Genomic DNA, 144,179 nt, shown 5'->3' with positions numbered 1-144,179 from the left:
ATTGTGAAACCTGGTCATCACACAACCCAGAACTTCACTGTTTGGACCATTCAGAAACCCCAAAACCATCTTTTTGTTAAATACAAAAAAAATCGGGCTCAAATTGGAATTTTGCGCATCATCTCCTCAGGTGACAGCACAACAGGTGGCTGGCATGTTGCAAGAGTCACTGCAACAGTATGTGGCAAGACATATGACTTATCCCAGTTCTTCCCGTGGCAGAATTTAAAACAGAAATCCTGGTCATAGTCAGCAAATAATAATAGCTCAATCCTGTGCTCTAAAAAGCAATGCTTGTATTGTGCTCTGCCTGTGTCTTGTTTGTTTTTTTTCCCCATCACTGGTTATATGCAGCAAATTTGTAAAGCTTTGAGTTGAATTTGAAAACTATATTACAGCTGGTAGTGTTGATCAACCAATTACTATTTGGATCAGAATTAGTAATCCAGTGCCCCACCGTGGTGATCAGAAGGTGCTGTCACTGAGGTGAAAACATTCCACTATTTCATGTACTGACCGTTTGGCCATTAAAGATCCCACTGTACAGTTTGCAAGAATTAAGGGTGTTTATCCCTTATCTCCTGACTGAATTCCATTCTAGGTTCAATCTAGCCTCCCTAAAGTTCACCTGTAATTTGTAAATTAGACTCTTGGCATAATTGTTCATTTTTCTTCAGTATCTGCTATGTACTGGGACTTCTGGTGCTGCACTTCAGTGGTGGATGAAGTGTGTCACCTCATAAGAACATAAGGATGGCAAAACACAAGAAGAGGCCATTCAGCCCATCGAGTCCATTTGGTAGTTTGCACTGTAGCTACTGTAATTGAGCTAACGAGCTCATGCTTTCATTTCATAAAGGGAGCAGGTATCCGCTTCAACAACAGGGCTGGTTAACTTGTTCCATATTCTCAAAAACTTCCACATATTTTCCACTTGGGTCCCCTGGTTTATTTTTCAGTGTAGATTCTGGAGAAGTGTTAATTATTGTCAGGTCCCCTCATAGTCTAAAACAGCTCAGTTATACTGTATAAATAGAGCACTTTGGAATACTTCAGGTAAAAGGTGCAAAATTCGCTATTAAGTAACATTTGAAGTTATATTTATAATGTCCCCACTAAGTAACTATTTGTGTTAATGCAGCCGTTACATTAAGTCATCTGTCCATGCACACATTATTACATCTCTATCTCCATAGCTTTCACACTGGGATATCATGAATATTTTAACAGCTACACTTTATTTCAAGCTGATCTCCAACCTAATGAAATAATCATTAGACAAATACTGTACATATCTAACATGTCATTAATTAACTGTTCATTATAGCGTGTATTTATACACGGTGAAGAACAAATCAAAATATAAACTTTGTATTTAACTAATAAAGCCAAGCTGAAGATTAAGCTTAAAATTAGAATGCAGCACAAGCTGTGAATCTATATAAAGTACAGTGAATGTTAAAATATCCCATATCCTGAGGAAAAATGCAAACATAGCACCTAGACCTTGATAATAACTGTTATGTATGATTCAGAGAAATTAGTCTTGACTTTAAAGCAACACATTCATAACAGTCTTTCCCTCAATTTATATTTTGGTCTCTAAAGATGTTCCATTCCATCCCCCTGGATAGAAAATTGCACATTATCTTTCAAATTATCTCCTTGCAAATTAGAAAAAATTGAACAGTCCATCCAGACTGTTGTTGTTTTCCTGTGAATTATTCTTTTGTTTTCATCTTCTCTAACTGTTGTATTTTACATATGAATGGCCCAGCATCTGTACAGACATTTGTTTGTGAATTTGTTTTTAAATTATTACAGCCAGCTTCCCACTCCAGGTATACATCGTTTTATGCTATTCATTTTTCAATTGATGAGCCAGTAAGGTCAGAGGCCGGTTCTCAAGGGCCAGCTTTGTCTGTTTCCATGCATACAGAATGCAGTGCACAACACAGAGGTCCTCATTTCCGCTCCCTGTAAAGATACCAATTGCTCTGTCTCTACAGGAATGCTTTGCTATGTTAATGTTTGAATCTCAGCTGTGCAACTTCTAAAGTTCATAGGCAAACCCTTAAACAGTACCTCTTGCACTCTTCAGCTGAAGTATGTCCTTTGTCTCTCCTCTGCAGAGTCTGCCTCAGAAAATATTTCCTGTTTGATGAGAGTGAAAACTAAATTAGCACTTTACAATTCTTACTGCATCACTATACTGTAGTTTTTCTTAAACAGTTTACTTAACTGTACACCATATCTTTTTGTCATACTGTATAAGGTTGAAAGAATCATAAAACCAGCACATAAGCACACAAGCTTAGCAGAGTTCTTCTTGTGGAAAGCTCTAATACAGTATATTAAAACAGAGTAAACCACTGAGCTCATTTTTTTTATAGTTTGTAGTTAATTGACCCTCATTTATAATTAATTGATTTCTTAAAAGAAGCCAGTTAAGTTGCAGGGCAACTTGTTCTATTCTCCCACAACCCTTTGGGTAAACAAGTACAGTTCTCTGGTTTAAATGCACTCCTACTGTATATGGTTCCACCTGTATTCATTGGGTTTTGGTTCAGTGTTCATTCTGAAGAAATCTTGGGTTGACTTAATCATTTCCTTAAAGTAATTTAAAAAAATATATATTAGTACATTTATTTTTACCATGTTTCTGTGCTTTCGCTATATATTTACCACTGGGTTTTATATAGAAACACACATTGTGTGACATAACTGTTGTTGGACTTACAGTACTGTATGAGTTGAGAGCACAGTGATTTTTTGGAATTGCACCTGACAAACATTGTTAGACCTGTTTTGTACTCTTTTGTTCTGGACACTGAACCTCTTTATACTGTCAGAAATAGTCTATTGAGTACAACCCTGCCAAAACTCCACAATGCCCTACTGTATGGGAGATCTCACCTGCTGATGAGGCAGAACAAGATGTTTAAGTTTTCACAGAGTGCTAAATCCTTAACTAGTTCCTTAGAGCTGGCCCAAGGTGGATGTGTTTTATAATGAGAACTCTAGAGATCTAGATTATTTGGCTGATAAAATTGAAGAGGGGTTTAAAACGATACTGACTGGAGAGTTAGGGATTTAAAACTAAACAGCTTCAAGATATACAGTATACGGATTAATCATCATTGTTGGGGAAGAAATGAATTAACCTAATTCAGCCTAAATATCATGTCCATTCATGCCATAATATCGCTAATCAACCTCAGAACACTACAGCCATTTTCAGACCTTCAGACCTGCCAATCAGACTATTGCTGTGACAACAAGATTTGGATGGAAATCAATCCCACCTAAAAGTATTTAATACCTTTCCTATTTGAGATCTGCCTTCGCGATACTTCACCATGCAGTCTTAGTGTGTCTTTACCTTGTCTTGGCATTTACAGTACCTTGTACCCACAGATCAGGCAAATGTTGTCTATATCAGTTCATTGCTCTGTGGAGAGGCTTCAGCCTGGGCTACTGTTCTCTGGAAAACAGATGAACTACTCTGCTATAATTTGGCTCTATTTATGAGCAGTTTGTACAGTTTTTGATGTACTGAGACACTCTTTTAGAATCCTTGCATCAGTCACGTTGTCCATGCTAAGACATGTCTGTTTCTCCATACAATTTAGATTTGTAGCTATCAAGAGTGGTTGGTGCAAAGAGACTTTACTTGTTCTATTTATTGCAGCTCTTGAAACTTGAATGATTAATTTGTGTGCAGAGACCTACCACAGTTCATGGAATCTCCTTTTGGTCTGGCTGCTCCTTTGGATGTTTGAATTTGGAAGAGATGGTGGGAAAGATCTAGGAATGTTTCCTCTGAATTTACTCCTGATAACTCTGACTCATAATCTGCAAGTTCAGCTAGAAACCCCGTTTGTTTTTCCTATGGCTCCTGCTGAGATGGGACCTATGCAAATTGGACAAGCTAGACTTACTGCAGCAGAGGTTCCCAGGGGTTCTACATTTTACTGTGGAGAAAAGGGACATTTCTACAACAGATGCCTGGTGTTGATGGGGAAAACAACTCAGCTCATTGAGTAATGTGGAATGCTTACTGAGAGCGGCCACTTCATCTCCACAACTCACTTTGCACCATCTTACCTTTATTGACCTGTAGTTCCTGTTAAGTACAGATAGAGGCCTTTGTGGACTCAGGATTAACTGTATTGATGCCAGTTTCATCTAGGCAACCCCTGGTTCCTTGTCCTTCTCTAGCTAAGGTACAATTTCTGATGGAAGCTCCATTGGTGCGGTCTAAACTGGCAGCCCCATTCCTCTGTCTTAACTGTCCTCAGACTCCCAGGCATTTTTATTAATGAAGTTTGCAGATTCCACAGATTCCCCTCAGATATTACCTCTGACCAGACCCCTCATTTTATCTCTATATTCTGGCTGGCCTTTTGTTGGAGGCTGGGTATTTAAAATCAACTTGTCAGGCTATCATCCTGAGAGCAACGGGAAACTTCCCGAGAAGTTTTCCACTGAGATGTCTTCATTTCAGTACATCTATGGATATCAACTCCCTGCTCTGGCTCTGGATCCTGATGATATGGATGTTTCTGCTGCAAACAGTTTTTCCCACAACCTACAGGACAATGGAAAAGGGTGCATCTCAACCTTCTTAAAAGAAAAATAGAAGAAGATATAGAGAAACAGAGATTCACTGATGGGTGCAGGCTTAAACCTCCTTGCGCCTGGGCAGATGGTCTACTTCCACACATCTTCACCTGTGGGTTCCTTTAAACAAGTTGGCTGTCAGATTTTATTGGCCCATTTAGGATCTTGTGGCAAATCAACGCAGGCACCTAGCGTCCGGCTCTTTTATATTCACTTAGCCGCTGTCTCTAACCTACCTTCTATGTCTCTTTACTTAAACCTGTTTCTAGCACTCCACTGGACTAGCTGCTCGTCCCATGGAAAAGTTTCAGGAACTAGTTCCTCAGCCTGTTGTGATCTCCCACCTGGTTCAGGATGATGTCCAGTATCTTGTCCGCTGGAGAGGTTGAGAACAGGGGAAGTTGACCTGAATGTTGAGGACCTTAATGTCTCGTTTAGCTTTTTTAAAAAAAAATCCATGCTGCTGTACCCTAAATTCCTAATGCCATACTTATACATACGTGCACATAATCCCTTTTGTGTTTCCACAGATGAATGAATCAGTTACTAGCCTCCCATGTCACCATGTCATGGCAAACTGATAGCTCTCAGTAATTATGGTTCTGGAGGTGTAAATATTCACATATTTGCACACCATTCTGTTTTGAATCCTTCTGTATGACATATGAGATATGAAAACGACAACTAAGACATACGTAATAAAAACTAAAGACCTTTCAATACCCTCTGGTTAAATCTTTATGGTGCAGACATTCCATGAACCTGTTGCAAGAAAAAACACTTGACTATAAGAACTTTAGGTTTGTGGATTGATGAATTAAAGGTTTATTTGACATTTATCTTCCTTTAGTGACAGCAGAGAGTGCTAGCTTTAGTGTGGTTCATTATGTGGCTCAGGGGCATAAAACAACATCTTTTTAATGCAGTATATTAACGTGTGAAGTTCATAGCAACTTCAGTCAACACCTAGAACAGCCTTGGAGTGCCATGGGGCTTTACTATCTTTAAAACCCTTCTAAGCAACCAGTAGGATGTTCAAAGATTAACAGAACTGCCAGGCTTAATATGCAGTACGTGTAGGCTCAAAGTGAACACCACTGCCATCTTTAGTGAAACTCCTGCATCTGGATAAATGAAGGGGGTGAAGACAATAATGTTAAAGTTTGAGGACTATATTAAAGAAAGTACAAACAATAAATTCAATACACTCATCCTCCTTATTTTCAAAAAACATTTTCTGAACTGACAGATAAACCTTATGGTTCTCCTGCAAAAATATTAAATTGACGTTCAAAACACAAGATGTGGAGCAAGCATCTAAAGTGATCCTCAGTCCTACTTTAACAACTACAGTATGTGAAGGAGATTCCTGGGTGAGGGAGGCTTTTCAACTAATACACATTAAAATAGTGTTTTAATTTTTAAGCCCCTCAATTTTAAATATTTTTTTAGATGATGCTCTTAATTACGAGCTAAAGGAAAGATGTTAATTGTTTTTTAAATGTGTGCCCTCTATGGCTCTACTTAACCCTCTCACTGGTTATTTTTCACACACAAAAAAACTGAGAAGATCATGCCTGGGTAATTATATTTGTCAAACAAAAGTCACTCATGTGGATGATTAAGATTAGTTCTACTTGTTTAGTTCGTTGATTTTAATGTATTTTAACATAACATCATGTCAACAGTTTTTTTTTTATATTTTTGTAAGAAGGTACTACGAACAGTATATACTGTAAGGTACATTGTAAAAAGCTACGGTATGCAACAAAAATACTTCAGGTCTTTTTGTCTTTACTTGACATTACTAAACTGTGCTGAACATCTGCAGAAAACGGCTAATGTGCCCGATTATAGCTTTCCAGATAAGTTGACTAGCAGAGGAAAACTGAAAATTAATAACCCTAAGGTTTTTAAAAGCTAGTGAGACTTGGTGAAAATAACCATTTGGTGCTCAATATGTTTCCATAGAGAATTGCTACATTTCTATAGAAACATTTAAGTTATTTTTGTAAGGGGGAAACAAGAAGGAAAGGTTTATTGTCTGTTTGCTTTTAAATAGCACATCTCTGCTTGCTGGGGTAGACTCTAGCTCCTCCGTGACCCTGAATTGAATAAAGCAGTATGAAAATGGATGGATGGATCCTTGGGTTAGCCGTGACATTATGAACAGATTCAGACACTAGTAACCTCACATCCTGGGGATAACAAAGGCAGAAAACGGCACCCTGTGGATCATTTTTTTTAACGTTAGCAATCTGGGGTCACCCGAGTGTGACACTGAAAGACAGTAGGAAATACTATTATGTGTTGAAAGACACAATAGTGACAACAACAAAAAAATGTATGATAAAACTCAACAAGTGCAGGAACTCCCCATCTTTGTCCAGTATCAGAAAGCTGTTTATTCCTTTTAAGTGTCCTGGCAATCCATAGCCTATTCTGGATTTTTGGGATGTCAGTTTGCATCATAATGTAGATGGGAAGACAGTTCTTCACATAATAAACATTCAGAGAGAAAACGCATTTAGTGAAACTAGCTAAATTAGCCAGCATGTCTCTGTAAAGTAACACACAAGGTGTCCCAGTTTGGAATCAAACCCTGTACCCTGTTGAAGAAATAATTAGTACCACAACCACTCACCCCAGCTCAGGAACTAATGGGTTTAAATCAATAAACAAAATAATCGATTCTTAAAACGAAAATCAAAGCTGTATCATTTCTTTACAGCAGCACCATTTTTCAGCACCATCAGATCAGCAACACATTGTCTTCAGGCTTAACCTTTCAATAGGTCAATTTAATAAAATATAAGGAGAAAAAAGAGAAATGTTAAGAGAGAATGGAACACTTCTTATGAACAGCAGAAAAGGCCATTCTTGATGCCCTTCTCCTACAGTAAGTGTTTTCCTTATACTGTGTGGCCTTTTTAAGATTAGCTCGAAAGTCAGCTCCAGCTCTTTGGAAAAGGCCTAGTATTTCTTTGCTCCACAAAAAAGCAAACGTGACAGTCCCTGAGGCTTTCCTGAGGAAAAATATAGTTTGATGGAACCAAGAAAGAAGACTGATAATGGTATGTATGGAGAACTAAATGATTCACAAATAAAAAGAGAATCTGCTTAAATTAATAGAATCGCCGGTAATGCCACTCGGCTTCAGCAACAGACAGCTGTGCTTGCTGTGCTGTCTGTGCAGGCATCTTCAAGTTTGATTGACATTCATATACTAGCTTTCCAGCTAAATGATGTGTTACAGTTCAGCAATGACCCTCCCAATTTCATTGTCCTTGAAAATGCTGTTTGTCAGTAAAAACAGATAAGAGGCTGCACTATAGGTTTTGAGGGTCATTAACATTTTAACAGAATGATGAGAACTAAGTAAGCTGAGGCATTTACAACGTTGGCAGCCTGCTGAGGGCAGTTAAAGATTATGTCAGAAAATGCTGCTTTTCATGTTGTATGCTCCAGCAACTGGAGTACAATGACAGAGAATAGAAAAGAATATACATTCAGTTTTGTTTCTTATTTAACTGTGATCTTTTAAAAAAAAATATTGAATTGCATACAGGTGTGTTACTTCAACAGCTGTAGCAACATTCCTCTTGGGATATCCAATGTCCTATTTCTCAAGATTTCCCACGACTTGTACAGTAATTGTAAAATTAGCGTATTCTGTGACTAAATTACCCTAGGTTTTCCAAAATGCAGCCTACCGCTTGTTATTTCATAGAAACACTGGACTGCTTTTAACATTGGAATGAGTAAATTGTTCAGCTGTGATAATCATTTGACCCAGTTTGTTCCACAGTATGTTGTGCTGGTCAGGCCCTTCGTGATTTCCATGTGTTTTTATTTTAGTTTTTCGTTCTGATTTCAAGCTTTATGGTAACTTTTTAAGTATTGCATATGTAAAGTGAGCTCTGTCTGTAGTTTCCTGAATTTAAGATCCTTCTTTCAACTGCTTACATTATGATATGGCACCTTATTTTCAGATAAAATACATAAAAATATATACAAAACTTTTACATAAAATTTGAATCTTTCTAAAAATTGCAATGAAGCAGTTCAGATGTACTTTGCTCCTGCTGCAGACTACCAACTTGAGACTTCTGAAAGTGGGGAAAAATGAAGTTACTGATGTATTGAAATGAGTGAAGAAAAGAATGGAATTCCAGTAATGCGGAAAAAAATTCCAAGGAAAAGTTTAGAAAGAAAATTGAGACACTCATCTTGTCTTTCAAGATTTTCAGCTTTGTGACAACAGTTACAATGCTTACGGTACTGTATTAAATACATTTATTTCATTTTAATATTTATTTCTCCTTAGTGAATATAAAAAAAAATGTTTTTTATGAGGAATTTATCTTCAATGTTTAAGATCTCTTTAACTTTGCATCCAAGTAAACTCATTCAAAATAATGTGGGAGTCTTAAAAAATCCTGTGCCCTGTTTTGGCTTCTAAAAACACTCTGAAGCACATTACAAACCTGAAACAATAGGGATCTATTCTGTTCACTTGGAAACATTTAACCTGCTACAGATGCAGCCATTCAAAATGGGTGAGGTATTTCACGGCATACCCCGGTGGGCGTGTCACAGTATCACGCGGTATCACGCATTTCACGTGTGTCACGTGACTAACTATCCGGCGTCGCCTTGTAAAACCGCCAGGGGGAGCTTAACCTCTCATGTACAGCATTTGAGCCTTTAATTTTGAACTGTGTATTACAGCATGTTAATCATCAGTCATTAAAATGTTGGTATATTTTATGAAAGCAAGATTGCTCAGTTGGACAAAAGTACACAACCTACCTTTATCAGAAATATTTATGCATCAAAGCCTTTACTGAAGATATTACTTATAGTATTAATAATGGATGACTTTGGACAAGCTGTATACTCAAAGTATAATTTCTTTAGCACATTTGTACAAGCACTTGGAATCTGTCCAAGCCATACTTTGTCAGGCATTTTGTTTTACTTCAACGGGGCATAAAAACTTCCTTGCTTTTAACAGGGCGTCTCATGATTTCTAGCTACGAAAATGATTTAAAATGCGACACCTATCATTCAACTAGAGCTTAAAATATCACAAGGAAAAATACACACCGGTATTCCATTTCTCCCTAAACATTGTAAGCTTCGAAGTCTTTAACTAACGTGATACCGGAGTCAACAAGCATACTTTTAGAATTTGATTAAAAATGTTTAAATGTTTGATTAAAAATGTTTCGCCTGCCTGATCATGCGAGCTCTCTTGTAGCCTACTGGTCTAGGTGCGTGACTACCAACTGGCAGGTTGTGTGTTCGAATCCAGCTGGTGCTGGACTTTTATTTTAACAAACATTTCTTCGAAAAAATAGGTAAGCGATATTATGGACAATCAATTGACTTTTATATTTCAAAATATCGCAACATGATCGATATTTGCGATATTTTGAACATATCTTCCCTTCTGACAGCGGTTCCTGCTTCTATTGTGTGTGTGTGTGCAACAGTAAATTTTTATAGAGAAATGGAGGCTGGACAGTATGCGTTACAATATAAACATTTATATTGATTTAAATCGTGTTCTGATTTAAATCGCAAACGCGTGTTTAATTATGTGTTTTTTAATCATGATCAGGCTAATGCATTTCTACATTTTCTGTATGAACCAGCTTAGAGGTTCATACAGAAAGACAGCTTGTGTTTAAATTGAGTGTAAGGTAATTTATGCTTCTAAGTCATGGTCAGTATTGTTGTACTGTGCTGTACTGTGTCACATTATTTTATAGCGTTTTTATTGTGTTATTAAATCCGGTGGCGCTGTGTTAGTTTCCTGACTCACATTATTTAAACTGCGACACTGATCATTCATCTCTAAATAAACTTTATTTTATATAGCGTTTTAAGCGAATAGGTAATTAGATTGCTCATAAACCTAATCACTTTTTCTACATAAACACAGCGTGATTGCTCTCTGAAAATGCTTTTCCTTTATTTTTAAAGTAGGCTCAGATTTCAACTATAGATCGTATCATTATAAACTTTCTTGGAAAAATGTATTTTATGTAAACCATGTTTGCTATTAATTCATTTAGGGCTAAAATACGTTCATTGTCTTCTAATCGAGTCGAGTTGACATTGGAAGCCTGCCACACCCGGACCGTTAAACCAAAGCATTAGCATGTCAAAGCCCATTGAGCCAGTATTGGCTTTAGTATCCCCCCCTTCTCCCCTCAATTCAATTCAATTCAAGGTGTTTTATTTGCATGACAGATGGGTACAAGCAGTGTTGGGTACTGTATGTATATTGTAACGCTTACGGCAGACAGGCACTGTGTAGGAGCCGACGCACCAGAGCAGCGCCTGCAATTTTTATATTTATAACTTAGTTTTTAAAATTAGTCAAGCAATACGAAGCATCTCCTTTTACTTAGTGCCTGAGCATACTGCAACGCGTGTGAAGCCCATAAACAATATTAATTTTGGAACTTAAACATACAGTATATGGCTGGTCTCAGTACTTTAAAGAAAACATACACACCAGTATTCCATTTCTCCCTAAACATTTTAAGCATCGAAGTCTTTAACTAACGCGATACCGGAGTCAACAAGCATACTTTTAGAATTTGATTAAAAGGGAATATAATATGGAATCGCGTATCTCCAGAATTTAAAGACCAGACAATCGCAAACTCGTTTTCAATAAAATTATTTGATTCATTCAGCAACATTGCTTTTTTTTTCAATTCCTCTTGTCTAACAGGAATGTTTTGTTTGTGGACAGACTGTTAGACAAGAGGAAAAGACCGCCTCCTCCTACGAAGCATTTCGTTGATCCGATCACGAATTCTTTTCCAGTCGTACGCAGCAAGGGTTGAGAATCTCCGATTCACCATCGTACTAATGGTTTCCCGGAGATTGGGTTAAAAAAACAAAAAACATACTAACAACTGTGCCATCCTACTCCTTAGTTAATACATTTTATTATTCATAAACAGTTAACATTGTTAGCAAAATATTTTGAATTATATTTAACCCTATTTTTTCTTTAGTTTTGTATTTAACTTATTATATGATAGTCAGACTTAATGTATATTTGAACAATGAAAATATATTTTTACAAGATTTTACATTAAGCACTTAAAATTAATATGGTTAATAATAGTAAACTGTAACATGCTGTAACAAGATCGGTTAAACTGCGAAGAAAATGCTTTCAGAGAAAATGTTTCAACCAAACCTGTTCCCACACACCCCGCCCCCACTACCATTAGAATATACACAAACATTTTAGCGTTTCATTCTGAGCAAAAGACCCTCACACCTGAAGAGTGCTGGCTGTGACGAATTAAACCGGTTTTACAGGTTTCAATCACAGACCATGTGACATGGGACTCAGTAAACTACAGTAACACCATATTTGATAATGCTTTAAAAACGCTATAAAATAATGTGACTTGGCACAGAACAAGTTTACAGCACAGTACAAAGATAAATGCTGACCATGACTTTAGAAGCATAAATTGCCTTACACTCAATTTAAACACAAGCTGTCTTTAGCCCTCTAAGCTGGTTCATACAGAAATGTAGAGATCTAGGCTCAGAACACACAGCTTCATTAGCGAATACATATGCAGGACAACTAGAGAAGACGTTTTACAGAGGATGGATTTTTAGAAACATCCCATCAGACATCCCATCATATTCACAACGTGAAATCTAGAAAATAATATTACGTAACCAAAATCCGCAATATGGAAACAGAACCTGTGTAATTGTTGATAGATGATGTACTCGTAACATTTTTTCAAGACGAACTACAACATTTAAAAAATGACTTGTATGTACTTGATATCTCTAATCAATCCACGGGTCCCAGCACAAAACGAAAATAAAACGCATACCGTTTCGCGCTTCTTATTGCTCAAAAGTAATTTGACCGTATGAAATGCATAATATAAACCTAGAAACATATACGTGAGCAGTACTTAAGCACTGTAGTATCGGTGTTAAGACATACCTCTCAAATACTGTAAATCAAGTTAAAAATATCTCAAGACCGATTCTGGTCGTAATGAAACCATGCAAGGGAGTTTTTATGTCCGTTGCAGTTCTTTTGCAACATGAATATAATTATATCGTTATTAATTTCTTGAGATACGCGATTCCATATTATATTCCCTTTTAATCAAATTCTAAAAGTATGCTTGTTGACTCCGGTATCACGTTAGTTAAAGACTTTGAAGCTTACAATGTTTAGGGAGAAATGGAATACCGGTGTGTATTTTTTTCTTTAAAGTACCGAGACCAGCCATATACTGTATGTTTATGTTAAGATTTCCCTTCAGTGGTAAAATTAGATATGAATATTCAATACTTAAACGGGCACAGTTAAGACATTAAATATACATATTGTATACAGTACAGTTTGCATACGGTAATATGTTTATGTTACGCGATTAAAAAATAAATAAATAAAACTGGAAGGTCCAGCACCACCATTATGTTTATATGGTTGTTTTTGTTGGTTGGTTGTTATTATGGTTATTAATAATACGATCTATAGTTGAAATCTGAGCCTAAATAAAAAGAAAAAGCAAGTGATTAGGTTTATGAGCAATCTAGTTACTTATTCGTTTAAAACGCTATATAAAATAAAGTTTATTATTAATTTGCTGGACAGAGCGGTGAACATTATTATGCATAAGACAAAGATAACGATCCTGATCAATTTAGAAATCTGTGTACGCTGTAAGGTTTTTACTTCTTAAACTTTTAAAATACACGTTTTGAATAGAAAGAAATCCTCTTCCTGGTAGTGTGTATAGCACACCAGCACGTCTTTTTTCTCCAATCAGAGGGGTGTCAGATAGTGTCAGCCAATCACCATTCTGCGTTGGGTAGCAACGGGTGACTGTTCTCAGGCGGAAGATGTACTGTAAATGGCTTAATGTTCGTGTTAAATAATTTTTTTTAATTCAATTAAACGGGCACAGTTAAGACATTAAATATACATATACATACTGTATACAGTACAGTTTGCATACGGTAATATGTTTATGTTACGCGATTAAAAAATAAATAAATAAAAATGAAAAGCCCAGCACCAGCTGGATTCGAACACACAACCTGCCAGTTGGTAGTCACGCACCTAGACCAGTAGGCTACAAGACAGCTCGCATGATCAGGTAGGCGAAACAGCCCTACAAAGCCCTGTCGCAGCACACGGATATAATCATACCGTAAATTAAATTCTTTAGATACGCGATTCCATATTATATACAGCCCTAAACATCCCTGCCGCAGTACACGGATATAATCATACCGTTATTAATTTCTTGAGATACGCGATTCCATATTATATTCCCTTTTAATCAAATTCTAAAAGTATGCTTGTTGACTCCGGTATCACGTTAGTTAAAGACTTCGAAGCTTACAATGTTTAGGGAGAAATGGAATACTGGTGTGTATTTTTTTCTTTAAAGTACCAAGACCAGCTATATACTGTATGTTTACGTTCCAAAATTAATATCGTTTATGGCCTTCACACGCGTTACAGTATGCTCCTATTCTTTTTATGCTCAGCTACTAAGATTTCCCTTCAGTGGTAAAATTCAATATCTACAACGGGCACAGTAAAGACGTTTACAGTAAGTCTTTCTACGACAGACCAACGGACCACGAGTGCCCCTGTCGGTCAACCAATCACGCACCGCGGTATCGCGTGTCATCATACCTGCGGTATCTGTACTGCGGTGTCTGTACCGCGCAATTTGAATGGCTGCATCTGTAAGTACCGTGTAGAGTGTGGATGTGCTGCTTGCTGTACATATACCCGTATGTACCAACAGAGATGTGGAAAGAATGTTTCAATATTGGGTCAGATTTTCTTTGGCCTTATGAGCCAAGTGCTACAGTATGTCTATAAAAGATAGTTCAGATTATTTGAGATGTGCCCAATTTGGATCTGCTTTGACACATTGCAACACTTGTTAATTGTGCTATTCCTTATCAAAGTTTTGTTGGGTAATTGGAAGGCTTTTATTTTTATTTTTTTAATGAATGCTTTCCTGTCTGATGCCTCACATGCGAAAGAACAGCGGATCTCTTAGGTAGGTTCATTTCTAGTGGAACCAATTAGAATATACAGTACCTTAGGCAAATTTAATAAAATTATGCTTTTTTTGGCGATGCGCCTGTCTACTGAAAAGAAGGGCATTTCAATAACTTTTTGATTAATTTTATGACTAAAATAAAAGTTAACAGATTACCATTTTAAATCTACTAAATTTTTTCAACTTTTTAATTTGTACATTCTGAATTGCAGTTAATGTAACTTTTACAGTGATGGTCCAGAGCTGCTGTTATGAGTCACATACTGTACATGACTCTGCTTTAAGCACAGGAAGATTGTCCATTTGCTCGGAAACAAATGAGACTCTCGCTGCAAAGCAGTTTGAGCCATCTCAGTTTTGCAAGCCAACACCAAATACTGGGTATTTCCAGTTCACAGAAGAGCAGTAAGAAAGCTACAAATGAGAGGACAGCATTTAGTTTATCTTTACTCCTTTGGTTTTCAAGTATGTTTGAGCTCATAATACCTTTTCCTGTGGTATTTTATTCCAGAAAGAACAGAGGAAAAACCCAGAACATTTTTTGGAGATATATGTCCTCGTTTTTAGTGCTTAATAATCATCCTCTTAATTTGCAGTTACATTCTAGGGTCCTTGTTTCACTATCCCTGCTGTAATAATTCACTTGTTTTGATTTCATTAGTACATTTCAGTGTTTTAAACAAGGAACCCTGGGATGTCAGATTTTCTACACTTATTTAACTTGTCTGAGCAGTTTTAAGGTGAGGGGACCAAAAATGTATATATTTTTCAAAATCGGGCATTGTCGGTGGTTTCTATCATCTCACATAAATAATGTTGGTTTAAATTGTGTTGTTTTCACTATATGCATGTTCGTCTTTTTGCCCTTTTGTAGAACATAGTGTAAATATATTGAACTGCTATGAGATGGGAGTTCTCTTTCTCCACATGAAATAAATATTTTAATTATGTGAAATAAAGGTGGGAATGAAACTAAGATGCCCTGCTGTATGACCCTTAAAGACTGGAGTTGAGCATCACTGTTCTGTGAGAACCACGTACTTCAGCTACATACTGTATGGACAGAGCGAATCTAATATATTATAAGAACACTGATGATTTTAAGGCTATTTTCACATTTTATAATTGCTTACAATATCATCTTATAGGTACTCTTGTAGGTACAGTTATTTGAACAAAATCATTGTTTTTCTGACCTGAGTTCTTATAGTTGTAACAGTAGATAATTTTAACAAAGATGCATACATTTAAAGCATGGTTTTGAAGCAACAAAATATGTAACATTTGTTATTCAGCTGAGTTGTACTAACTTTATTTTTATGTAACCTTTGCTTTTGAAATTTATGTATGAAATTTATCTCCCTGGTTCCTGTCACAATTATTAGATTATTAGGACTGCCTGTGGCAGTGGCTTTCAAATTCCCCTGATAGCACCTGCAAGCCATATGTTTACTTCTCAAAGGAAACAGTCATCTCATGCTCATTCTGTCCACATTTTTAAAGCCTTAATCCTTTGGTTTCAAAGTCTTCTAACATTTCAATAAAAGCAGACGTATATTTTTTCTCTGTTGAATCTAGCCTTGTAAATGTTCACTCAAGAAGTGGCATAAAGCAATAAGAGGAAGACTTTTAGCTCTAAAAGCACAGATTTGAATATTGCTTGAAATGTTCCCAGGATTTATCTTATGAAATTGACAGTAGTTCACACACTTATTTCTTCTGTTCATTTGCATGAACTCATTCTTAGAGAGTATTAAATTGGCATTTAATCCAATGGGATAATAGTTATGCCCAGTGTGGAGGACTGCACACTTATGCCAACTCCAATAATTTACCGTTCAGAAAGACTAAAGACCCTTCTCCACCCCCTCCCCTTAAGGGACACGGGGCTAAACTCCTACTTTTAATTGAGGAAGAAATCTATTGAATGCGGTGGTTATGAGTTTCTTCCAGGTACCCAGGGAGAAACCAATCATTCTTTTTCATTTCTAAGTATTGTCAAGTGTTAGACCTGGCAAAAATGTCAGCAAAAGTGTGACCAGATCCACCATCTCCTAGATAATGGTGGCCACCAAACTGATCTAACCACATATATACACATATAAGTTTGGGGATGAACCCCAAAAATGCCATAGTGAATAAAACCATTATCACTATTACTTTTGTGATGTGAAAAGTTTCAGATGGAATTGCAGTACACAGCCAGACAAGATGGTTTCAAGCACTCGGATATACAGTACAGTACATAGGCCCAAAGTGTCAGTAAACGCAAAACCAAGCAATGAAACCAATTACAAAACTTTGGAGAAGACTCCAGGTAACTTCTGCATATGGGAGACTATTACTGTATTTCATCTCTCTCTCTTAGCTAGGAAGGTAGAAAAAGGAAGTACCAAGAATGGACAAAAAAAACAGTGAAAAGAGGTGGATGCTCAATGGAAGAAGAATAGAAAGGTCAAGGGAAGGAACGAGGTGCTCTTAAGTCCAAACTAAAAAGTCCACAAAACCAATATGCCTTCTTTATTTAAAAAAATTCTGGATCAAACCAAGAGTACTTTTGTACCCTCGTAGGGCTGTAATAGGAAAACATATATGGAGGGAATGATGAAACCAAGACGCAACCAAACACTAATTCACAATTTGGTATAGATACAGGGTCTGTAGCTGGGGAAGATACAGTAGGAGCGGGGATGCATATAGAACTTCATGCTCCTGACTGGGCTGCCAGTGGCAGTTGAATAATGCTTAGTTCTTGGCTTTGGGGGAGGCAATATTCCATTGGTTGGTCACTACTGTTCAAAACGAAAGGGAACAGCAGGCTTTATAGGTTGCCATTAATCAGTGATTTTGTGAGACATTGTACAACTTCATTTTGAACATTTAAGCAGACAAATTGTTCAATCAAGTATTTTAGACATAATTTGGAATGGAAACCTCAGTTCCTAGTCTTGTGGGACCAGCACCGGCCACTCCTGATTTAAGTTAATAAATTACCTGGTAAATTGATCAAGAAGAACTATTTGATCCATTTACTTATCCCTTAATGGCTGAGGGTGACCTGTAAAATCTGCTAGATTGAATCTGTCTAAGATTGTTTCACATTTTGCAAATAAAAACTGAAAGAGCATTCAAGAATAGGAGTACAAGTTTTTTGGCCTAGTGCACAGTGCATAGATCATTTATTATTAATATTTTCTTCCATTTCATTTGAGCTTTTTTTGTTGTCTTTTAATTTCCAGTCTGGTTTAAGAGAATAACATTTGCAGTATATTGTAAATTTACAAGTTCGATACGGGGGCTTTAAACTGAGACATCTAAATTGAGACTTTAAATTTTAGATGCTTACTTAAGAGTCTTAAATCTTTGACTGCGAAGCCAACTTTTTTGTGCTGTTGGACTTGTTTCATTTTTTTTAGTTGAAGGTAATACCTCTTATCATGAGCGAAATAAAATGTTTTGGATTTATTACTAAGGAATCTTCACTTTATTAAGCTGTCATGGCTGGCTTTGAGGGCCTCCCGCTATGTGAACTATAAAATCTGATTTAAAGGTCATAGGAAAAACATGACACCTGCAATCTCTTATGGAATTGTTTTGTAGAACTAAGCAGAGTTTACCACGAGAGAAAATTGCGGTCAGTCAATATAAGTCATTTCAATCGCCTCATTTTTCATCAGGTTATGACCTTTCCCCACTCCCTGATTTGCAAACATGTTCCAAAACACTCCATGTGCTCCACATTCAATGTGAAGAAAGAGAACCAACTCTGTCACACATTAAAGAGAAATCAGGATTGTATTATGTGTTGCTTTCTCTTGTTTTGCACTCAATAGCAGTTAATTTTACCTTGACTGACCATGTCACAGGCAACAACCTTGTATGCATGTCATAATGCAATCTTGTGCTCAACAGCTGTTTAATGTTGATGTAGAAGTTGTTGCATTCTATAGGATTTCTGATTCTTACAGTCAAAAGACTGGATATGAAAGAGAAAATACTGTAATTTAAACTGAGATTATCTATAAAGTTCTAAAAGAAAAAAAAATCACTGGTAGAATTTAGAATTTTTTGAGTCCTGAAAACATGTAATGAAGTAATAATCCTAGATTGAACAGCCTCCTTCTTACAACATTGTAAAGTTTTCAGAGAATTGTGATGTGCTTAACCGCTGTTTATGTCTTGTAACCAGGAAGAATGGGTGACAGTTAACAAACAATGTAATTAAGATACTGGTACTCCTAAAAGGAGAAGTATTTTGTATAAGGCGTGTGATGGTGTGAGCAAGGTTATACACCTTATGTTACATCCCAGTGTGTGGTCCATGTGTGTTTTGTTGCTGTGTTCCACACTTCCTGACCTTGATTGTTCTCCCTCCCCCATTGGTCCATCATTACACCGTTGTTTCCGTATTAGATCATCATCAATCAGCTTCTTGGCCAATCAGAACTCATCCCATTTAATATATAACTTGGAAGTTTCCAGAAGGAAGGGGCCTTTCGGTTGACTTTGGTCCCGCTTGGCTTCCGTTTCGTTTCGCTTTTGGTTTTGCTTCGGCTTTGTTTCGCTTTGTGTGTGTGTGTTTTCATATAGCTTCGGCTTTGTTGTTTTGTTGGTTTGTGTTCATCTCTTTGTACTTTCATTTGTTTTTTGTGTTTATCCTTGGTTAGCCATTACCTTGCCCAGATGTATTATATCAACCCCTGTGTTCTTTGAGTCCACTCTTGTTTTCCTTTTGGTATTCATAGTTCATTTGTGTGAACTTTTGTGTATTGGGTTAGTTTAGGTTGTTGGGTATATTCTACACACATAGTTGATTTTTGTATTAGTCACACTAGTTTAGTATGGTTGAGTGCTGTTTGTTGTTATGGTTTTTGGGTAGTCAGTGAAGGTTAGCTAGGGTGTTTGAAAACGCCGAAGGCCGGGTTTTCCAGGTTTTCTTTTGTAGATAGGTCAGCTTTCCTAGTCAGTTCCACTTTGTTTGTTGTTTTCTTTTGTTTGGCACCGCTCTAGTTCCTTTTCGCTGTGTGTTATTGTGTCTTTATTACATACCAGTCACTTATTCACCTTAAAATCACTTTTGCAACCAACCCTTGTTGTCATGCTTCCTATGTCCCTCACCAGAACCCACCTGCATCCAAAAACTATCCTAAATGTTACACCCCTTTACCCCTAGACACTTGGGGTCGTAACGCCTTAAAAATGTATTGGAAAAACAACTGACGGATACTGTTGTTTTACACTTATTAAACCCTTCATTACTCTCAGAAGGTAGTGAAGACTTTTCAAGCAATTGAAAATTTTGAATTCTTTCAAACCGTTCAAAATATGTAGTACAGGAGGCATATTCCCTTCAGCAACCAGTGACACACCAGATTGCTTCCATCTACAGGTGTCGGTTTTCTAAACATTGTGAGAATAATTACAGTCATCTGGCAATTTGAGAAGTACAATGCAGACCTTACAATTTATTATCTAGCATCTGCCATGCTAGTATTTTTTTGTGTGCTAGGATATACAGCACTGGAAAAGAATGATAATGCCAATGCATGTTTTTTTTTCTGATTTATGACATTTTAGTGCCGGGATCTTTTATATGGTAATTTAATATTGTGGTCTCAGCAGATGTTTAAACTAAGGTGCTCTGAATTGGAGGCATTCCATTATTCGTGCATTGTTCAGCCAGAAGTACAGTTTTAATCTGAAGTAAATGCAATAATCCGTTTAAGCTTTCTGATGTGCATACAAACAGCCAAAAAAAAAGAATATTCCATAGCAATCGTGAAATGCCACTTATCCTAGTAGCTGTTTAATTTATTTATATTATTTGGGAATACCTGTATGTAGTGTTTGCTGCTGTACACCTCATTGTACATGGTATTAACAGGCAGTTTGCAGACCATACAGAATGATATACAGTAATTATGTTGGTTCCAAGGGAGATCAATTCTCCCTTGAAGCCAAATCAATTGGAAATCAATTCTCAATTCAATGATCTTTGCCTAAACACATTAAAATGGCAGGCAGTTTTAATATACAGTAATCTTCACTGGACAACTGAAAGATGACTTAAAATACAGTGGTTGGCTACATACAGATGCAGCCATTCAAAGTGAGCGGTACAGACACGTACCGGAGGTAACTGGCTACGGCGTCGCGCATCGTGACGCAAGATGACGCGGGGTACCGCGGTACTTGATTGGTTGACCGACAGGGGCACTCGTGGTCCGTTGGTCTGTCGTAGAAAGACTTACAGTAAACGTCTTTACTGTGCCCGTTGTAGATATTGAATTTTACCACTGAAGGGAAATCTTAGTAGCTGAGCATAAAAAGAATAGGAGCATACTGTAACGCGTGTGAAGGCCATAAACGATATTAATTTTGGAACATAAACACACAGTATATGGCTGGTCTTGGTACTTTAAAGAAAAAATACACACCAGTATTCCATTTCTCCCTAAACATTTTAAGCATCGAAGTCTTTAACTAAAGAGATACCGTAGTCAACAAGCATACTTTTAGAATTTGATTAAAAGGGAATATAATATGGAATCGCGTATCTAACGAAATTAATAACGATATAATTATATTCATGTACCGCAACACAAGAATAGTAGACAAACTTGCTCTTGGAAGCTGGTTTTGTGTAGTGTATCTTAGTTATACTCTTGTACAGCTGTCTTTCATCTTGATTCTAAAGAACACTGAAATAGAAGAATCCTGCAGGGAATTTTTATGAACACATTTTCACTGAATCAATACTTCAAAACATAAGCCAAATCTTAAACTCACACAGCCTTGATCCATTCATCTTCATGTGAAAGACCACGATTGGATTCGTTGTTTATACAAGGGTATCAGGTGCGAGTAAGGGATGTCTTATCTAAAATCATGGGCACAGAATTTGAAACTGATCGGCATCCACATTCAAATGCTCCCAAAAATGGGGAAAAATGTCTAGAGCAAATATCGAGTATACGGTATGCAAAGGACAAAGGAGAAGTTTCAAATGATTTAGTCCTTGAAGAGTCTAATTCAATAACCGATTCCGTTCAGGAAATGCCATTTTTGAAATAACTACCACAAGGCTATTGCTCTCCAGGAAAAAAAAAATAGGTTGGGCCTGTGCTGTATTTTATTTTAAAGATGCATATATTAAAATCTACTGTGAATATGTGCAATAAAATTGAGATCTATTTTACAGCAGTTGTAAAGGTTTTAAAAGCCACCTATCCATCTAATTTATAAGAGGCATCCTACATCTATCACTGTCTGCGTCTTTAATTTGGCATTTTGCCTTTGTAATAAAAGGCCTATAAAACTAGGCTCGGGAACCTTTTTAATAGGCTATATACAGTAACAATTACATTTTTTCACCAACATTGTGTATACAGTATGTTGGCAAGTGTCAATGACCACCTGTGCACAGACAGCCTGTATAGTCTTAGATGCTGAAAAAATGTTATTACAGTGCATATAGTTTGCAAATGTTACTGAAAAGTAAAAAGGAAGTAATTAAAATATCACAAATCAAATCCCGCAATTCTGTATTGTCAGCAAAAAGACTGAAAAATAGATGTTGGGGGTGGGGGGGGGGACTTTGAATCAATTATTTGATAAATAATAAATAAAGTTATTCCTTCTCTTATATGCATTTGTTCTGGGAAAAAAAAGGATGATGTTGACAGGTTGAGACTACCTACACTTCTTTATGACACTTTCTGTGAACATTCCTATATTTTGCAAAAACAAACACTTTCACATCTGGTGTTGCATTCTATTTTTTGTCTTAACAATTCAAGATCGGAGGGTTAAACACTTTTTTTTTTTCCATCTGGCTGCATTTTTAATTCGAGAAGTATACAAGATTTCTAAAGTTAATCAACATCTAACTAAACATATGGTCTTTAAAAGCAAGTGAGCAATTTTACAGCTCCTTGAATATTTGTTTGTGGTTTAAAAGGAGAAAAAAAATGATAATTTGGCTGGATTATTATATGTTCCCTGCTTGTTAATTGCCTTGCTTTTCATACTGTGCGAGCAAGTGAAAATTGAAACAAAGTTTTTTCATTTGATGAGTGGGGAAAAAAAACTGGACATGTAGGTGGGTTTCAAATGAAGCTAGGTATATCTGTTTCTTTCATCCCTGCCCATAGCATGCAGGGTAATCAATATAGAGTCTTGCAGCTGTTCAATTTTGTTATTCAGAGCAGTAATTTAAACCCCCCATATAAGACATAATTTGAATACTGTAATTCAATAATCATTCTGCATAGCTTTAACTCTCTTGAAGTTTTAAGAGAAAAGGGTTTTTCTCATGAATTCTGTAACAATCTGCATCATGTTAACACCAGGTTTTTACCTGGCAACCACTCCAAAATCCTCAAAACTAGTTTTCTTTTTCTCTTGTTGTGCTAATTTTATTTTTTAACTCTCCCCTCATTTACTGCATCCATATTGTCTGGCACCTTCCGAATTTGATTGATTATAATTCAGGTAATCCAGTGGGGGTTCATTAATCACTCATTTATTTCAAACTTCATTTTAATTATCAACGGGCGCATGCACGGCTGACAGCCTCGCAGAGCCAGTAACAGCTGTGGGAAGAATGCCTACAACTTCATTCTAATCATGAGCAGAAGCTCTGGAAGAAATAAAATAAATGGTCAGTTGTCAAGGAACAGCTTCTGTTGAGCTAATCCATATTTGCAGCAAGTTTTTGAATAATGACGTTGAGCTTTGCCTGGTTTGCAAAATAATTAACACTGAAAAGGGGGTTCTTAACGGAGAAGGAATCATGAACAAAATTTGGTACTTGGGATATACTGAGAAGTGATTCTTTTGAGAAACCACCATAAGTATGGAACTGAGTGAAGATGGCTATTGAGTAATTGGAATGACTAGCAGAATCGGACACACCAGTGCAAAGTGAGTATAGAACACTTTGAGGCAATAGAATTTTACAAGAGGTGAAAAAATGAGGAAGATGATGATGACTGTCCTTCTTTCTGTCCATTTCTGCACGTCTGTTCCTGTAGTTATGGTCCATTCACATTGAGGCTTGCTTACTGCCCTCCTTATAATACTCCTGTCACTGTTTTATATGTACTGTATTTTGTATATAACTTTCCCTGATTTTACAGTGACTTTAATCAGAGTTAATTATTATGACTGATGCCATCATCTGCACCTTTGCCCTGTTTACATGTTTCTAGGCCCAGTTGACAGCTGTTTAAACACAGGAGAAAACTGTCCTTTGCTCCAACCTTCAAAGTAAGGTAATCAATCTGGGTGGCGGAACACTGCAGAACTATAAATTGTTTGCCTAACTCAAAACCTTTCTACCTTTGCTTTAACTGCCCCACTGAGCATAAAATTGCCGGCATCATTAAATAGTGCAGGAGGAGTGATGTCTGAATAAATGTTCTTTCTTCTGGACAACTTGGTCCTTCAAATGTGATATTCTTTCCAACCTTAATTCTCAGAGTCACATTTCCATAGGAATATGCACATTTGCTACTTTTTAGTCTTTAGTTGAGCATTCACTATGTGGTTTCCTGTATTTTCACCTTTACTTTTACTACACACACATGAAGTACCATTATTTGCTGTTGTAACTGTTTATAAATGTACTGTAGTATCGCATGTTTAACTACAGAATTGATAGTGAGGATAAAGAGTAGTGAAAATAAAGCAAATTAGCCCACAATGAGGGGGGAACAGTGGTGAAATATGAAAATCACAAATGTAAAGTATGATGGCTTGCTCCAAGACTTAACATTGTCCAGAAAGGTCTTTTGCTTACAGAAGGCAAATGTGTTTACTTTGCTCCCAGAACAAATCAGAATGCATCCACCTCTTTGCTACGATATTCACTAGCTCAGACATACAGTACTATATTCTTGTGAGTTTTCTGCATGTTATTTGCTAGTTAACTTCCACTATTACAAAATATGTATTTTGTTCGAGGTTTAGTAAAATATGACTCAAATGTTTTTAAGCAATTAACCAAAAAAACTGAAATAATCAGTAGGGCTGAGTTCACTGAGCCCATTTGCAAATAAGGCTTGGAGAGGCACAGTTCCTAAAAACTCTCTTATCCCACAGTTATTGTTTTCTCACCCGACAGTCACACATATCCTGGAATTCAGTCTTGTATGATAAGGAGGTATGAAATGTCACCTATCATTGTTCTTCTGTGAGGAAAATATCTTACACCTATCTTCCCCCTCTGAGATAGATGTAAATAACACATATGGTAAGCCTATGAGCACTTTTTTATGAATTCTTACAATATAGGTTTGAAACAGCAAATTGTATTTCTATTTTTGTTCATTTGAAACAGAATAATTTTGGTCATTACAGAATCATACAACTCTGAATGAACAGCTTTTATTTGACCACAATTGACCACACTTCAATTGAGACTTGTTTGTTGTTGTTGTTGTGTTTTTTTTTTACCTCCAGTGAAGACTATCTCTATAAGGGCATGTTTGACTAGCTTTAACCCTTGCATTTTTCCAACAAAAGGTGGTGCAAAGGCCCTTCTGTGTCTATAAAAGGCATTTGTGTGAAGTTATTGAATTTAGTGTCGCATGAAAAGGCAGAGCTGTGCTTCTGACTTTCAGACTCTTTTCTTTTGAAATAGTATTCTTACAAAGAAGCTTTCAACAATCTGAAATATTTTATTCCAAGAAAACCCAAACACATCTTTCTACTGAGAAATGCTTCTCTTTGAGAAATCTAAGAGCTGCTCAGTAATTGCCCCCTTCTCCCACTAAGCTCCAAACATGCCTTACTTCATCATCCCAGATGGGAAATTTGCATTGCAGGCAGGTACAAAACATAGCACAATACATAATACATTTAACACAACAAGAACCTGTTTGCAAATAAAAAAACCTACATGCATAAAATGAGAACAAATGTTAGCAGCTTAAGTACTGCAATCTTCGTAATTCAGAAAAAACAAACAAACTGGGTCATCGCTGTGTGAGATAAATACACATGCATTATGGAAAAAAGTAAAATATGCAATCAAAGAAAAGTAGAGTATCAAATGTCCAGATTAAGCAGGTTAATAGTCATGGGAATAAAGGATGATGTAGTTCTATTACACACAAATCTGAGTCTAATCTGATTGATAGAAGGAGCTTGGATTCACCGTGCAGTGGTTGGTACTGACAGTGATTATATTGGCCTTCCACACTGTTTTGTACGTATGTCACACAGCTGTAGCTGTTGTGTATCAATGACTTTGCTGGTTTCCTTCCCATTCCTGAAACTGAAGAGTAAGAATAAGAAAAGAAACGCGTTAAAAAGGGGACCCCTTTCTAGTTTGGTTGGTATCCAATCCCAGAACCTCATCCTGATGTTTCTTATCCCAGAGAATCAATTTCTGTATATCTTATACTATATATCCTTGTAGTATCCTGTGTTATCTTAAAATAAATAGCGAATAGGAGAAACAGACACAAATGTAAAATGCACCAAGTGTTTTACTATTTGTGCTGTTTATATTTTTTCTCAGTTGTTGTTCTTGGTTATATGGAGTTTATAACAGAAATTAGTGAGGAAGATTAGATATAAATATCACACTTCCATTCACCTTCATCTGTAAGTTTCACATGCAGAAGTTTCCTTTGCATATCTCTCTTCAGATGTAGTCTGCATGTCCGCTTTACATGAATATATATAATTGCTAAATATATATATATAGGGTTTTGTTCTATAAATCACAGGCAAATAAAGTCAGATTTTTTCTGTTATTGCTGCAGATGGTAGTTAGAATCCTAACAGGAAAAAAAAATATTGTTGTATTTCTAATTTCTGTACCTCATTACTACTGAAAGTTATTTGTTGAGTACTAATGCTTGATAGATACTTTACTGATCCTGTGAGGGAAATTGCAGATTTGATGCTTGGTGGTCCAGGGGTTAAGGAATAAGGATTGGTAATTTTCTGTACCTTGTACCCTAGAAGCCTCCTACATACACAATTGAGATCATATTGAAAGTAAGAGTTTTTCATTGGTAATCTATCACCCCGTGTTTGGAATTCTCTTATTACTTCTATTATGGATGGTACTCATGTAATAGATTGATCAGATTTTATTTTTTTTCATGTCCTGCCAAAGCTCACATTTTGCTTTGAGAGGCGAGCAAGTTAAATGCATAATCAAGAATTTTGGTTTCAGCATCCTGTGGGTTTATCACATTTTATAGTATAATCTGCTACACAGTCAACTCATTTTTAGGAAAATACATTAATTCAACTGAATAAATTAGACGAACACGTTTTAGTCTAAATTAACCAAAAGTATAATAACTCAGTTATTAAAACAAATAAAATAGCTCCCCAAAAAGCTATTTAGGGAACTATTTTTATTGAGCATTTTCTTCATAATCATTGTTATTATTAAAATGTTGAAGAAACCAAAAGCACAGCCTTGTCTGGCTTTTTACTAAGTGTGATTTCAAAGGGAAGTATTTGTGTGGGGTAACCTATTATGTGGATAATCCCCAACAAATCCCCAGCCTCATTGCACCACCTCCAAAAACATAATTGACCATTAACTTAATGTAGACCTCTAATCCTTACATTTGTGTTTATAATACTGTGTAATTTATAGAATGACAATGCATTTCAAAGGAATGTGGTCTACTGTATATGCATCAATAACAAAGGCTGCCAACTACCAAAAGTTTTCTATGGAATGTCTCTTGTGTTGACAAAATAAATTAACTGTACAATTGACATCAATGAACCTATTTTCAGTTAGTACAGAAAAAAATGTTGTACACTGATTGCTTCTTTGTTCCAACAGGAGCATTACTTTGTAACACCTGAGTGCCATTTTTTAAATAGCTTCCTTTTCAGTGGAGGTAATAATTCATCCTTTCAATTGTTTCTTCTACAGTTTTGCAATTTAATTCTACAATAGGTCTGTCTCCAAACAGAATAAGAAGGGCTCTGCAGCAATTTTCTTTACAATAGGAGTAATCAGATTTCATGAACAAAGGTATAGGTTTAAATGTATTTGAACTTATTTTTCTTGATTTAATTGAGAAACTTGGATTAACACTTTTTATTAGCTTTTCAAAAAGAAATAGAGGAGAGGAGTGACAAGTCGTACAATTTAAACTCCTAATAGAACATTTAAAATTATGGAAAGTTTTCATATTGAAACCCATCAATGAAATATTCAGTTGTAAGGATCTCCAAATCATTTCGTTTTGTTTTGTCATTTTCCAAACCATAATGAAAAACATGAGCATTCCGGGGGACAAATAGGATCTGACATTGATGTGACTGTTGTCAAGCTAACACTAGAAAAAGAAAACAACATCAATGACCATGGTATTCACTGGGAAAATAATGGCAAGAAGTTTGAGAAAAATAGTCTTCCCCAAAGGATCAGTGGCTAGAAGTTACTCTCTGAGCAAGAAAGAGAGAAAGACCAGCTGGAGAAGACATACTGTGGCAAATGTAATTCTTAAACAGAGGTTTGTGCACTCAAATTTTGGAATTGAACCTGGGGCAAAAGTGCTATGAGGCAGCAATGCTCAACTGTGCCACCCCACTTTAGATGACTACTTTAAAAATTGGAGACAGATTTTGTCTGATTTAAATACTATCTTCATAATTTAAACATAATTTGCTAGTCCTTGGGAATGAATCAGATGACACTGTAACTGCTTCGTTCAAACATTTCAACATTCAATGATTACTTATTACCTTTACTTTTGGTTTTGCAATTATGAATCTCCTTTACTTCTCATTGCAACCGTAGTATCAATACAAAAGAGAAGTAGAATAATATACACAAACTGTGAAACATACTTCTGATCAAAACAATTTGTCCTCTCAAGGGAGAAGAGCATAGACCTTCATCTCTGTTAACCCTTAGCTTCCTCAAAGATAATATCTTTTTTCTTTTCTTTAGAAAGGCTCCATTTAAAACCATCATTCTAGAGTCACCAATTTTGCTTCAGTTCAACTCACCCATACAGACCTTGTAGCAGTTAAGTAGATACAAATACATCTTCAGGAATATCAACTCATTTGTTCCTACCTGCACTGTGAGACAGGAGCATGAAGAGCAGTTGTCAGCAAGAGGGCTGGGATATCCTTCACTGATAAAGACCGAAGTTTAAAGGCACTTGAGCTGCAGCAGAAGATGATGGTATTTTGAGCATTACTGTAGTGATAGGCCTATTGCGTGGAACTGCTTGACTTGGGTAGCTAGTGCCTTAAACTCAGTTCGATCTGACGGTTTCCAACTTCTGATGAGACTCCGGTACTCTGGTATCGAATCTACTCTAAAAAGAAAGGTCCAAAAAATAATTAAAATTAGCTGCTTTGTCAAACAATCTCAAGCACCTTTGTTCACTTTACCTGTTCCGCTGAAGAATGTTGCCTTACATTTGTTAAAAATATTTTTTGCAATAAACTTTCACAAATTTCTACTCGGTCAAGTGCCAAGGACTTTGATGTCAAGCTTTTGTGAGAGCAAATAAAAGAACACCTGAAAAGCAGCCTTTTGATATATCATCAGTAGATTAGAAGGCCTTTATTATCCTAAAACTTGGGAAATTCATCTGGCAATTTGCTTCACGACCTTCACCAATAAAAAGAAAAGGCACGCATACAAGTACAGAAACATACAATAAATACAACACATGCATGTGTGTACAAGATGCATCATAAAACACTACAGTGATTCAGTACATTTAAACTGTTCTGGAATTGTAGACGCAGCTGGAATGCTCTACAAAGTGCGGCTAACATTATAAGGTCATGTTCCTCGTAAAATCTATGTGCTTCTGCATTTCTTATATGTAGCTGAAGTGCAGGTTTTTAATTAAGTATTTGGGAGTGGAAATTGATGATCAGTTGTCACCCTCTGAATTTCTGACTCATCAATTTTGATAGGAGGGATACTTGCCCCAACTACCAAAAGGTTAATCGCCACATCCTTTATCTTTTTGACATTAATCTCAAGACAGTTATTCATGCAACAGCTTGTGAAGTTAAATAAACTCTCTTGCAAAACCTGTCAACTGGGTAACTGGCTATGGTAAAGTAAACTAACTATGGCAGTGTCATCCACATATTTAAAATAAAGATGTGAATTTGCTGATGCTCTGCAGTCATTGGTTAAGGGTGTATAGAGTACAGGTGAAACAACAATCTTTAGAGACACTTGTATTGGTGCTCTTAAGGGAGGATAAATTGGAATTAAGCCTCATCTGCTGTGTTCTGTTGGAAAGTTGTTAATCCATCTAATCAGTCTTGTATTTACTCCTAAACCAATTAACTGTACATTGCTAAAAGCACTGCCAAATTTGACAAAATCGATGTTTACAAAGCTTCTGGGTAAATCCAAATGATTATCTCTCATTTATGTGTTCTGTAAGCCTGCAGGTAATATTCATACCTTAATTTATCTATTGCAAACCATGTATAAATTACAAATGTTTTATGCTATCACTTTGGAAAATTGTTACAGTATGTTAGAACATTTTATAATTATTGTTATTTTATTTAATAAATGCACCAATAGAAAGCAAGTCACCTTTACACTGATATTTTTCATTTCCCTATATATGTACTGCACTGCTATAGCCTTATCATGAAACATGCAATAGTATTGTAGTTTTCTACCAGTTAAGAGGTGTTATTTAGCAAAATGTTCAAACACAGTATACTGTAAATATAATAGAAGATCCTTTAAAAGCCATTTATTAAATCTACATTATTTTTCATGAAAACAGTAAATTACTGAATAGAAAATAAAACAGAGATTCCTATTTTTTTTCTTAATGGATATACATTTGTGTGGCGAGATCTCGGGGAAAAAAGTAACTTATTGATGGCACACAGTATTTTCTCTGTACAATGTCCTTGTCTTTAATGGCAATATCCTTGATACAACCTGTTGGTATTAAAGTTTTGGAATGTACTGTGAACTGCTGTCAATTTACATAAAACTGCAACTTATAACCTCGTCTAATCATTATTCAGCATTAGGTGCCTCTGTGCTCTAAAATAAATCAAATATGTACATCTAATGCATGTCACGGGTTTTTAGAAGGAACTTCTGTGAGATTCAACTCTAGCAGCTGATGGTGGTGGTAATCAAGGATTCATCCAACAAGTGAGGTTGTAACCTCCTTTTCAGACAAGCTTGTTGCTGTTTTTTTCCCCCCTCAAACCTGCTAGATATTACTTATGAAATTATGAAAATATGCAAGGAAAAAAAAATATTTGAACGGAATTTTGTCAACAGAATGTTCCCTAAGGTGTCATAAAGCAAGGAAAGTGTTTCTGTCTACCTTCTGCGTGATGAGCGATTGTTCTTCTGGAGTCAGGTGCATTGCATTTTATCCAGAAAAAGACAAACATTTTCTGTTACAAATGAACAAATACAGTGCCTTTTAAACAGGATTATTAAGTCATAGTTGATGTAAAATAATTCATACATCAGGCAAGCAAAACCAGTATATTTTCCTATGTGATCTTATCTGTAATACTGTAATTGCTGCCCCATGTTGAAATGAAAATATTTTATTCCCTATTGTGCTTGTGATCAACCTTGAGTTTAGAGTGACTTCATACGGTAAATAGTAGCCAATTAAAGAAGAAACAACACAATTAATTAGTTTTTGAAAATTATTTTTTTCATAATACCAATTTTCACATCTGCTTCTGTTCCGTTACTTTATTAACTGAGAATGCATTATTTTTTTTAGAAAGAGGATCATTAAAATGATTGATCTGTCTCAAAACTGTTGTTCTGAAAGCACTCAAAACAGTTATTCAGATTTATGAGAAGTAACTAGTAGCACTGCTAGTTACTTATGCCTGGAGATCTAGCTCTTAAATTCTGGTCAAGAACTATGGAAGCATTTGGTAGGTGCTTACGACTTTGTTAATGTTTTAAATGAATTGTAATATATTAATTTCTGTATTCAAGACATTTATTAATGCCAAAGTAGCATATTGTAGGTTGTTTTACACAGATATACTATTGTACATTTTGAGACTGACATTCCTTCAATATCACAAACAATAACTGTAACAATCACACTTACAGTATATACATAAATACTTAAATGCGTAAGTACAATACATACTTAAATACATGTACTGTACAGTATGTTTAAATTTGATTCAATAAGCCACCTTAAGTGTAACTGTAGACATAACTGTACACATAACACAGACCTCCAACCACTTCATACATACTGTACACATAATATAGAGAAGGCTATAATCCTTCACTTGACTTTTATGTGGCTCATATTCTTTCACAGATAACATTGTTTCATAAGAAGAATACTATGTCTATCTATAAACAGAGGAAGAAAATAGGAGAGACGCCCATGATAGCAGTTAATGTAAGTAAAGGATATTTAACATATTTATATGGCAGTATGATCTTTATCCTTATTCATTTATTATATCTTAATGTCACATGTCAGTTTTTTTACAATCTAGTCTGGCACTTCTGCTTTCAACAAATGAGTGAGTCAACTTTCTTAGAGGGATCTTTGGCAACTCTGCTTGTTATAAGACACTAAAGCAGAAAATAAATCTTAATATTTAATTAAGATTTATTAATACATATTTAGACAGTTTCCTCATATTACCCATCTTTATGAGAATGGATGAAAATATCATATTATTTATTAATTTTTAAACTCTGTTTTGACTAAATATAGTTAGTGGGTAGTTTGTGGATACCTGGAACAGCCAGGTGGTTGAAGCACAAACTCTGGCCAACTTTAAGGATCGACTTGATGAAACTTTGCATTCACTTAGCTACCATAATATCAGATTTGCAGACCTTTGTGTTTCTACAGTATGTGTTAAACCAAAGCAAATGTTTGTAGTTGCTTGCCACGAATAAATACACTTGTAGCATCATTCAAAGACTTTTTAGACAGTCCTCTTCAATAATTCTTTAATTGTGTGAAATGACCAAAGCAATTTAGATTTTAAATTTTGAATTTTCATCCATCCGTTTTTTAACCCCTTTACTCAATACAGGATCACTGTAGAGCCAGAGCCTAACCCAGCTATAAATGGGTGCAAGACAGGATATACCCATGTAAGGATGCCAGTCCATCGCAGGGCACACAGATACAGATGCACACTTGCACCAGGGCCAATTTACCCACAAGCCAATTATCGTACCAGTATGTTTTTCAAATGTGGGAGAAAACCAGAACGCCCAGAGGAAATCCACACGAATACAGGGAGAACATACAAACTCCACACATATACAGTAGCACTCCAGGAATTGAACCCAGGACCCCAGAACAGCAAGGTAGCAACACTACAGTAACCTCTGTGTCAAAGTACTGTCCATTTTGAATTGTTTCCAGTAATTCAAAATGATGCTGCTAGATTAGAAAATCTACAGTAATGTGTTGTATTGAGAATTCTGAGATTGAAAGAACATACAGTAACAGACTCCACTAAGAGACAACATTTTGGTTGATTAAAAACTTGTTCTGTAGACGCTACAGTTCTTACCAGAATTCTGAGTGTCTCCACCTCAATGGTTTGAGCCCCGCAATTCAGACATCCTCAATCTGGATCTGAGCTGCGCTGCTGATTGTGAATTGTGAAGTGTTGGTGCAAAATTGATCAAGTGCCATCTGAGATGGACAGGTTTTTAGACAAGAGTATCTTCAACATGTTGTGATACAGCTGTTACCAATTGTGGTATGGCCACTCTAATCAATGCTAGCTGTCCTTCTGGCATACACAGAACCCATCCTCCAGATTTGTTCAGTATTAGTGTTGTCCTGATTAAATTAAAAGCTTTTAAAAACAATTATCTCAAAGCACCTATCTAAAAAATAAACAGCTGCGTTTACCTTCGACCAGATTTTAGTCATAATTCTTTTATCTGATTTAAGATCCTGTCAGTTCCACATCAAGCACATCAGTTGGGAAATGTCTAGTTACCCTTCTGTGTGTCTTTATTCTGTGTCCTTTCAGAATGCAGTAAACAGACCTAAATATACTGTTCTAACGGTGACCTATTTCTTTAAAGTTCGTCAAATGTTTTTTTTATTAATACAAAGGGAATGCACTTTCCTCATGAGAAATGGAAACAGATTAATTTTCAGTTTTCAAAAATAGAGCATCACTTTTCTTGAACATACAGTAGTTCCTTAAATGCTTCAAGCATTTAATCAACCCAAGCTTAAAAGTGATGCACAACAATTTGACCTATAGTTAATATATGAAGGGGAAAAAAAAAGTGTAAAAAAACATTTGAATCAACATTATGACAGCTGAGATGATGGGAGGAACATCTTCCCTCACTGCAAAGTCTTCATTTTGGGTACATAAAAATAGATGTTTATCAAATTTCACGTGATTGTTTTCAATTGATTGTTAATTCTTAGCTCTTGGATAGGTAAAATTGGTTGCACTTCGTATTTATAATTAATGCAAATCAAGCAAATTGATGGTGCAGCAGTGATTTTAAATAATTGTTTCTCCTACAACACGGTCATTCATAACACATTTAGCTTCCACTTACTGCGTTTAAATCATCTGCAAAGTATGCAGATAGAAACAAGAATATTTGATGATAAAAATCAAAGACTGCTGGTGCTGTGAATTTTCAGACTATTTTTGTTACTTAAAGGGTATGTTGGAACAGACAAATAAGTTCTGGTTCCCGAGATGAAGTTAAACAGATGAGTTTTATTGCATGCAAGGAACAATAAAACTGAAGTATTGTTCGAAGTACCTGTACAAAACTTCCAGTTTATATAGCCCTTTTCTGCCACTTCTGATGTAGCTTGTTACTATGGTAATGGGGGGAGGTCATGGTGTTCGAACAGTTCACAGACTTTGGCCAAATGGTCAATATTGGGTTTCCTTCCTTGGGAAGGGGGGGTTTCTAGCTGGCATCTAGAATCCTAACCGGTTATCCCCCTTTCCTGCCATAACTCTAAGCCTGGAATGTTTTGTTTTACAAGAAGTCCAGTCCTTGTGCAGAAAGGAATCAGTTAACCCCTTCTTCTTATATCTTTCTTCAGGCAGAAGAAACTCAGACTGTGGTCAAAAGCCAATGTTGCCCTGTTTTACTTGTCAAATAATTAACAATTTACATGTTCTCCTGAATGAGATGTCATGTTCTGTGTTGCTTTAGGTAGAACTTATTTTGGTTTGATCACAGGAGGAAAGGGTTAGAGGATCAGAAAAGGACAAGACTGTTTTTTCTAAAAAATATTTGTAACTTTAAATATGGATTGCACTATTTCCCCCATCCCTGAAATGGAAAGAATTAAGGCTACTAATCAGGGGGTCTGCTGGACACAATAAAATGAAAGAATCAACACAAAAAACGTTAAATTTCAAAAGTTGTTCTCTTGTCCATGTTAAAGCAATAGACCTGGGGTGACTTTGTCAGCAGTATCCTCTCTCTGTTCACCCTTCAAGAACAGTAAAGAACCCTGATTCTAACCTTATGTGTTTGGTGGTAACAAAACAAATTACCTTTCTCTGAGACTTCAGAAGAGGGCATCTTGTTTAATAAGCCATGCTGGACAGTGGTTGAGATAAAAGTGTTGACCTGTTTGTACAGCTGTACACTCTTCTGTATGGATAACCTGCTGAAGAACAGTAATAGGAACATCTATAATGCCTTTGCAGGGTGGCCTGATTTTCTAACATGCCAGCAAGACTAAATTAGAAAAGGCATCTGGGACAAAACCAGACTAAAATGAATTGATTCATAACTTTTTAATCAGATAGTATTCACTGTGGTTTGCTTCACACAGACCTGCAACAAGCAAGCACATGGCTTAATTTCCTGTGAGTAACCAAGATTGATGCCTTCAGCTAATTTACGTAGACGTTTTATGTACCAACTGCTTGTCTACTAGGCATTGAGTTAATTGCTGTTGTTTATCAGGAAAAAGAGCTAAGAAATTATCAATTATTCTCCAGGTAAACCTCTGGAAATCCAAAGGACAGCTGTTTCTGCCCAGCATTGATACTCATTAAAATCTCATTCCTTTTGAGGATGGGATATTTTGTCAATTATAATGGCACAAATGTAAAGCATGGCTTTTAAATAGACAAGGTTTTCTGAACCAGCCTCTCAGGACTGCATGAAACTTTTATTGTAATTTGGAGTCTTAGCAATAGCACTCTTGGAAATTTCCCATCTGCCTTCCCCAATGGGAAGTACATCATTCTGCCTGTCTGTATTCTAAATAAATGTTGCTATAGCAGTTAAATCATTACTCTAATCATTAATGCCACAAAAATATTATTTGTTGTGTGTCCATTTTCCAAGTGGATTTCATAGTTGCTGTTTCTCTTGCATTGTGTGTTTTGGGGTATATTTTGCAACATCTTTTTTCTTGTTTTGGAGGTTTTTGATGGGTTATTTTGGCCTGCACTGGACAAGAGCTATTGTGGGGAAAAAAGTATAGGAACATTGTCATCAACAAATAGTATCTGTATATATATATAATACATTAATATGAACATTTTTGTGAGATGATTTTTTTATTAATGAGCAAATCAATAAAAAAACAATAAGGATAGTACTCTCCTCCCCCTGTGACACTATGAACAAGTGCTGTAGAAAGCTTCATACTGTATAAATAGCATTGTGGAGTTGGATGACAGAGAGCCATCATCTTTCTGTCCACTGAGAGACCTGCAAAACTGTATAATCATGTTCCAAAATAATCAGAAGAACATACCTACCCAAAAAACTACTTGAACTAAATGTAGCTTAAGACCAAAAGCTAACCACATTTTCAAATATTACAAAACCATATGCAGGAAGATACCCTTAGGATCCTAAGAGCAGAGTGTGCAGAAGGACTGATAATTAAATAAAATAATCTCTAAGAAATGAAGTGTTTTGTATAACAACATAGAATAGGTCAGGTGGTGATTAGGAATTATAAAAGTACAAGACATTTCCTCAGCTGAAGCAATTGAAGTTGATAGATTCCAGTTACAGATGGTATTAGATTTATTTGAAATCTGAAAGTGCATATTGATGGCTAGAAATAAACCTTCCATTTGATTATCATTGTCCAGTAGAGCACAAAGTGCCTTTTTGGCAACACTGCCCTCTTAGGTAGCTCTTTTGAAACAGGTAGGTTAAAATGTAATCGCAGGTCCTACAATGTGTTATGGCAGTATTTGACCCAAATAGCATATACTGTATTTCAGGTAACAGTTTTGTAGCCATTTGCCAATAAGGAAGCTAGTATGTGCACTGAAAGTGGCAGTAAATGTATGGTACTTTCTGCAGCAAGCAATGTGAACAGCTTGTACATTACACACACATTCCTCTTTTTAATCACTGCATTGAAACTAGTGTGGAGTTTAGATATGTGATGACATCCTACAGTACATTGTTCCCATTATATGCAAGTTTACATTCTGGCTTACTGACTACAGGAGGAAGAAATTATTGAAAATATATGGATATACTGTACACAGTATATAAAATGTGTAGCAATAAATGAATATCAACATTTTCTTGTTTCCAACCTCTAATTAATTTCTTAAAACCCAAATGTGTTGCTTGGAATACATTGTCTAATGTATAATATCAAGACCTTGAATTTCTCTGCAAGTGTGTTTCAAAATTCATCCTTGATGTGCTGCTTTTCTTTATGTCCTCAGCATCATTTATAGAATGAAAAAACCTGCGTGTTTCTGTTGAACATTTCATCCATAAACTATGCAATTTGCAAAGCAATCGGGGCCAACAGTTCAAAACCACTTTTGCAGCATAAATGTGTATGCACTTCCAATTTTTCTTCATTCTTATTAGCTGTGGTCCTCCAATTTTATCATCAGAAAAGTATTACCTAACTTTTCTTTTTATAGTACCAAAATTACATATTGTGGTGAATTGGTCACATGGATAAGGCAGGTATGCAGCTTCACAAGGCAGGGGTTTCATTGCCCATTAGGATACAGGAGTGTGATGAGAGAGAGAGAGAGAGAGAGCCCCTACCTTACATAGGGTGCAAAGGGGGAGGAGAAGCTGATGGAGAAAGTCAGGAGGCAACAGCACAAATCAACGCTCTGGGGGTGGTTACAATATGTGTATATATTTTTTTATTATTTGAAGGAACATAGTCATCACTCATTCTTCCATTTTCATGTAATTCAGGGTCAAGGGGAATCCAGAGCCTATCTGACAAACAATGGGTGTGAGGAGGGATATAACCTGGACAGGACAGTAGTCCATCGCAGGGAACACTTCCTGTTGACAAGCAGACGCATGCAGACTCACGCCGGGGCTAATTTCCCCACAAGCCAAATAACCTACAGTACCAATATGTCTTTGGACTGTGGGAGGAAACTGGAGCAGCCAGAGAAAACCGAATGTGGGAAGAACAAACAAACTCCAAGCAGATAGCACCCCAGGTGTGTAACTGAACCCAGGATCGCATTGCTGCAAGACAGCAATGCCAGCCACTGTGCCACCATATCATCCTTTATTCATTCCTATTGCTCATAAAAGTAAATCTATAATTGTTTTGTATATACAGGTACAATATGTCTCAATGGAGTAAAAAGCAATTTACAGTAAGAACTACCTTTAAGATGCGTATTTACACAAGTGAGTACACTTTTACCACAAAACAAAATAATAAAAAGAAAACCTAGGCTCTTCTTTGAGCTCCTGACTAACGTAGCTAACCTGTTTACTGGTACATGCAACAGAAATATTGGGGTATCTCTCAGTAATAGTTGTGGTTACTCACTTATAATCTCCTCTTCATGTCTGTTATATCACCCAGAACGTGTAATGCAATATATGCAGTCTCCCAGCATCTTGCAGGCACAGTCTCGAGGGTCTCGCACATATGGTCATCCCTCATATTGACTTCACATACACACTTCATTTCACATACTGTACCTCTCTGCATCTGCTCTCTACGTCTCTGTATTCTGTATCCACCTGTCTGCTCTAGTGATTGTCAGCACTTTCAGTTGCCATTATTGGAAGTGCAAAAAGCTTACATAAATGTTACGATGCTTTGAAGACATACATCCACTTGAGGGCTTTGCCCCTCATGGCATCACAATACATATGTCTGTGTGTTCCTAAAATGTAATTTTTAGCCATGTAAAGGAACTAAATGTTTGCATATACCATTCAGTAACATTGGTTAGTATTTTATTTTTATATTATTTGCATTATTTTATATAATGTTTATTGTTTTGATCCACTGGGTCATGTGAACAAGGAAACATAGGAGTAGTTGTTTCTTATAGGCTAAGTGATCCAAGGATCTCATCTTTCATGTTTCACCATTTGTTCTGAAGATGTTAGCTGTGCTGACCTCGTCAATACCTTTGATTGTGAATCCTTCCATCAAGTACAGTATCTTCTCGGTCTTTGCTGTTCAAAATGATTAAAATTGTACATAATTCAATAACTCATTCAAAATGAGCTCTTACTGGTTCATTATTCAATTTTAACACACAGTAACATCAATTGAATTTAAATTCTACAATTCTACAAATTCAAAATTTCTTTTTAAATGCCACATTTTTGTGTTATTAGATACTACTGTATATATAATCTATTATTTGATTGAACTGACAACTAAAGAAAGAAAATTATGCTTCTAAGAGAAATTTATTTTGTAGTGGGCAGCTTTGAGTAACCTATAGAGGGTTTATCTCGAATAGTAAATGAGAGTTATGGTGGCACTAATATTTATGCAGCAGTAAAACCACTCTTGAGATATTGAGATTTGACTTGGAATTGAATAGTACTTTCAATAATAATTCAATCCAAATCTATTTATTATATGTCCACCCTTGTGTATAATTAAAAAATAAATTTATTTTAAATATTTAACACAAATGCCTGCAGTTAGAGCATATTGTTCTTAAAGGACTTTCTAGCTTCTTTATAATAATACATTCAGCATATTCTTAAGTGAGTGTTTCCATTGTCTCCATTGACTGTACATTCACAACAATGATAAAAAGATAAAAATGTTTTTATGCAAACTTACAGTACAATATAAAAAGCTTATAGAAATCCATAAGGCCAGTATCCTGTTGGGTTTTCAGAATATACTGTAGGATTACTGTCTCTTAATTGGTTGTTAATGTGCTAAAGTAGTGTTTACTTTATAGGTTAACTTCTCATTACACGTATCCCTCCATTTCATAGGTGTTTCCTTGAGTTCAAGATGCAGCAGTAGCAGAGCATTAACCAAGGAGGGGAACAATAAGATCACTACTCTTAAAGGAGGGCACACCACTCACATCAGGTAGTCTCTCACTTCATCAAAGGTATTTCCTTGTTTGATCCTGAACTATGCAATCTCTAGGAAGGGATTGGGAACTTTAGGTATAGTCAATGCAGAGCTACATAGGAATAGATACATCAGTGAAACAATTCTGGGCATAGGACACAGAGACACCACAGTCCTAAAATTTGTATTGGATGGCTGCAAACCTCCAGGCAGACATTGCAAGAAATTGTCAAGCTGCCCTATGTACACTACACTACATATTTGTTCTGAGCTTAGATAATCAAACTAGCTGATATCATCCAATAACTGGAATTCTTGAAGAATTATACAAAGCATTAATGTTATACTGCAATTATGTCTGACTAGTATTACTGTGGAGCCATATAAACTCAGTTTGATTAAATTAATACAGTATATCAATCATTTTTTTGATTTCCTTATTGGTGATTATGTGACATATGTTTGTTAAATCTGGTGTGAAGGGCTGTTGTTGATCTCGTATAAATTCATATTTAAGGAACTCAGAAATCCTCTTTTTGTCAATTAATGCTTTATTAAGCGTTCACTCCCTCAAGTGAATTACAGTTCACAACACTCACAGGTAATGTGAACAGTTGAAGAAAATGTCTGTGCATCCGTTTCTGCCATTGGTTAAACTCAGGATTTCAAGTTAGCACACTGAGTTTTCCACTGTCCAGTTTAATCATTGCTTTTGATTTTGAAGCAGTTTTCTTATACGGTAGGGTTTTCTACAGATATTTTAGGAGAAAATTGTAGGGTGAAACTAATTAACCCAGGAAGCATTTACATGTGTAATGTTGAAGGGGGAGGATGAAGACCCCAATATACAGTGTGTGTGTATATATATACACTGTTATATACAGTAGATTGGTTATTTAATATTACCATTTCTGACCACAATGAAATAGTGATGGATTGTGGAGAGTGAGATTCAGCTGCCCTGAAAACACAACTGAATTCCAAAGGAAAGTAAATGATTTATGTTGCCATAAGCAAGGTTCCAATTGAGAATAAACCATTTGACCCATCATTCTTTGCTTGCCAGAGGCTCGTCAATTCCAGAATTTCATCCATCTGGTTTTGGAAGGATTCCAGAGATTAACGTTAAAAAGCATGGGTGGATAATTTGTTTTCTACTCCCATAACTCTATCTAAAAAGTGTGCAACGTGGTCAGAGCCAGGATTTGAACCTCCATCAAAGGCATTTCTTCAAGTATGCTTAGTAGTCACTGCTCAAAAACAGTGCCAGTCTGTCCATCTTGGTAGAATGGCCCCAATGAATCTCATCTCTGTCTTAAGTACCGTAATACTGTCCATAATAAGTCTCATTTTAATCTGTCTTTTTTGTCAGTCCAAAATGAGTTTCCTCTTTTTTTTGACACTTTGGTCCTGCAGTTACATTGTTTAGTGCTTTCGGAGACTCCCGGTAGACTCAAGAAGTAAAAGTGTTTTTTTTTAAGTAAATGTACAGTATGCACTATTGCTATGGTCAAGAAATTACAGCTCAGCATGTGAACTATTTTATTAGCTGATTGTTTTTGGCATACATCTACTGTATCTACAACATGCAATTGGTTAGGAATTTCTTGGATTGAGTGGGCCTGCAGAAACCAATAATAGCATTTTTCTGGATACTCCACTCAAAGTGTTTTACGGGTAATGTGGACTACCCTCCACTACCAGTGTGCAGCATCCACCTAAATATTTGAAACACATCTCTACTGTGCAAAGTATAATATTTACAATTCTAAGGACAATCTAAATAATATCACTAACGGGATATTATTTTCCCTTCATTTCTCATCTCTTTAATATTTTTTGTGGTATTCTCTTATTTTGACATTATCAGGTGTTTTTGTCTTCACTGTACATGGCAGTAGTGTGGAGTATAGGTCAGAGCTTGGGACCAGAGAGTCCACTAACTGCCCCAACTGTACAAATTAGTCTTCTGTTGTTTCGAAATGTCTTCCTAAATGAAAAGGTGGTTTTTGTTCACTGACCCAGCAAAGTAAAAGAATAAAAATGGAAACAGTAAGTCACAGAATTCAAGGACTGGTGCCAGAAGGTGAAATCTTGTCCAGCAAGTATTCAAAAAAGAATTAATGTTTATCTAAACCACACCATGCTCTTTTCAAGTCCTAATTAAAAATATCCCATATTGTCTTTATGAGTTTTGACTGATGCATTGGCAGTATAACGACTGAATTTTCCAGATGTGGTTTTGAGGTTGATGTGGTCCAGTGTATGGGAAGCTGTTTTTCGAAATCTTCCTTAAAAAAAAAAAAATAATTTCCTTAGTTTCTACTTTAGCTTCTGTAGAAGAATACCAGAGTTTTTAAAAGGTAAAGTTACATTTAAATTACTTTATAAACAGCCTTAAGATATCGTTGTTACTTCCATAACTACCTGTGCAGTTTCTTTTATTTGATCTGACAAAAAGGCACCAACTCCTTACTGTGTATTAACTTGTCCCTTAATCAAAGCAAAATGTGAACAAAAAAACTCTTAAGTTCAATCCGACTGTGCCAGAACACGCTGACATTATTAACTCTAAGTTTAGACTCCAGGACCTGTTCTGGGAGACAACTGTGATAGTGAATTATTAGATATCTAACTTTTAGAACATCCTTTGCCTTTGAGGGCAGTTTCCTAATATTTTAAATGTTTTTTTCATTTAATCAAATTACAGTAAGTTGAATATTTCATTGGATGTTTTATCATTTTTTTTTTCTAAAGTGAAACATCTTGACATATTGTTTAATAAGTCACTAGGGCTGCCTATCTAGTGTTCCATGGCTGTATTTGCTTTTTTGTTTAGAAAAGGAGACCACAATGAATACAAATAAAAACTGCAAATTTAATACAGCTTGTTGTCTGCCCTGTTTCTCTTAAGTTTACTTAACTTTCATCAGTGGTTTGTGGTTATAAGAATTAGAAAGAATTCAAGCAGTACAAAAAAAATGTACATCCTACTCCAAATTTTAGTAATAAAAAATGAGTGGATAGAAACAGGCACGTTGAATTTTCAGATTAAGATATTATAAGTATATGCAGTATACAGTACACAGATACAGTACAGTAAGTATTTAAGTATTATACAGGTTTCACACCCATGTCGTACTTCGTACACAGTACTAGACCATTCTCAATCAAATTGCAGTACAATTGTATGGATGTTTGCGGTAATGGAATTGAAAAGAATGTGATATTTCATTGTACTTGTCTTTGGGTATTTCAGGTTTTCTGAAAATACAAAGCTAAATTCACTACAAAACAGGCCACTTTCACCATTACACTTTGCCTTAGTTTTTTTTTGACAGAAAAATGAGTTTACTCCACACTAACTCTTTCCCTTCATCTATTGTTATTTTATTACCTTTAAAAGGACAAATGCATAATGTAATCAAAATTGTAATTTTCAAGAGAAAATTAATAGAAGAATTCCAGTAGGCTGCATGTCTAAGGCTTTTTATGAAAGTCTTGGAATTAAGTCAAAGTTCATTATCTAAATCTGTTAGAGTAGGTTTGAATTTCTGAAGTTGATGCTTGGGAATAGAGCAATTTATTGACTTCAAGGTAAGCTCATTTATATCTTGTGTATGTGACATTAATTTTTGTTTTTTCCAGTTGAGGAGAAATCAGTCAAACTGTTGGATTACCTCATTAGAGCCAGGCATCCAATGGGATTATCAATCCATTCTCACTAGACAGAAAATGATACATTTTGGAGACATTGCAATATTTTACTCTACAGAATTCCAATTACTAATACAACTTCTTCCTTTACCACAAAAGACAGTATACAGTGAAACAGAAAGCTAGATAACAGTCAGCATGCATATACCTTTTTTTAAATGGATACACTCCTCTAACTTTCAACAAAATTAATGAGGTAGATTTAGAGTATTTTGTTAATGGATGTTGACAAAGGCTAATTGCTAATCGTGTAGTATTTTAATTTAAAAACAAGTGAATGTTGATTTTAATTAAAAATGAATGATATCAAGAACATCTATATTATACAATGTATGAGGTACACATTTAAATTAATTTTGATCCACTTGTCTAATTATAAATTGGAAATTAAAACCTCACCCTTGAAAAGTGAGATTCATTACAATCTGCAATGACTTTGCTATCTGAGTCTCTCAATTTGTCAAGGACTGATCCTATAATGACTCGTGGACTCCTATAATATAATATCGTGGCCTCATAAGTGAATAATCCTATAAAATCGTGATTGTTTGAAAAAAGTACTGTGTAATTACATTTTTTGTTAAGTTCTGAGCAAAAAAAGCACTGGGATCAAAAGAGATTAAAAGAGACACTTCAATATTTTTTCCATTATCAGACAGTTAAAAGTCCTCACTTCATATGTTGCCAGAAACACTTACACGTGGATGACATTAATGTAATGGAGTTCAGTGTTCCAGTGAATACTCACAGCCACGATTCCGACTGCTATTGATTAAACTGTTGATTGATATTTTAATTACAATCTTTTTTTGGTTTAAACCTCTAGGTGAATGCATCCATGAAGATCCCATGCAGCAGAATTAATGCATCTAATTCCTTGAGGTTCTTCAGCACTAGTAAGTGTCCAGAGGCTCAGACCGTTTCTTTCACAAGTGCAGTGCCACATCGTGGACAGGCAATTATTCCAGCAAGAAAATTCAATTAGAAACTAGAGGGACTGCCAAAAAGTAATGAGAAGCAGACTTTACTAGTTCCAGGTCTGTTTTTCATGCAATTCAGGTGAATTTTTATCTATTCTGGTTATTGAAAGAAAAAAAAAAGCTTAGTGTTATTTGACCTTCTGTGTTTTTTGTTTTAAATATGAATTAACGTTTTATACAAAACAATGTTGCTTAATGTGTATTCTATAAAACCTAGGTATCATTTGATAAAGATATTTTGATGTTGCTGTTGCTCTTTTTCTAATGTCTGTGCAACAGGGTTGGTCCTGAACTGAGATACTGTAGTATAGCAGATCATACAGTATAAAGGTCATTCTTAAATTGTTAATTCATTTTGAAGTAATTTTTTTTAATCAAAAGATCTTTATGCTTATTAGTTTAATAAATCCAAGTGCTTTGAAAGTGATTTATGTTTGGTGATCAGAAACACATCTTTTATCTAAGATATTAAGCCATGATCCTGTTTACCTGGTTGCTAAATATTTCACTGTTTGAAAGATTAGGGGTGTTCACTGTGGTTTCCTAATGGACATAACTTTGAGTTTGCATAGTCTGAGCTCTCAAAAGTTTCATCTTATTTCAACTGATGAAGCAATCGCTCACTTCTCCTTCACCTGTGTCACCTACAGTAGGTGGTTGGTACACTTCAGAGTTAGATGGAATGGGTCTCTTCCTATATTTGAAACTCTTTGGGATTCTCTTGGAATAACGGACATCGTTTCAAAACTATAGAATACATGGACATGAGTAAAACATGTGAAGTAGTTGCCATACTTACTAACTGCCATATTTTCTTTTGTTAAATGTTTCACTGAGTCAGTAAAAAGCAATATACTGAAGTTATTGTTGTAGTTGAAAACGGAAAACAAATGTAAAGTTAGTCAGGACAGCAGGGTAAAGCCACAAAAGTAAGACCATGTGCGAAATTACCTTATTCCTTAGCAATTCCACAGATTATTTTTTTCTCATTTCTACCCTTTAATTAAAACAAACCTATGCGTCCTCTTACAGTTTGTCATACTGATGAAGTATTTCTCAACTTGAAAATTGTTAAAATCCTGCTGTTCTGTAGAATTATATTTTTTTCTGGAGGCCAAGAAACCTCAGGGTGTATAATTACTTCAGGAATCCAACTAAGGAAACCTCTAGGTGTTCCACTGCTTCAGCACATGGAAAAATAATAATTAAAAGTATATATTATTGTTAAAATCATTTGCATAAAACAGAAATGTAAACAAGGTAAATAGACGCCGTACAGTATATATCAGATATATTTACATGTCTCATTGTGCTTTATAGGTTGTGGAACAGTGGCATGGAATGTAATGCTACTTTCATAGAAATGTGCTTTCTAATGAGTGATGTTTAAGATTTTACCTCTAGTGTAATTAACAGACCGTTGCTAAACTCAGGCATTTACCAGGTTGGTGAACTATGCAGATTTCAGCACCTCCTTGTCAGCTGGACAACAATAATTTACATTTTAGAGAGTCCTTAGTCTGTTATATTGGGGAATACACATACAGTACAAGTAAATTGGGAGTACAGAAGTGTAGAGGTGGTCATATTCTGTAATTGTGAGTGTGTTGCCCCTAAAGTTTAGTCCAGAAATTCATGGCTTTGTTGAAATTAAATTTTAAAACAATATATGTAATGTTTATGTCATAATCTAGTACTATGAATGATTTAACCTCATCTTCATAGGATCCTACAATAAGAATTCAAAAAGCCAGCGTCATAACAAATAAAAACACACACACAGAGAAAATACAAGGACGTAAGATACTGAAATTGATGAATACAATTTCTTCTACTAAAATAAGCTATGAACAGTCCATGGGCTGGTTCTTACAACTATCAGAAAGAACCTTAGGCTATGTTGATTTTTCAAAAAAATTGTATTAATGCAACTCAAATACCTTGTATTCTCACATGTTTTAAAGAGGTTACACTCAATAAGGGGATTAATAGCTAAGACCCAGATAAATTTATCAACAATTTCAAATTAGGTGGGTTTTAAAAAAAACTTTTTAGATAGGCGCACGGACATTCTTATAACAGGTCATCAGAGTGACCCAATCTACTAACAGGAATTGCCATTTAAATGCTGTTTCTTCCATGTTTGGCTCAGTGCTGGAGAATGGAAGAAAGCGGTATGAGCACATATGGTAGAAGTCTGATTGCCTACAAAGAAAAAAAAGCACCAAAAAACAAAAACTTCTCCATGTCCTAAAAGACTTGCATAAACCCTAGAAAACGGCACCTTCTACATATCTTATTAAAAATTAGTTGACAGTAGGATGTTTGAGGTGTCTCTTCCTATTCTGTTCTGTAATGGAAATATCGTCATATGTTTGCTGAAAAAAACATTCTGAAGCTTAATAGTGTAAGATGAAACAATTCTTCCACCTGCATATCAAACTGTGGTGTTAATTGGATGAAACACTGAATATCGCCGTGCTCCAGGCAGTGCAGTACAAATGATAAGAAAAGGTTGATTGACAAGTTTCTTCCAGATTGTCAAATCTTCACGCATGAATCTGGCAAGAAAATTTCAGTTGTTTCACACACGTCCTTCATTATGTAGGATTCTGCTGCAGAAGCTGCATTTCCTGTTTCTGTTGTTTTATATTTATTGCTAGTTAATTTACCATTGTGAAAATAATGTGCATTGATAGTGCTATGGATGCAGTGACATTGTAACATGAAGCAGCAATGAGGCTAAAGTTAAGTCCCTTTCAGAAGCACTATGGATAAGAAAAACAATGGAATGTCATCAAAAACTTTCGGGTAAAGTAAGAATTCGGTTGCTTTTCTGTCGCTGCTCCAGTGTTGGGGAACAACCTTTTTGAGACTTGATGAGAGAACTTCTTTAATTCTCTTCAAGTTTAAATGTAAAACTTTTTCCAAGGTCTTTTTGCCTATGGTCAATCTGAAAAAAACCTTTTCATTATTCATGATGTACAGCGTCCTTGAGTTTGGAAAGGTGCTATGTAAATAAGAATATTACTACTACTACTACTACTACTACTAATAATAATATGAATTCCGTAATTTTCAGTAGAGTCCTAAATACAGATAGCAAAGACTTTGCTTTGAAAAAAATTATGGCTGACAGAGAGCAGTGGTATTCAGACACTATCCAAAAACATAACACTGTTCACCAAAAAAAATTGTACTGTATGATCAGCACGATACAAAGTGATGTGTGCAATGTACTGTAAACAGTCACATTTTTGAAGGTGCTAGATGTCTAAAAAAACTGATCAGCCATGTTACTGAAGCACGTTTATTGAGATATTTCAGGGAATTAATGAGCTCACTGACTAAGTTTTTAGGAGGAGTGCATTATCTAGTTAAAAATGCATGTTGACTGTGTCAAGGGGTTCAGATTGCAAACCAAAGCTTGAGTAGGAGGAATTTCCAAGGAAACTCTCCTTGAACTTGTTCAGGAAAGGTTGTCATAGTATTTAAAAATCCTCTTAAGAAAAATATTCTCTATACACACAGCTGCTTGGTTCATTAAATATAAGTAGCTTACCCATAACTGATGACATTGAAATTGTCATAACATTTGTGTCACAAATATATTAACATGGCATCTGTGATAAGTAATGAATAATGGTGTAGCCTGATTTGCTAAATAGCTTGTTTTGTCAATAGCTTATATGATGTGTGTGTCGGTATTGTCAGTAGAAAACATTCCAATTAGTTTATCAGCAATTTACCGTTGTGAGCAGCTCTTGTTTCCTCAACTAATGAGTGAATAAATAAACACCTTGCTAAAGAGCTTTGCGACAAGCACTCATATTTCATGAAGTCGCTAATCACATGAAAAAACCTTTGGTATTCCATCCATCATCACATCCTTAGCTGCAAGCATCTCTAAATTCACCCCAGTAAATGGAGAACAGATATTTCCAAAGCTAATGAAAGTGTTGGTTTGACTAGGCTGACAATTAAAACTCAAAAGAAACTGCTTTGGTGGTAATGGGGTAAGAGAGTTCCTTGTAACACTATCTGCAACACAAATTTTACTTAGACTCATATTTGAATTATCTTTCATGCAGACACTATTCAAATTAGGAACTCTTTGCTTAGATTGAATAGAAGTAGCACTTAAAAAAAGAGTAAATTAAGTCTGCAGAAATAATGAGCCAGCTGAGATAGTGCTTTTTTGAGTAAATAAAACATTCACCCTCTGGACCTTTCTAACAATCAGTGTAGGAGGACACTGTTGTGAAAACCATAAAACACATAGCCACAACTGTGAGGTTTATTTGACTGTCGGTGAAAATGTGGCATGCAGTCCTATTATACTTGCCATCTGGAATGTAAAATTACCCACAGGACTGGCATGTGTTTTTTAAGGCAGGCACACGCTGACTTTTTCCTTTAATTTGCTAAACAAATGAGGTCACTTCAGGAAACAAGCATTTATTTAAAACTGCGAGGATATGTCACCCTCGTCAAATGCTATTGTATCTGTTTCATTAAAAAAGAAGCTCTGCACTGGCATCTTCAATAAAACATATGTTCGGTGAAACTCTATCAAATAAAAATAATAAATAAAAGTGTTTTTTTCTCATTTCTAATACAGAAGACATTAACCTGACAGGCTCCTTTAATATAAGGCCCATGGTAAAGCAGACAGACGTTGAAAACACTCTTCTCCTCTCAAGAATAAGGAATGTTGATTTAAATAAACTCTTGAGAGACCAAAACCCTGCAATCTAGATTGTCTGGGTTCTTGTTTTTACATTTTACAAGGAAGTGTAACCATATTGAAGGAAACTGATTTTGTTCATTTAAATGTTTTGTGATTTGCCTTACTTTAAAATTTGAAGAAGTGAATAACTTCTTTTTGTTTTTTTAATGATGATGACCTACAGTATACCTAAGCAAAGGCAAATAAAGATTTTAGGGATTAAGAGAATTCAGGGTACGTGGAAACGTGGAAACTACAAGGGTATTTGAAGTCCAAGTTAAAAGTGTGAAGATAGATATTGTATGAGGCTAAGATAAAATACTGAAATTACACCTACAGTACTGTAGTTGTGACCTTACTATTAATGAATGTCTGTTCAAACGGAAAGGGGCTTAATGGCATTGCAAGATGGAACAGAATTTTCTTAGTACATGAGGTTTATGGGAGGGAAATGGGGGATGGACTAATCCATTCACCCAATTGCTTTTGTTTTTCAGACAGACCATTAGAATTTGTCCATGGCTCTTCCTTGGGTTCTGAAATTACACTCTAATTACCGTCTGTGTAAGGATTGCTGGCTTTAAAGAATGTCTATTTTGCTCAAAGTGAATTGTTTTCAGACGTTTTTTGTGATGTCATCTGAGGTTAGGTATTACCAATAAATATATTCTACCAAGTGATTTTATAACACAAAAACCTCAGACAAACTTGTATTTAGATATTTAAAACTGGAGCATGATATACAGCTGTTTTTCAAGTATATTTTGAACAACATTACTGGTAGGAGTGCAGTAACGAAGAAGCTAAGATTATAATAACCCCATACTCTTGAGGCAGTACATCAATCATTCTTGTATATAAGAGTCTTAGTATCTGGACAAAGTAGGTAAATATATACAGTAATTTAAAATGAGATCCTCAAATGTTAACTGAAAAAAATAAAACTAAACCTTATAAACAACTCAAATATTCTGAAAGTCAAGGCTGCAAAGAACCTACTTCTAATTTGTGTTGATGAAGCCACAAATGTGCCAGAGAATGTATTCTGTGCCTGATTGAAAACATTCAAAGCAATCCCAAGAATCATTTATAGCAATATAAAGGGATGGCCAGCTCTTGCGAATGTAGTGATGCAAGAATTCCCTGATCTAGCCAGAGGCAGTGCATAATTCATGGTTATTTTAGAAGAATAAGTGCTTCAATTTACAGTTCATATTTCTACTTTCAATACAACTGCCTGATGGCTGTCCAGAGAAAGGAGTTTTGACATGCTTTCACCTGAAAGCAGTTAACCGATGATAACCTGTTTCTTTCCAAGGAGTATTGTAATAATAGACTGCTCAGGCTTGCACTTTCTATCCTTTTTATTCCTTTTATGGATTATGAATTAACTTGGGAAGCAGAAGAATCATTCTATTCAAACAGGAGGTAAAACTGCAAGGAGAATTTATCTACAATCCCTTACACTGCAACAATGGTTTAACTGATTAATGAAGGGTAATGAGGGAAATTTATTTTCCGTTATTTTTTTGTTCTCACTTATTTAGTTGACATTCCCTTTTCTATAGCATGAGAAGCAAATCAATCAATTGTGTAAAGGTAAGTTATAAAAATCTGTGTTATATTAATGAATATCTATTTTACTCAGAAGCTGGGAATGGCTTAGATTGCTTAACGATTCATAGAATATGCTACAGGTATGCTCCTGTAGGTTGAATTAGATTTTATTGGTTGAATTTGCCACCTTCATGCTGTTACAGAATTAGGTTTCAGATAATGAGAAACAAAATTTGCAGAAAGCACTATATTTTAAACTCTTCATTACAATACATTCAAAGCCTAACTTATACAAGATTATGCTGCCATCAGTTAATTGAGCAGAACTGTGATTTAAGCACAAGTAACTTGATCTCTTTTTCAGTTGTGCAAGTAAAGCTTACTGCTGATGGTAACCAAAATTTTTAACCGCAAATGGAATTTTGTAAGGGTAATATCTGTTTTAAGGACATCTATTATGATAGGCCTAATGATCCATTGTTTAGACAAAGCAAACGTGTGTGCCATGCTTTCTCTGAGAGTAAAGTTAAGTAATTATAGAAAAATTGCGTACATTCTCAATTTTGGAAAAAATTAACTCATAATTTAATGACATCCAATTAATTACGTGCTAAAATAGATCTTAAAAAGCGGTGTCTGTCATTCATGACACCTGATGATCTTGACAGGAAGGAACTCATGATAAATGTTGATGACATCCTTATTTTAGTTATTCTGTTGCTTTTTCATGTGTTTTTTTTGTTCATTCTTTTCAGCCTTGGATTTTCAGTCAGAGATCCATAAAATATAAAGGAGCAATGCTTCCCGGTGGAATAAAACTGATATTTTTGCTAGGAGTGCTCTGACATTTGATATGTTTTACAGTATGTGTTTTAAAAGCCACAGTGGTTCCACCTGTAATTTAAATTCGACGTTGGATTTTTAACAGTCGCAACGCCACTCTTGGCTGAAGAAACGTGACAGGCAGAGCAGAGATTTATTACATCCAGCATTTCCGCAGAGCTGGCCATTCGTTTCCGGTGTCTCTGAGGATGGGGGCTGATGGATGATGCTTCATGCACAAGGGCTGGGTTTTTGTTGCTCTCAGCAGCTTTTGCATAGTCATGAAGGCACTGACAGAGAACGATGCAGAGGAATAAAACCTGGTGTGAGAAGCCAAAAAAACAAAACAAAAAAAAATTCAGAGAGCTGCAAGGTGAAAGTTATCTTTTCCCTCGTCGGCTGAAGCATAAGTGAAAACCAATGCATCAGAGAGAATGCTTCTCTGCTTGCTTCCCTCCACTTTTTCTCAAAAGGAAAGTGGAAGTGTTTTTTATTTGGAATCCAGCTGTCGTGGACTGCCAAAGATCCAAAATATGCCAAGTTTTTCAGGGAAAGACAAAACACTGAGCGGTTTAATTGAGAAAACCTAAATTAGTTGTAATCTCTTGTTTTCCATCCATGTCTTACACTCATGCAGCTGTGTGAGACACTGGCATGAAATCAATGCTGATTTTCACCCCAGAGACAATAGCAGCATCAGCTCCAAGACTTGGCAATATATCCTGTACCTTTATCTCTGTGACTCACAGCCCCCTACTCTCCTGTAGTAAAGAAATAACATCACTGTAGCAGCACTAAGTGGCTTTGCAATGACAACAAAAGATAGTAAATATGGTTTGTGCAAGGAGACAAAATGCATACAGTAGAATGTGATCACCTTTATTTAAAAATATTAAATTATAGTAATAATCATTGAAGAGTAGATATTTGGATTCCCTGACTTGGTAAGGAGAGTGGCAATTCAGTTCTGGACATTTGCTTCCTTGAAGTAAAGTCACTTTATCCTTTTCATTCTTATCACCTATAAAGTGATGAATATACAGTAGGCAAATTCCTCAACTCACGCTTAGGAAAAAAAATACTTTGATACACCCTGGAGACTTGTGGTAAGTGTGACTAGGTCTATTTTGGAAACTTGTGCCTTCTTCTTATAGTATCATATAGAGTACTGCTGCTCAGTCACTTGCCAACATTCTTGTCTGTCAGTGGTGCTGGCTTTAACTGGTCCTGTTCTTATCGAACTGGCAGACAGCTCTTTGTTTCCCTTGGTGAACTGGACAGCGTGTTAAACAAACACGAAAGCTTGAATCCCAACACCACGTTTATGGTTATGGGGGACTTTAACTGCTGCAACCTCGGGAAAGTTTTGCTAAAAAATATTTTACCAGCATGTTGCCATGGTGACCAGAGGCTAGAACACCCTCGACCACCGTTGCCCAACCATTGAAGGGGCGCATCACGCCGTGCTCCGTCCACACTGTGGGGAAATCAGACCACACTTCCGTCTTGCTTTCATATTGTTACTGTATACTCACCCTGGCCACAATTTGTTTTCACCTCTGGGTTCTGGTAGGAGGTATCGCAGTATCAGAACACTGACCAATAGGTTCAAAAACAGTTTCTTTCCCCAAGCAGTCCGCAAATTAGGACCTGCACAAATTAGCACCTGCACTTTAAGGTACTGCACCGTTTGCACAACGTCCGCTTGGCTGTATTATAATGTCTTTTGTCTATATTTATTGTCCATGTCTGTTTGTCATTTGTGCCTATTTTTTTTTCTCTAATGTTACTGGGTGCAGCTGAATGCGTAAGCATTCCAATACTCTTGCTGTATATGACAAATATAGAAATCCTGATTCCTGGGTCTCAAAATCCCCCATGGCCTCAGTCAATCATAGTGTACCACAGGGCTCGGTCTTGGGCCCATTACATTTTATTATTTATACAGGTACAGTATGCTTAATCTTATTCAGATTGTAGAAATATTACAGTACCTGCATTAGGTAATTTTCATCAATGTCTGACGATGAGTGTTTAATTCATGCATTTATAACACCAAGAGTTAAGTACTGAATTATTATTAATAGAAGTAGTATGTAGTAATAACAAGCCAAATATTTTCTATCTTGTAGACACAACCCATGCTATTGAAAATGAATTTTGTTAGGGAGATTATCCACTGCGGCCATTGATGATGCTTAAATCTAAAAAGACTTCTATCTGTTTAACTGGGCATTTAACTGGAGAATTCTGAGAAAAGTACTGTACCTGCATATACAGTAGCAGCAGTGTCTTCCCAGTATTGTATTGTACATTGTTTTTCTAGTTATAGGTTCAGACCTTACGAATGCCTTTTTAAACCTTTATTTATGCAAATTAAATGTCAAGCAATTCTTTTATAATACTAAGTTGGAGAGTATCCATTTAATGTACAGTATAAAGCAGGACATTTACAGTATTGGAGCCATTTGAATGAAGCGCTGTGCTCAAGGGTACAACTGTAGCATCACATCCAGGATTTGTATCCATGTCTCTCTTTCACAGAGCCCTAACCAGTAAGCCATTTTTCTGCTTTTTTAAAAACTTAATTAGTGAATTACAGACAAGTGTTCCTAAACTTTAGAAATAAGTGACCTACAACACTCACTGAATGTGGGCTCTCTGAGAGGACCAGAGGTAAAGACCCCTATTCTGAATAATGCAACAACAGAACCTTCTTTAATTTTGTTCAGTTGGAAAAAGAACAAAAACTGATTTTATAGAGTTTAATCTCAGTGGAGCTAGAAAAATGAAAACAGCCTGCCTTTTTCAGCAATATTCAATGATTGGGAAAATTTAATTTTCTCAAGATCCGGTGGAATTTATTATTATTTTTAATTAATTTTGAAGTAGAACACAAGTAATTAAAAAGCCAACTGGTTCAGGTCCCTTTAGATAAGAGCATTTGATTTGCATGATATTCCCATGCAGGGTAATAGTGGTAGGACTGGGACTAAGGGAATGCAAAGCATAAATTGCAAAATATAAATGTAATCAAGTCCACTTTATATTCTGATACAGTGATTAACCTTTAAAATGCTAAGCAACACACTTTTAGCCAGTATTGTCTAAAAAGTCAGACTCTGTTCTGTCTTATGTTCCAGAATTGTTCTTAATGACTAATTATAGTTAACACAATAAATTACCTAATTAAAGTACTGTTTTTGTTTTCACATCTTAAATTAATATATTTTCAGATATTTATAATAGTTAAAGTAATTTGAAAACACTCTCTATTTAAGTTGAAGACATCAATATAGTTTTAATTAACCAAGTAATTAGTTAAATTAATAAAACCTAGCTTACCTAGAAGAAAACAAGAAGGTACTTTGCTGTCCATAAACTGTGGGGAAACAAAGGATTCTGCTCTGGTTAACCAGAGAGAGAAGGAAAAAAAAATCTACCCTATGCTAGATGGGTAAAATAAATTTGTCCCATTCTTATGAGTAGAACTAGACAGCTAATTAATTAGATGGGAAGGCTCTTCACTTGTGGCCTGATTTTTGCAAGACTACAAGTACAATACCTGCAGGAGGTATATTATTCATGTTTTCTTAAAGGGCTTAAACTTTTGCTCCAATCCCCCAAAAAATTGGATTTCATCACTGGTCATTACATTGTCTCAGGTCTGATGCAAATTTAAATATCTTATGCTGCTCTTATAAAGCCTATTGTTAAGACATCTGTATTGCTTGCATCATCATCTCTGCTCTGTGTATATCTTTTTGAATGAGTGATGGTATAAGATGTTAAACAATTTAATAGCTGCAAGCGTCTCTAAATTTGCCCCTGTAAATTAGGAACAGATATTTCCAAAGCTAATGAAAGTGTTTTTTTGTGTGTTTTTATTCACTTCGACAAACATGAGAGACCAAAGATACCACTTGAGTGGTACCCAGTTAAGAAAGAATTTGCTCTTTGCAGTATCATTATCTGTATACATTTTATTTAAATCCTCAATCATCCTTTCCCAGGACGCTCGTCACTGCCAACATGTTTAGGCACTGTGAGTGAGTGTGGTGCTGTAGGGTCAGACAGATAGCTTCTGCAGACATTTGGTACCTGATCAATTGGAGGAAAACAGGAATCTCAGACTTAAGAGATGTGCTGCTTTCTAGACTATAGACCATATGCCCTGTTATGTACCGCACCAGTAATAATAAGGAAGTAAATGGCCAATAATCTGGTCACCTAGGAATGTGTTGTTTGAAGTAGTTGAGGAAAAAGAGCCAGTAAGATGCTGAGCTAACCAGAATTATTTAAGAAGGTTAAAGTGAAGACTTTAGCTAGAGGATTCCAAGTGGTAGTTTTGTATCACTCCCCCCTTTTATTGTAAATAAAGATCACTATTTTAGCTTATACTGTAGATGTTTAGGTGTTTCTGTTGCCTGAGACATACCCATTTAATATTCTGCTACTGTACCATATTGCTTTTCCACATTCTTGTTACAGCACATACTGTATATAGACCAACACGGAATACTAGGGTTTACTTGCCCTTGTATATGACATTGAGTGAGTGTGCACAAGGAGAACCAAATGCCGGAGCTGCACACATCATTTATTCAAGAACATAAGTTGGTTTTGACGAGAAGTGTAGAAACTGATTCTTTAGAACAGTGCTTATGCAATCATTTCCCAATTTATTCCATAAGACATGTCTATTATTCTATCAAGTTAATTTGAAGGAAAATGAGAAATGGTAGAAAATTAAATAGAAATTCTTAAGATAATGCAAAAAATCCAAAAACATAAGAATGTTAATTTCTCTTCTTGCCAGTTGAATAAGGTGTTTTTTTGCACAAAGTACTGGTTACTTTTGTGTAAGAAACTGTTTTTTTTGTTTGTTTTTTTACATGATTACCCAGCTTTAAATCAAGCATAAAACTAACACCTTGAAAATTAAGGTTTTATTCTTTTAAGGTTTATATTATATCAGCTAACCCTGTGCTGTATTTCTGTAGCAGCCTGTGTGCTGTACATAATAAAATGTATTTAGGCGCTTAACAATGTCAACAGAAGCATTTTAAGTTTTAGCAATGAAGAAAGTCTTTAGACGTTTTGTTGGTGATAACTTTGAGACAGAATCCTAGTGGATAGGGGCACCCTGAGTATCAATGGAACGCTCTGAATCAGAACACTCAATAATACTGTATATAATTATATACATTAATTTCACAGAAAATACATCAATTTAGCACTACAAAGTAATGTTCACTTACTGCAAATAACATTTCTGTGGGGAGACATTTTAGAATAGAAAAAAATGTTTGGATGTCTTTTCCAGGAAGATTAGTATTCTTCCTGGTCTGTGTTAGAGCTACGTCACACTATGATCTCCAAGTGACAGGTCCACCAGGGTTACTTTACAGACCATTTATAAAACTCATACCTTTTTGTCATGTTGCCAGCAGTTTGTTCCTGAAAAAAGGTTTTGTGAAAAATGTAAGTTGTCGTGCTGTCAGAACCTCTTAACATTACTATTCAGTTTCCAGCTCTATCAATATTCTGAACCTACACTTTTACAGCACACATGCCCTTGTTCTGTAGCTTGTTCTTGGCTATAGTATTGCCAAGGTTATACCCACAGAGTTCACTCAGTGGTTCAACAGTTCATACTTCCCAGGAATTCAAAATAATCTGTAGGTTATGCCAAAGTAGCTCGCAAAAAATAACCACTGTCTGGGATTGTTGATCAGACTTTTATGTCAATTGATCTCTGAATGACTTAATTTAGGATGTAAAAATTTTAGATTAAAATTGTTTAATGGAATGTTTCCAGTTTTTTTAAAAAAGATGCTCATCAGTCTATATACTGTAGCTCTCTTGGTAAGCGGATTTTCACTAATGTTTAAAAGCTGAGTCTTTTGCGATTTAATCCTAGCCATTTCTGGTTATCAGAAAGTCAATAGTTTTCCATGAAGGTTTTTTACAATGGGCAAATATTTTAGCTTTTTTTTAGTTCAGATATTGAGGAAAATGAATTTTAATGATAAATCATGTATTTTATGTTTGGAATGACATAACTTTCCTGTCCAGTAGGCCAACAGGTCATTTGTGATAACAAAGCAAGCTTTTTTAACATTTTATCAGACACTGCCCACAAAAAATTGTTAATCTCTTATTCTCAAAGCAAAGACAGAATTGTACATATTGTACTTCAGTACTTCATAAAACAACGGGATTTTCCTGTTTTGATTACACCTTCACTAAATTAAGAGAAAAATATAAATTAAAAATAATGTATAAAGAATTATTTTTCAGGATCTTTATATTGTAGTTAGAACAATAAATTGTTTTGTATTTCTATACCACTGTGATGCATAATGAAGTCTAATGAGAAAAAATAATCTGTTTTAGTGGATAATACCGTAGGTTTCTTCTGATTTGCATTAAAAAGCAGAGTTAGGAGAAAGAATAATAAACAGCAGTCAGATCCTTTCAATTTGTCAGTCCATTTTGAGTAAAAAAAAAGCATTTGTTCAGGTAAGGGCTTCACAAGATGGATCCAAGTACAGATGTACTGTATTGGCCACAAACTGGGATCAAGAGCATGTACTGTTTCCCCTCATTATGGTATGTGGCACTAGAGGAAGGGACAATTTAAATAGCTAATGAACAACTTTGTCAGCAACTCTTCGGCAGATGCAAGAAATACCTGGCAAAAACCCAACTGAACCCGGGGACAACATGCAAACTCCAAAACAAAACATTCAAGCCTAAAACACAACACTGCAGCACTGTGTGTACTAACTCAATGTCCTCTTCTAAAGTAGCAGTTGACTTAATTATCTCATCATCAGATCAGTGTTGTGGTCTGTATCCATTGTTCCACTTTACAGCAAATTCAGCCAATTTAAGCTTACTGCACTTATTTTTGCCACCGAATTTGCTCTCCTTTTTGCCTTTCACAGCCAAGGTTTCAAGGTGGTAGTTGAATCTTTTTTCATTATATGCTACTAAGGTGATTAGTAAAATTGATTAATGGCTGTGGCCCCATGTCCAAAAAAAAAAGACAAATGAAAATTACTTTTGTGTTGATGTCTTCTGGGCTTCATGTTCAATGTTGAAAGAAAAAGCTTTTGGGAATTTAAACAAATAGCAATATGGTATCTTTTTCAATATTGATGATTTTAAATTGCTTATTCTATAGAACCAGTACGTGCTTGTATTCTTATGGGGAAAGTTTAAAAGTCCAATAATAAATCAAAAACGCACTTTAAGTTGGTAAGATGCTGACCAATGGTATAAATGAAGAATAAAGTTTTATAACCCAGAATATATGTCATTCAGTTTACTCCTTTTGGTTATAATTGGTTGAATCAAGATTTTGGAACCAAATGTCAGGCTTGGTCTTGGTGGACATGTGTGGAGCAAGCTAGCATGCACTCACTAGTCAGTCTATACCAGAAACGTGTACTGACAGGACACCTGTATCACCTGTGGGCAATTTACTCCCATGCCCACCTCAGGTGGTGCAGGATATTTAAGGTCTGCTTTCACGATACTCAGTGCTCTGATGCACCTGGCTTATGGCTCTATGACTATGACTCTACTCAGGCCCTCCCTGTATTCCTAGTTCTCTGTCTCTGTTGTGCTGTGTGTGGGAAATTCAACCTTCACTTTGCTCTGACCAGTATGTTTGGATTTGCCCTTTTACGTTTTGGGTCTCTGTGTTTCCTGTGCTACAGATTTTGCCTGCTCGTCTTGACTACTATTCTAGAATCCCCTTGTGCTTTTGCTGTTTCTCTGTGGTTTTGGACCACATTTGCATCTGACCATAAATCTAGACTGTGTTTACCTGCATCAAATTCTGCTTGTGTCCCAAGCCTGCTAGTAGACCACAGTGTCTGCAGCTTCACTTTTTTTATTTTGCTCTCGTCATACTGTACGTGTTGGTTTATCTTTTGACTCGGATCACTGCTTAGTTTCCCATCAAGCAGCAGATATGTGCCTTCATCAAGATTTTTAAAACCAAAACAGCTCTGGAATTTAAGCTTTTGAGAGTTATTTTACATTTCTTTCTGTCAGTGACTTCAAGTCTAGTTATCACTAGAATATAAAATTGAAACTGTTTAAGAACACCTGTGTGGACAGTTGTGAAAATGAACTGTGTTCATGGACATATCTCCCAAAGAGACTCTTCATTGTGTGCTTCATGTCTCTGATTTTTTTATTTTTTTATGGGAGACCAACTGAAAAAAATTGTGGTTGCTGGGATGGTACGAATAAGCCAAGTTTAATGGAGCAACTGTTCCTCTGAGCTGTCCTTCCTGGTTTATGCACCTGGTTTGTATTGTTGCTCAAGGGCAATTGAGCAGGCAAATGCAACACTTAACTATTTAGGTTACACCTATTTTTCATTAAACATCCTTGTGCTTTCTGTCAGGGTGTGGTTAGATTTGAACAGTTTTTACATGCCCTCATTGCAGACAGCAAAATTACCTGTTGTAACATCTGGAGCCCAACTTCTTTTATTGCACTATTGTTAAGATGGAAGGAGATGCAGTTGATCCATGTTGTTAGCAATACATTGCAAGGATATTTTGACTGCCAGAACTACTTGCAATAATTTCCAGAGGTGAAGCAGCTTAGCCTTCTATCTCATGATGCACTTTATACAGTACGTACCTTTTTGAAAGCTAGAAATAAAATGGGAGAAACCCATTGGAATTCAAGACTCACACTTCATAAATAGGTTTCCATCAGTATACAGTAACTGTGTTAGTATGAAAGAGAGAAAAACTGCCTGAAAACTTCTGACAATGATGCAGATTGGCAGAAACTTAATTTGCAAAGCGTAAGGCTAAAATTAAATTTGCATTTTTGAATTTCAAGTCAAGCCCCCTTGACAGCTGCATATCTTCTAAAAGCATTGAAAAGTATCGCTGTTTAACTTTTCAAAATGCAGAAAGGAAAAAGAAACATGGCAATTTACCGTTTGTGTCTATTCTGAAGTTTACTAGGGAGATCAGTTCCTGCTCATGGTTTTTTGAATCAGAGCTGTAGCTGGGGGCTTGAACTTATAAAGATTGAGCATTGAAATTATATTATGCTTGTGCCAATTTCTTTCTCAATTTCCCTGTGGAGGCTGGACTTTAGCCCAGGTAGAAATATTGGTACTGTGCAGAAAATGGACACAATTCTCTTGACAAGTCAGCTGTTAAAATACTTTTTCTAGCCTTGATCTAGCAAAGCTCTAATATATCAGAAATAGATATTTAGACCAATGATTTAAAAAAACATTTTTAGTTATAAACTGAGTCTATTGTGATAGCTATTATTAACCCTGTTTTGCATAACTACAAACTAAAACTAATAAGTATCAACAATAAATCATAAACTAGGAGTTGGGATGAGTCATAAACTAAAAAGTATGGGAAAAATACTGTATAATCAATGCCGGAGATCAAGAACTAGAATTCTACCAGCCTAACTAAGAATAACATAGTGGCACCCCATTGCCAGCATGTATTTGGTTTGCCTTGACAAAAAGATGTTATGTACTCAGGATTTTGAGGTGTACTAAGAAATGTTTTATTTCACAAGAAATAACACCCAAGAGTTAGATGTATCTATATTTGGGTTTCAATTCATGGAGTGTACAGCATAGAAAAATTTAGCTTAACTGGCCCCAGCTGTAGGACAATGATGCTGGGACTCCCATGCAGAGCGAGTTGTTAATGCAAAGTGAAGATGGACTAAAGAAAGGATACCCATTGTTTTTATTTATTTTCTTAGCCTAGTGATAATATCCATTGTCAGCACAGGAGTGTTTCACTAACCCGAGTGTTCAAGACTTCCTAAACGGTCATCAACATGTATACATTTCCAACATTTATTCACAATATCTAAAATCTACAGTATATATTAGTCCTTTCGCCATTATGACTGTATCAGATCAAGCTTAATATTTATTATACATTTACTAATTAAGATGCTGCTTATTTCCAAGGAAGTTTTACACAGACACCAATACATACATGCATATACTCGCACCTAGGGCCAGTTTTCACAGAAGCCAATTAACTTACCAGTGTTTGTATTATAAGAGGAAGCTGGAGCACCTGCAGGAAACCCACGTGAGAACGGGAATAACATACAGTACTGTACATACCCTATACAGACCACACCCCAGGTCCAGAAATGAACCCACAGCCCCAGTGCTATTAGGCTGCAATGCTAACCACTGTGCCACCATGACAATATCATGTCCCTATTCATGTTTTTCTTATTTTCAAAATGGTTTTGTTGAATTTGAAGCTAAAAGGTTTCCACATTGAGTTGTCATAGCTATGAAATATTGCCAAAGCTAATCATCAATGAGCTAGAGTGTCTGCATGAGCTGTTGTGCATTGAGTTGTTGCTACTGTAGGTGAGCTGTCTCAAATCTAATTATTAATATAACTGTAGTATACTGTGTACTGTATAAGGATGTATTTCCCATTCACAGATGACCTTATAAAAACATATATTACATAGTACAATGCAGAATTGTCTAGCAAATAAAAATACACTGACACATTAGATAGTGAAGTAAAAATACAGGATTGCAATACTGTATTGAGGAACAGCCAACACAACAGTTCAACCAAAGTTGTCAGCAGTCAGTAAATTATGAGTACAATGCTGGTTGTAATGGTTTATAGGTCGCAAGGCATGAAGTGTTTGACAACCGCTTTCATGTGGCTAGTTCCTGAGGAAGATAACAGAGGAAAAATAGGAAACACAATAAATAGTAAAGCCAGGGAATGGCTCAATAGCTACAGTGGATGAACAACCTGAGTCCCTTTAACCTGTCCTTAGCTATTAGTGTTCTTTTCCAACTTGAAACATTTTAATTTAAAGAGGGTTAACATACAGCTGATCTAGTATAAGCAGAGGATGCATTAAAGGGTGCAATTAGGAGTATGTTATTTTGGCAGCTGACAGACAGTTATTTTTATCGTCATAGGCAGGACAGAACTTGTCCTGATGTACTGTATTTAAATAACAATGATGTAAGCAACCTTGCCTTACACAGTACATGGGTGGCATTATTAACTCTGAGGTCATTGTTATTGCCTGAGAATTGGAAACAAAAGAACATTTTGAAACACATTGAAATTGTTTAGTTCAAAACCTTTATCATGCTATGTTACTAAATTTTTGCAATTACAGTTATTGCTCCTGTTTATAATTTAACCATTACTTCTGTAGTTGTCAAAGAAAAACATAGGTAAAGCATGAAGGCATATTGAATATATTTGGCTTGGCTGTTTAGAGTACTGCAGATGAGTTTGGCATTTCCTAGGCTTGTTTAAGATGACCTTGAAATGGCAAGTTTTTACGTCCAAAAATCTTGAACCTTGGTAAAGTGATAACTAATCTAAATCCTGTTGTCTTTTTTGGGGTTGAACATCTTATGTGAGTGCTGTAATATCCGTTCAGTGCTGAATATATATATATATGTTCATTGCTTGAAGTTCACTTTGGAGTAAAGTATCCTGCAGTTGTGTGCAGTATTACAAATGTAAGTATGTACATTGATATTCATGAACTGGAGAAAGTGAAATTAATCTAAATATATGGTTCGTTATCAAAATAAAATATTAGCTTTTATTGGTTGTCAAAGCTGATTTCCTCCTCAGATCAATTATTGACTAAAAACCAAAAGAGTTAGTTGGGTCAATCAATTGCCTCTTATTTGTAATCTGACTTATCTTGTTCTTATGGATGTTGAATCGGGTGAGCTGCAAGTGACAATGAACTGTATGGGGGGGGGGGGGGGGGGTTCTTGTTACCTGTATTTATACTAGGCATGTGGAAGAGCTTTATTCTTTCCCCTGGACTTCATTTAAGAACACTAATTATCAACCCAGTACTCGATTATAGCTTTATTATCTGGAGGCTTTGGACATTCACTAAACAAAAATGACCCCCATTAATTATTTTCACAATTAACAAACAGTACAAACATTTTTACAATGTGCGTTTCCAGAAAAACCAAACACAACCAGCAAAGACTAACAAGTAAGATTATGGCTCAAAGATATCCATGCATTTTCTAACTGTTTTATTCAACACATGGTTGCAGGGGAGCTGGAGCCCAGTCCAGTAAACAACAGGTGCAAGGCAGATACAGTTTATGCCAGTCCATTGCAGAACACTCACAGACATAAACACTCACACACCATTCCATGCACCCCAGAAATTGAACCCAGAGCCCCAGCTTTCCAAAGCAGTAATGCTAACCACTACTTCATTGTGCCACCCAGTTTATACATATGTATAAATGAAACTTACAGTATAATGGAAAGGAAGAACACTGTATTTGGAATATGTTGTGTTCTTCTGTGAAGAGTATTATTAATTAGATTGAGTATTTAATAGTAACATGCTGTATCGGTAAAGAACTGATTGTTTTACCTGCCTCTCAGTTATTTACTAGGATTCAAAAATCACATATTAAATGTTTATTTGTACAGTACATGAACTTCAGTTTAAAATATATTATTGCCCAAGAAAAATGATGACTGCATATACCTTGTAGATTTTTCAAATGTAAACCAGTCTATCATGCATAAAACGAGGAAAGGTTTATTATTTATGAGTCACTATGTACAATATTCCCCCTTCTGCCATTTGTCTTCAGTAGCTACCCCCAAATGCCCAGCAGTGATATATAAGAACATAAAATATCTCACCACATGAAAAATGAAATTGTCATTGTTTATCAATGTTGTCAATACAAGAGATTCACTCTAATTACAGCAATTTATAGCTGTGACCTACCCCCTCGTATTCATTTTATTCTCATTCCTCCCAGTATTGAGAACAAAAGCAGTTGGATAAAAAGCTGCTGTGAAGAGTACAGGGGTAGAAAAGTAAACAGAAATTTGATTCCTTACTTTTTTCAACACAACTCATTTTTGTTGTATCGGTATTATGAGAAGCTGGTAAACTCTGCATAACAAAAGATTCACTATAACAAATCTTCACTATTAAGAGACACCGTAAGCCTTTTGAATGTTTATTGGTACCTGCGTTTCAGAATGTGAAAATGGAATAACATAACTGGTTTACTGTATCTCATAACAACGTCACTACAAGGTAATCTCTAATGTGATCTTTGTTTAGTTTTGTTGGATCAGGAAGATGCTACAGTAATATATCTTTTTTTCTCTGTTATTATATGGTACATGTGTTTCGATAATTTCATGCCTGCATTTCTCAAAATATCCAAACGCAGTGGCAAAGGAGGGTAACATTTAATAATTCCAAAGATAAACCAGTTTTGAGATTTCTCGCTCTCTTTAGAATCCTAAACATGTGGCAGTCAGTAATCAGCCATGACTAATATAAACCATTGTAGAGAAGATAGTAACCTTTCAACTCACTCCCTAAAGACTTGACTTATTTAAGACTACACTGGCTGTTAGGCATTAGCCATTTCGAAGAAAACTCCAGGTATATACAGTAGATTCTGCTTTCATGTGGTACAGTAACGTATACAAATTAGAATGAATATTGAAGGGTTCTCATATTTTTTCTTAAATTACATTATCTTGAATTAGTGGTTTTGATTTTTTTTTTGTGAAGACATTTCATGATTTTAAATTTTAAGTCAAATCCCATCCTGTTTAATACTCAATAAGCTGACTGTCTTAAACCTTTATGTATACCGTATGTTAACCATTCTGAACTGGATATACTGTATTCTTTAGACGATTTTGAAGAGTAGTGTGGGTAGTACTCTCTACAAGATTGATGGACCTCTGCACATTAAACACATTCACATGCATACATAATTCTGAAAGGTTATCTCATTTTCAGATATCTATTTATTGACCATTTAAAACTACCTACAAAATGAGCACGAATTTGAAAAAGAACCATAACTGAGGCTATAGACCCCTGATCTAGGTTTTGTAAGATTGATTAAGTACTGTGGGTAATTAATACAAAAGACAACCGAACATGAGTCCTTGGCAGATATCGTTTCTTCAGATCAATTTAATCGCTTTGGATGATATTTAATTATATCAATGGTAAGTCACAGTTCATTGTATGAGATCAGCTTTAAAGTATACATTTTGAGGAAAATTTGATTTTTTCAATGCATTTTTCATTGGTAAGCTTGTGATATTTGCTATAAGTCAATGGAAACACACCTGACTATTTAAAAAAAGTGATGAAAATAATATTGATGATACTGTTCTTATTATTCATTTGGCTGACACCTTAATCCAAGATGAATTGTAATTCACAATACTCTTTGCATAGTTTAAGAAAAAATATAATGCAACATACAGTACAATGCAAGCAACTAGAGCTAACAATCAACTGGTTTGCATTCTAATATTTAGACATTTTGTGAAATTCTTAAAACCACAAAAAGAGCCGATGAATATAACAAGCTAAGGTACTAGATATTGTGATGTTTACTTACTGTACGTGGCTAAGGAATGAAACAAGGAGCCACTACAATGGTGAAGCTGGGATGGACAGATGGGTGTTTTACAAAGTCCCATAAGTATGGGAGCAGAAGTGTAACATTAGAATGTGACCTTCCCAGACTTCTGTTTAAATACTACTTCTTAAACTCTGGGGGGAAAAAATGCAGAAGCAGCAAAGACTAGAGTTCATTTGAGGGCTAGCCGGTTACCAGAATTCAGCAAGAGGTACTGTGAACCTGCTGAAGATCACATCGTAGTATCAATAATATGCAGCTGGTACAGGAGAATGAGAAAGGAGAAGAACAGCAATACCTTCAATTTATATAATTTTTTATCATCCCAAAGGATTTCATTATTTATTGAAGAGGACTCACTTCATCCACCACTAAAGCACAGTACCCAGGGTTATGTGTAGCAGCTATTATGCACTAATTGTCCCATTACACAGCAGATTAGGTTGAGAGGGGATATGTTATTTAATCAATTTAAGTTAAAGGAGTGAAAGTTTTAGGGAGAGTGGGTTTTAGCCAGGAACCATGGGTTAACACCCCTACCTTTTCAATATAGCTAGTTTAATCCTTCATCATAATATCTAAATGCATATTATTGTGAGGCATCATACGTTAGGATTATTTTAGAAACTCTGGTTGAGAAAGAAAAGGGCCAAATTCTGGTCCACCAGCACCATTGACAGGAACAACCTCCTTCTTGGAGGTGTCCTATCCCAGTACCGTCAAGGTCCATACTTGCTTAACTTGAAAAGCAGGCTACAAGGAGATACTGTAGAAAGAAAACTTGACTTTCATTTTTAGTTAGGCCAATCTTTTATTGAGTTTAAGAGCCATCAGAACCTAACTGAAACTTTCCCCTGCAGCATGTCTCCTAGATCATCCAAACAGAAATTCTTTGGAGTGTGAGACTCTCACCTGTGCCAAAATGCTCTTTCTTCTGTGTTTGCCCTGCCAGTTGTAATGAGGGTCTGATATTCCCAGAAACATTCTGACCTTGGCAGACGGACACTGGTAAGCTGGATGTCTGCCTTTCTCTGATTAAGAGAACTGGGGCTGCAAAAATTGCATTCCTGGAGGGCAGAGATAAATCATCATGTAGCAATTCAACTTCGAGTCGGTTCAATGCATTGAGGTTAGTCACTAAGTTATCATCCGACTTCTAAGGAAAGGTGCCAGACACGAGCTCTGATGGCCTTGGGATTTTTATTTTTTAACATCTGCACTGACTGTATGAACAACACATACAGTAGTGCTTCTGCAAATGGGCAGTAGCAATCTATTTCTCCTCACTAGGATTGTTATTGACTTGTTTGTCAAACAATGATTTTCAACAAAATATGCACATTAGGTACATTTCTGTTCGTAATTGGTGCTTTGTTAGCAAATGCAGTTGGCCACTTTTAGAAGAGGTGTGCAATTGGTTTGGTTTGATTTGGTTTAAGTGCTTGAGGAAATATCACTTATACAGACTAATTCTGTAAAGTTACTAATACTGTAATGTATGTGAATATATAAAAATATTTAATTTTGATGTTTTCAAAGGGTGCAATAACTAAAATAAGAGTACATGCTTTATAGGTAGATTATTTCAACACTTCTTGTGACGCATAGTAAGTGCACAAAAAACATTCAGTATTCTATTTTTTCTGTTCCATATTATTGTATTTAACTTTGTCTAATGCATACTTCATTCTTTCTAATGCTTTTAATATATTTAGTAATTTATGAGAAAGTAAGACATAATAACCCCCTTTCACTTTTTCTCTCTATAATCTCAAAGCCCATCCAGCCCCAAATCTTTCTTCCAAGTGCCATTTTCTAAATGTGAAGAAATTAATGGTTTCTGAAATACACTGTACACCCCCATGTTATTAACTTTCACACTCAGTGCTGCGAAAGAAATTGATTGGATTCAAATATGTGGAGCACTCCTAATTTAATCCCATTTAACGCTTAAAGGAAATGTTACCGTCACCAATTTATAATGCTGCTGCTTTTTTTAAAAAGAGATTTTACTCAGATTTCATCAGGAGTTTTCAGTGAAATGCACATATAAATACAATCTCCAATTAACTTGAACCAAAGTCCACAGTTCAGGTATGCAGATACAGTCATCTTTTGTACTGACACTATTTATACAATATGCTTAAACTGTGAAACAAAAATCAGCTGACAAAAAAATGGATGGAAATAACCTTGAAAACATCTGTTGTGTTGCCTTTTGTGAAAACTCTGAAAAGGAGCCAGTTCTCTGCAGTAAAATAATAAATAATAAATGAGACTAAATAGTTTAAAGTAATATAATTATAAACTAAATCTGGCATTCTAATTTGAAATTGATTCACTAATTCTTTCAATTTGAATTATTTTTTAGATTTGTTGAAGAGAAATATCTCCTACTTAGAACTAGTGGAGATTCCAGTCAAATTTATTAGTTTCAAGGTGTAAGGGAAGTACAACAGTATTTATGACTGTAACTTATTTGATCTCTGTATCTGAATGTAAAAGGAAAAGTATAGAAAAATCTTGTTTGAGCCTTACAGTACATCTTATCAGCATCTTTGTCACTATGAATGTTATTAAAGTAAGTTGGAGTAAATTGTCTGTCTAAATCAAAAGAAACATTAATAGTGAGACAAATTCACAAAGTTATGGTTGGGAAAATACTGTCATTGCATGTTTTGTGTAAAAGGTGCACACATTTTTTGTAACAGCCATGATGTAGATACATTCATTATGCTGGTCATCATTGGGAGCAATACAATTTGCTTCCTCTCAGAATGAAGATTTGCACTAGTTGCAGATGTCGTCTTGTGAGATTCTGTCCCCGTTGTACAGCCTGGACAAGCATGTGCCTGTTCACTAATCTCTTAGGGCTAGATCCCATCTCAAGCCCCAGATATTCAATGGGGCTCTAGTCAGGTGAATACAGCAGTCAAAACCTAACAGGCACATTCTCATCTTCCAAGAGAGCAGTGGATACATGGGCAGCATGGGAACATTACAGAAATCAACATCTGGAAGTACAGGGTTATGAAGGCAACAGTGGAATAATAGATAGATCTGTGGGGGTTTTTTGTGTCTTCTGGAGAGTCCATAGTCCTGATACCATAACATTCCACTGATCCTCAGCATCACTAAAGCACACAGAAAACACAAGGCCTATTCCATTCCCGATGTCTGTCAAATCACCTTTTCTTTTTGTATCATTCACAATGAGGTCTGACAGGAGTAAAAGATTTTTTTCAGTCATGTTTCAGGATAATTGGAGCCCAAACCAGCTAAATAAATCTGATTTGTAAGCCTAATGAATTGTAAATGGCAGTTTAAGGATATATGAAGTTTGTGATCTGCACCTTGGAAAACGAACGAGTATTTGTATCTGAATTGTGGTGGCAGCAAGAGAGGTGTGTTACTTTTCCTCTTTGGCACTCAACATGCCATTTATGTAGGATCTGTTGATTGAATGAGAGTCAGCTTGGGTTACTGATATAAACAAGGATAAAAATTAAACTAGCACACTCGACGTCAACTCTCATGCCAGCGTGTATGACTCCATGTTGATTAATATGGTATCTGGGTAGCCACAGGTGATTAATGAATAAAGGTGTTTGTGGCCAAACAGGATCAGATAGTATAGTCAGAGATGAAAAGTGTGATTGGTTGTTTGCAAAGACTGCGTGCTGGGGGAAGTTAACAAGTGAAGTGATAAAGAAGAGCAGATTTGAAAAGAAGAAGTGTGATGGGGCAACATGGAGTGAGTCAGATAAATACTCCAGTGCCTACAGTAAATTAGTGAATAGTGATTAGTGAAAAGTGAAAACAATCAAAGACCTGAGTGAGTGAAACCCTGAGAGAAAAACAATACATCATAGGACTGTGCACTCTTCCCCAGGAGGGTACCTTCGAAAGAGCTAGGTGCCCAGATGTCCAGAAGGGTTCCATCCACAAGAATGAATGACAGACCATTTCATACTGTATGTGGGTAAATTAAGGTGATATGCTTGTGTGGGCTGTGACTTCAGTGGTGAATGTGCCAGTGTTGTTACTGTACTGTATGTGCCTAATTTAACAATTAAACCATTACATGATAGAGGTGAACTGTTTGTACAGTAGGTGTGTAGCTTCTGCTCGGTTGGCCCCTGCTTATTGTCATTACTGCCTTAAACTAGCACAATGGAAACAATAAATGAGAAATAGGAACTAAAAGTTCCACTCAAGTATAATAAAACCAATTAAATTCCTAGAAATACAATCAAATTACTATAAAGAAAACAAGATAATACAAAAGTGCAACACAATTGATACACAGACTACACAAATATTATATAAGTATATAGCAAGCTAATACGGATAGAGGAGATAAAAAGCAGGAATATACACACCCTGTTGATATGATTAATATTTACAAGTGCAACATAGATAATCTGTCAGCCATATTATTTTTATTCACCTCGCAGTCAGGAAACCGCCTCAGAAAAAGCCTGGAGAAATATTTATTGAATAATTGCTTAATTGTGTACAGACCTTTTCATCGCAAGCTCTTCATATTCACATGGGGACCTTCTTTATCCAGCCGTGTGTAATACGTTCTTTGAATCCAGGCAAACGGCAAGAGACCTCTAAAATGAAATTCTGCTGGTTGGTAATGACATTTAAAAATTTAAGAAAGGAAGTCTAACTCGGTGTCAACCAGTGTCACCTTTTGACTCAAAGAATTCATATTCCTTATTAAAAACTCAGCATAGTCACTTTAAAATCCTTTCACCACCTCTCACAGGGAATCAAAATAAAGGCATCACTTTTCTTAAGATGTTTATGGCATTTGTCACCATCCAGCTGTGTCAGATTTAGCTTGAACTTGGTTCAATTACAAAAAACTAATTATTTTTTTGCTTTCTTTGGATAATCTATCAGTACAGAAAATCTAAAGGGAGTATTTGGTGTCGTTTTAATATGGACATTTTCTAAAAGTTTTTTTTTTACTATCCTCCTTTTAAATGCCCGGGAAGCCTTGAGACAGGTCCTAAAAGCAAATAATATTTCAGTATTCCACTTAAGATGTACAGTAAGGACAGAAGGATAATTTTCCATCTGTTTTTATTATTGATCTCTTAAAAACTGCGAATTTATTGTTTTAATAAAAGTAAAAACCATTTACTACAGATCAGCCCTATTTCAGTTTAACTTGTTGTTTCTATATTTTACACTTGAATATGAAAGAAGTGCATTTTGCAATATCCACACATTTTGCTTATAGTGATACTGTAATAAAAAGTATGTCACTGAAGAGTGTTTATAAGCTTAGACAGCTGATTTGTATTAGAATCATAGTTTTCTGTGGTTACATCTAAACTAACTTTTATTGCTTTTTGGGATGTTTTTCTTTCACTTGTCAGTTTTTTTCCACAATCAAAGTTGCTGCAGTAAAATATTGTAGTGTACATACTGTACAGTACTGTATATAGTTAGTCAAAGTAAAGGTATGTACTTCTCTTTTCCAGTACCAAGTATACATGTGAATAAGCTTCTCTTCAGCAATCAATAGGTTGATGTCTAGAGTCTTTTTGGGTTGACAAACACAAACATCACTGAATACACAGAAATTCCACAAAACTGCAAATCTCCTAAAGCACAAACTTTGAGGTCATTCTTAACAGAAGCGTTCTGCCCTTCAACATCTTAGCTGTATTCTCGTTATCGTCCTCATTGTTTTCTACCGGTCCTGATATTGTAGGAGAACTGATATGAGGTGATTACAATCAGCTGAAATTGGGCACAACTGGGGCTTAAAATGGTATTATTGAAAGATGTGCATGTGATTGCTAATTTAGCACAAACCAGTATTGAGGCATTCTGTGAGGCTTGCTGAGAGGTGTTTCCAGGAGAACAGCTTTCTTTCCATTGTGTTGACATTTATGTTTTGTGATTTTTTTTTTCCCTTTGATGCCATCTGTTTTTTCAAGCTCGTGAAAAGTGAAGTACAGATAGAACTTTAAAGCAAAGTATGTGTTCACAAGCAAACACTTGGGATCTACAGTTCTCCCAAGAGCCTGGACTAAAACGGTTTATATAATGTGCCCAATATAAACATACAGTAGCTGTGTGCCTTTTTTTGGTACAGGGTGAGAGTTAGTGTAGACTAATATATAAAGTAGGAGACACTAGAGACAACAAAAATAATTTTTAATGTCACCTGACTAGGGTTTTCAGAGTATGTACCGTATAATCAATTTTGTTCTAAGGTTTGGAAGCTTACAGAAATGTTTGTGGTCAGAAATATATTGCAATGTTTGTTCCACTATGATCGCTGGATCTGCTGACAGTATATATTTCCATTTCTAAATTTGGTCTTTTCTACAGCACTACAGGCATTGATGTCAAGGTGCTATAGAGTGTAGCCTTTGCATTCTTTTGCTAATGTTTTTTTTTTCTTTACAGAAACGTGTGTGTGTGTGTATGGTCTGAGATATTGATTCAGCAAATAAATTATTTCTTTTAAAACATTTACTTTCTTTTAAAAATAGCAAAAATTTTAAAGCATGACAATTTCCCAAAATTAAAGAAGTAATTGAATATCTACCTTCTCCACCTCCACAGTTTCTCTAGTAAAGAGGAGACACATCAAACACACTTGGGCACAATTAAAGTGACACTTCCTTTTCAGGTTTGCAAATATATAAGTTAATTTAAACTTTACATCAGGGAAGAATTAACAATATTTTCTTTCTCCCTCTTTCTGCATTTTTTTTAATGTACAGTACTATACATTTTTTCTATCCACTTTGAAAGTCACACTACCATACCAAAACACATTTCAAAATGCAGCTCTTCATTTGAAACACCTTTGATACTTGTGAGCACCATTTTTTATTTAGCTGAAAAGTGCTTATCAAATAAAACAGTGAAACTTGAAGAATTTTTAAATCAAATTGTTTTCTGAAGTAATACTAGTTGTTGCCATTTATCACGGCTGTACTACTAGAAAAAAAGATTATCTATTTCTGAGCGCTTAGATGTGTTAGTTATCAGATTTTAATGTGCAGTTTTATTGTATATCTCAATTAGCTAAATCATTAATTAGAATCAAATCTCATGAAATGTCTAGCCATTTGATAAATTATAATACTGTAACATTACATTTAACTTTAAATTTAAGCACACAGTATATCAGATATATTACATGCTACATATTTTAAAGTGATAAATACACAATGTCAGTTAGCCCTCCCAGTCCACTGAATTGTTTATTCTTTCGCCCAGATGGAAAAGATGTCAAATCCATCTGAACTACCTGAAATGTATCTACTGTACGTACTGTATAGTATATAACCTACAAGAAGTAATGTAGATTTCTATTTTTAAATTCTGAACATATTTTGGTCTGAAATTCTATAGATTTCACATGCATTTTCTCTTACTTCACCATCTATTGCAGTTCAGATGAAATTGATGGTGCCCAATAATGCAGAGCTAATAGGCCAGACTTTGTCCAAGATCACATTTATCTTTGACTTATTATTTTAATAGACCCCAGATTCACAGATGTTCTCTTAAAGTTTTTTCAAGTGGTAGCTGATTACTCCTGCTTAATGAATACTAATATGAACTGTCCTTTATGTATTCATATTAGTATTCATTAAGACAGTACATTGATTCAGCAATGGGTTTAGTTTCCTGCAATAGCCCACCCCAAAACCTCTAAGGGCATTACAACTTCTCCTTTAAGATATTCTTGTGGCAGGCAGATATTGCAATGTACGCTCTCAGTATAATAATAATAACATATTAAGTCATTCATGTCAAATGTCAGGGTTAAAGTTGCTGTATGAAAATTACAGTTTTGGCAATAGTAATGGCATACATTTTGGTCATTATAATAATTGCTTACACTTATATAGCGCTGTTCTGGGCACTCCACTCAAAGCACTTTACAGGTAATGGGGACTCCCCTCCACCACCACCAATGTGCAGCCATAGAGCACCAGAATGCTCACCACACATGAGTGTGGTGAGCATTGGGGAGGAGAGAAGAGTAATGTAGCCAATTCATAGAGACGGATTATTAGGAGGCCATGATTGGTAAGGGCCAATGGGAAATTTGGCCAGGACTCTGGGGTTACACCCCTACTCTTTTCGAGAAATGCCCCTGGGATTTTTAATGACCACAGAGAGTCAGGACCTCGGTTTTACGTCTCATCCGAAGGACAGCGCCTGTTTACAGTATACTGTCCCCGTCACTATACTGGGGCATTAGGTCCCACATGGACTGCAGGGTGAGCGCCCCCTGCTGGCCCCACTAACACCACTTCCAGCAGCAACCTTAGTTTTTCCCAGGAGGTCTCCCATCCAGGTAGTGACCAGGCTCACACCTGCTTAGCTTCAGTGGGTTGCCAGTTGTTCGTTGCAGGGTGATATGGCTGCTGGCTTATTGCTGGCATTACTTTTGATGTGGTCAGTGAAGACCTGCACAAATGAAGGAAACCTATCCGTATACCCTTTGCATTTTTATGCCAAATCAAAAGGACTTTTTAAAATTAAATGTCCTCTGTGTATCTATGCTGCGCTGTTTCTCATATTGGAAACTGCAAATACAATTTTCTCATTTATTTTTTTGTTCGAATTCAAAGCCCAGGTGTTTCAGAAGCATTGTCCTAACTATGTTCTGACAAAGATCTCTGAGAAAATGTGCACAACCCTGACAATTTAAGAAATAAACGGATATTTTAAATAACTAATTTTTTTTGTTCTTTGTGGGGAAACTTCTTCTTCTTCTTCTTCTTCTTTTTCACAGCCTTAGTCCCAGACTGTCCTGGGGTCAGCTGCTTTGGTTGCTCTTCTCCATTTGTCTCTGTCGAGCACATCTTCCTCACTCACTTCACATACCTCCATATCTTTTCTCACACAATCTATCCATCTCTTTCTAGGCCTGCCTCTTCCTCTGTTACCTTCCACCTCAAATTCCATTACCCTCTTTGTTACTTCCTCAACGTCCCTCCTCATGATATGTCCATACCACCGTAACCTCGCTTCTCGCATCTTCTCAACCACATCCACCACCCTACATCGTCTACGGATTTCTTCATTTCTGATCTTATCCTTCATTGAAATCTGCAGAATCCATCTCAACATCCTCATTTCAGTTCTTCTCATCAAGTTCTCTTCCCTCTTTCCAACTGCCAAGCATTCAGCTCCATATAGTAATACAGGTCTAATCACAGTCTTGTACATTTTGCACTTTAACTTTCTGGGAATTTTCCTGTCACAGATTATTCCAGTTATTTCTCTCCACTTGTTCCATCCAGCTTTCACTCTTTGTTTTACTGCCTCCAGTGTTTCTCCTCCCTTTACCAGTTTTGATCCAAGGTATTTAAAGTCATCAACTTGTTTCAGTTTTCCTCCATTTGTCTCCTCAACATTGGTCATAGTATCTCCTCTTCTCTCCATTACCATTATTTCAGATTTTTCTGCATTCATTTTCAGTCCACCCTTTTCCAGACTCCTCTGCCATTTGAACACTTTCTCCTGTAGTTCTACTTCTGAGTCTGCCATCAGTGCCACATCATCAGCAAAGATGAGTTCCCAAGGCACTTCTGTTCTTACCTCCTCTGTCAGTGTGTCAATAATGTTTATGAAAAGGAAAGGACTTAGTGCTGATCCTTGGTGTACTCCAACTGTGATTTCAAACTCTTTTGTCTCTCCCTGTTGTGTTATCATCTTTGTAGTTGTATCTCTATAGGTTGCTTGAACTAACTTCACCATGCTTTCTGGTACTCCTTTCTTCCTCAAGCACCAATACACCACCTCTCTGGGCACACGGTCATATGCCTTCTCCAAGTCCAGAAAGGCCACATACAGCTTTTTCCCTTTCTCTAGTGTCTTCTCCTGTAACTGTCTCATCACAAAAATGGCATCTGTTGTGCTTTTCCCCGCTGAGAATCCAACTAATACTATAAATATACCTTTTTTTAGTTTTGTGAATTTCCCACAAGGAATTTTCCATTTCAGGGGGTCATGTTTCAGATGTGCAGGCTCTGCTTTCTGACATGTAAATATACTGCTGCATCAAAACCCTGGGGTAGCTCCCTAATAGCAGCAATTACAGCTGCAACACGTTGCAACATCAGTTCCATTAGAGTTTCTCAAATACCCTGGGAGACATGGGACCACTTAGCCAACTCTGCAGAAGATGTGGGTAGCAGTCCAGTAGCTTCTTGCGGCTAAAATCCAGGTTCTATGGTTTTTATCCGCTAACCACTGTGACCTACCTGTTACCACTGAGGCTAATGGAGTTGATACTTCTATTGCCAGATCTGCCTTTACTTCAGTGATGCTCAAGACGGGTGGGCATCGATAAGCACACCACTTGTGAAGTTGCATATTTATATAAAAAAATTAGCCTTCTTGCTCTTAGCACAGCACACTAAGAACAAGGCATGACCTGTCAGTACTTTACACAGTCCTCTAGAATCAAATGAGACATACAGTACCACAAACAGTAGCTGGCCTAATTCCGCTGCTCTGGGCTATTCTCCAGTCTTTTAGTGGGGTTGGTATTTGTTTTCAACACTCAGTGGTTAATGTTCATAAATGATGAATTTTATATTTACATGGAATGTGCAAGGCAGAATCCATTTGATTAAAAATATTTGCAAGCTTGCTTACTGAACCACAAAGGAACTTATTTTCTTTATTAGAAGGAATCTGCTCAGTAGAAGATACAACTCAGCCCCTCATAGCCAAAAATGTTTTTTTATAACTAAATGCATGGGAACATCATTTACTTCCAAATGTGTCTTTTTAATAAATTGCAGTGTGAAATGGATTAGATTACTCTGGGGGTAATAAAACTATTCAAGGCACAACACAGCAGGATGCTAGCAGAGTGTGGCGGCAGTATCTGTTTTGAACAGCCAGGGGCATCCAGGCAGGCTAATGAAGACAGACCTCAAGAGGAGAAGGAAGTGTCGATGATTCCCCATTGAAGGAAGTTTCCTTGAAGGGGTTTAATGATGTCTCTGCCTGAACAAAACTATTTGATTAAGGACACATGATTTTGATTGAGGCAAGGAAATGGTTATGCTACTGTACCTCTGTAGGCACCACTCACAGTGACCTCTGGGAATCTGGTGCCTAAAAAGTATTGCAGATCAGGATGCAGCAGGAGCATCTATCAATGGCCTAGTTAAAATAATATCATTATAAGGGGCATTGAACAATATCTGTATTGTAGTTTTCTAATATCCACTGGGACATTAAACAAATAAAAGCTGTTCTCAAGATATTCTCAAGGGTACACTGCATAAGAATGATTGGGGAAAGATTAGCCACTCTTACCATCATGCTCAGTAGGGTGTTAGTAACTCATTGATCCTAGAGACATTTTATGCTTTAGGAAGTCCCTAGTCCACAGGTATCTGAAAATGTGACTTGTTAACTACTTCTAAATGGAAATTGATTTAATGTGCTCTCATTCAAGTATCTATGTACTGTAAAACCTGCTCCAGTATTAACACCTAATCCTCTTGATTTGTTCATTATACCACAGTGTTCTTGACTTCGTTTTTTAATGGGACGTTACTTACTGTATAATATAATTTAAAATAAGCATTTTCTATATCCTGGTTGTGGTTGCTCCGCTGTATCTTCTGGATTGCATTCCTTTTGATCTCTCAACTACAGACACAACTAAATACTAAGAAAATACAAATAGACAATCAAAAGGCGATAGATAAAGTAAAAACATGGCAACATTATTCTAGAGCTTCAGAACTGCATCACAAAACCCTGGGTGTTGAAAATCCATGTGTATTCTTGACATGTGGGTGTTTAGTAATGTGTCAGGTTTGTGGTGAACGTGAATTTAACCAGATCTTTACAGAAAACTGGACACTTGATTGCCAGTTTTGGAAAGGGTTCTGGAAAAGGATTAATTTGAAAAAGCTAAAAATAAAGGCATCCCTGATTTACAAGCAATTAACAACAAAAATGTTGAGTTTATGCCAACCATTGTATATAATTAGTCCATCGTTTCTGTATCGATATTAAAGCTGCGGTAGAATGTCTCAAGGGTACAAGTCTGTGTGGATTCCAATTTTACAGGAGCTTGTCAAACATGTTTTATTTTTTGGAGAAGATGATTGACAATACATCCAACCAAATTATATCTCAAATCTGTTTGACATCACCTATAAAGAGTATAGAAATAGTCTCTTTTTCAAGAATAATGCAGACTTTTTGTAAATGGGTTTAAATAAATAAAAAATAAACAGAGTGCTAATTGTAAGCAAAACAAAAAATTGCATTCTAGCTAAGGTCTTGCAGCCAGAAAAGGTTCTGCATGTAAAATGGGAGAAAATAACTGAAGTGAATGGAGAACTAATTAAATTTCTTCACACGATGTGGTCCTGAAGTCTGGAGCCTGCACAAAGCATGAAAAAAAAAATCAAAATTGAATTATGAGGATTTTATATGGGTTCTGTCCTCCTTCCCCTGGACAGTAAATTATGGATGTACTTTATTAAGCATGCTTTTATCTCTTTGTTTATCTTTTCTGGAGAAAGAGCACAAGAGGTTAATTAAAATAAAAACTCTGAACTCTGTCAGAGTTTTCAGAGGTGTAATCTTATAAATGATTTAGTCAGATACTGTATAATTATATATTTGTAACATTGATTTCAAATTGAGTGAAAAGGCTATCAGGACAGACAGACATCTTAATACTTCTATAATATTTAGCATGAAACAGCTGTTCAGCTAACCTTTTAAAATTTAAATGTGAGCCACTGGGAAGCATGATGGCACAGTTAGTAACATTGCTGCCTGTCAGCGCTAGGCCCCTGCATTTAATTTTGGACCGTATGTGTGGAGTTTGTATGTTCTCCCTCGGTTTTGAATTGGTTAGGATTGGCATCTCATCCAGGGTGTAGCCTGGTTTGTGTCTGTTGCTTAGGATAGGTTCTGCCTCCCTCATGACCATATATTGGAAGAAGTGGTTAGAAAATGGATGAATGGATCTGAGGCACAAATACTTCCTATTGTGAGTTGTACGTGCATTAGAAAATATTTCCATATAAGAAGAATTCTAGAACCTGCAGAAAGGTGTGAAATTTTACTGGTGTTCTTATTAGTTTTCTCATGAATGGTGAAGAAAAGTCTGCCTTTCTTGCTTACATATTTGAAATAAAAAGATTGTGAACTCCTTTATTATTCAAAGGTTTTTTAATTACTGTATTTCAGGTTTTATTGGAACCTGCATTTGATATATTTGTGTTGTTTTTTTTTCCCTTGTAGCAACTACCAAAATGGGAGTTCATTGTACTTCTGTATTTATAGATCTTCGCTTGATATGAAATAAAAATGATGCAACAGGGAATAAAAAGCCCTTCAGAGGTATCCACTTAACTGATACTGAAGGTTAGACATATTAATTGTCGTTTCTGGTGAGCTGTGAAAGGGTTTCGTGAACCGCCTTGGCATTCACAAGCTTCATCCACACACACTGCTGACGCAAATATCACAGCTGAAGGTACAACCCGAATCTCCCTGCGATGGAGATTCAGACTTGTGTCTTTGATTTCAAAAGGCCAGGGTCTTATCAGGCGAATCATCCTCCCATTCAAATCTCTTTTGTAGTTCGAAGCAGGCGAAGGTCATCTTTCTCAAGGCATTGACCTTCTGTGAGCGTGTCATTGTCTTTTACTGAAAAGGCTTCAATGGCAATTGTCCCGTGCCTAAGGCGACAGAGCATAGAAGAAAAGTTCAAAGTTGTTGTTTTTTTTTTTAAGGCGATAAAGTTCAATTTGTCACACCCAGTAGTTTTTTGTTCCCGGGGAATGACCTTGGCATTATGACTTCAGGGCTGAAAATAGTAGTGTGCATTGCATAAAACTGCAAACCAACTTGAATCAATGGGTGTGACAAGCTTGTATACAAAAGGAGTGAAAAGAAATAATAGAAGTACTAATTTAGATGGGCCGGGCGAATTACTCTTCAATTCTGGTTGCACCTGGTCTTCTGTAAACATGTATTCTACTGAAGAGCGAATATTCATAGGCTTGCACTGATTTTTTTCAGATGCTTTTACACCTGTCCAGTTACACCTACCCCTGCTTCACCACTCATCTGGGGCCATTTGATCATAATTATGCTGATGCAAGTTAAGCACCTTGCTAGATTCTGCAAAGGGAATTTCTCAGGGTATTTTGGAAACTGAGATTTATTTTAATTGTAACAGAGGCAACCTACAGACTCATGTCTGTCATTTAGGAACTCGAAGAGCACAACGAGCTTCCCTGCATTGTAACACTAGAAGTTGGGAGAAACTCTGTCCAGGAGAAGTGGCCTGAGCAGGGGTGGGTGAGATGGAGGGCAGGGATGTCCATATTAAGAAGGAAGAATTGACAGGTGTACACTTCTAAAATAAATTGGCTGTATGTTTCTTTTGCTGCACTAGACAGATTTACTACAGCCAGGCTTTGTAGTGTGAGTATGTCATGGTTTCAGTATTTATTTTTCAAAGCACATTCATTGACAGCTGCTTTGCCTTTACTCATCAGGCAATAGAAAATGTAGGCAGAAGGGTTCTGCGCCCAGTGTCCCTGTATCAGTGTGAGACTTGGTTTAAGGCCATGGCAGATTTGATATCCTCACAACTAAAAGCAGAGATAAGGGCTGATGAAAGGACACAGCTGACAAATACCAGTGCTAAACCAAGATAAAACTTTTGTTCTAAGTGTGACAAAGACCTCTGCTGCCAAGTGAGCAGTGATTATTTTTTTCTGTTTTGTCCTTACTGAGTTTAATAAACCATGTTCTCTGATACAATTCAGTCGGAAGCAAAATAGGCACACCACTTGATGAAGCTATCCACAAAGTTGATTTTACACACACAGAGATGCCAAAAATATCCTTCTCTGTTGTTCGGGTCCGTCAAGAAAATGGCCTCCTGTACTCATACTGTATGACTTAGAACTAGTTACAAAAGCAGTAGACACCTCAGCAGACTGGGTTTAATTTTCACCAGCACTTCAGTTTGATTAACACATCTCTACGTGCAATTGAGTTGATTGCTCTGAGTAAACAGATGAGGATCTCTTGTTGTGAGTTCTTAGAGAACAATGAAATTCTTCCTCAGAGGCAGCTACATCTTCAAAGCTATTTGTCACTGTGAATCGAGATAAAAAACAGGGCTGAAAGATGCCAGGTTTAGTTGCTGACAGGTTTGCAAAAGCTTCCCCCTGTGAAAAACAACTTTAGGTGACAATTGCAGACAAGAAAAGTGGCACTTTTGTATACAAACTTAATTATGTCATTTTAAAGCACGCGCTTTGAGGAATGTCATACAAGATCTGGGTTTTTTTCTGATAAATTACCTCAAAGCTACTAGCTGTGCCTTCTCTGTTGCCACACTTCAGTGTAATTCCATTAAATCTGTGACAGCATTATATTTTTTCAGACTTTAGGAATCATTCTGTTGCACCTCACAAGATTACACAGTGTACTCTGTTTATTTCTGTTGACACAGGTACTAAATGTAAACTGCTTTGCGATGGAACATTCTTTTCTGCTCTCAAACATTTTTAAAACCTTAGAAAGAGAAATCCTTGTACTTGATCAACAGAGGTTTTTGTTGCAAAATATACAAATAAGCAATTCAAATGTGCTCAGGCAGCATTAATTGGTGGTTCACATTCTGGCTGGTCACATTTTATGATAAATGAAGACTTAATTAATCTTCAGTTTTTAATAAGCTGACTGGCAAATCAAAATCAATAAACATGCATTTGCATACATTCTCACACAAATCTCGTTATAACAGAGAAAGGCTTAAACGTTTAGTGGTAAAAAAAGAAACAAACAAAAAACTTTTTTCTTAAAAAATCGTTTTAAAGGTTGCTAAAGTAGAAAGAAAAAAATAGATTAACAGGGTTTAAAAAAAAAGAAAAGCAGTACTTAGTTGGATCAAGCCTGGACGACGATGAAAAATACTAGTAATGGTGCAAAGCTCATGCAGTGCCCATAAAGTCTGAAAATGCAATCTTGTTGACAATAACAGGAGATTGGAAGAGGAGTACATCTTTATTAGATATAGATGTATTGATTTTTAAGGTTGCCTTCAAACTCATAATACATAGAACATACACAGATTCAGCATTTTCATATGAATACCAAAGTGGAAGATGCAAGCAGAAACTGACATTTCATTTTATTTGCTTTAAATGTTAGATACTTCCTAGTTTAGATTATATCTCAGAAGGTAAATGCGGTTGCATTTGTTCAGCTTGTACACCAATGAGGTGTTGTAGCAGGCTTGCTTTGGTGTTCTAATATGCATAAAAGTTTTGCTTATTATGATCTTTTTTTTCCCCATTCTGTACAGTTAGTGGGTGTGATCATTTAAAATTCTACCTGAGTAAACAGATTTTAGATGAAAATCTAAAATCATTTTTGTATTAAGTATTTCATTTCTCGTTGGAGTTGAACTATCAGTTATCTTGTCATTGAGGATTCTACAGCCAGACTAAAGCTGTGCTGATTGCATATACAGTAGTATACAGATCATAATTGCTTTTCTGTGTGTTTAAAGGGACCCTTTTGGGAGGTTAAATTTTACAGTCCCAGAGAGGAATTCCAGAAGTTTCAAGTTAATATCTTTACTTTTAGAAATAGTGTCATTTGATCCTCAATAAACTAGTCAGGATATCAGTTTAAAAAAAGTCAAAAACAGAACCTTCTAAAACATAGTGTTCCTGTCCAAAGAAAATATATTGAGGCTGTTGATCTGTGCATTACTGTATTCAACCAATGAAACCCTTTTTTAGTAGAATTTTAATTTTTGAAATCTCCATTTTTTGTTATTACACACAATTTGGAATCTCAAGTTGATTCAAGCTTGGTTGCTGGCTCTGTTTCCATGCATTTTAACAGATTGGGGGAGAGAGGGTTTGTAGATATTCTCTTCCAACTGCACCACCTTGCTAAGCCATCCATCTTTTGTCAAGCCACAAACTCCCCAGTGCCTGACTGGAGAGTTAGAGCCAACTGAAAGAGCAGCGCGTCTCTCTCAGATGCCACTGCAAACTTGCACAAGTTGCTGGAGTCACTGTTTCACTGAAATCCGCAATGCTACCCTGCTAAGGGGCTTAGGTAATCCCAGTCAGAATTGGTTAGTTGACCAAGACTTAAACCTGCACTCTGTATGAAGTTTTGACTGGTTGATCCCCTGACTCTAATTCCACCTAATAGCATGTACAGTAATTCAGAATTACTGAAGGACCTTTTCAGATGCATTTATGTAGATGTGAATGTAATAAATGCAGTGTCTATCATTTTCCTCACAAGGGACGTAAATATACATTATTTACTGCAATACAGTTTTATTTTTCTATACAGTATAACTCTTGGTCTAAGGTGTTTCTCACACAACAGTAAAGATTCAAAAAGGGCCATAAATGACCTGATTAATTGAGAAATAGAGTTTAAGGCTTCATATAAAGTTAACATACGCACAGCATGGAAAAGTCAGGAAATATAAAACGAAATGGTAAATGTGCTATGTCTTTTCAAAATTTTAATGGGGTCAGAATCCTTCCCAAAACCTACAGAAAAAGTATAGTAACCTCAGACATTGATGTACAATACTAATGGAGGTTAAATTGACATTAGGTTACCTATTGGTGCAATCTTGGAATAACACAACATAAAAGCTTCCAATAATTTGCTGTTTTAATGATACCAAATTAAAATATTTAATTTAGTCTTTTTTTCTTCCAGACTTTCTATTTGATACTTTAATTGAATTTGGTGTATGGTTGTGTGTAATGATAGTAATTGCAAACCTTTTTGTGATTCACTTTTAAATGCTTGGGAAGAGAAAAAGGAGGTTGTAATTTCAGTATTTTATAATTCATTACCCAAGAATAACAATATGCAAGAACTAGGCCTATGGAAAGTTTGAGTTTTTTAGTCACAATACTGTACATTTTGCTTAACCTGCTTGGCTGAGGGCTAACCTCTTGGTCACGAGAATAGAAGGCTGGAAACTCAATCTGGAGTGAGGAGTGACCAAGGAGCAGCTACAAAGGCAGAAATAGGATGCAGGAGAGATGCAGAAGACATAGGGAGAGACATGCTAGGGAGAGAAGGGTATAACATAGGCTGATTGAACTTGGCTGTTGTTAATCATCACAAACTTTGGTTATAAACTTAATTCCAAAATCCCCTGCTTTCTCCTGAGTGAGAAAATTACTGCTATGACAAGTACTGTAAAAAGTTGAAAGGCCAACTGCACTAAATCCTTGTTCATTTTAAGTGTCATAAAATAAATAGATTTCCCTGTTGGCCAGCCAAGAGCTTCAGTCTCTCGGTGCTTAAAATCATGTTCTAATATGTGTTCGTGAGTACTTTTAATTATTTTTACTGTAAATCACTACTATGTGGAAAAGGTCTTTACTTTCTGACCCTGGAAATTTCTACCTGGGTAGAAAATGTATCAGAGTTACAAGACTTAATAGATAATGGGTTTTAGGTGGCTTTTAATTTTTTTATTCTTTTTTATATGAGTTTTAAAAATGAAAAAGCCTTGACTTTTTGTCTTTTAGAAGGACATTGTTTCATATGGAAGCTAAGCAACTTGTATATATAACCATTTAGCTACTGTATTAGTTCCTCATTGTGTAATCTACCATGATAGGCATTTAGGCAAATCAAATGTCTGCATGACAGCCTTAATCATGAGTTTTCTAATAAGTACATTTACCTGAAACCCATTTAAACTAATGCATCTACATTACCCAGATTCTCCCTTAAGGTTTTCTTTATCTCTTTATTACAAAAAATCCCAAGATTGTGTGTCCTAGGTTGAGAATGACTAGAGTAAAAGGGAATATAGTCTTCCATTAAGCAGTTAATTCATTTCATTTTGTTTTTGGAAAGATGAGGTAATGCAAGAATAGAGGATACTCCTGGAGAGTATTTAAGTACATCAAAATACCCCCTCAATAATCTTGGCTTTTATCTACTAACAAGCATTCTTTCGTGGTTAACAGAATTTTAAAAGAAGTGAAATTGTGATTTAGATAATGTGGGATAATGTGTAATTATATTCAACAGTCTATTCTGAAACCTTTTTTTAGTAACATTTTATACTGTCCATATTTTAGCATAGTTGCAAATGAAGAAGTTGCAAATTTCCTATGAATTTCATTTGAAAAGTGTTTAAAGTCACAATGTACTTACTGGTATGAATTAATATGGCCCAAGTCCACATGAAATAAATATAGTATTTTCTTTTTTCAAAAATCTATTTTTTTTTATTTTTTTAAATAGAAATACAGTAGTCATTGCTGTGCTTTGTGTATTATACCAGCACACGAGGAATGAAGACTGTACGTATTTTTTCCAGAGCATGCACTGTGAAGGCCATCACTTTCAAGTGCATGCGAGTTGCACAGTCTCCACATGAAAGGTTTTATCCATTGATGTTACTGTGAGCTAACAGCTGCCCTCAAGTCAAAGGGAGTCATCTCTTATTCAGAGCTGAGGACACCCTGGTTAACTCAAACTCAACTGCCTTCATTGGCCTTTGGTTAATTGTGTTCTGGTGCCTGGGAAGTCCAACATTTAAGTTACATCTCTAAGCCAGAGTCAAGCCAACAATAAATGTAAGATTTACCTCTGGTTTCCTTTGGGAACCAAAGCCAGCTATTTTGACTCGTATGTGGACAAGAGGAGTAACTGAGTCAAAATGATTGCTGACAACCCAATAACTGAGCCAAGATGTGGGCAGTGAAATCAAAGTTCACCTCCGGTATATACAGTATAGTAAACCCCATAAACAAAGGCAGAGACGGTAAGGAAGATATACTGTAGTGTGCTACATACTTAGGTTAAACAATCCATGTTGTATCTCTGAATTGTGGTTTGGCCTGTAGGAAGAACGGGACAACCTACCCCATAGCAGACAAAGTGAAGTGAACTGGCCCAGGTTATAGACAGATTTTTTAATAAATATGATTTGTGTTGTTGTTTATTTCGGTTTCAACTCAGAGGAACATAACAGACTAAACCAATTGAAGACTCTGAAACAATACTTCTGTGGGTGAGGTTTTGTCCCGTCATGAGACTGCCATCTGACACTGTCAATGAATCAGCCAGAATAAGCTGAGTTCCAAAAAGTAAAATGCACAAATAAAACTGAGGCTGTATTTTATTACCACCTAAAATGACTAGTGTCTTGGATGGTATCTGCAGTGTTTATATTAACAGATTTCAAATTGAATACAATGGGGCTATGTGCTCTTCACAAACATTAATAATTACCATATCTGAATTCCAAAGTATCCCCTTGAATTCCATTCTGGTAATTAGTCTGGAGTTAGTATCTTTAATTTATTCTGATCTTTGTTTGCATTAATATTATGTTGATCACATGAAAAAATGCAGTTATACTGACTGTCCTTGTACCAAATTAATCAAATAACATGAGGAACGAGGAAAGTTTTCAATTCTGTAAGTATGAGGACTTTGTAATGTACATGTGATAGGTTTAGTTTGTTAAACAAAAATATAGGATCATTAACTGAAGTTTAGTTACAGACACTGAATTTGAAATTGAAAAAAGTCCAGATAAAGAATGCAGACACTGTCATCACATCTGTGCTGTCTGTGAATGTAAGCTCCTAATATTCAGAGTTAGAACTGGAGCGAGGATTAAGGAAAGCAAATCTTTCTTTTGTGTACAGCCAGTGAATTATAATTACTATTCCATCTTCATCCTTCTTTGCCTGCCCACCTGTCTCCCTCTTATTCCTGCTTATACCTGAAACAATGAAACATTGTACAGTTAGCTTTTTCTGTCACTTTCATGGGATTAACCTCATTGTTGTCCCCTTGTAGCCTACACACTAAAGCTGCTTCTTATTCTCCTTCTTCAAGAGTAAATTGTAAGGGCATTGTTTAACAGATATTCAGGAGGTCAAATTGAAATCTCACACATCTGTTTTCCTGCATACAAAAGCTCACTGGCAGCCTACATATCTGCATTAATCTTTTCTATCCTTCTTTCCTTTACCCCAGCTGCACCCTTGCAACAGCTCCCTGTTTCATTCCTTATATAACATATAATAATTATATATGTATATATAATATTAATATTTAAATGAATACCTCTTCTCTAATAGTATATTATTATTATTATTATTATTATTATTATTATTATTATTATTAATAATAATAATAATATGTTCTGATTCCTGTAACCTCAGTTATTTAAAGTTATTGTTTGGTAGTCCATGTGATTTTATTTTAAAGTGCAGTATTCCTACAGGTACTGTATAGAAACATGTATATTTGAATGTGTAAACTAAAAGGACCCAAATATATCCAAATCACCCATATATTATTGTATATTGCGTACTGTATACAGTATGTTGTAACAGAAGAAATAAGGTTCTTGATCCCGAGATGAAGTAAAACAGATGAGTTTATTGCATGCAAGGAACAATAAAGCCGAAGTCTTGTTTCCCGCAAGAAACAACAAAACCGAAGTATTGTTCAACGTACTGGTACAAACTTTTGGGTTATATAGTGTTTTCTTCTCCGTTTCTGACATCACTCGGTCTGATGGTAAAGAGGGGGGTTCATGGTATTTGGCCAGTTTACGATGTTCTGGACAAATGGTCAGTTTAAGATTACACCCAGGGGGGTTCCTAGCTTGCATCTGCAATCCTTATCAGTTAACCCCCTTTCCTGCCATAAACCCCAGCTTGTGACTTAGAAGTCTAAACCCCCTACAGAAAGGATTAAATTCAAACCCCCGTCTTCACATCTTTCTTCATTATATAATAATGGCTTTCTTGACCAGCATGGTTGCAGCCCATTGAAGTCACAAAATCAGTATGAGGAATTGACATAAGTAGGTTAAGTAAACTGCTTTTACAGCAATTGTTGATAAATGGCTCTCAAGTGCTCAATGGTGCTCATGTCCAGTAATCAGCTAGATAAGTCAGGGATGTAATGCCGTTTATTTCTGAGAGGGAGGTGGGATACAATTTGCAAATGCTGCAAGTATCTACCTGATGCATCTCCAAAAGGCAAATACCCTGTCCATATCTGTGGCAAAATGGTTATATACTGTACATGACACCTTTTCGTATGGTGTCCCCAGCTCATACTCATGCTGCAACATTAGAGAAAGAGGGCTCACATTCATTATCTGCATATACAGTATACTATATGAGTGTGAGCACGCCCACAAATGACACTGAGCAATTCAGCTTTATTTCAAATTGTAATGTCTAATTAAATACTACACTCACAGGAAGTTGTTTTTATTTATTCTTAAAACTTACTGAAAAGGCAGAATTACAACTGAATGTGTTTTTAAATCATTGGAATTCATTTCATTAGTGTGTTGCTCATGCAGGAAAACCAGCTTGAATAGAGATTTGGTTTATTTTGAAGAAGACAAAGTTCTGAAGTCGTTTAACTGAATGGAAAAAGTGGCCAAGCACATTTTCTTATAGAAAGTGTTCTTCAATCATTAATACACATTATATTTTAATATACTGTAAAATTTAGCCTTTATTTACTGGGATTCAGTTCCAAAAAGCTGTAAGGCAATTAAAAGTCGTGACCTGATTGTGCATGTTAACTTATTATGAATCACGGTTCAATTAAAACTGGTTTCCAAATCTCATAATGTGCTTTGATTTTCAAGTTATATTTTAATAAAATAAATTTCCCCAACACTCCTACAAGGAAAATAAGAAAATTACTATGAGGTAATTTTAACTTAATAAAGTAATATAATTTATTGGATTTTTAAACAGATGTTTGGGAGAAGGTCAGACTTTAATCATGTCTATATCTCCTCTCCTCTATATAAATAACTCGGCTCCTAAGCTCTCCTTTGCCCATCTTTTCTCACACTCCTCCCTCCCTCCTATCTTCACCCCTACAGCAGCTCCCTGGCTCATTCCCTGGGGTGGGGGGACAAGGTGATAATACTTCAGCCAAGCATACAATATGGAAACTAAGTAAAATTGTCAAGACTGGAACAAGTTATGGTATAATGAGCTCTAGAAAAGAAATGACAGACCATGTTAGAGAATATGTGCAAAACACAATGCACTTTCCCAAATTCAATAAGAGGTTGGGATTTCTGCTGGAAAAATATAATGTTTTTTTAAAACTCCTGAAATACAATTCTCAGTTGTGTGGTACAACCATGTCGGAGAGATGGTGTTGATGAGAAAGCAGGCCATTCCCATATATTTTGTCCAAGAATTCAATTCTGTTGGGAAGAAGTGTGATGCAGTCTCCCTTAATAAAACCTCATACTGTCTGAACAGGGATTATCACCTATTTAGGATGGTGACCCCTGCCAATCATGGCTTACTCCAATCACCGTCCATTCAGCACAGTGAAACACACCTGTTCAAGATCTTCTCAAACAACTTGGCTTCAAAGCTGAGGAATAGAATGAATGGTAATAGGTGGGCGTTTGCCAATGTGAATAGGAATCATCTTAAAACGTTCAAGCCCTATCCGCATGTGACTCTTTATATTTGGCTTTCATGCAAATCAGGTTGGAAGGATCCATTCTATTGGACATGGAGGGGATTCCTAATATTGTGGTTATGAAGTAACCACATGACTATAAATACAAGTACGTTACACTTAGAATCCTGAACATAAATACCTGAAGGCTGTCTGACTGATGAAAGTCCACACAGTGGCAAATAAAAAATAACAAAATACAGTGTACCAAGAAAAAGGACTGAGATATGTTTGAGCTGTTGATATCCTCTTTGCTCAAGTCAATTTGGTAGTATTAATGCTACAACAAAAAAGCACGTTGCTGGATGACATAAAGAGGGATGGAATTTGTGATGATGTGGTACTTTGCTCTCCAGGAAACTGTGAAAACATTAATCACATCAAAGAAAAGCTATGTAATTCTCTGTGGTTTTTGTTTTATTTACTTTTTTAACTCCCTGTACAGTGTTGTGTTTTATGGTTTGTAAGTTTATTTTTATGATACAGCACAGACAGTGTTTCAGTATTTATTTGCTTACCAGCACAAAATATTTTTATACCTTTGTTTTTCTCTTTCCTATAAAGATGAAGATGCTGGGTGCAGTTGTGAAGGCTATATGAAACAATGCAGAATTATTAAGGTCTCAACTATAAATAAAGCAGAGGTTTCTTTTGTAATTCAAGCACATTTATTAGTCTTGGCCAGGTGCAATACTTCACATAAGGCACAAAAATTAAATGGCTAAAGCATAATCTGAAAAAACAAAATCAGAGAGCTGGAATGGAACTGGAATTAATTAGACCAAGAAAAGCAAAGGAAGTGTTATTAGGAACATTAGCAGTAGAGCAGGAGTTTTCTGAATATATTTAGATCAAGATGAAAAATAACTACACATTTTTCTGTGCCTGTGCACTTACAGAGTCATATTAAAACTCTATTTTACAACAGAAAATCCATACCAAACATAGAAAATAGCACTGGCATAAAATTCATCTATGTTTTGTAATAGTTGCAGTGCCACTTTCCAGGAAGATTTAATTAGCCATTTCTCTGTATGCTATATGTACTATATGCTATACTGTATGTATACAGTCTATACTGCCCTACTAAGAAATGCATTTTAGGCAGTGTTTGCATGTAACTTGTCATATTTGAATTTCACACAGATCAGGTTGATAGGATCTATTCCAAACATTTGGAGAATACCTCTGGACTTTTTTCCGTATTTTTAGTGTTTTTCTTTCATAACCACAAAGTACAAAATAACGTGCTTTAAAATTCATGTTTCAAGGGTCATAGTAAATCTACAGTATGTGAATAGCCCTATATTATAATTTTTGAAGACTCTACTTGAAACATGCTCACTTTTCTGAATAGAACATTTTCTACTAGTGATACCAAACACAAGTTAAACCTATATGAGAACAACACGCTTTAGGGAAGTTGTGGACTCCCCCTCTATTGTTCCCTGACAGACCTCCCATCTTAACACAATGTTCTTTACAGCCAGTGAGCAGGTACCATATGATTATATCTGTCAGAGGATACTCTAATCTGATAACACATAGACTAATTGTGTTTCTGAATGCAAATGGAATCACGATAGCAAGTAAAGTATTCATATGCAAATCAACAAATTAAATAAATATCCCTGAAGGCAACACCATTTGTTTGTTTTTATGTTTTATGTACATGGGTGAAAAATCTAGGTAAATGCAGCTTAAAAGATTTTTTTTCCTTTTTTTATATGATGTTCATTTAGCAATTACCCAGAACTGGCGCTTATTTCTTGATTTCTAAACACCTTTGATCACTGGAGTGCTTAGAAAGAGGTTTTATTAACTGGGACACCAGGGAAATCATATTCTACCAAATACAGAAATGTTCTCTATTGACTTCAAACACAGGTAATGAAAAAAATAAGGTTAAAGATTTGTGGGCAGAGAAGACTTTTTGTACTTTTTTTATAGTTACTATTAGAAATAAGTTTAGTTTTTATTGGGAGAACTGGTGACTTTAATGGAATCAAATCCTTACTTTCCTTGAAAAATGTTTCCTTAAAGTTTCAACAAATTCTATGAGCGCTGTTGTAACTCACTTTCTGCCTTCCTTGGTGTGTAGATTGTGGCGGGAGAGACAACTGCTTTGGTTTACCCTTTATCTGTTTTTCTACTGTAGAGCCTGACCTGACATGGTTTCATTCCTGACCTGGCCTGAGTATAGTACAGTATGTGACATTTCAGGAGTAATTGAAAGGCAGGGCTAACGTTATCAGAAATAGTCATTACACCATGTGTTTAGGTGTCTTGCATAGCTCTAATGCATGTGCATTTTCACTTCTAATAATCCTTCATGGTAACTCTAGATGGTGACTGGAGCTGTATTCAGACTTTAAAACATCCTGCAAAACTACTTGGATTGAGAGCACTATGGGGGATACACCCTCTGTGTGTCTCATTTGATGTTCTCCGGAAAGTGTTTTTTTTTATAACACATTTAACACGTCTAACCTTCACTGAACTGTGTTGTGACTTCTTGCATCCTCTGCATTACAAAAAATATGCTGATCTTAATGCACCTTGGTTGAAAAACTACTGAGATTAAAAAAATAGATGCCAGAAACTTCCAAATTGCTCATGCTAAAAGAGCTGAAAGAAGACGATCTTTAAATATACAGACCATATTTAACATATGTATGTTCACAAGCTTTAAACTTAAATGCCACTTTCATTTGAAGACTGTAAACATACAGTAAACAGGTAATAGACTTTTTTAAAGATGCACCAAGCATACTGTAAAGTATGTACATTTTATTACATAAAGACTGAACATAGATGTACTGCAGTACCATACTCCACAACTACTCCATGTTAGAAATATTTATGTTTTGTACTGTATCCAGTCCAGGCATCTCTTTAAACTGTCCTCCTAGAACTTTCCACATACAGTATACAGTGTATACAGTATACTGTAGAGTTAGCTCATAATTTAAGATACAGCACACACAAAGGACCTTTGAATATTTCCTCCTTTAAGAATGGTTTTGCACAATATGGGGGTGTAACAGTTTGTTTCCGCATCACAGCTGTTGTGTCCTGGTTGTTATTATATTCTGAGTGTATTTTGTCCCCTTTGTTTGTGGGTGAATGTATGTCTCTCTCTATGTATCCTCCAATGGACTAGCGGACTGGTGTTCCAATCAAAGTGGATCCAGCCATGAGGCCATTTTATTCCAGTTTAGGTTCCAGCTCACCGCAGCTCATTATTGGATTAATATTGTAGGTTATTCAAAATGGATGGGTGACAGAACTAGTTAAATAACCTAAAAACAGGGAGAGCTAGAGGAAGGCTTGTTAATCACAAGATTACTGCCTGTCTTTTCTTTTGTTTTTAGTCTATTTGTTATTGTCAGAAACATTCACAAGCTGTCATCGTTATAGCAGAATTGTCATTGTAGGATTTCTTACCACTCATTTGTGAGTGTGACTGCACTCATCTTGTGCTGCTGTATGAACTGATTCTCCATGCTTTTACTGTATAATAGGTGAGTCCCTTGAAGCATGTGTTGGATATATTAAGATAGGCCTTACCTTGTGAATTATGATTGATTCTGTGTGACGTGTGAGCTGCAGTCTTGTAATTCACCAAACATGTACATCCAACCTACTGTAACTCAAACCCATTGTGTTTTCCTAGGAGATAGTGCTGAGATTCTGAATCCAGAGACTTTAGGTGGTAAATGGAAGTGAAAGGAAGATGGTAACCTTGATGCAGTTGTCTTCATAAGGTTTCTTAACTCACATTCAAAAAATGAATAATACATTTGTAATTAGATGTTCTTTTATTAGAAGAAAATAAAATAACACTTTAATACATAAAGGAAAATGTACAGTATATTAAGAATGGGAGGAAAATGGAAAAAGGGGGAAATTAAGACAAGAAAAAGCAACCACCTATGTGCTGTTCCAGTTTTTGGTATAACAAAGTAGAAAATGTCTCGACTGCATATCCTCTTGAATTTTCTTGAATTGCAAGATTTTAAAATATAAGCCTGCACCTTGACGATTTCCTGCTTGCTTTTACCACCCTCCCCCTTAATGTTGTTCTCTCCTATTACTGTAAATCACCTCTTTTAAAACTCTCAGAGTACTGTAGATCACCTCTTTAAAAGTCCAATTTCAAGGCATGACAGTCTGTGAACTGAGATCCCCTCCATACCTGCTCTTATACAGTAGTTTGCATGTTTTATTCACTGAATTGAAAAGACCTGCCTGAGTCACATGGACCATCCACGTGCAAATTGCAAAACCCTCTGTATAAATGTTACTGTGTATGTATTATACTGTACAGTATGTTGTCTTTTCTTCAAAATGGAATTCTAATACCCCTCAATTGCTGCCTTTGCTGTTCACTGACCTCATTATGAATCCAAAGCTCTCTTTTCAACTCATGAAGCACAAAGCAGCAGATGTTGTGGAGCCCATTGCTCCAGGAGGATGTGGCTCAGTCCAACCAGTCTCCATCTGGTCTACTCTGGCAGCTGCATTAGTACAAGTTGCAAGGGAAGGTCAGTCCCCCTCACACCAGCCTAAGTGCAGCCTGTGGGAGTGCCAAAGTAAATACAGTAAGTCCCTCATACCCAAAGTCCATAAAGTGCTGATATTTTAAAATGAGAATATCTAAGCTTAATGTTATTTTTCCTGTTTTTCTCCACAAGCTACTGCAATTTTGTATATTTCTCTGTAGTTTATGTACAGTAAACTATGAAAGACAAATCAGTAAGGATGTAAAGAATTGCAAGATCGGCATTTATCTTTTAATGCCTTTCTGCTAAGATTTAACAGCTAATTTCCTTGCTTGTCAGAAAGGAAAGGAGGAGAGGCAAAGTTTTTCAAACATCCAGCATTTAAAAGGTAATATAAAATATTACAAAGTACCCCCCAATTAAAACTCTGTACAGGTGGCTATGTAAAGCTACATGCGTTTTTACCTTTTGTATTACTCTTATGTTCAGTATATGCTGATGCTTGATTCCAGAGGTTAAAACACACTCCTTCTGAGAATCAAATATGAAAGGCCACTTCCTTAACAATAACAAATTGTACCCTACTGGCTATATCTCAGATGCTATGGAAAACATAGCAACATCATATAGATGGTTTTCACAAATTGTCCACAAGCTTTTGCAATTGCAAAGATCTGAACAATTGAATGATTTATAGTACCTTTGTGCCTAAAAAGACATTGTTTTCAGCATCTTCACTCTAGAAAACTGCACATCAATGTATTTTTATTTTACAACATTTAAGTTCAACTTTAAGCGTAATTTCAAGCACAGGTTAATTTGATGCAGATTCCAAAGGTTGATAAGCTTTATTTATATAACAATATGGTTTATTGCACCCTCTTCAAAAAACATAAATTCAGCAGTCTGAAATAAGATTTTAGATATTTAAGGCAAAACATTTTTTTCCAATGCAATAGTAGACAAACTGAAAGATAAGTATATAAGCAATACCAATTAAAAGACACAACACCCACTTTGAAGAGAGAAAGGAGAAACATGGTCATATAGCCAGGTGAAGAGGGAGGGAGGATGTCATTAGTAAAATGCAAATTAATCTTTCAGCCTGAAAAACCTAAAGCAAAAATTCTCAAAGGCACTACTGGTAGTTTTTAATATAATTTCATCATAATGCCCAAGAAAACCCTGCGCTAACTGAACGCATTCACAAGCTCCCACACTCCCAGGATCTCTGCAGGTCTCCTGCCATCTCCTGCCTCTCAAAACGGTGGGATCGTCTGAAAAAAACTTAAGTGCAAACGTGAGAAACCATGATTTTATACCTTTACCTAATAAAAGATTAAAAGGCACTTATATGAATTTTGTCCCTGAACATGCTGAGCTGAAAATGTAGATAATTCATCATTTTGTCCAATTTGGAATTCTTGACTTTTTTGTCTATTTGCATCTTCACACTGCACACTACTCAAATGTTCTTCCTCATTTTAAGGGCTTTATTAAGTTTGATAGATTCCAAAGACTGAATTCAAGCTGATAAAAGTATTCTTCATTGAAATGCAATGTCTTTATCTTTCTTCAGATAGAGCAACTATCTTCTCATAGTTGAATGCAGCTGTTGAGAACAGTGCTAGGCCGATTACTCTAAATATTAAATCACCCCAGAGCCTCAAAAGTGTACAATGTACAAAGAAATGGATAGCTTGTCCAGCAAGAGCCCATTCTGCAGATTTTCAGAGCTGGGTTTATGTGGAATCTGCACTTTTTTCCCTCTGAATAATTGGCCAATTTGCCAATTCCCCACAAGCTTCGGGGATGATAAATATGTTGTTCTTCAGGAGAACACATTAAAACCACTGAGAAAATTGCCCAATTTCTTAGTAGGTCTAGGTGTTTTGTTGTTTCTTTTCAGGAGAAAATGCTACACTTGTACACCACTATTGAAAGCTGTCCTACACCTGGGATTGCATCTACTGCTGCATGTACAATATACAAACATTTATAATGCTGCTGCCAGACAGTGTACAGTATGTTTGCTCTTCTGATTTTCTTTTTGTCAAAATGGGAACTGAGGCATTCAGCCATGTTTTTAAAAAGCAATAGGGCTGTTTGGTCTAACCAATCATTAATTATTTTAAGCAACTTACTTATGACTGGCTTAATTAGTCAAGGTAATGTAAACTATAGAAGAAAATGGATGAAACCTGGAGGACTTGTTTTTCCCTGGGGAAAGAATGGATACTAATGACCTAGAAAACTTTGTATCACTGTCAATATTGTAAAACTGTTGAATATAGCTAACACACAGCTGAAGTCTAGCAACTAACCTTGCATATGCTTCGTCATTTCAAAAACCCCTTGAAAATTGGATGGGATAAGAATGTCAAACTTTTTTGTCTGAATATAAAATGTTAAATCTGGCATAAACCCAGTACAGTGCCCCACTCAGTCAACACGATCATTACTGTCACATAGTGCAGTGGCATGCATTATGTTATAGTGCTGCTTTTCATCAGCATAAACTGGGAAGCTTGTCATGATTAAGGGGGAAAATGGATGGAGCAAAATACAGGTACAGTATGTCTTGGAGGAAAATCTGCTTCAGTCTTATAAAAACCTAAAACTGGTATGAAAAGTCACTTTCCAGCAGGGCAGCGACTTTTCACCATGGCTAGATTGTAGTGACTTAACAAGATCGCCGTTGAGTCCCTGAGTGACTCAAAGTTTTGACTTGAAAATCTGTAGCATGATCTAAAAGGGACAGTCCATCAATGATCCTCCACTAATTTAAAAGACTTAAGTTCTCAGAGACTGGACAGACGTTTTACTATCCTGTTGTACACAGCTGGTAGAATCTTATCCAAAAACACTTGTAGGTGTAATTGTTGCCCAAGGTGCTCCCATCAAGTTTCACCAAGTACCGATTCGGGGAGGAAAATACTTTCCTAGGTTTTAATTTTTTTATGTCTTTCGTTACATTTAAAATAACTCAACTATAAAAGTGTTCCTTTTGCATAATCGTATTTGGATGAAAAATATTGTCTAAAAAAATCTGCATCCTTTGTTTGGAATTCAACATCATGGGAAGGTAGCATACGTTCCTGAAGTATACTGTACCACCATTCTTTTCTGCCCCATGAACAGCAAAGTCATCTTTGATTATGGACTTTGATTTTGGATTCCCAATATGGACTATAGGCAGTGCTAGCAGCAGTAATTTCTAACATTTCTTCCAATATTGTGATTAGGTCTTGAAACTACTCTGCATTCATGGCGGTATTCAGAAACCAGTTTATACCAGCACTGTTATAAATGCCCAGAAAACCGTTTTGGTTAACATCATTGCTCTGTGTGTCTAAAACAAACTATATTATAACTATAAGGAAGGCATAGCGAAGGTGTATAATAGAATACTGTAACTACAGTAGAGTAAATCATTCTTATAATAATGATCAAAATTTCTATTTTTATTAACTTTTAGGGTAGTGTCCTTGTATATACTGCTGAATTAAAGAACGACTGCTATAACAAAGGAAAATTTAGTGTTTGAATTCTAATCCTGTGCACCCCATGGTACTGGTACTGTGTATGGATGTTCCCCATGCCAAGACGGCAGCAACTTGGGAATATTAAATTATTGAATATACATTGATGCCTTGACAGATGTACTGTAAAAAAGCAGCACTTTTGAAAAAGCAAAGTTCTCTTGAAGTCACTTTCTGTACTTTAATGGGTCTCTCTCAGGCAAAACCTATGCTGACACAAATAAAATTGCTGTATTTTCTTGTTGCCTCATAACTTCTCATGCTTATTTGCTTTTGCAGTGTCTGCTTCAATTGCTGTATGAAGTATGCCATGTATGCCATGTTAAATAACCACACTACTTTTACACAGCATGTGTGAAGAGCTCATAGAATTTCACAGGGTGAAAGTGTAATGGGAAACATCCAGAAGAGTTTTTAAATGGATGACATACTGTAATGTAGTACTTGAAGCTTTTTTGTCTATTTGCATCTTCACACTAGCAACCAATTTCGTAATTATTAATTGGACCTGACTGTTTTACAAATAAGAAACCAAAACTGTCTAAAGAGTTTTCATGTCATGAGTTAGCAGTCACCAATAACTGTTTCTCCATTATTATTAACAACATTTCTTTATGTATTGACACCACCTAGCTATGTCCCACACAAGACTAGGAGTACACTGCAAATGAAGGGTAAGAACTCGTGGACTCGTGTTTGTGATGTTGCACAGATTATGGAGTTAGTTATGGAGTGTTATTAGGCTGTACATTATCCTTTCCATCTGCTTTCATGCCACATCTTCTGTCCTTAGTTATTTTTAATCTTGCATTAACAGTTGGTTTCCTGTTTGAATGAATGCGTATTCATTAATGTACTCTAACACTTAAGAAACACAACCCTGGATTCAAGATGAACGATATACAGAATAAAGGAATCTGTTTATCACTTTGAAATAATTCTAACAAAAACATTAAATAGCTACATGTGTTCATGTTGCATTCATGTTCGTCTATGCTGGTGATGAGAAGCTGATGCATGTAACAGCATAGGAATGCAGTCAATACAGTATGTAAAACAGCTGATAGGTCAGCTACATTTTTTAGTAGCATAATGTTGCACCTGACTACTCTTATGTCATCTCAGACATGCTCATTTGAGATAAGATGCCAAGATACAGCAAGCCAGTATTAAACCCAGATTAAACCTGGATTAATTACACTATTTAATTTTCCTTACAGTAAGGGTGCCTTCTGTGGAGAGATACAGTATTAATTAGGTCCTGCCCCTTCCAGAATAGTTTAGCAATGAGGTATCTTGCTGAGAGTCTTAATGACCAGCATGATTAATTGAGGAGCAATGAAAGTGAATATCTTGCTGTCATTGTTTGGTCAACAGTTAGCTAATGGGAGGTTTTTCTATTAAAAAAACATACAAGAAGATTCTTAGTTAAATTCTGAAATGTGTCTAGCTTTACACTTTATAATAGTTTGCAGAATAATAATTAGTGTTCATTGTGATACTGTACAGTGAGAATACCATAGTGAACAAAAATATGACATCCTTAAGAACCCCTTCTACCTTTTCTTGTGTACATGTGTTCTACTATCACCAAAAAACAACAACATTCTGTCGTTATCCCCGGAGTAGGTGTCAATATTGATAACAACCTACAGTCATGTAACCCACTGATGTTCTGTTTTGCCATTTCATTTACATAGCAGGTGAACCTAATGACTGGAACTAAAAGCACAAGTCTTCCGTGATGCTCAGTTGTTATGTCAGCCAAAGTTTTTGTAATGCAGAAGGGCTCTCAAAGGAATTTTCCCTGAAAGTGATGATCCTATTTCCTGTACAGTGCTTCTCCTCTGCTTGTGGATTAATTGGGTCTGATGCCCTGTTGACTTTACTTTGTTAGATTCCTGACAACATCATTCCCTGGCTACATTGCGTCTGTTTCACTTAATTGTGGCATTATAGCAGAGTAATTAAAACTGACAAACATGCGCCTTTTATATATGCATTCATCACCTGTGCATGTGTTACCATGCAGTGTATTCACACTTGCATAACTAGTCATTTAGTACTAAAGAGTGCAAACAGAGGGTGTGAGCTGTTTCATTTTCTGCAGGCATGACACAACCTTCTTTGACCTCATAACACAGGTGAACCACATAGTGTTGCAAAAGTAATTATTAGAGTGAAACTGTATACTGAATTTCTTAAGTGTTTCAGTACATGTATTTCTCATTCTCACATTAAGATACCTTGCATAAGGGTTTAGTGTTAAAGAGCATTTTGACATCCCAGTGACTGCTCTCACTTGAAGCTCCAGTCTGAAATGCACCAGTACAACTCTGGATATCTTTTTCCACTGCCACATACAAATGAGACCACACATTCTGGGACGTTCTGTGCTTCGGGAGCGGTTCATTATGGAGTTTTTTAAAAGAGGAAGACTTGTTCAGCTCTTTACAAACCTCCAGTGAGTTAACGCTTTCTGGGGTTCCATCATACTCCAGGTTTTATTTAAAGTAATATCTCCTATCTTATGTTCATGAGTTGAAGCCTGGTGTGAAGTTGAATCAAGGATTAATTTGCAACTAGATCCTCTGTATATTATAGCACAGCTATTAAGCTGCCTAGGCTTCAGTCAGTGTTTAACAAGTACCCAGGGGATTGCAAAACTGGTAACTTACAAATTTGTTCAAGGAGGAACTCAAGTGTTTCCTCTCTCTTTCATTCAAATAAATTCAGTTACTTCAGCAATTTGGCATATTGTTTGTTTTATTTTTCCCTCAGTAATGATTTCTCACAGCAATATGTTTCTGTTATATGTTCTTCAGAATTTTGTTTTTACAGATAGGGTTCTACTGAGCATGTTAAATGGATGTTAAATTAACATTAAATGAAAAGCTCAAAGAAATAACAGGACATGTTAAAATATTATTTGTAAGGATGCTATTGACTTAAAAAATTCACTTGAATATCTGAAAAGAAGCTACTTTAAAATAGATAAGTAGCATACAGAAATAAGCAATGGAAGAATGCATAAAGTCCTTAATGGTGTAACACTTTTTCTGACATTACTAATGGGCCTGTTATCTGTGACGTGAACAATTCTTTTAAATAACTTTGAAATTATATTCTGTAGGGATTTTCATCTTTTAGAAAATCAGTCATAGTGGTTTGGAGAAAGACTTCCTGGAAATGAATATGTACCCTTCATGGTGCATTAACAGATGATATCAAATATTTAGTGACAGAGAACATAGCTTTTAAAATTCAGGAATTTAGGATCTAAAACTGTTCCATGATAAGGTCTTTTTTAATGTGGTGAAATAAGGTTATTTCTGTCCCAACAATATGAATTTGGTGGAGTATATATTATGTTGTCTCACAATGTAGGATTCGCTGACACCTTACTTTTAGTCTACAAGTGGAAAAAACATATTAAGGCATGACAATTAGGATTTTGGACAGCTCTAGCAGCTGAGAATATTACAAAAGAAGCATCTCTGTGAATCAGACAAAAATCCACCTGTGAGACTAATTGTAATTGTCGGTATGACAAATGGTAACCTACATTTATGCAGTGCTGCTGGTGAGTTAATTGACAGACAAATTATGAAGCTCTGTGTTGCATTTGTCAGCAAAAGGAATTCCTTTAAAGAGCAACTTTGGTCTCAGCAGTCTTTGGCTTGAATAAATATTTTTTTTAAATGAAGGAGTGGCTTTGTCAGAAAACGTTGTTTTTTTCCCCCAGCTTCAGACAGAGTGAATCCTGTTTTGTCTTTGTGTAACAGTCGACTAGGAGAAGATTCTTCATTCTTTCATGAAAGTCATGACACTAATTTAATTTCAAGTTCTATCAATCTTTAAATTATACTTCAAAGCCACAGTTGCACAACAGCTAGTCAGGGATACTGGATTGTTGGTAAACAAAAATACTAGAATATCCCATTTACGGTACACCATGCAGTATCTACAGTATATTTATATATAATGTCCATGGGTGCGTATACATATGTCTCTGTGCACGCAAAAATATTTGAAGACATTATATGTTCCTATGTATATAACAGTGTTAAAGAATTAATAAATTAGGGGGTGTTAAGTCTAGTATTATTGCTTTCTGCAATGAGAACACATTGGAAATTGACAATACTTAACGGAAATCACAGTAAAAGTGGTTCAGTTCACTGAGTGGTTGATTTGATATGATTTGTTTTACATTGGTGTCTGAAAGCAGCAGTTATTCTAAAAATATGTAAGACAAATCATTTCAAGGCAGGTAAGAATCTACAGTACATACTGTATATATATGGATAAAGAAATGTTAATAAACACCCTAAGATTGACTCCCTAACTGAAAAATGTAAATTTGTGCCCATAGCAACACACATTAGGTTGCAGAGACTTCTAACAGCTGTGTACTGTCACTGCCTGCCAAAAGTGATAGTAGGGAGTGTGTTTTATTGTATTACTTTCCCCATCTTTTCTATTTAACCTCCACTATAAATCTCTATACAAGGGTGGAGTGTTACAGTCTGTACTGCAGTTCTCTTTGTCTTCTTGTTTCCTTAGGTTCTTTTCTCAGACCTCACCTGAAGTCTGAAAGACCAAATCAAATGCAAAAATCCCAGAACTTCCATCTTAAATGGACACGTTCCTAAAACTGTTGTCAACAAACTTTGTAAGCACAGGTGGGCTGCAGTCATGCAAGATGTCTTTTTAACATGATGTGCTTTTGGAGACTACTTTATATGACCTTTTGAAACCCCTCTAAGTGCTCTTTGCACCTGTGTTTATGAAGACATGTTTCTGGAAGGGCTGTAAGGTGTGGTTTGGAGATGTTTGGTTGGGCATCAGTGTGGAGCAGTGTTGTGCATAGTAGTTAGTCAGAGGGTAGTAGTTATGCATTGAAATCCCAGATGATAGGCTGCTGTTATTTGCTTGTCAAGATATTTAATCTGAATTGTTACAACTAAATGCACACATGTAATAGATTATAGTTGCTTAATATAATTATAATATAATATAATTAATATAATTATCCACCAAATGAAATCATCTAAACTAAACATCTAGAATTTGAATTTATTAATTCAAATTAACTATAACTTGCTGATGAGCCCTTTTAAATGTGAAACAGGTATCCATGGCTACTAAATTTGACTTTATATACGTGAAGTAGGATATGGACAAAGGCCTTAGGATCCTTTTAGGATAACCAATGTTATACTGTATACTGTAAATGCAAGGAATTCATTAATTACATTTCTTTTGCAATTACCATGGTTGTTCAATAGCAAACTAAATGAATCTATAACATAAATTGATTTTATTGACTTAATTTTGTTGCTAAAGGTAAAGAGACATGCAGCATGTTGATTCAGCATGTAGAACCCTATCTGAATGTGATACTTTTAGGATGCTTGTGGTGCAAGGTAAAATACTGTTCAAAATCAATAGATTTGTTTTCATCTGTACATACTTGAGACAGATGTCTGAATGTTTTTATATGGATTATTGATCACTAGAGACGAGATAAGTCTTACTATATTACAGTTCTCGCTTGGCAACTGTTTTGCAATAAACCTGTCAAGTTCATATTGTTTATAGAGATTTAAACGTTTTGTACTAATTACAAAAAGGTAGAGTATGGTAAGAAGCTATTCTTGCATGGAATGGAACAAAGACTGCAGCAATTCTTTATATTTGCTCATATAATAAATGTTTTTTACCCAGTAACTTCAATATACATCTTCAGAAAGTGACAACAGGACTTTTCCTTTACCAAATTATCAAAGAAAATTGTTTTTGACAAATAGAGCTTCTATAGATGTATGTGTAGGCCTTAAAAATTGGATGGTTTATTGTGTAAATAATGTGAAAGTTATGAAACTGTCTGTGCCATGCCAGAGGCACTCAAACAAATTTTATTTTTCTTACACAATTGAGGTAAAACTCCAAAAAAAAAAGATACATTTAGTCAATGCTTCCAGCAGTGAGATTTTTGTGATGTTGATAATAAAGTTACTACTGTCCCATGAAGCAACCTAGTGTGTCATACTGGTTTTATTATTTTTATTTCCCCCCCAAATCAACTGATACTGTAATTTTAGAATTTGATAGTAAAGGATACCATGATATCCCCCTGTTAATTTTGCATTAAGAACAAGACATAATGAGTTTCAAGTTTTGTCACAAAGGAAATATACAGTAGATGTACTCACGGTTGGCAATTAAAAGTAATCTATACTTTCATTTTTCTAAATGTTATTCTTTACTGGATGCGCTTTAAAACACATACAGTACCACATCTACTGTGCTTTCTCAGTGTTTTACTCCTTTTGTGATTAAAACCTTAAAAGAAAAACATATTTTTGTCAAAAGGAAAATTAGTTTTCCAGGTATAGTGTTCTCAATTCTTCCCAGTGGTCAATATATGCTAGGGATGATCAGTACATAAAAACTGTCTCTCTGTTTTTTAAATGGGTGTAAACCATGCAAGACTCTTTTGGTCATACAGAACATGATGCTTGTATTCCTCTGAAGAAATTCTTCTTACGGATTACTGGCTTGCACCTTATCTACCTCCATTGCGTTTGAATATCACTCTTCTGTTCTCTTGTGAAATTTGCTAAAAAGGTCTGTTTGGTTTTTGGGTTTTGAATGTTACCTCAAGAGATTTCTCAGAGTTCTGTAGTTTTTCATCTCCCTGCTTCTAAAGCTACGATTTCTAAGCTTTGAATAGGTCCCAAATTAAACACATTTGTTGTTTGATTTGGGCAATGATTATTGGTTTTTATGATTGTTGTTATACCCTGTATCTTTATTAGTATACATGTTCAACCCTTAAACACATTTCACATTGTTTATCAATGTGAGAGATACTTCAAGACTTTACAAAACAAGTGAGGTACAATGGAGCACAAGACTAGAGAGCATTGCTTAGATTTATAGGAAATCCAGTTTCTTATACTGTACCTCTGAGCACAGACACTTTTTCTTTTCAGGAATTTTCTCATTGGAAAAAAATTCAGGACCAGTCTACTTGCATGCATTTTCTATGAGTGTTTATATGCACATCCATAATGTATAAAAGTTTTTAATGGAGTCATTAAATTTAATTAAATTCATTTCCAAAATTTATTTCCCCACTGCTGGCTTTATTTCTTTTCATTAATTCCACAGAAGATCTAATTTAGAAATGAATCAGCATGTTTATATTCTAATTAGCCTTTTGATGCTATATTTCATCCCCGCTTTTAATTCTCAGTCATCTTTTGAATAATCTACAAACACTTTGCCGTTTCAATATTTTAATGTTTACATATCCTCACTTTACATTAAAAAAACTTTCTGGAGGTGTATTGTTGAAGTGAATTCTCTTACTTTAGGAGTGGAACAATTAAGGTAAGGTATGACTTTCCATCTTGTGATCAACCGTGATGTACTGTATGAACAATGTGATTTTGTGTCCTTTTTTTTTAATGGCTTTTAATGACCTAAACTTTTATTGCTGACAAAGATTTTAAATCTGGATTTGAAGTACAGACCCCATTGGTTCATTATCTCAGAACGTCAATCCACTCATCCCTAGTGGTCTTAATTGTTCTGAGAGTGAGTCACGTGGAAATTGTTTTGTCTGTTTCCTTAAAGCTGGTTTAGCAAAAAAATGATTAAATTTGGAAACAGCCCTAGACAGAATTTACTATTGCAATAATAGGGAATGGAACCTCATTGTGCAGCAAAGAATAAGTTGTCATCTGGATTTAAAGTACATCAGATCAGAATCAGAACTATATCATGATTCCACTAAGATGGTGGTGTGTATTCTTTTGGCCTCTCAGCTGTAGATCATAAGTCTCATAAATCATATGATCTCAGAAATATCCTAAATAATCCTGGAAGTCTCAAAGAAACTACTAACAATGCCATGAAAAGTATCCCTCATTTTTTTATTTCTATACTGCTGAATTCTATATTTGCTCCATTAGAATTTAGAACCAATATTAATATGAATAATTTCAAAATAATATTTTTAAATAATAATATTTTCAAAATGCATTACTTCAAAGTGTGAGAGATTCCAACATTGTCCTCATATTTGTTTGTTCATTAATCCCTAAATTGGACACAAAAGTCATGAAGTAAAGAATTACAGGATTCAGCAACTGACGCTCTCTCAGAACCTATGGAAAATGTCCAAACTCTGTCAAGACTCTCATCCTGAAGGGAATAAAGCATTGTGGGTGGAGTAGGTCAAAGTGGTGTTGAGGTTTGTGTACTCTTAGACATGTTTTCTTATTTTCTCAAATGATTTACTTACTAATTCATCCCCATGGTCAAGGATAAATCCACTTTGCCACATTGAAAACCGTCATCCATCTCCCTTGCAACTTTCCATTTGGGAGTTTGATGAAGGATTGTCTAAGTAAGCAAGTCAGATTATCTTGACACAGTAAAGCTCTTTCCAGGGGAAAGATAATTATTTTGTGATAACTACTGCAATTGCTACTACTCTTTGTATTACAAGTAACCGTAATGATAATAATGCAGTAACCCACTGTAAAAATATTGTATATACTGTACTATATATTTCTGTTTCACACTCCAAACTGTTAGGTAGTACAGAAAGAATCAGTAATAAATTCTTGTGATTTTTTTCAGTCACAACATATTCATTTCCCCCATTTACTTTCATTTCACCAGAATAAACCTCTTTAAAAAAATCTCTAACTTATCTTAAACAAACCGTTATCTACTGTATATCACCACTGTGTTCTTGGTTACTTGGCTTAGGTAAAGCCTGAAATAGAATTCAAGTAACATAAATTAGGGCATTATCACTACTCTGTATATGTTGAATAAAAAGAATGCCATCTTTTTAATATTACCGCTTGGGTACAGCATAAAAATAGTCTGCAAGGTGACAAACATATTTCAAGATAGCAATTGACCTTCTAATTGAAAGTCTTTTGTAGGAAAATCCTTTATACCAGACAGTGTTTATACAACAGACATAGGCTAATCCTACAATGTAATATAGCGCAAATTAAATCTTGCATTTTTGATGCTGTGTGACAATTATGAGGCATTAAATATTAATATGCAATATCCTGCATTCATTTACCTAAAGGAGAATTGATCATAAAAGTCTCCATTGAATTGTCAAAAATGTTTTACTGTAGTATTATTATTATTATTATTATTACAGATATGTTGACTTTCTAGAGGATTCTGACTCACCTGCATTCTAATATACCTGGAGTGAATGTGATTCTGCCTTTTGGTAGATGTTTCGCTCAGTTATCAGGAGGGCTCATGTCTCTGTAGAATCAATTCAGTGCTCCTCTATTATCCTGGTAGTCTGAAGTCTGGAATGAGGTACAGAAAATATGAAAGATAAATTGGTAAAATCTATTACAGTATTTCTTCAGGTTCTGAGCTTTCTCTTTTATTTTTTTAACTATAGAAATCACTATTCATAGATATAAGAAATGTGGGAACATGTCAGATTTCAGCATAATGAGATCTCTAAATACTGTACCTTATATAGCATGATACAGTGTGTCAACATCTGAACATAAGAAAAGTGAAACACAAGAGAAGTCTTTTCGGCTAGTCTTGCTCATTTGGTTGCTAGTAACTTAGTGACCTGGAAAATGCAGGATACATTAAGAAATAAGAGCGAAGTTTTACAGCAGAGTTACGTACTGTATTTTTACATTTTTTTGAGAAACGGTGATAATGTAATGTAAACTTTTACCTGTTCCTTTGCAGCTAATGCATGCTGACGCAGCTACAGTACTGTACCTACTCAAAAATGTATTCTTATTTCTTTATGTACTGCTTAATTGCACTGGAACAGTAGAAAATTATTATTTGAAATATTTTGCTACATTTTTAATTCTTCAGCTTTATTATCCATCTAAGGACAAATATTTTTATTTTTTTCTTCATTTCTGTAGAAGACAGCTCAAGTTTATTTTCTAATGCCCTCTGTGTATCTTTTATAAACTATATCTTTCCCACGGGTTCTTCCATTTGCAATCTCTCCTCAGTTCCATTTTTTATAACTTTTCACTCATATAAATGGAACCTATCACTTACTGTAGAATGTAAAAATGATCGGATTCATTGCATTGCTGTTAATGGCCTTTTCTTACTGGGGACTCATGTTTCTCTTGATAAAATCAAATACCTTCACTAAGCATGGCTTTTGATCTGTTATCTTACCCACCGACGGGTGTTGGAGCAGGGGTTCTCATCATCCAGATTTCGGAAGATTATATCAGTCCATTTTGTTCAAGACCCATCAGCATTTCAGCTTATATTGGGATGCCTGACAGACATTGATTGAGTAAACATGAAGGGAGTGTTATCATTCAGTGCAATCTTTCACGGAACTAGTCCATATGCACGTCATTTAGCTCCTGCAAAGAAAGGACATCAGTTCTCAGCATCAGCTCTCAAGGAAAATTTGATCTGTAATTTAAATAAACTGTATCTAAAAAAATCATTCTATCAGGTGGCATTAATCAGCAACAAGCAATACCCCACATTTAAAATAAGATGGTTCATTGCTGGCTGCCTGTCATTGAAACTGTTTTTTTTTTTTATCAGTTTCATCACCTGAGTGAATTTGTAGCAACAAAAAGCTTTGAAATCAGATCCAAAGTTGTTCAGTCAAGGAAGGTGTTATTAAGAAAAAGAAGGATTTGAAAAAGGAAGTGTATATTTCTTTCAGAATGTTATATATTTTTAATTACTATTTTCATTTTTTGCCAAGAATTTTTAAACTTTTTGTAGAAACCTTTCACTGCATTGAAAACCTTTATTCATTGAAATAAAGTGGTCAAAGGTATTAGGCCTGTGCTGTGCATGAAAAATTATTATCATGATTATCATGCACTTTATATACTGTCAATATTCTCAGCATGTTTTGCTCAAGCTTATTGACAAGTAAACTTTATATGGTAAAGAACCTTGATCCACACATTAATCAAAATTTCTTTCACTTACAGCACAGTATATTTCACACTCAATTTGTGTTTCCTAGTAGCATAGAGCTTCCAGAAATAATCCATGGGATTTACAGTAGGTCTACGGACTGAGAATCCCATGTTAATAATAAAATGCACTTTTACTGAATTAGGTTTCAAATTTCATTTTTGTCTCTAGCGCAAACTTATTGCTATAAAAATGTAGCACATTTAAGCTCCTAACTCTTTTCACATTGTTTTTCACACCCATTTCATCTCTAGTTTGAGTAGCATAATCATACAAAACATTATGATAATATAAGCAATTTCTACTCCAGAGCAAACCATGTCTTACGGAGACTTCTGCCGGTGATTTTGTTGGTTTTCTGGCAGTAAAGGTTGAAATTTTAATAATTTTCTTTATCGCTACACAATTAATGCCAAGTCTTTACCCTCTTTGTGAGTTTTGGGATTTTGCGTGCACACTCCCTGGCTATAATTTTACCAAGAAAAGCTAGAACAGGAAATGTCAAGTATTCCATACCTGGTTCTAGTATGATCAACTTCAGTTGAGGTTGGGTTGCGGATTTCTATGTGTACTGTAGGAATGAACCGCACATTCCAGTGGATCCACCAGCTTTCATTGTGATTGTTCTGGCCAGGAGAGGTAAATGGAAGTCTGTCTCACACCTCTCAATCCAACCATGCATTTACTGCCAATAAATACAGTTGTAACAAGACATATGTCAAAGATTGCTGTAATTCTGTCACCCTGTCTAAATCTTAAAGCAGTTGTTCTCCTGGAGTCCCAGGAATAGGAAAAAGAATTCCAATAATGACATACCTGGGACTCACTTCACAGATGACCAAAGTGGGATTTCCAATGAAATTCAGTTGTTGTAGAAGTAGAACACTGTGTACAAATAGTACACAAAAGTATAATACTCAAGAGGGACAGCTAGTCTATGTTCAAAACCAGTGGTGCGGAGTGGCTACTGAATATTCCTTTCCTAAATCAAGGAGGCTTAAAATAACACTGTGGAAAAAATATGGAATCTCTTTGTCGAAACAGCGGTGACTTAAAATAACACAGTGAAAATTAATTTTCTTTTAAAAAATGTAAATGGAACAGACATCTGCCATGATGACAGAACTGACCTAACTTTTTTTTGTTAGTTGACCTTCTAATTACCATTGTGAACAAGAACTGTTCTACAAACCACAAAATAAAGGGCAACTTTAAAATAAACCTTAAGAGACAAGTATTACTTGCCTGCTAGAGAGAGAGTGCTAAATTGTCAAAAGCATTGGGATAGCATCATTAGTTGCTTCTAAAAATAATAATATAAATAACCATGGAGTACATTGTTAAAGTTCTTGCTCAGTCAGTTGGAGCCCAGCAGCAGCCTAACAGAGTGCAACTAGCACAGCAGAACGTGCAGGCACAAATTAGGCTAGATTGAGGTGAAGCAAAGACATTGCTGAGGTGTGGTCAAGCACCTGAACAATTCTGGGCAGGCTGGAGGCAGCACAAGTACTACAGAAGATGTACTACCAGCAAACATATTATAGATGATAACTCCCCATGATGATGTAGAGGCTTTTTTGTAAACTTTTGAAAGAACATCAGAACAGCTGTTTTTGGGATACCCATCTTTGGACAATCTTCTTTAACTGGGGGAGCCCAAAAAGACTATATTTATAATATGTTAAATGCAGACATTTTGAGCAGAAAAGAGGTTGCCTTGTGAGTGCATGCACAGAGATACAGCTAAATGTTAAAGCCCAACAAGGTAACTGTTCTCCAGGAATTTCCAGGAGGAATTTGGAAAAACAGATGAATTATGTGGGAATTCCAATAAAACAAAAGTGTCTTGGATGTAGTAGTGTCCTGCGCTCTGACCCCAAGCTTCTCTCTCCCTGTCTGTGTGTCTGTGTGTCTCATGGTGAGAAAGCTAAGGAAAGACAAATTCCTAATGCAAGAAACTATATATGGCTAATAAAGTGATCTTATCTAAGTACACCACCATCAAAGTGTAGCTACCAAGAAGTACAGCCATTAAGTGCTCAGGCTTTGTAGTGACCAATGACTAGTGACTACTCTTCATTTTCAATGATTGCTGACATAAAATAGCCCTGTGAAAACAAATGCATATTTTTTCTTCCAGTAGATAAATTAAATCAATCAAATAATCTATTCAGTTCCAGGATAAACAGACTTCATCTTTGTTAGCTGACCTTATAATTGCTGTCATGAACAAAATCTGTTCATGAAGCCATGAAATGTCAACTTTGAAAGAACATTTAGAGACAAGTATTTGTTGGCTGATAGAGAGAGCAAACTGTCACACAGTACGAGGATTATAATTCAGAATTATAGAAGTGTGAGTTGAAATAAAGTCCTAAATGTTTGCATAGTGAAGCACACAATGCCACACATAAGGCAGAAATGCAGGCTGATGGATGAAAAATTAGGTTAACACAATACAACATTAAATAATAATAATAATAATTGCTTACACTTATATAGCGCTTTTCTGGACACTCCACTCAAAGCGCTTTACAGGCAATGGGGACTCCCCCCCCACCACCACCAATGTGCAGCATCCACCTGGATGATGCGACGGCAGCCATAGTGCTCCAGAACGCTCACCACACATCAGCTATCAGTGGGGAGGAGAACAGAGTAATGAAGCCAATTCATAGAGAGGGATTATTAGGAGGCCATGATTGGTAAGGGCCAATGGGAAATTTGGCCAGGACACCCGGGTTACACCCCTACTCTTTTCGAGAAATGCCCTGGGATTTTTAATGACCACAGAGTCAGGACCTCGGTTTTACATCTCATCTGAAGGACGGCGCCTGTTTACAGTATAGTGTCCCCATCACTATACTGGGGCATTAGGACCCACATGGACCACAGGGTGAGCGCCCCCTGCTGGCCCCACTAACACCTCTTCCAGCAGCAACCTTAGTTCCTCACACTTCTCAATAAATACCTATTGAGAAGTGTGAGGCAGGAGCTAATAGGATCTACAATTTGCATCTGTGATCAAGTGAATATGTGTGTAGCTACTTTATATACTGGTTTCATTTAAAAACTTTTCAGGGTATTATTTTGAGGTTGATTTAATCTTTCTGCCTGTGAGAACATTTTCTACTTAAATTAAATTGTATCAGAAATTTTAGCACTCAAATTCCTAAATCACACAGTCCCAATTCACATATATCAAAATAGATGTAGTTTTCAATTTGACACTCGATAACAGAAGGGCACCTTTGAGATATCATTGGCACCTGTTTGTAGACACACAATTCAACAGCTTCAAACACACTTGACTTCTAAAAAGTATTTACTGCAATGAATATTTTAAAGAAAGAAATGTGTTTGTAAAAACTGTCTTGTGGGAACTTAATTACATATTCTGCTGCAAAACTACAGAAAATGCTGTGCCAGAAGTTTATTATACTCATACTCGGTTGACTCCTACATAAAAAAAAATATATAAGAATTTCTTTATCAACATTATTTTCTACAGTACATGCATACACCTTTGGTTGTAAGGCTGCTGAAGTGAAAATATGTATGATTGCAGAAGTACATTACTGTATGTCCCTTTACAATGTGTATACAATTTTAATTCCTAGATTTCAAGTTACAGTTCAGAAGGCTTTCTCTGCCAGTCAGACAGTTATCTGTTTGAGATTTAATAAAACTGCCTATGATTCTTTTTATCACTGAGATCATTTTGACCTTGGTGTTGGTGTAAAAAAGCTCTCTTCTTTGAAACTTTGAAGCTTATTGCAACAATGCAGACAATGTTAGATGCTCTGCAAGATAATGTAGCCTATGGTCTTGTTCATATTTCTCTTTTTGTCCCTAGAGCACCAAGAAAATAGGATGTCTGGCTTACTCTAATTGTCATTCAAGATCCCTGCTTTCCTTTCTGCTTCTGCAGACTTTTATCTTTTACTCTCGGTGGAAAGCCCCAGTTAGTTCATTAGGGAGGTACATCTTTGCTCCATCTCATGATAGCTGTTATTTGATACAGAGCTACTTATCAGTCTTGTCCTGCTGTACCTAGTGAAGTGTCAGCAGTTCTTAAGAAAAGAGCACCATAAACCATAAATTCCTGTGGATTTTGTTAGAAATAAAAGATCCAGAAGCTATAATTTGCAAGCAATTGGTAAAAAAAATAATTGTATCAATTTATGCTTTAAATACACCTTAGGAGTGCATTATAGGAGTAAGTAAAGTAGAACTCACCTGAACTAGTTAGAAAGGCAAGTTTAAAGATCTGAAAACATGAAACAGAAAGGGTTACATACTGTAGATTTTCAAGACAGTGCTTCTTTTATTGCTAAATTCACACTTATCAGTATTAATACAATTTAAAAAAATCACCAAAACAAAATTAAACAGGACCATCATGTTGAAATACTGTGAAGGAATATTAAAATGTAGGAAATATTTGTATATTTATATGTGTGAATTAGATTTACATATTATGGCTCCATATACTGTACAGTACACATTCAGTTTTACTGTGGAGCTCTGTCCGACAGATTCAAGTTCAAACCACATGACCAGACAAGCTTAAATGGGGAAAATCGAGGCGGCTACATAGTAAACTATGCTCAAATCAAAATTTCATTTTGGAGTGTAAGGTAGTTTGAGCTGACTGTATGAATACATTCTAGGACTGTGAATATTAGAGTAACATTACCTTGTAGGTTCCCCTGTTTAACTCTACATATATTTGTGTAGTTGATCCCACACTGAAAAGTAAAAAACCTAAAAAACTTAACCTTTTGACTGTGAAATGTTCTTCAGGTGTGACACCTGCAGAATTAAAATTCTACTTGTTTCTTTGCAGCTCTCATGTAGACGCAGCTCTAAAGAGACCTCTAAAAGGACTTTTGATCAAGACATTCCTACTTTCTTTATATTCTTCTGGGCAGTAATATCACTTTTCTCAACCTAGTCAACAAACCTGTACATACTGTAGCATTTTAAATGAGGTTGTGCTGATGTATTATAACAGGGTTGCTTCTTTGCAGAAGGGGTGATGTGACCCAGACAGAGATATCAGGAAAGTACTGCACTCAATCCAAAGCCAGACCTTGGATTCATAAAAAAACACAAAACACTAAGCTTTCATTTCACAGCTATCCTATCAGGGATACTGTATATGTCTTATTTTGTAAATGTCACAGAGACATTCAGACAGTGGGTAATGTATTCCTGTTTTAGAGCTTGAACTTAATATTAACATTTACACTGAACAGGATTAAGTGGTTATTGAAAATGGATGAATAGCCATTCTTCACATTAATTAATATTCTAAATAAATATTCAATTGATACTTCAAGTCAGTCAGATAATTTAAATTAAGTGGAAGAGGCACACAAATTAAAAAACTTAAATATTTGAATTTATTTCCTTACATTATTGTTCCATGTTGTATATTAAAAGTCTGTTATTCCATATTTAACAATTAAGCAAAATATGTAATTAAAAAAAGATATTCAAAGAGTAATTGAAAGATTTACTAAACAGCTTATAGCTTAAATAAACAGCTCCATGTGTGCAGTGTTTTATACTACAGTAAGTTTCACCCTGACAGTTCATAGGACAGTGGAATGTTCCATGGAAAAAGAAAAAAACATTTGTTGTTTGGGGGGAACTGTAGTATAAGGCACACCCAGTTTGAATAAGTAATTAGCATTCAGAGGAATGGAAATTCTGCATGAATGAAAGGAGCTGTCAGGATAGGCTCTTCATGGAATGAGCTACTCCTCTGGGCTAATTAAGAGGCTTAAAATATCAGGAGGAAAAGAGTTTGAGAATTTGGCTAAGTCTTAGCCTGGAGTCAGGGTGAATGAGATGGGGGGTAGCTCTCTTTTGTAATAGATTTTTCAGGTTTGTAAAACTCAATGAGTCAAGGATGTTTGAAAAATATAGTTTAAACTGTAGGGAGGGGGTGTAACAGGTGCTGTACAGGTAGGCATTATTTTGTATAAAGCAGCCAGCAGTCATATCACCTTGCAACTCACAATTTTCAACCCACTGAAGCTAAGAAGGTGTGAGCCTGGCCAGTACCTGGATGAGAGACCTCCTGGAAACTACTGTTGATGCTGGAAGTGGTGTTAGTGAGGTCAGTAGGGGGCACTCACGCTATGGTCTGTGTGGGTCTTAATGCCCCAGAATAATGAGTATAGCACATTTCTCAAAAAAAGTAGGGATGTTAAGAGCGGGTCTGTTGGTTTCTGTGTCAGGGATGCAAGTGTTTATTACAGAGGGGCATCCCAGGTGAAACGGGATCAGCCTGGATAGTTATTGAGAAGAAATTACCTGCTAGTAAGGATCTGGTGATTACTGAGAATAGAGTGAAGAGTATGAAGATCGGTTTATAATCAGTAGAGCGTAGAAAAGGGGAAGACTTTCCCTTAGAGGGTGTAAAAGTCCAGCATTGGATTGGGGAAATTAAGCCAATCTACAAGACATTATTAAGTTCTGAGTCTTTATTAGAAGGGAAAATGTGCAATTCAGGAGTAAACAAATACATAAAATAGACTTTAACTCTGCTCCTTAGACAGGCTTCATAAGTCAGACAAAGGGAGAAAGAAAAAAAATCACACTACTATCTAGTCTACCTTGTATGGGCTAACACATTCCCACACAAGTCTGCCTCCTAGCATGCAGTTCTAACACTACTGATAGTTACTCCCACACCTGTTACACATTAGTACACAGCACAGAACCAATTGATTTACACAAAGCAGTTAGCTAATTAACACATACCACCAATCAAGTATGTAACTGAGACACGCAATTGTCAAAAAAGACTAGTTTGCCTTTTCACAACTGAAACTGATAAAGAACTATGATCCTGAAGATAGTCTAAAAGATGATAGACCACTTAAAACAAAAAATAAATTGCTGTGTTGATACTGTTGAACTTTGGGCACTGAGTGTGCTGGAGTGGCCACAGAGACACAGGGAGTTTTTTCAAAACCTTAATTTCCCAGGAAATTAAGCAGTGATCTAAGCAGTCCATGATGGTCATAAGAAAAAATTCCCAAACCATTTTTTGTTACTAATTAACAATTATTTAATATCATCCCTCTGTGGAATTCCTCGATGTTATATAATCTCAACTCCTGTTTAATAATGACTCTTACACCATCACAGGGCTATTGAATCCAGTACATTCAGTTTTCCAACATGTGGATCACCATATCATGATGTTAAATTTCACAATGCCTTACGGAAGAAGTATTGTAGAATCAGTTTCAAAAGTGTTACAGCTCTTACCGATGATCCTGCAAGCTCAAATGGACCAATAGGTCCCATGAGTGGTTGTTGGACATGAAGTAACCATCCAATTCTACCCCCACTCAAAACTCATGGCATCTGGCCACTTGTCCATCACCACTTTGAGAATGCTGGTCACATTAGCTAATGGAGTAGCCCTGGTTGGAAGAATATACTGTAGTCAGACTCCATATTTTGACTACAGGGTAAAATTAAAAGTTAAATAATAAAGTTATCACCTTACTCTATGACTCCTTGATAATATACCGTGCCATTTACTGAAAAAATACACTGTATAACACTAAATCACAGGTGTGCCATATGTCAGTTTTAGAAATACAATCTTTAAAAATTATTTCAAGATTATTTGGGTAGTTGAGAAGGTGAGAATGACACTGACAGAGGTTATTAACATTTCAGTCTGAAGAGCAGCTGCAAGGTTTTAATTAACATTGGAAGAAATTAAGGACTTCACCCTTTGAAATCATAAAGTTGGATTGTTTTTAGTGAAAGCCACTGTTTTTCTTTATTTTTTGGTAATAATCAAGTGCACAGTCCTTGCTCTTGAAAACAGTCATTTGTTTTTTTTTTTATTTGGAGGACAGGGCATCTAATACATAAGAAAGTATTGTGGAACATATCACAAAGTAAACATCTTAACTCTCTCCTAATTACAAAATACAGTATATGTCTGTGCAGCTAGAATCAGTATTATTTAAAATAGGTCCTACAAAAAAGCTTGCAATTTAGGTTTTTATACACGTGACCTTTCAATTTCTCTCCTGCTGTTTTCACAGATTTTAACTGATGAAAGTTTGTTTATAAGAACATGAGAAGTTATCTTGCTCAGATTTAATTATTTTTACTTCATAGATTGAATGGGTCATTACAGTGATAAAAAAAAACATCTGATACAGGTGTTTATATGGTGAATGTGATAAGTTTTAACAGCTCTTTTAAACAATTCTCTAACTTTTTATTTTTAATTAATTTGAAAATAACTGTTTTCACCTGTTTAACACAAAGAATTTCCCACACGTTTTTCACAATTTTCATGTGCTCTATAGAAAGTGAAACCAATTTTGTGTTGACAGCATAACCATAATTAAATATTTAAGTAAGTAAGCTTTCATATTCTTGATGAAGGCTGAGAAGTAAACACCAAAAATAAAAATAAATTATTTAATGCTAAACCTTCCAGGCCTGTAAGCCATCTGTTCAGACAAACTAACTTTAGCATTCTGTTACCTGTTGGTTTGACAGAACACCCAGCTTCAAAATTTTCACAACTTTCCATACAAATGGAAGACAAGTTGGAAGAAAGGCCGGGTGTCATTTCAGGGATGTCTAGAACTGTGTGATGATATACTATAAGTATTCTGTGAGAAACCCCTAGCCAGGGCATTTCCATGACCATAGTACATCGCCAGACGTCATGTTCCATAAAGTAGCTCTGCTTCATTTAGTTTGCAGCCTAATACTGCAGAAAGGCAAACTATTCTCCACCATGTGTACCCACATCTGCAGGGGACCTTAGACCCACCTGCATTGACAGACAGGCTTTGTATACTGTATGTCAGCCAGACATTTGCTGTGTAGTACATGTGTGGATATCTGGCTCTGGCCCCGAGTCATTGACCTGGTCTCGTGACCTGGCTTAAGAGAATTTTAGAACAGACACCTGTTGTTGACGTGACACCACAGAAATACAGTAGCTGGCTGAAAGGTGGGACAACATCATCAAGAAAATCCACTGGGCTATAAGTGGACTCTTAAACCCCCATTCTTTGTAATAACATGACTGAACTATAAAAAACATCTGTAAAACTATTGCATTTCAGGGCACTGTGGGAAATACACCTTGTGTGTGTCTCCTTCAGTGGTCTCCAGAAGTGGCCATTTTTATTACAATTAAACTCATCTCAACCCTTCACTGGACTGCACTGGGACTGGTTGTATCACTACACATGTAGTGGGAGTTGAAGGCAAGACTGCTCACTCTGTTTATTGTACAAGTATGCTAAGAAGTGTGGATTGGAAAAGCAAAGGACAGAAGTTGTTTTTTTCACCCCACAACTTCCAGGTGAGCATACTGGGGATGAAGTGATTGTTATAGGGTAGGCAGAAGATTTCAGTCTGAGCTGACTCTGAACAACAATACAGAACTGAATCCCTGTGGTTTTTTTTATTTGTAAGGGCTATCTTAATGATAAAGTGTATGGGAATAGCCCATGGGCAAATTAAGATCTGAAAAGAGAAATCCAGACCTGCAAAAGACATTAGAAAATAAAAGTTAGTTACAAAAAGCCAGAGCCTCAACAATAGATTAAGACTTCTTGGGTTCTCAAAGTGGAAAGTGCACATACCAAAACTATTTTACCTCAAAAAGTCTTAATCTTTCCTTTCCATATTGAAACCAATACACCAAATGGAATAGATGGGCAAAATCAACATTCCTTTTTTTTAACCTTTGTAATAGTCTTAGAATAAGAGAGAGTATCTGCATGTGAATTTAATGAACCCAATGCAGCTATGGTCCAGCTCTAACACTAAAAACATAGGAGTAAAATAACAGAAAAATGAGACATCTTGAACGGCAAAAAGAAATTGGAGAAATCATTACTGCAAGCTTCATCTTGGAAACTTTCAATATCACTTAATCAGAGAATCACTTTCTGGTCTTTTATCTTCTGTGACGAAGTGCAGTGGGTAACAATTGCTTCAATAATCAATCCAGGATAGTGCTCTCTGAGGTAACATTATATTAGCCTTCAATACAGATTGATAAGACAAGCAGTTTAGAGAATGGTGAAGTATCTTTAGAAACATCTTTGTCATGTTCCTACATAAGCTATTACATCTGTTAAATATATCTTACTGTGACTGTGTGCGGCTTGGGCAGAAAAAGTTGCACTTCTCTCTCTTTTCTTTGTGTCAGTTTTCAAACACAGATCAAAAATGGGTATTACAGCAGAAGCCTGGAAGAATATTTCAATGTGCTGGTATTAAACATTTATTGTGACAGATTCGATTCACAGTAGACTGCTATCGCTGTGCTATACAATGCCCCATTGGACAATAAATGACACATGCGCTGGGAACAAGTGCAATATACTATAGCTGAATGAGAAACCAAGGTATTATTTTTCAAGCTCTAAATCTGATTTGGAGACCAGAGCTTATAGAATTCCATGATATTGTATAGGTCCAGGAAAATACATCACTCAAGAACTTGTTTTAAGTAACATATAAAAAAATGCTTTATTTTTAAATATTGTAGCAGTATAATCAAAAGAAAAGAATGGGGAATCTGTAAATCTTCTATGCACTGCACATTCTGTTTGTTACAACACACAGTGTGCTGCTCTGTACATGTTCAAGTAGATATTGTATATACAGTATGACCTCTCACATAGAGTACAGCTACACAAGAATGAGCTGGTACATGCAATGTTAGAAGGAAACATACACTACTCATCTTGACATGATATTTTTTTTAAATGTCCATTATAGCTTTAATGTGAATGTACAAGTCTTAGCTCATCATTTTTAACACCAGCTGTATTGCACCTGGTAATAATTGCTAGTAATAGTTGCCATCAATATAATTGGTTAATTCAATAAAACTTCTGGAGCCTCTTAGCCAAAATGACAAAGTTTTGGGGGCTTGAACCTGAGTGGGCAGGTCAGGTCCTCCTAACACACTAAGTCAGAGGTTTCATATTTCAGTTTAGAAATATTCCCCCAACATACTGTACATCAGCAGCTAAATTACTGTAGTTAAGTCTCTCTATATGGGATATGTCAGGAACTTTTATTTCAAGCATTCCTATTTCTTGATTTTGAGGGTTCACAGATTCATGATTGTTAATGATCTTATTGTTCTGAGGAATATATAGCTATACTTTTATAGATGTCAGACCTTCCAGTTTTCTACAGGATTTCTGAAAAAATACTTAGATGTGAAAATGTCTCCCTTCAGTATATTCTAGCTAAAATCATGTTATGTGTTCTACTTTTCCTTTCTTATTTTGTGCATTGAAGGCTGTAGAAGGAATTGTTTAAAGCTACAAAAAAGGCCTTATAATCTTGTAGAATATACTGTACATGTCTTTCAGAAGCTTTTCAGACAATGATATAGGAATTGTAAAATCATGTTAATTTAAGCACAGATGACAATTAAATTGTTCAAAACAAAAGATGATTGATTAAACTAGGGCAAATAATCAGCAAAAAGAGATACAAACACATATCTGGAAACATGCCATATTTCCAATATTCTGTAAAACATTAAATGTGGGGATCTATAGTAAGCACACACAGAGCAAATAGAGAGCTCACCCTGCGGTCCATGTGGGTCCTAATGCCCCAGTATAGTGACGGGGACACTATACTGTAAACAGGTGCCGTCCTTCGGATGAGACGTGAAACCGAGGTCCTGACTCTCTGTGGTCATTAAAAATCCCAGGGCACTTCTCGAAAAGAGTAGGGGTGTAACCCCGGTGTCCTGGCCAAATTTCCAATTGGCCCTTACCAATCATGGCCTCCTAATAATCCCCCTCTATGAATTGGCTACATTACTCTGCTCTCCTCCCCACTGATAGCTGATGTGTGGTGAGCGTTCTGGTGCACTATGGCTGCCGTCGCATCATCCAGGTGGATGCTGCACGTTGGTGATGGTGGAGGGGAGTCCCCATTACCTGTAAAGCGCTTTGAGTGGAATGTCCAGAAAAGCGCTATATAAGTGTAAGCAATTAATTATTATTATTAAATACTGTATACTTCATGTATGCTAGTTTGCTTGTTTGAAAAAATGACAGATAACCTTTTCTAGTATCTCTTCTTAACTTCATGCCAATTAACATTCGATAAGTTTATTATGGACTTAACTACAAGTGCACTGAATATTAATTGCATATGTATTAAACACAATTCAAAGACAAATATTTGATTTTCACCAATTAATTTTACATACAGAGAATCTTTAAGAGTTATATAATATGTTTAAGACATAAGATATTGAAATAGACACATCAGAACCAGCTAAACATCTACAGAGTGTGAAACTGTGTTTATATCATTTTACATGTTTATGAATAGGGAGATATTCCACCTAATTAGTTGACTAATTTTCCTACTAATACTCCATGCCAGTGAGTCTAACAAACAGTAATTGGGATTATGGACAACCTTGTCAAAGGTATCTACCCAGTGTGGCAAAATCACTGATCCAGCCAGCATACAAGTGGTTGGAATTGAACAATTCTATAGATTATCGATCAAATCAAGAAATGAAAACCAAAACCAAAGCATTCTACATCAACTCATTGATTGTTCCATAAATAGGTTTCCTTAAGGTTTTGTGGTAAGATATAGGGGTCGGAAACATATCTATGGATGTACTGTAGTAAGAATAGACAAAAAAAAATCTAATTAGTACAAGAGTACATTCAGTGTAGGTATATATTTCATAGAGATGAGCAATAGTCCTAAAAAGTGTAAAATCTTATGAATTAATCGCCAAACATCACCAGCTGTTATATTAAGGGAAATTGTTAAGAAGCATTTAAATAATGATGGAAATTAATTTGGTGAAGGTGTCCAGCACAGGAGTTAAAATCAAATTAAAGTCTCCCGTAACACTTGCACACTCTGAAATATTTGAGAGTTTAGTCATGCATAGCCTAGAAGCAATGAATCAAAAACAGTGTGAAAAAACAGTGATGCAAAACTTAATACTGTTAAGCATAACCCTGATTTGACAAAGGTAACCTTCAGCATCACTGCCCGAACTATTGACTGTAAAAGGTTTCCTACCATTCAATCCTATGAGAATTCCCTGTGATTTATTCTGTGCACAAGAGTGAGCAAAGATCTTGCAGAGTTTATTTTGAAATCTTTTAGCACCAACTGATGTTTACATGTAAAAAAGTGATCTCCTTTGAAGGGTGGATTCAAGCTGCACACTCTAGTATATAATATTAAGACTTATATTTAACAGATATAAAAAACACACAAGTTAAATAGTCAGATGTACTATGTGTCAAACAAAAGACGTTCTTAAAAGAGACAGAAGCATTAAGAAATTATCTCATTAAAATGTGTTTAAAGCAAAGCTAATTATGAAGTTAAAGAGCTTTATTAAAAACCTCACTGATGGTTCTTCCACATGTTTCTTATTTATCAGTTGATTAAGACAAGTGGGGTTAATTTTTCTATTCAATTACTTGTAATTTCTTTTGAGTATTTCCATAAAGAGACATACAAGTATGGCAAGGCAATCAAATTGTGTGAAAATCAGGTGTTAATGCCTTAGGGCACCTATTTTTTTATAGAACATGTGATTATTAATAAAGTTTAGATGTACTTCTGTGCACTGACAATTTAAGACAGAGCTTTAGAATCATCATTGACTTGTGTCTTTTAGTTTTAAAATTCAGTCATTAATAGACTTTTATGAACCTTAATATTCAAGACTGTGCCTGTTTCTTAATGAGACTGTCCCCTGGTTTTGTGAAAATATATATTTGTGGCTTTTTCATCTTTGATTTACATTTCTTGTCAGGTGTTACCTCAATGATCTGATTATTTATGTATTTCATCTTAGTGTGAAGTTGGTCAAAAAGTGTCACAGTTAAAAAAATAGGCAGCCAGCTATATGAAATTAGTAACGTTGATAAACATTTAGTGTTAAGTGGTATTGTTGGTGAACTGAGATGTTATTTTGGTATTTTGTTCAAGATATTAACTGCTTTATTTTCTTTTAATAAACCACAGTAATTGCAATAACATTATTGATTAAAGTTGCATTGCAGCTTCTGCAAACATATTTTCTAAAGGACTCATATTTTCTTTTCAAACTCCAAACTATTCACAATTTCTCTTTATTCAGCTCTTTGCATGTATAGTATAGAAAACATTAAGCCGGATGACATACAGAATAATAAGATGAATCATTTAAAGTGAGAAGGAAATTGACTTCCCTTTTAGTTGGATTTTCAATAATCTATGGAGTTCATTAGTCTGTTGATGCTGTATGTTGAAAGATTAGTACTTTTACCATTGTTTTTTGCAGAGCTTTTCTTCTAAAGATTAATTAATACATTTTAGCACAAATTCATCACCAAACCTTCATCTATTTAATCTTTGGATTTCTGGCCTTTTTGAATGTAATGAGTGGGAAATAACGAGAGAAAAATACCTTCCAATTTGACCATAACCCATATTTTTCATACAACAAATGAGTCTCCTCAGTGTACTTGTAAATCTTTCTGTTATGTTATGGGTTTTGTTATGTGTGAACCCCTTGTTCCTATTGCATAAGGGGTTTGAATAAATCTGCAGGGCACTGTATTTTTAACGACTTCTATAAAATGAGAAGACCCTTAATGTGCTGGGGCTATTTTCCTGGATACATTGATTCAGCAATGTGCTGAACAATGGCTTTTTTATTAAGCTTAATCTTTTGTTGCTGTTGCTATTTTTTTTAGCCTGTCCCAGTGTGTCTCCTGCAATAACTCAAGAGCCTACTGATGAGATTAAGTTTTGCCTCTGCTGGTCAGGACCCTCAACACCTTTTTAAATCAATAATCTGAGCTAGCGAGTCGCATAACAATGAAAGGTCAAGGATTTTCAGATTTTGAAAATCATTTAAAGTGCGCTCATGAATCTGAACTCTAGATTGGTGACCTCTCCTTCACTTTAATCAGAGTAACACGGTTTTCCTGTAACAAAAGGCTAAAAGGCAGAATACCTGTCAGCTCCATTTTACTATTGCTTCATTATGGATTTTTACATACAGTATATCTTACCACATGTGCTGTGCTTCATTCTATGTTTGCTGTTTCCAAATGAAAAAGATGCTTTGTACAGAAGTCCTTTTGTGTGTTACAGTAAATAAGGCTTCTGAAAGGCTGCTGCGAGATGGATTGGCAGCAGGCATATGGAGCTGAGCTAATGAAATTGTACAAACTTTCCACTCATTTACTAAGGTGAGGAGGGTAAACATTTTTCTGTCACAAAGCTGCTCTTTAAAACACTGTGCTATTGATTCAATTAAAATATTTGACTGAGTATTTTAGTGAGCTTAGGGTGGTCATTCCAGTACTTCCATGAAGTACAGTAATATAGACTTTAAGCTTGACATTTTAAAAATCATTCCACCAAACGTGTGCTGGATTCCTGCACAGAGAAAACTTTATGGTCAATAATGTCCTTTTCAAATAAAACAGCTTAGTGATTTAATCCCCAAGTAACTATCCAGGATTTTATCCCCATTTTGGAGCTTATTGTATTAAGCTGGGAATGGTGAACTGCATCTGTTATAAAATTAATTTGAACTTTAGGCAAAAGATAAAATGTTTGCTTCTGAGATATTGCTACTCTAATGTCCAGATTCTAGAGAGTATAACCCAAACAATTTATGGGACAATTATGCGACTACAACCAGAGCATCTGTCAGAGATAATTACATTCCAAACAGGTTGAACTTGTGCACTCCCTGGCCACAATATTAGGAACTGAACAATATATTTTAGCATTTGCAGGCAGCATGGACAGTCTGAAAAAAACTAAATATCTACTGCACAAGGTTCTAAAATATTTGCTGTCCAATGCCATCCTGTTCTCAGCCTTCAGTTGAGGTTGTGAAAAGGGTAATGGTGTGTGGATAAAAGAAATAAGTCAAGGGAGATCTTGAGCAATACAACATATATATACTGTAACTATAGTTTTCAATACACCTAGAATCAAAACAGCTTTCATGCATAGTTAAAATTAGACATTGGATCTTTATCTGTTGTTTCATCTATTAAACATGTTGAGCTGTTGCTAGAAATTATTTTTTACCATTGAGAATTAAGTACTGTGAATACACAAAATAGATTTGTTGCAGTTTGTTATTTAGGCTTTTCTGATATGGTTCTGTATGTTAAGAGAAACTAAAGGATAAGGAAAACAGCAATGGATAATTATTTTGGATAATTATCATATTGCATAGTGAAGCATTGTCTAAAAAGTATGGATTTTCTTCTGCTTGACAAGATGTTTCATAATTTATTCAGCAGCTGCCTGCATTAATTAAAACATTAATAAAAATAATCTATCTATCTATCCACCATGGTCAAGTAGAATTGCTCGTAATCAAATCAGTATCTCTAAGGACAATGGCCTGTGCTTAGTTCAAGATTTTAAGAACTGCCCGGACGTTCCTGTTTTATGCACAGTATCTCAAGTTCTGCACTGAGACTGTGCACTACACAAAGCCATTGGTTTGCATTTTGTACTTTCATCTGGTGATCAATTTAATTGTTTCAACAGCTTCTAAAAAAGGTCTAGTGTCTGTTTGACTTTTTTCCCTTACTAAAATCAGTTCCTTTCCAGTCACTTTTATGTGGGATAGAGAACTAGACAAATTGGACGACAGAACTGGTGCAGTCTGAGATCATTTTTTTTTTCTTCGAACATACAGCGTTAGCTAATCTATTTAAAACTTGCATGCAAAATGTCTACAACAGCATGCTGAGGGTTCCAGATGAAGAATGCTCCCATTTATCTCTGTCAGAAGTGCACTCAGGGTGTACCCAGTACTTAACTACATTAGACGGGCTTTTTTACACATGTTTTGGAAATGTCTTGCATGTCTTGTAATGAAGCACTTTTATGCATATGTGACTGATTTGCTTTCTGATCTAATTGCTGTGACTAAGCCAATGAGCCCTAGCCTAGTCCTGCTCAATGATGACTTCCAGAAAACTGTCAATCTTCAGGGACATCTTTTAGTGGCAGGTCTAACTGCAGCCAAAAAAATCTATTTTGCAGGGATGGGTGAAGACTGAGATACCCCTAAATCAAATTTGATTGCATTTATCTTCAGAACTTGTTCTTGTAGAAAGAAGTATAGCCAGACTGCCCTGTATTAGTGCAGGAACTGTGCCAGTCTTTGACAATGCATATTTTTTGTCTACAGATTGTGCTTTTTTATAATCTTTTTCACATCATTTTGTTCTGCTTTCTTTTTTTCTCACGAAATGTTATGTTAGAAGTAATTAAAAAGGTGTTTAAAAGCATGCTGAAGCGTTTAGAGGTAAACTAGCCTTCTTTTTTCATCTTTTGTCTTTTTCTTTTAATTCACCCTGTGGGTTTTCCTTTAAAACTGCAGAAATTTTAAGTACAATGAGATTCTGGGACTCCATTTTTAAAGGAATATGTCTGTAGGGGCAGATTGACTAAATGTTACACCACCAGCAATTTCTTCTTCATTTATTATTATAGAAGTGAACTAAAGCTCACTACTGTTGCTATGGTCGGTAAATAACTCATAGATGTCAGAACTCTTTAATTAAGGTTTTAAATTGCTTTTGCTTTGTTCTTAAATATCAGCAAGATTCTATTCTATTTAAAAGAAAACATTAGAAATAAGTAGAATGACCTTCAGAAGGAAAGTTCAATAAGTACCACCGTGAAGATCTGCATTCTTAAAAATCTGGAGGTTTTCTTTTTATCCCTTAGAAGAAAGGTGGGTTATAGTACGAGTAAGTCCGGTTTATCTGACAAATGACCATAAAAAAATAAAAATAAAATCATGCTAGGAGAAGCACGTCATTATCACAGCCTCCAATATTCTAGATGTGTATTTCTGATACTATATAATAACATGTGCACACATTATTTGGTGTTGAAGGTATTTTTCCTACTAGCTACAAAATACCATGCATGATGAGAGTGTTAAGATGGCTTGTAGGTGGACTTTTAATGCCAAGCTTTCTTTTTCTCAAAAATGACTGAGAAGAGGCCTGTATGTTCCTTTTGTAGATAAAAAGATAAGTGATTCTTAGATGCTTCACTTGATGCTGGAAATGTACAAATATTAAAGTTTAATATTGCTCTTCCAGTTTCGACCTTGCTGGTGAATAAAATGGCAAACGAACATAAATAATTGACCAGATTCCCCCTTAATAACTGCATTAAGCCTCCCTCCGGTAATTCAGTCATGCCTTCCTCTCATGTCCCAAGGGACATCACAGGAGACTGTCCTGGTTTGTGGTTTGTGAAGTATTCAACAATGATAGTCCTTGTGTCTGTGCTAGATGACATTTACATTGACAAAATAATGAATAGCTCAGTCAATGAGCATTCCACAATAACTTGTGTTATTTTTTGTTAACAATTATTATTTCATCTAACATGAATTAATTTGTACATCTCAGTTTTTTTTATGAATTGAAATATTCTTGTTTCATATTTAATCTGTTGACATAATATTTTGTTTCAAAATTCTTTCATGGCACAAAAGTGAGGTGATTGAAGTCCACTTTGTCCATACAAAACAACAGGAAATGCTGTGAGTTTATTAAAGAGTGTGTGTGTTTGTTTTTTTTAGCTTAAAGTGTGTAGTACATGGTTTGGTTTGCTTGGTGATTTTAATAAAATAAAATAAAAATATATTTCCCTCAACTGTCAGAAAAACAGTATTTTAATAGTGGTTTATGTTAGATTTTGTCAAGCATTATGTTTACCAAGGTGAGTCTCTTGAGATGGCTTAAAAATGTAATTTACATAAAAGGACTATTAATGTGTAATTAGTGAGGACTGGCTCAAGCTGATCTGGTTGCTTAACAGCTAAAACATATTTTGGATCAGGCTGTATTATGCAGACAAGCTAATTACTTAAAGGTCGGAAAAGTGGCTGGATTTGATTGCTAGCTAAAGTGGGGTTTCTAGCAGTATAGAATGTTGATGTAGTAAGAAATCAATATATTATAGACATTTCTGATGACATTTCTATGCTTTCCTAAAACATGATAAAACAAAAATGAATGTTTAAAAAAAAATAAAGGAAAAAAGGTCACATTTCAAGGGCCATAATTGGCTGTGCTTAAATTACAGTATTAGCGTAGTGTTGTGGGATTGAAGAGCGAAACTCCACAGGATAATCTTTTCACATTCTAACTAATTTTACTAACATAGATCTACCACAACTTTAAGTACTTCTAGCGATACTGTTGTTAAATGACATTGTTTCTAATTAATTAAAAGTGTCTCATTAAAAATCTGTCAAAGACTAGTGTGTCACAATTAACTGTAGCCTCTTCTAGTTTTGTTCTTGCGAGCTACTTAAGTCAATTTCTGTCATGCCAACACATACTGAGAATTCAGTAGTTCAGTTAGGCCCTAATAAATGTGATAGAGGAACGACATATGTAGAGAGCATTTGGCATGACTCATCTAGATGAGGGAACAATAGCCTGGCTGTGAGGATAAGGCTACCCAAATACGTTTTATTATTCCAAACATAACATTTAAGGGAAAAAAATAAAGCAGAGCAAACAGATACAAAAAGGGTGATACAAACACCCAATCTGTAGACAGAAGACAAAAAAATGTAACCCCCCCCCCCCTCCTTCTCTATTACAAGGAGTGAGTTAGGGAGTTAGGGATGAATGCACTTGGGATGCATGAAGGAATGCAAGATACTGTAGATAACCAAAGGGAAGTCTTTTCTTTACATAGGTGAGCAGAAATGTGTGAGTTTAGGATCTAACTTTCTGTTGTGAAACTCCATAAATATATCTTTCTTTAAATTTCTGAGCTACTTTAAGGAAAGCTTAGATGTTTTTATTATTTAATTGTGATATATCTAGAAGAGTTACACAAATTGTGCTTGGGTGCACTCGAGAACTGTACTAGAACCCATAACAGCTGCACTTCATACATAACAATGGCCTCTTTAAAACTCCCTAAGAGTTCAAAGAACTACACAATGAACAGAAAGTTAAATGTTAATATTCACTTGTCATTTTCATCTAAACTATTGTGCCCCCTGTGTCTTTTTCAAAATAAAAAAGAAAAACTCCCAATTTAATTTGTTTTCTAAAAGCCACATGAATCTACGGGTAAACTGGCAGGGCTGTGGAAGAAGACCAGAGAAGACCTGAGAAGTGAAAGTTTTACAGGGTAATAGCATGAATGTCTGAGAGGTGTCAAGAGGGAATTCAGCACAGGGGAGCTACACTCATTATAAGAGACCTTAAATCATCCACTGCTTTCAAAGTGCCATGAAGACCATTGATTGGGAATACATTTAAATATTCAAGTTGCCAATTCATGGATTTTTTTGTGTTCAATTATGAAGAAATTGCCCCTTTCAGACCCTAGCTATGAACTTGTTTCAGGAAAGGTGTTGTCCCACTCTTTATCTTTCATTGTCCATTCGAATCTGCACCTTTGTTTCTCATAAAGATTGAATACATTGTGTTAAATGAAGCAGAAAGTATAGATCACTCAAAAAGTTTTTTTTTTACTGCTGCCACATGAAAGATTTATACCTTTATAAATCAGCGTCTCTTCAGAAGTACAATCAGGCATGTTGATATTGAGAGCCTCTTAATGGTGGCACTCCTGCTCTGATTTGCATTGTATAAGTAAGTGCCATTTTGGAAATGCTGTTCAGACACACACTCATTGAAATTTCAGGTCAGAGGAGAAGTGATTCTGGTAGTTCTACAGATGTTTCACATTTGTTCGAAAAATACATAATCATCAGCAAAAGATACTTTGTACTTTGTTAAAAGTTATGAAAACACAACTTTATTTCTGATGATTTTTGTATATTTAAAAAGTAATAAAATACCAGTAAAAAAGAAAATGGGGCTTAGGTACCCATGTGGAGACTGACATGTAAGCATCTCATTAATATTTTAGACATTTTCCTACTGGAAATCAATTTAAATCTAAACACAAAAATGTGTAGGTGGATCTCCAAGGTACCCACAATGTATTTACTGTGCCTCCTGTGTTCACGTTACTCATTCCTTTTTAATTATTCTCATTTATAATAAAATATTTATAAAAGATTAAAGTGTAAATATAAGGAAAGAAACACAAGCACCAAGGTCATGCATTCATACATAAAATAGACTAGAAATTAGGTACAAGGACATCCCATACTAAATTAAAATTATATTACTGACAAGCTGGGGAACAGCAACGTGTTTTTGTGAAGGTACAAACACAGTTCTATAAATTGAGCTTTTCAGATTTCATTTCTGAAGGAGAGAGCCGAACATGCTTACTGGAATTTAAGAAACAAAATAAATGCAGCCGTTGATATTGTGGAAGGAATATATTTACTGTGATTGTGTTACTTTCGTATCTTCTGCATCAAGACTGAAGACATATTTTTGTCCTTTAATAAAGTCCATATCCATACGTTTCTGACAATTTAATAACAGCTGAAGAATAATGGAAAAAACACTGACAACAATTCAGCATTCGTCTTTTTAGTTCAACAATACTGTTGACAATGAATGTTCACACATCTGTTACAGGGACAAGACAATTCAAAGTTAAATTTGAATTTCTTTGGCACTTCTCCCACTGTGAATATTTGCATTTTCCCCTTTTTGAAATATAAGGCAGTCCCCCAGTGACACAGACTTTATAACACAAACCCAACAAAAAATAAAATAAAAGATTACCTTTACATTACATTTTCTCCCAAGTATGACCACTTTGACAGCTCAGAATTGAAATTGTTTTGTTCTTTTTGAGGGATTAATATGGAACTGTTGACCTGTGGGCTACCTGGTATTCTGAAATCAAACATCTGCATTGGAGAAATGGGTTGTGATTCCCATAATTGATCTTCTTAGATGTCATCTACATGAATATTAGGTTGTTACTAAAAGTGCAACATTGGAAAGCATAACACAGTAAGCACTATGCTGGCTGCTCAACATGAGAGGCAAAAACGTGACTTTAGTCAATAGCTAAGTTTTGCAGGAAGACAGCCGAATATGTTTTAGATTCTTAGACCTGTTCTCCTTGCACTTGGTTTCACAGGTAACAACTTGGTGGAAGGTGTTTGTGTTTAAACTGGCAGCCCACTGAAGCTAAGCAGGTGTGAGCCTGGCCAGTACCTGGTTAGGAGACCTGCTGGGAAAGCTAAGGTTGGGGCAGGAAAAGGTGTTAGGGGGGCCAGTAGGGGATGATCAGCCTGCGTGGGTCCTAATGCCCCAGTGTAGTGATGGTGAGACTATACTGTAAAAACATGTTTTTGTTCGGATGAGATTTGAAACCTAGATCCTGACTCAATGTGGTCATTAAAAATCCCAGGGCATTTCTTGAAAAGAGTAGGGGTGTTAACCCCGGCTCCTGCCCAAATTTCTACCCTGGCCTTTAACAATCATTGCCTCCTAAAAATCCCCATCTATCAATTGGCTTCATTACTCTATTCTCCTCCGCACTGGTAGCTGATGTATAGTTAGTGTACTGGAGCTGTGGACTGTGTCCACTACATAATTAACATTCTGAAGACGTGCTCCAGTCTTTCAGCAGATTTAGTTAGGTCTGAAACTGCAATTAATATCCAAAAAGAAATATTTTTCTTCTTCACACATAAATCAGTGGTCTTTGCTCTCTGACATTACATATTACATTCACATCTGCATGTTCATGTTTTTGACTATCCTTGTGTTTGTGTTGGTCATTCTGATGGCAACATAATGTAATTTGGAAACCAGACCAGGAGATTCAAGCCATTGTGTAGCGGTCCAGTTTTCTGTGGCAAGAATTTTGGTTCTCTAATACCTAGTAGGTACTGTATACCTGGAATGAAAAGACATTGCAATTCAAAGCAGTACCTTCAGTCCTTAGGGAGAATATGGAAAAGGCAGTGTGGCAGAAACAATGTACGGTTAAACTCTTTCTATCACACTTGAAAGCAGCCCACAACCCTCTAACTACTGAAAGCTTGTAGATGGGAGAAATTAAACAAAAGCCTAAGGTGCTCAGATGTCTGTATAGGTTTCTATTAATGCTTTTCAATCTTCAATTAAAGAACAAATATCCTGTTTAGAATTCAAATTCAAAGTACAAAGAAGCAAGTCTGGTTTAAAAAAAGGCAGAAGGAAACAAGGGCAAAAGCTTTGCAAACACTTTGCTGTAATTTACTGTAGGTTGCTTATATGTTCTGAAATTACAGGTGTACCATAGTAGTTTGAAGCAAATTATTGCTGTGTAAGAGAACTACAATGGCAAAGACAGCTCCAATACATTTTCAAAAGTGCATGTATTTTTAAAGTAAATTCCTTTTTCTGGAGGATTTTTCAGAGGCAAATCTTTATGTTGTAATTACTAATAGATGATTTTTCTTCCATTATTCTTTTTTTGTCTTTTACTGTTTGCTTTCTGCATATTGAGGAATACACAATTATATGCATGCAGAAAATTCTAATTACAATATAGAAATATAAATGTATTTTGATAAAAGGATGGAAGCTTTTCGAGTCCTTGAATGATCATCTTCAGACTATTTATTTCTCAAAATATATTCAATATTAATGAGAAAAAAAGACCAGAAAGTTGTAGGTTTAAATCCTGAACAGGCTGCTGCTGTTTCACCTTTGAGCATGGTATTTCTCTTTGATTGCTCTGGTTAATGCTCTGTTGTAAAAATGGACACTGGTACTCTCCAGGTGTGAATTTCAAGTAATACAGAAATACACTGCAAGCCAAAGTTTATCATTTGTTTTCAGTTGACTCGTCTGCTTAAAAAGGAATTAATTAATATAAAAGACATTGTACTACGTCCCATTTCTACAGTACCGTTCTCAAGAGAATCAATTAATAGTACATTGGCACCTTGGTCGACTTGCATGTCCAAAAAATGACTCACAAACCAAAGCCCTTTAACCTAATCGTGTAGAAGCACATGAATAAAAACGATGTTGAAATTTGTGTCAAAAACTAAAATTAAGCTTCCATATCATGAAGATAATCATTTTTAAGCAATAACACTTTCCACTATTTACACACAGCTTCAGGTTTAAAAGAAGATAAGAAATTCTAAACAAGACAAAATGCAAACAAACAGGCTTCCAAATGGAAGTATAAGCAATAATCAGAAAGAGTTATACAAGACTAGATAGATATCACAATGAAGGATGTGGGAAATTTAGCAATATAGGTAGAATTAGAAAGAAAAAGATGTTGCATTATGCTAAACGTGAATAAACTGAAATGTGCTCCTCTTGTCAAGGCCAGATGATTCATCCCAGAATATTTGTGTTTCTTCCATATAAGGATATATGCAGTAGCAAGTTAGCTACATCTTGAATTATTTAATTCACTTAAATATATTAGGTGCAGGTGGTGCTTACTGGAATTACAGAATATTCTACAAATTCAGATGCACATCGGTAAAATAACTACGGCATCATCAACAAAATCAATTACAATTACATTAGTGAATAACTGAATAAGAACTAAATTAAGCAGCTGATTAAGGATGCACTCTTGCCTAATCCTCGATTTCTGTTTCTTTCCATAGTTATTGTAATGCCTTGAGAGTAAATAACAAATTTGGATTTAGATTTTCTCAATCTATTACTGGTCATTGTCCAGTAAATGTGCACATCATATACTTTGCCAGCACATAGATAATAAACTGAGTCCTAATCTGTTGTAATTATTCCACAGTTCTTGCAATTAAAAATGCATTAGAGTGCTTATGATTGTGATCAGTTGATAGCTGCACACTTGGTTATTTAACATCTGTTTGGGATTGTCTCAGATAAGTTTTTGTATGCTCTCTATTGTGGCTGGGCGCAGGTGTTCAGCACTCAAAAAGAGCAATCACCATGAATTTAAAGAGACGCTCAGAACAACAAGAGCATGAACACACCCAAAACAGATAGGAGAATCATACTGATAGTGTATTGTTAGAGGGTCTGGATGTTTTTGGGAGCAGGAGTTGTACATCTTGGGAAATGTTTTTTACATAATTTGCTGCTACTGCTGAGATGCAGTCAAAAGAAATACTGTAGTTTTAAGATGATAAATAGAGTCCCCCCTCCCAGTCCTAGTTATAAATCTGAAATTTACAGTACAAAGGAGCCCAGCAGTTTGGGGCACAATACGTGACTCCAGTGGATTTTGGAAATGTGATAAAATGAATTATTACAAATCCATCTGTAAAGAATTGTGAATAATTTCCAGTGGAGCTCATATATTTATATGCCTACTTTCCAAACACCTTTTTTAATTGAAGTTTTGTTAGCCTGGGAGGTAAGAAGTGAAAATGTGTTGAATTAAAGACTTCTCAAAGAAATGCTGGTTGATAAAAGAGTAAACTAAGAGTGGAATTGGCAAGAATGATTCATAATGGCAAAAGGAAAACGACAGTTAATTTATGGTTCAAAATAAATAACCACATTGCAGTAATTTGGTTGTCCAGTTGTGTACTGTATAGAGCTGGAATGTCATAAAAAGGTTTTAAAGAATAGTTTTTAAGAACACTGAATGCAAATATTAATAGGTATAGTAAGACTTACATAGTACAGTAAGGAAGTCATACTTGGTATCACAATTAATTGATATTGCAATTTGACAGATAGTAATGATAAGAGCAAGTATGTATGTTTAGAACAGCCTACAAACTCTCAATTCTAGTGCTGTTCTTTTTTAATTTGTTGAGCAAAAAAAAAAGTATTGTGCAATATGTGTTGTCTTCAGACCTTAACACTTGGCACCTTGAGAATCTGGTGCAACTTCAGTACAGTTTTCAAACTTTTAATTAGAATACAGTTTTCATATATTTTAATTAGATTTTTTGTTTTACTTTTGTGTGATCAGTTTTGTGCAAAAACACATGATCACTTAGACTAATACTGTACCTGCTTGCAGGGACAAATATAAAACTTTATTTTAGGCTGCCAGCCCACATACAAAAACCTCAGGCATGAGTTATGCATTTCTTAATTTTGTTGGCACACAGTGTGAAAAGAGGCTCTGATGGAGAGTGAAAGTGACTTTTTAAATAGAGCTGCTATTTTTTCTTCTACCGTCTGTAACTGGCTTAATGAGCTACTCTGATTTTTCCCCACCTGTTTTCTGAGTGTCTCTGTTGTGTCCTTGTTGTGAAAATAAACAAATTTAGCATAAAATGATCCTTTACACTGATGTCTTAATCCCTATTGAAGCTTCAATTAGGGCTCGGCAGAAACTGGCTAATAGGAAGTGACTACTTGACTACTTGATTTTTAAAAAGAAAAGTGGTTTGAAGTCTCTTAAAACAAATACCAAATATAAAAATAGAAAAAATATTTTTATATAACTGCTGCTGCATTACTGTTGCAAATAATATACTTCATCAAAAATTATATTCATTAAAAAATATTGTTCATGTTTTCTGTTGTATCACAACCCTGTTTTCCAAAATGTTGCACTTTAGGTTACAAACATGTTGTTTTTACAGTGCTGCAAAACAACCTGTCTGAGGACCTACAGTACAGTGAAGTGTTTCACTATATGGAGATAGCAGTGAATTCCTAAAGGAGACATTTCTGCTCTAGTTTCCTTGTCTCAGTGATCGTCTTTTACAGGAATACTATGACAGTAGTCACTCACTGAAAATGCACGACACAAAACGACACAAAAGTTATGCATAGTGCTATAGTGGCATCTGGAGTAGAGATGTGCTTGACTGTAGTTTCCAAGTTACAGTACATGGATTTAAATATTTATAGATCCAACAAAATAAAGCCTGATACTCTGGAAGCATGAGGGATCAAAAAAGAAAGGTGGGCTCTCATGTATTAAATAATATTTATAAATGCATTTTTCCAAAATGTTGCAAAACAATTTTTAATTCCTTACATACTGCATGTCTTATTGTTAGTAATCTCTAAAAGTGTTTTTTGTTTTGGGTGGGGGGGTTTCACATAGTTTAAGGAGATTGTTTTCAAGGAAAAGTGTACAGCATCTGAAAAGACTTCTCAAATGAAGAAAAGAATGAGGTGGATCACATGTACCCCAATATTGAATTTGTGCTGCATTCATGCTCACACAGTTACTGTATTTGTGGTTAAAATATGGAATTGCAACATGGACTTAAAAAAAAAAGTCTACCACCATAAACTTGCTTACATTTTTAAATTGCTATTTTGGAATAGCTAATAAGTTTCTTTAGAAGTTTTCCATGAAGCAGACCAGCTTGGTGAGCCAAGTCAAAGAATATTAAATGTAATCCATCGCGTCTTGGTTTACCTTTTTTTTTGTACCGTTTGTTCTGTATCATTTATTGGTTTCTTTACATTCCTTAACCTTTACAATTATTTACGTATTTTCACCCTATATAAAGCCCCTTGCCTTAATAAATAAAATCTATTTAACTATTGTTCAACGTCACACGAAAGATCTGAATGGAAACACAAAAACCCTTCCTTAATTTAAAATTAGTTGAATCCGTTAAATATAATTTGTTTTTCATATCTCAAAAACATGGTACCAGATAGGCAGATGTCCTTCAAAATAATGAAACTTCATTCAGAAGTGTAACCTTGACTTGATGTTAATGACTCTAAATAATGAGTGCATTACATATCTGTTAATAAGTTAGGAGCAACTACAAATGCTTATGTTTATATTCATCATTATCCAAAGACACTCAAGGAATCAGAGTTTTTACCACTTTCTGTGTCTCCCAATGAATAGGATACTTGTCAATTGCATGTTAGCGCCAAGTGTTTTGACATCCTCTTAGACAGCTAGCTACTGTACAGTGCAGCAATTATGGACAAGTCCCTTCATGAATGAAAAAATAACCATATGTGTTAGAGGAACTGGATCCAAGACACTCAGGGAAAGATTCAGAGCCCTAGATGTGACTTTCAGATCTCGGAGATCTTAAGTGTTATTTTAACTTGAATTTCATAACAACAATATAACAATAAAATAAACGTGTATGTCTTGCACCCATTGCTTGCTGGGATAGACTCTGGCTCTACCATGACCCTGTATTGGATAAAGCAGATAGAAAATGGATGAATGGATAAAATTACACATTTCTAGAATAACTGGTGTGACAAAAATAATGATGATTGCATTACACATAATAAGATGTAACAAGTTTCAGATACAGCTGCAATGCAATTGTAATTAAGGGCAATTTTTATAGTGACTGCCAACTGTAAATAACCCCAGCTTGAGTGAATATCTCATGTTGATTTCAATATAAGACTCAGACTTCTTTAATAATGTTCATGTGTTTCAGAAACAAGAATGACTATTGTTTTCCCAGATTCTTGTTTGTCACAAAGTCAAATCTGAACTCATTAATTGCACGTATGGAAGCCTCTTCAAACTGCTTGAGCCACAGTAGGTTTTCATGCTTTGTTAGCTGTGCTTGTCAGGTGCAGGGAAATTAGCTGTGAATAATTCTAAAATGTGTTCCAATAGTTCCTCTTTGAATAAAAATGAACTTGCAACAACCATGTACAAATGCTGCACTCTGTTGTAACTCTAATCCAGAGTTTCTTTTACAGACACACAATTTTTAGGTGGTCTATCGTGAATATTTCAGTTCAGAATATATACTGTTTCTGTATCTGATATTGAAAATATTGGTTGTCCAGCACTCAAACGTAAACTGCCTAATGGGATACTAGTTCCTTCAAGTTTATTGTCATATGTAGCTGAGTATGCTTACTGTACCTGTGAAATGAAAAGCTTACTTGTGTGTTTTCCTCACATGACAAATTACATGACAGATGACAGAAACATGGTAGCAGTTACAGTATAATTGTAATAATAATTTTCTTACACTTACAGTGTATATATCACTTTTTGGTAAAGGCCAATGTGAGTCACGACCTCGGTTTTACGTCTTGAATTTAATGCAAAAACAGAGGGGTGTAAGTTAGGGTAGGACAATTTAGTAGGAAGATTAAACTACAGTAATGTCATAGCTATGGGACACATCTAGAGAGAATGTCTCATAGCAATGATAAACTATGAACAATAAGTGATGATAAGAGTTTAGGTAAAGCTTGCACACAAATAAAGCCGTAAAGTACAAAATCTTTCATTAAAAATGCAAGGATAATATTCAAAATTACATGCCACACAAAACAAAAGCCCTCGCTTCAGAGCACTAACTAGTTTAAGCCTAAAAAAAAGTTTAAGTCTTAGTTTAAGCCTAAAAAAATTGGTCATATTCATAATTAAATGTTGCCTTATGCAATACTAGGTCTATTATTACTGACACACAAGTTGAACCACAAAGAGCAACATCAAATATAATTATATACATGTATATTTAATACTTATCCATTTTCCATCCCCTTCTGTTGAACATCAGCTCAAGCTAATAGATGATCGTATCTTCTAAGATGTTTTTCACCTGAATGTTTAAGTGTGGGACCAAATTGGATTTTCTTTGGGGTGATCAGTTCTGGAGATTTCATTCTTTCACCAACTCTAACGAAATGTCTAACCTAGCCTGAGATCACCGCATCACATCACAGTGTCTGAAATTACAAGCCAAAAGGTTTACATTAATCACACTTATCTATTTCATTTGTAGCTTGTCGCAAGTTTTCTGTTTCAAGTTTACTGTGAATTTACATGCAAATTCTGAGGCAGTGAGGTGTCTATAGGATTCCCAGGGTAGTTTTTACCAGATGCCAGCACTGCTCACATCCTATCAATCTTTTATTTCTGTGTGGCTGCATTCACTCCTCCTGCATCATTTCAAATGCACAACACCTACAAATAATGAAGAAAACCATGAATATAAGGAAACAAACCTCACCAGGTAGGGCTGATAAGTGTTATAACTTTTTTTATAGATGTTATAGTGACAGCTGGTTATGTGAAAAAAATAAGAAGCATGCTTAAAATAAAGAATCTGCTATCCTGGAGATTATACTTCATTAGAAACAAACCAATTAAATCTGAAGTGCACTTTTCTTTAGGTATAATTAAATGTAAAATAGCAGATGTGAAAGGATTTTGAAATTATTTTGTATTTTGATGTATACATATATTGTACAGTAAAATATCTATTAAATACCCATTTGTATAGGGTCCTAATGTTTAATGTTAACAGCTTGGTATTCATGAGCCTGCCTCTGTAGTGTAATAACAGAAAATGTTAACAATAGTCTTGTACCATTTCAATCATTTTATTCTCATGAAGCTCCTTTCAATTCAAAAAGGCTCATTCTCAAAGCATGTTACATACAGTTCTAATTACTGTATACGTAAAAGAAAAGCACAGAAAGCTGAAAAAAGAATACTAAAATAAATGAAAATGTGTAGTTAAATATGATATTAAAAGAAACAATTAAGTTAATAATTGAAGGCCATCAAAAACAAATTAGTTTTGAACTTCAGAGGGTGTGTTTTTAATATGGCTAGGAAGAGTGTTCCAAAGACAAGGGGCTGCTGCTGAAAAGGTTCAGTCCCCTCTGAGGAGTTCCTGGCATGTGTAGGGATAGTAAGTCTTGAAGGTACACAGGAGACAGACCATTACAGCGCCTGGTAGGTCATAAAGAGAATTTTGGAGTCCGTCCTGTAAGAGACTGGCAGCCAATGCAGGTTTTTCAGCACAGAATGAATATCTTCAGATTTTTTAGACTTGATCAGCACTCAAACACCACAGTCCTGGATATACAGTATGGACGTTTCTGAAGTAATTTCTTGGATGATCCAGCTGGCAATGTTTTGCAGTTATCAAGTCTTGAGGAGGTGAAAGCATAAATAATTATAAAACAGCAATAATTAAACAGATTGTGCTTACACATTAGAGCTGTACAAAAGGTAATATTGGTTAATAATCATTCAAAAAGTATTTTTTTTTGGTGTTAAAAAATGTAACCTTGTATTTTTACCTTAACATGTCTTGTGCACTTTACCTTACAGTCTTGTGCAGCGCAGAGTTCAATGGTCTAGAAATATGATGTCGCTCCAGATGAAATCAAAACTTCTATTTAGCTACCAATCAGACATTGCAAACTAGATAGAAGTGTGCTGTCTTGGAATCTGTGTCAGGTTGGGTTTTTAATCCGACCCTAAGTGAACTCTCATATTGAGCTTGTATTTGTTCTTCACCTACAGTATCATTCTGTGAATCTCTTTGATGCGTTTACAGTCGGCTTTTACAAACTGAAAGAGTTTTCTTTTCATTTGTTCTGCTTCTTGGTCAAGGTGAAATTTGCACTGAAGCTTTAAAACACAACTCTGAGACAAGTACGCTCACTAAATATGTTCATCAACAACATAATAGACCAGAACGAAATATGTTCATCATACAATAATATGACTTAATTCAACATGCCTTTCAATGTCAAATCTCCATGTCACCTCAAATACTTTACACTTTAAAAGATCAGCAAAGAAATAACAATAATAAGTAAAACAAAGACACAAATATTGAGTAACAGTAAAAATCAGGAAGTGCAAGGCTGAATTACTGTTCTAAACTAAAAAATAAGAAGAACTGGGAGTATTGTACAGCTTCATGCTGAACGTACCACAATCCAGGCCTATAAAATCAGATTGTGCCATTTATATAGATTCATTTCAAGCATACTCATCAGTCTTCAACATCACACGGAACCAAGGCCAAACAAGGAGTGCAATGCAGTAGGACCTCGGTCTGGTTCCATTTTTAAAAAAACAAAATCTGTTGTCATTCATTTAGGAGAACCAGCAATCAGTGCATAACAGTGACCCATCTAGATAATAAAAAAGTATGAAACAGATCAGATGCTCTATCTTTGAAACTGACCACATTAATTCAGTCTTCATTAACTGAACCATTTTAAAGTTTTCCATTCCATTTTAAGTCAATATCATATTAAAGGCAGCCTCTCTGTCAAAACATATCTCCAAAGGAATTTTGTGTTTTGTAATTAAATTTCAAGTCTAAAAGGACTTTTAAGTTGTAAAGAGGGTAATGGGACAGGCCATTCGGTGGATTGTTACTTAATGAATAATGAGCATCGAGCTAAGTTTGCCAATTTCATGTAGAGCTGCCAAAGTAAAAAAAAAAAATCTGTTATTCCTTTGCTTTTAAAACTATAATGTGAGAAAAGACACATTGTACTTTTTCTCTACTTTAAATTTACTTTGAAATGTCAAATTAATTCACCCCACTGCATAAAATGTTTTACGTAATGAGTATTCAGTGCAACAAATTTAAAGCGAAATAAGAATCGGTTTATTTTAAAAGTGGCTTGAAAGGCATTAGTTTGTTATTTATAAGATAAAAGTTCTTAAATTATAGGCAGAACTTGTACAAAAGTTAAGTGGGTACATATGACTTTGTCAGTAATATAAATCTAAAGTAATTCAAGTAGGTAGCTGCGTCAGCAAAGGAACAGGTAAAGGTTTATTCCACGATGGAAAGAGAAGAAAAGAAACACAATGTTTCGGCTGTGGAGCCTTCATTGGGTGTCTCGCCTGAAGAAGGCTCCAAAGCCGAAACGTAGTGTTTCTTTTCTTCTCTTTCCATCATGGAATAAACTTTTACTTGTTCCACAGAAAACTAAAGCCTACTACAGAAATGTCACCTACAGTAAAAGGCATTTTCATGCCTTTGTAACTAACTCTACTACGAGTTGACATTGACATTTAGTAAAAGTTGTTTTGCCTCTGCCTGGAGGCAGTTTTTTTTCTTTTTCTTTCTATATACTGTATGATTATAAATAGGAAAAAAACTAATGAATATATACCCAATACCCAGACATATTACAGGTGATAACGGAGTGCTCTTTAATCCCTTGTTAAAGGAAGTGTGAAAATGCAATTCATTTGGACAAGTCTCGGAGCAGAACTAGGTGTCTGTATGATAAAGCAAATTAAATTATACTTCACATGTCTTTCTTTCTGGTCTGCTATGGCTTTATTCCTCTTTTTATTGTGATTCCCATTGAAACATCAAAATCAGTCAAGTGACATACAGTAATCATAAGGGACATGCATCCATTTGCAGCAATAGTTTGGCAGTGTCCCTCATGAAAGAAATAAGATATATTGCTAAAGAAATACAGTTGAAAAAACTAATTATTATTGTCAAGTTTCATAAATTCTATGGACATTCACATGGGTTTTCAAACCTGTTGGAAGCCTGTCTTCTACATCTGTCTTCTAGCCAGTAGAATATTACCCTGAAAGTCACAAATGGCAGCCCACTGAAGATCAGCAGGTGAGAGCCTGGTCAGCCTGGATGGGAGACCTCCTGGGAAAGCTAAGGTTGCTGCTGGAAGAGGTGTTAGTGAGGCCACTAGGGGGCACTCACCATGCGGTGTGCCTGGGTCCTAATGGCCCAGTATAGTGACAGGAACACTGTACAGTAAAAAAGGGACTATCCTTTGGATGAGACATAGAACTGAGGTCCTGACTCTCTGTGGTCTTTAAAAATTCCAGGGTGTTTTTCGAAAAGCGGAGGTGTGTTACCCTATGTGTGTGTGTGCCTCCTAATAATCCCCATCTATAAACTGGCTTCATCACTCTATCTCATTGATAGCTGATATGTGATGCACATACTGGTGCACTTTAGCTGTGTTGCATCATCCAGGCGGGAGCTACACATTGCTGGTGGTGGAGGGGAGTCCCCGTTACCTGTAAAGTGCTTTGAGTGGAATGTCTGGAAAAGTGCTATATATACCGTAAGTGTAAGGATATTATTATCTCAGCTCTCAATTAACCATCTGTCAACTTAAAAGAAGTAATTGATGCGTTTTTTTTTCTATTGTTTTCAACTGAATGATAATTTAAAAAGGAGAGGTTCAGCAATAGCTGGTGCAAGTTCTGTAGTGATCTCAGGAGGGAGAATAAGCAGAAGGTACTGTATAGGGGGTTCACAAACAAGCACGTTTGGTAATAATTTACATTTACCCCAGACTCAATTCATTGTGCTCAAGGGTGCTATGAACCCAGTGACTGAGCCACTCATCTTTGAGATCTATACACATTAACACATAGTCAAATAGTACTTCTAGATTCCTTCGAAGTCTGGTTCGTATTTGGTACACTTTGCTGTTGGGATAATAAAGTAGGCATTTGTTAGCTTTTACTTGATCTGCATTATAAAGAAAACAGAGCACACATTTTTTCTATGAAATTTGTATTACAACCATTCAGTTCAATGTTGTGCTCTTATGAAACATTATATGATATCATACAATAATTACAAGCGTATTGTATATACTGAACGTAAAAGCTATTACAAATTAATTCAATAAATGTTTATCATGACAAAATTAATCAATCTGAAAAGGGTGAATATTCCTTCTGTTGATCAATCTACCAGATGAAATAGGCCTAAACAAATGCAAGATAGATGAGATGATACTGAACAGCAAAAAATAATTACTAGGTTTCTGTGTGCTCTGTTCAGTATGCAGTTGCCAGTCCAACATACAATGAGTCATAAGGGCTGCTGAATTCACTCCACTCAAGCTCCTAATTATGTACTAGAACTATTAATTTCCCTAATTTGACCGATCTAAAGCTTTACGACAATTACTGCTGATTGAAAGATACCAACTTGTAGCTTTAACAAGCTAGTAACTGCGTCACTTCAGCCTCTATATGAAAATGCGTCCGTCAGTCAAGTTTTCCGGAACACCTACTGTATGCATCTTATGGAAATAACACAATTGTTCACAGTTACGCTTAAGTAGAACAACATGTAGTTTAAAGTTAAAAGCAGATATTTTTGAGAATTAAAATAGAATTGCACAACTCACTAAATCACAGAAAAAAATCTTCCTGCCCATTATAGAAGCCAAAATACTCCCACATGAAACGGTAATGAAACGGACAGTTTTCATTTTTAATGAGAAATATGAGTTATACGTTTTAGAAATAGCAATACAGTACAATACTTACTTACAGGTAAAGAATTTAAAACTTTGACTCTTTGTGAGTTGTATTATACCTGAATGTATACTTGGCATCAAAATAGTGGCTCTTTTGTTCAACTTGAGTGTCTTTATCCTAATGAACTACAGAAAGCAAAAATATATAACCAATGATTATTGGTGAGCAACTGCCTGAGCATGGGGCCTTTTCTTTTACTCATGATATATAAATATGAAAGTGTTCTTCAAGTATTGTTGATACACTGTATACAGTATATGCAAAAGTGTTCACAGACATTCAGTTGTCATTTGAAGAGT

Source organism: Lepisosteus platostomus, chromosome 15, assembly GCF_059453375.1.
Source record: "Lepisosteus platostomus isolate fLepPlt1 chromosome 15, fLepPlt1.hap1, whole genome shotgun sequence".
NCBI lineage: Eukaryota > Metazoa > Chordata > Actinopteri > Semionotiformes > Lepisosteidae > Lepisosteus > Lepisosteus platostomus.
This window is presented reverse-complemented; position numbering follows the sequence as displayed.